Source organism: Miniopterus schreibersii (genome assembly GCF_964146895.1).
Source record: "Miniopterus schreibersii genome assembly, chromosome: 2".
Taxonomy (NCBI): Eukaryota; Metazoa; Chordata; class Mammalia; order Chiroptera; family Miniopteridae; genus Miniopterus; species Miniopterus schreibersii.
This window is the reverse complement of record NC_138102.1, coordinates 186,628,125-186,768,979: the sequence shown is the minus strand read 5'-3', so window position 1 is coordinate 186,768,979 and position 140,855 is coordinate 186,628,125. Positions and strand designations below refer to the sequence as shown.

Sequence of the window (140,855 nt, the reverse complement as noted above, 5' to 3'; positions counted from 1 at the left end):
CCCGGGTGAGGTCAGTCCACCGCCTGCCTCAGTCACAGGCCTGTGAGCGAGGTCCCCTCCACATGCCAGCCCAGCCCCTGTGGGACTGTCATCAGGTGGGCTGGGCAGTCAGCTGTGAGGGGCAATAATCCCATGACCACAGCTGTCTGAAGCCACCAGAGCTTAGGAGCCTTGCTACTCAACTATGGAGGAACAGGTCATGCCACGTCCACAGAGGGATTGTGGATCCTGAGAAGGAAGCATCCTACCCAGAGGTTCCTGCTGGCAAACTGGGCTCAAATTTAAAAAAAGAAAAAGACAGAGCCTCCCAGCCACTTCTGCACAGGGCCGCTCACACGAACTGCGCTGCAGGGAGCAGCAGGCCCTGAACTCCCCGCCTGCGCCCTGAGCCTCCCGCCTGTGCCCTGAGCCTCCCGCCTGCGCCCTGAACTCCCCGCCTGTGCCCTGAGCCTCCTGCCTGCGCCCTGAGCCTCCCGCCTGTGCCCTGAACTCCCCGCCTGTGCCCTGAGCCTCCTGCCTGCGCCCTGAGCCTCCCGCCTGTGCCCTGAACTCCCCGCCTGTGCCCTGAGCCTCCTGCCTGCGCCCTGAACTCCCCGCCTGTGCCCTGAGCCTCCCGCCTGCGCCCTGAGCCTCCCGCCTGTGCCCTGAACTCCCCGCCTGTGCCCTGAGCCTCCCGCCTGTGCCCTGAACTCCCCGCCTGCGCCCTGAGCCTCCCGCCTGTGCCCTGAACTCCCCGCCTGCGCCCTGAGCCTCCCGCCTGTGCCCTGAGCCTCCCGCCTGTGCCCTGAGCCTCCCGCCTGTGCCCTGAACTCCCCGCCTGTGCCCTGAGCCTCCTGCCTGCGCCCTGAGCCTTCCGCCTGCGCCCTGAGCCTCCCGCCTGCGCCCTGAACTCCCCGCCTGTGCCCTGAGCCTTCTGCCTGTGCCCTGAACTCCCCGCCTGCGCCCTGAGCCTCCCGCCTGTGCCCTGAGCCTTCTGCCTGTGCCCTGAACTCCCTGCCTGCGCCCTGAACTCCCCGCCTGCGCCCTGAGCCTCCCGCCTGCGCCCTGAACTCCCCGCCTGCACCCTGAGCCTCCCGCCTGCGCCCTGAACTCCCCGCCTGCGCCCTGAGCCTCCCGCCTGCGCCCTGAACTCCCCGCCTGCGCCCTGAGCCTCCCGCCTGTGCCCTGAACTCCCCGCCTGTGCCCAGCAGCCCTTGGAAAGGGCCCCCAGGAGCCCTGGTTCACCAGCAGGACGGGGCTCCCCCTCCAATCAGAGCTCTGCAGCTGTAGTCCCATCATTACCTTCACCCACTAATCAGAGAAGCTCCGTTCTTACCAATCAGGACAGTGCTTTTTGGACCAATCAAACTGTGAAGATTTGAAGCCCTCATTTGCATGAGGACAGACACTCAGGGACCAGGGGCGGGGACCTCTGTCCATGTAAGTCAGCTCCCCTGCGGCCGGCAGGGAGCACGCCGTCCACTTCCACCCAAGGCCGGGTTGCTGCGGCTGGAGCTGACCGGAGCTGACCCGGGTGGAGCAGCGCACAGCAGAGCTGCCATCCAAGGAGGGGCCCCTCCCTCGGGGGCCGCCTCACCAGAGCCTCCTCAGGGCCCTGCTGCTTCCTAACTGAGTAAAATCTCCTAACTGAGCCGCTTTGCGCTGTATAAAATCTCCGCTGCACCCCAACTTGGGGCTTCCTGTTGGTGTTGAATGGGCACCAATGACCATTGGTTGACAGGATCTATAATCAGACATTATAACTTAAAAATTAAAATTGATTTTTCGTTAAATTATTAAAAGTAAATTACTAGGATGATTTTAAATTTTAATAATTTATGTGACAGCCTGAGTTTGGTTGAGAGGAAACAATTTAAAACCTGCCTGAATTTGCAGAATTACTTGTTGTGCAGTCACTGGAGATTCCCTCGTTTTTTCCTCCAAATCAACAATATTTTGACTTGTCTTTCTGTGTAAGACCACTGTAGAGCAGGGGTCAGGAAGCTTCAGCCTGTGGCCACACTCAGCCCGCAGCCTGGCTGTTCGTTGGCGTTGGTTTGTCCTGTGTGGCTCGTGAGCTAGAAATGAGTTTCTGAAGGGTCGTGTGGGCAGCGGAGAGGCCGAGGCTGCACGTGGCCTTGAGGCCAGAATGTGGACCGCCTGGTCCTTCGGGGGTCTCCGCTGCAGGAAGCCCCTTCCCGGGTCTTCGCGGGGACTTCTCTGTTTCCCTGTGGAAACACTGCTTCTTTCCTTCCCCGTGAGCACTACTTAAAAACTATTGGTCTTTTCTTCAGTCCTTCCGAGGTCTTATGGCTCAGTGTCCCCTCGCTCCTGCTGCCCCGAGGCGTCTGCGAGCAGCGCGGCCTCCCGGCCGCCGAGGGGCCGAGTCTCTCTCGGGCTCCTTTCAAGTTCTCTTCGTGCCTATGGTCCTCCGATTGCTTTCCCCGGGTTTTTCTCAGTGTGGGACTCTTGTTTTTATATGTGGTTTTCATGATAATTCTCAGGGTGAGGGTCCGTGTCCTTCACCAGCATTAGAAAACGTCACCCGCTGGCTCTGCTGCCCTGGTCTCTTTCTGGGGTGACAGTTAAACCGCGTCAGGTCTTTGGCATCCGCCCTTCATGTCCCCCCCCCCCAGCCTCTGTGCAGAAACCTACTTGGCTCTGGTTCCCATTTGTGCAATTTTTTCTCTTTAAAATAATGTGATTTCTTTTCTTTCTTTCTTTTTTTTTACTTCTTAAGGTTTAATTTTTTTTTGTTCTCATGAATTCTTGGTGTTCTTTTTGGCGGTGCTCCAGATCTGTGCTAAGTTTCTGATGCCCATTTTTGTACTTGATTAAACACTAAGCAGACTAGCCTTGTGTTTAGCATCTCCCACCTCGCCTGGGGCTGCTCTGGCCGGGGGCTCCTGCGCCATCTGTGGTTCCCAGGGGCCTCGGGGTGACACACCCTGTGTTCTGTCACCTGGGACTGTGAGCCAGTGTCCAGCCGGGTTACCTGTGAGGACTGTGACCCACCTGGAGTGAAGGGGTGTCCTCGGGGACACTTGCATTTGCTTGGCCAGGTGACTCAAAGCACCGCAACTCAAGAAGCCTTTTAAGCTCATTTCTTCTCATTTCAGTTTTGCAGACTGTGCAGGTGGCGGAGATGCCAAACGCAGTGGGCCAGGGTGCACCTTTGCCTCCGGCTCACTGTTTCTCCATCCACCCTTCCTTTGCTGTTTCCACAGCCTCCGAGAAACCTTCCCACATTTCCAGGCCGGGAGGAGGCTGCCCCCGGCAATGCCAAGCACACAAGCTTGTCCCCTGTGTCCTTGAAGACAAAGCCGAGCCTCCCGGCTGCTGAGACTGGCAAACAGCCCGAAGCCATCGCGGCTCCCATGGAGACTCAGCGTTTCTGATCGCTGGGCCTCCTCAGTGCAGCCCTTGAGGATTTTTTCCCACTTTCTGTAGAGCTCACCGCATTTACAAGAGTATTTAATTGTTATCTGCAGCCTTTCTGTGCGCTTGGAAGGACAGGATATCCGATTCCGCCCACCGCTCTAGGCGGGAGCCCCCGGCCCTCCGAGGCCCCGCCTGGCTGTGCTGCCCTGACCGCGGCCAGTCACCAGGATGGCGGAGAGCCCGTGCGGCCTGGAGGAAAGCAGGGACGCCCAGGGTGCAAGAGAAGCCGTGTGGACGGGGAGGGAACCCTACGACGGAGTCTGTGGCCTGTGGATACAGTTCCTGAGGACCTACTGTGTGCCAGGGGTTCAGTCCAGCAGCAGAGCTGGGCCTCCACTCCCAACCCGAGCATCCAGCCTCACGACGAGGAGAAGCAGGGTGAGGGGGCGAACCCACAGCCTCTGCCGTCAGCGGCCTCGGGCAGACTCATCTCTCCCAGGACACCTCCAGGAAAAACAGGCAGAAATTAAGGAAAACAAATCCCGCTCGGATCCCTCTGTGCTCCTAAAGGCACCCAGAGGGCACGGTTCACTCACTTTAAATCATTCACTCCGACAGCAAAACACAGCAGTCGATGGTCTTCCAGCAGCCAAAAGAACCCCTGAAACCTCTGCGGCCACAGCTTGGGGACCCGAGGCTGCGCTGCAGGACCTCTGCGGTGACCCCTGGCTGTTCTCTGCGTAGGAGCCTCTTAAGGCCAGGGTGAGACCACCGGGTCCCCTGCTCAGAGCCCAGCAGCCACTGTATCTCACAAAGAAAGGAACCAGCATCCTCATTGGCAGCCTCCAGGACCTGCTCGAGCCATCACCGACCCCGACCCTACCCCACCCCCTCCAGCCACACTGGTCTTCTTGTCACCCTCAGGAAACAACAGGTTCCCCAAAACCTCAGCCTCCTGCACCCCCTGAGCCTTCTGCCTGGGTCTCCCTCCTCCCGCTTAGTCACATGACTTGTTCTTTTACCTCCTTTGGGGCTTTTCTCAAAAGTCACCTCCTCAGAGAAGCCCTCCAGGACTGCAGTATCTAAGCCAGCCCGTGGCCCCTCTTGCATTCAGTTTCTCCCCAGCACCTGGCCGCCTTCTGTTCCTTCCTTGTCATTCCCTCGCTGGGCCCCCGCTTTCCTCTCCGCCCCATAAGCTGCAGGAACAGGTGGGTGTCTGGCCTCCTGCCCACTCCCCTGGGGCCTTCACAGGTGCTGCCCAGAGTCCTGAATGGATGAACTGAGCACCCCCCGTGGGCTGGCACCAGGCCACCCCCACAGGGACACCAGTCCACAAACCTGGGCCAGGCTCTGCCTCTGCCTACGGGAAGCCCTCCCTGCCCCCGGCCCGCCGCTGTCTGGGAGCCCTGGGAGCCCTGGGGGGGGGGGACTCAGACACCCACGGCTGCCCCGCGCCCCTGATGACTCATCTGTCTTCATGTCGCTTTGCTGACAGCTGTCCCCGAGTCCCCCGCCGTAAGCGCTGGCTGGGCACACGCAGGACCCTGGGCCGTACCTGCTCCGTGGAGTGTGTCTCCTCCCGACACGCACTTCGCCCACTCGACTGGTCATTAACTAATCATTTGCTGCCTGGAGACAATATTTCTAATCCGTAATGCAATTTACAGAGCAGGGAAAGTGCTTACGGGACAAAGCTGTTACTGGGGGTCGCGACCCGCGCGGAGATGGAAGAGGCCGCGTCCCTCGGAAGCCGGGAGCCTGGCGGGGCCACCTGCGCGGGAGCCGCCGTCAGCCCGGAGGGCGGGCGAGCCTGCGCCTCTCTGGAAGCCCGTTGGATGGACTGCGTGTTGCCCGAGGAGCCTCGCCGTCCATCACTCCGGGTGATGCACGCGGGTCAGGCCCCACCGACGACTTTAATCTTCTAAAAGCACATTCCTATGCTAATTTTTAATTACAGGGAGCCCAGTGTCAGCCCGAGCTCTGGGGACCAGCTCCGTGGTCTCTCCCACCCCGGGAGCGGCCTCCGGGAGCGGCGGCTGGGTTTCAGGGACGCGCTCCAGCCTCGCGCCGGACTCTGTGGATGGACGGGGCCCGCGGTTTGGCTCTCGTTCTGCGGTCACCACCCCTCTGTCCTCCACACCCGCCTCTGCCCCTCCCCGTGCACCAGCCCCGCCTCCGAGCAGCTCTGGCCTGGCCTGGCCTTGTCACCGGGCACCGAGGGGGTCCTTGGATGCTGGCTTTGCGGTGGGCACTGGCTCCCTGTCGGCTGACCAGGCTGAGCCTGCCGCTGTGGGGGGAGCAGTGGGGTCTTGGGTGAAGGCGGACACCTCACCTGTCACTTGAGTTAGTGTAGCCCATGGGTCCTGGCAGGTGGTCTGAGAGGGTGGCCGTGGGCACTGCTCCTCCCTCCTGGCTGCTACCCACCCCTGGCTGCCCCCCCCAGGGCTGCTCCCCCCCCAGGGCTGCTCCCCCCCCAGGGCTGCTCCCCCCCCCAGGGCTGTTCCCCCCCCAGGGCTGCTCCTCCCCCAGGGCTGCTCCCCCCAGGGCTGCTCCCCCCCCAGGGCTGCTCCTCCCCCCCCAGGGCTGCTCCTCCCCCCCCCGGGCTGCTCCTCCCCTAGGGCTGCTCCCCCCCCAGGGCTGCTCCTCCCCCCCCCCGGGCTGCTCCTCCCCTAGGGCTGCTCCCCCCCCAGGGCTGCTCCTCCCCCAGGGCTGCTCCCCCCAGGGCTGCTCCCCCCCCAGGGCTGCCCCCCCCAGGGCTGCTCCCCCCCAGGGCTGCTCCTCCCCCCCCAGGCTGCTCCTCCCCTAGGGCTGCTCCCCCCCCAGGGCTGCTCCTCCCCCAGGGCTGCTCCCCCCAGGGCTGCTCCCCCCCCAGGGCTGCCCCCCCCAGGGCTGCTCCCCCCCCAGGGCTGCTCCCCCCCAGGGCTGCTCCCCCCAGGGCTGCTCCCCCCCCAGGGCTGCTCCCCCCCCAGGGCTGCTCCTCCCCCCCCAGGGCTGCTCCTCCCCCCCCCAGGGCTGCTCCTCCCCCAGGGCTGCTCCCCCCCAGGGCTGCTCCTCCCCTAGGGCTGCCCCTTCCCTCCCGTTCCCTCCCCTCCCCTCCCCTCCCGAGCTGCCCCCTCCCAGACCTCCCCCTGCTCCGACCACTGGCTGCGGCTGGGGTGTGGCCACGTCTAGACTGACTGGTGCGGGAGGCCCAGGTCTGGTGGCAACCCCTTCCTGTCTTGGGGAACCCTGACCAGACCATGGGGACAGGTCAATGCAGGAAAATGCCCCCCCACCCCCACAGTCCTCGGGGCCCCTTCTTGGACTTTCCAGGTGGGGTCGGGCAGATGGAGTGTGGCCACGAGCTCAGGTCCACTGATGAATGGCTTTCGGGAAATGGTGAACTGCTGCTGTTTAAGCCACAAAGTTTGTGGGTGACCTGCCCCCCAACCACAGAAAGAGCATGAGAGAGACGCCCCACACCTGGGGCTTTGCTCCTGCTGCCTGATCCCCAGGGACATGCAGGAAAACCCTCGAGTGGAGGAGACGCTGTCCTCGGGCCTCCACCTCCAGGAGAGTGAGGAGGGGACAAGGGGCTGCACCCCACTCTCATCAGAGCTTTGGGGGTGGGGAGAGGGTGGCGGCAGCCTGAGGCTAGAGGAGAGGGAGGCAGGGAGGGCCCCAGAGCCCTGGGCATCTGCCACCACCCCCCACCCCCCCGGCCAGGGGCTCCCCCACCTTCCCCTCAATGTCTGTGGCTCAGCTTCATAATAAAAGCTGACAGAATGCAAATGAGTTTCTAAAGGAACCAGCAAAAGTGGCAATTTTTCTCATTGAATCTTCAGACGAGCTGTCTGTCTCTGGGAGCACAGGCTCATTAGAATTCGGAGACTAATTTTGTCCATCAACACGAGATTATTGGTGTGAGCAAGGTTGGGGGCGTCCTCGGGGCCAGGCTGGGCTCCCAGCTTGGAGGCTGTCCCGGGGCACCCTCGGCACCTGCACAGGGAGCCGCAAGAGTGGGGACCCCAGCACAGCCAGCACTCAGCCCTCTGAGCCCAGGAGTCGGGGGGCCTGGCTGCCAGTGGGGTGTCCTCCTGAGAGCGGGGTTTAGTCCTGAGTGGCCCTGCCCGGGCTGTACAGCACGGTACCCGCTGTCTTCTAAGGCCAGGCAGAGCCTGGTCGCTGAGCAGCTGGGGAAAGGGGGCCCCATCCACCTGGGGCCACAGAGACCCTCCTACAAGGGCTCGGCCAGGAAGGAGGGAGGCACCCGCCTGGCCAGTAGCACCTGGTGGGCTCTTAGCCCTGGCGAGTAGAGCATGTCACCGGCCTCATTTCACATATGAGCCTGATTGTTCCTAAAAGAAGCTTCCAGAAAGGTGCACCCTGGGCCCCACTCACCAACACCTGACCTGTGTCCACACCTGGGCCTGTTCCTCTGCTCAGGGTTAACGCACCCAGGGGGGCCTCTCTACCTGCCCTTTCCCAGGAGGACCCCGCTGCCTCTCTGCACCCCTGAGATGGCCCATCCGGGTTGGGTGAGGGGCAAACAGGCTGACCGAGGGCCACAGAGTCACGGGAATGGCTGGTTGCACCCAATTTTGGAAAAGGCATAAATCAGTGCAAAACAGATGCAAATGCAAACCGGGGGGGGGGGGGGCAGGCTGGCTTGTTGGCGATTCCGGGGTGCGTGGGCCCTGTTCTCCGTGCCCTGCTCTTGGTGGCCCATTGAACTCTCGAGCCAGGGGCCAGCCTGGTGCATCTGCACATTTTATTTTTTGGCTCTGAGTCAACAGGCACAGTTGTTTGGGCCGGAGGCTGTGCCCGATGGCGCTGATGGATGTTAATGAAACCTCAAGCGGAATGGAAGCTTCTCCTGCTCTCCGAGAGGCCGAGAGGCTGCAGCCGGAACCCTCCCGTGTTAATTCGCGAGGAGCCCAATCCCCGCTCACCCGCCCTTCAGAGAGCGTTTGATCAGAAGGCTCGGGAAGGCTCTGCAGGGAGGCCCGGGAGCTGAGTCCGGCTTCGTGCAGGGCAGGGGCCAGCTTAGCTTAGGCGGCGGGGGCTCCACACTTGGACGCTCTCAGGGACCTGACACGCACACGTGGCCCCAGTAGAGGAGAGGGGGGCACCCGGGTCCCAGGCCCCTGAGTCCAACCAGCAGCTCCTCTGAGAGGAAAGTGACATCGGTCACCCATGAGCCTGGGACGAAGAACACAGGGACCGGGCATTGTGCCCTCTGCGCCCCTCGACCACGGGAGGAGCGCTCGCCTCCCGTGCGGTAGGATCTGGGGGAGGCAGTTAAGCAGACCCCTGACCCTCTGGACATGTCTGAGCTCGCAGGGACAGCCGCTCCTGCAGGAAGTTCGGGGTTAAGTAGCTCTGCTCGGTCTGCTCTTTCTCCTCACTACCCTGGGGTACCCCGAGATTTCCCCCTGCAGGGCCTGGCTCACCCAGCTGGTGTCTCCTCGCTTCTGAGGTCAGAGCCCTGGCCACGGCTGCGAAGGGCTTCTTTCCAGACCCAGGGCTCCCACCAGGGTGACACCCTACGCTAACCAGGTCCCTCCTGTGCCACCCCACCCAGCCTCGCCCTCTGCTCCATGGTCAGCGCCAGGCTCTGGTAAGTGTTCCAGGCAAACCTTCCCGATGCAGACGGGCCTTGCGTTTTCTGCCCTCGTCACCCTGAGCTGTCCCCACATCCTCACACAGACACACGGGGCCATCTGAGCTCGGGCAGCTGTGGGGAAAGGATTACCAGGAACAACGAAGAGCAAGAGGCCCAGCGCCGCCCCTGACAGGGTTAGAGACGCCCAGGAAACACTTCTCACCCCAAGGTCAGTGCAAGCTCCGGAGGTCACACTTCCTACTCCTGCCCGCACAGAGGCCCCTGTGACCTGAGGGGGTCCTGGGGTCCTGGGGTGCTCGGGGATGGTGTTGAGCTAAAAACCTTAGGACAGAGCGGCATCTGTGGGATAAAAGGCAAGGGACTGCACCTAAGCCTGTCCCCTAGTGGACAGGGCTGACCCTCTGATGCTGCTGGACATGCAGGTGACTGGACGGTTCAGTAAGGGGAGGCTGCTGGGGGCCGGCTGCTCCCTGTCCTGGTGGGAGTTGGGTCAGCAGGGCAGCCGGTGATGGACAGGATGTGGAGATGGCCGTGAGGACGCAAACGGAGCCTGGTCCAGACTCGGGTGGTGTGTACAGATGTGTGGATATGCTGGTGGGTACACGTGCATTTCCTCTCTCTGTGAGCTGAGAGGACCCAGGAGCAACAAGACCTCACCCTCTGAGACACAGGCTGCCATGGGACGTGGTGGATTCTAGGACTAGGAAGGACGCGGGCAGGCGGGAGCAGCTCCCAGAGCCAGACAGTCGGGGAATGCTCACGGGACAAGCAGGAGGGAACAGGAAGGGAAAGTGACACAATTACAGGTGGTCCAACGGAGAGTTCCCAACGGCCAAGGCAGGAACAAGGTGCTGCAATGCAATGAGCACAGGGCTGTACAAGGAGCTACAATGCGGTGAGCACAGGACTGTACAAGGAGCTACAATGCGGTGAGCACAGGGCTGTACAAGGAGCTACAATGCAGTGAGCAAAGGGCTGTACAAGGAGCTACAATGCAATGAGCACAGGACTGTACAAGGAGCTACAATGTAATGAGCACAGGGCTGTACAAGGAGCTACAATGCAATGAGCACAGGACTGTACAAGGAGCTACAATGTAATGAGCACAGGGCTGTACAAGGAGCTACAATGCAGTGAGCACAGGGCTTTACAAGGAGCTACAATGCAATGAGCACAGGACTGTACAAGGAGCTACAATGTAATGAGCACAGGGCTGTACAAGGAGCTACAATGCGATGAACACTGGGCTGTACAAGGAGCTACAATGTAATGAGCACAGGACTGTACAAGGAGCTACAATGCAGTGAGCACAGGGCTGTACAAGGAGCTACAATGCAATGAGCACAAGGCTATACAAGGAGCTACAATGTAATGAGCACAGGGCTGTACAAGGAGCTACAATGTAATGAGCACAGGGCTGTACAAGGAGCTACAATGTAATGAGCACAGGGCTGTAAGGAGCTACAATGTAATGAGCACAGGGCTGTACAAGGAGCTACAATGCAATGAGCACAGGGCTGTACAAGGAGCTACAATGTAATGAGCACAGGGCTGTACAAGGAGCTACAATGTAATGAGCACAGGGCTGTAAGGAGCTACAATGTAATGAGCACAGGGCTGTAAGGAGCTACAATGTAATGAGCACAGGGCTGTACAAGGAGCTACAATGCAATGAGCACAGGGCTGTACAAGGAGCTACAATGTAATGAGCACAGGGCTGTACAAGGAGCTACAATGTAATGAGCACAGGGCTGTACAAGGAGCTACAATGTAATGAGCACAGGGCTGTACAAGGAGCTACAGTGCAATGAGCACAGGACTGTAGCCAGGAGCCTGGAGTGAGCACCAATGAGTTCAGGCTGACGTAAGTACATGATGGAGCAACTAAGTAAATGAGACAAAAGGGACATTTTTCCCTGCAAAACAACCACGAGAAATTTACGTGGATGTCCACCCTGGAGGAGGTGACATCATTCCCATCCTCACCCGAGGGTCCTGCAGAGCCACTTCCTGCCAAAGAGGACAGGACGCAGGGACAAAAACCAGGATGTGTTAGAGGAGAAGCCAGGCAGACGCACCTCAGCCAGGTGACCCAGGCCAACCTCACGGTGACAAATCACATTGGCAGCTGAGCCCTGGTGATCTCCCTGCAAAGTAACAGCAATGCCAATAAAAATACCAGACAAATGCAAAACACCCGAGGGGAGATTTGGAGAGGGTGAGATGGCCGGGGATGCCTGAAAGGGGCCAGTGCGGTCCTGCTGGTCAGGAGGTGGCCTGCACCCCAGATTCCACGCCCAGCCCAGGTCTAGGATGGGCAGGAACTGTGACCGTGGGCACTGCAAAGGACAGGGCGCAGTTGACACCATGGCCTAGAACTATTTACTTGTCAGTCTGTTCACTGCCCTGCACTGGAACCGGGATGGGATGGGGTCTCCGTTCTCCCCCACCAAGAACACACTGGCTGGGGAGGCACACGGAAGCCCAGTGACAGCTGCCGGCCACCAGGAATCTGTTGCTGTTGGATTAGATGTTAAAGGCTCCCTGCTGAGCCCAGTACTCAGGTTGGAGTCCCCATTCTCAGGCCTGGAGCTGAGCCTCCTGTTAACACGGAGGACAGACCTCTCCAGCTGAGGCCTCCCTAAAGCTCTGCCATCCCCCCTGGAACTGCTGAGACCGGAGGGAAGCTGGCGGGGAACCGAGGGGGAGGGGGCAGGAGCAGGGCAGCCGGGACACCCCAGAGGGGCTGCTGGCCTCTGTCCAGGCAGGTCCTTTGCACCCCTGATGCGGGAGGCAGCCTGGCGTTTTCAATGGCTTCATAAATGTTAAGGACTTGTTTACATAAACGGCCCATAAACATGAAAAGATGCTCAACTCAACAGTCATCAAAGCCACGCAAATAGGAGCAGCAGCGTGATCAGTACCTGTTTCTGATCAGTAACTTGGCAGATTATGAAGATGCTGCCTGGTTTGGGAAGCAGGGTGGTAAGGGCTCAGGTCCCCCTGGGTGGGCGGGTGGTTGGGTTTCCGGTGTGTGGGGGCGGTGCTCGGCTCCTGCAGAAACAGAGAAATGCAGAAATGCAAGGAGCTCCCATCCGCTTCACCAAGCTCCTCCGCCACGGGCTGATCACAGAGCACAGTGAAGTGGGCCTCGGGGTTGCACAGGAACCTGTTATCCACCCGCATTATCCGTCTCAGCGGAACGTGGGCCATGAAGGGTGGGCACAGAGGGCTCAGTGCTGCTTGGAACCCACATCACCACTGTGGGTAATTGGACATGTGACTGCCCTGGAACTCGTCACACAGAGGTGGCTGCAGAGAGCAGGGTGCGAACAGCTACACGGAGCCCTCACCCGCTCAACCCGCGAGCTCTGACGGTGCCACCGCAGGTGTGGAGGTGACAGCCCAGCACAGACTAAGGAGGTTTCACCAGCAGGTGCAGAAGACGAGGTGTCAGTCCCCAGAGTCACCAGGGCTGCTAACCAGTCCCCACAACTAGGTGGTTTAGAACCACAGGATTTGTTCTTTCGTGGGTCTGGGGCCAGAAGTCTGAAGTCCAGGCCTCCGTGGGGCCAAGATACCTCTGGGGACTCCAGGGTCGACCTTTCTCTGCCTTTTCTGGGTACAGGTGACCCCAGCATTCCTGGGCTTGTGGAAGCCTCAGTCCAACCTCCGTGTCTGTCTGGACCTGGCTTTCCCCGTGTCTGTTTCTCTCTGTGTGAGGACAGCAGTCACAGGGCTTAGCGCTGACGGACTCCAGATTGACCCCAGCTCACCCCGATCACAACCTCCTCCCAACAGGTCACATCACAAGTCCTGGCTCCAAGATCCAGTACGTCACTGTGGGGGACTCGCAGCTGATGATCTCCAACCACAAATCGGTGACATCGTGTCCCCCGCAGCCCGTCACCTCCAGGCCCGTCCTCCACAGCCCACCTTACACCTGGGGCTCAGACAGCAGGTTGCCCGGTCACAGGGCCCATGCGATGGAGGCTCCAGGTTCTCGCTCACCTCCATCCCCTCCCCTGGGGGCTCCCCAGAGGAGCTAGGACAACCCTGGGGACACCCCGGCACACACCTCCCCCCTCTGTCCCCAGGCCGCCTACCGTCCAGCCCCAGTAACCAGTCTCCTTACTTTTACGGATGTAACTTCTCTGTTTTCCTTCGGAGTTTCACAGCTCACAGCCACATCCCTGAACCCCGAGGCCAAGTTCCGCCCCGTCCTGTCCCAGGACTAGAAGCCGGTGGCGCTTGCACCTCGGGCCCTGCGACTTCCCGGCAGCACTGACTTTGGGAGGGAGCCTGCTTCTCCTAGATTTGGGGTTCGTCCCTTCCCATCCTGAATACAGCTCATCGATTCCATCTGCCGCGGACACGGGCCCTTGGCTTGTCCCCACTCGGGGCCCAGGAGCACTGAGACCCAGTGCTGAGCCCCCGGTGGTGTGTGTCCCGTGAGCAGGGCCGCCCGGGTGTGGGGTGGGGGTGCCCAGGCGGGTCGGCCCCCGTTTCCCTCGAAGGGGCCTGAGTGGGGCAGAACCTGGCTGTGCTCACTTCCCCTCCCTGTTCCCGAGACGCTTCCGTTCCTGGAAGCAACCCCACGAGTCACTAAACCGTTTGGGGGAAGCTGAGGGAGGAAGTGGCGCTGTGTCGGAAGCCGGGACTCAGGCCTCCACCCTGGGCCCGGGGATCCTGTGCCCTGCTCCGTCCCAGCCCCTGGCAGACGATGCTGCTCTCGGGCCTCTGCTCCCCCGGCGAGAGCCTGCGGAGGGAGTGAAGCTGCAGGCGCTGCAGGTCAGCCTCAAGGTCAAGTGTCAGAAACTGGCTGTGGATTTGCAGCCTGAACGTAGCTCATTAGAGCCTAATGAGGCAGCTGTGCTCCCAGGTACCCCAGCACCTCCGGGTCACGGTGTCAACACAAGTGCCCATCCTTTACAGTGACCTGCCCTCAGGGCTGAGTCACGTCCCCCCAAATTCACACGGTGATGCCCTGACCCCCGGGACCTCAGAATATATTTGGAGATAGATTTTTGCAGAGGTAATTAAGTTAAAATGAGGTCGCATGTGTGGCCCTAAGCCAGTGTGACCGGTGTCCTTATACGAGGAGGAGACTGGGGCACAGACGCCTGAACAGGGACGAACAAGTGAGGACACGGGGAGGAGATGGCGTTTGTGTGCCCAGGAGAGAGGCCTCAGGGGAACCAGCCCTGGGACACCTGGGTCTCGGACTAGGGGTGTCTGTCACGGGAGCCGCGGGCGACTGACGCCTGCACCCTCTCGCCCTCCGGCAGCCTGTGGTTCCAGAAACGGCGCCTCTTTCCACCGCCTCCTGTTCCTTCCTGTTCCTCTCTGAGCAGGTCCCGCGGCCGCTCTGCCACCGGGAAGGGTAGGTTTTTGTCTTTATTTTTTTTAAAAAATATGGTTTTATTTATTTTATTTTATTATTTTTTAATATGTTTTTATTGATTTCGGAGAGAGGAAGGGAGAGGGAGAGAGAGAGAAACATCAGTGATGAGAATCCTTGACCGGCTGCCTCCTGCGTGTCCCCGACTGGGAATCGAGCCACAACCCGGGCCTGTGTGCTGACCGGGAATCGAACCCTGGCCTCCTAGTTCATGGGTCGACGCTCAACCGCTGAGCCACGCCGGCCGGGCTGTGGTGGTTAGTTTCATGTGTCGACTGGACAGCTAAGGGACGGCCTGCTGGCTGGTAGACCTTGTTCTGGGCTTGTCCACGCGTGTCCGGAGGCCAGGATTTGAGTGGGTGAACTGGGTAAGGACCTCCCCTCCCCCGGGGTGTGGGGGCCTCATGGGCTCCATCCAGGGTCCAAATAGAACAGAGCGGGGAGGAGAGGAGAGCTCTCCCTGCTGGAGCTGCCCTGGGACTTGGGTGCTCCTGGCTCTGGGCTGGGACCCACCGTCTCCGCCTGTCCCGGCCATTCCCAGGCCTCTGGATGTGGGCTGAGACGCTCAGCAGGACCTCCTGAGTGTCCAGCTGGCAGCCGCAGGCAGTGGACGGCCGGGTCTCCACCACACGGAGCCGGTTGCTATACCGAGCCTCCTCTCCCGTGTCCACAGGCGCCCTGTCTGGGGCCCTGCCTCGCAGCCCTGAGGGGTAGGACCGCCGCAGGGCCCGGGCCCAGGTGGAGGCGGGGCGGCACCCTCCACACGACAAGACCTTGTCTGAAATCCTGCGGGCCGGGTGAGGGTGGCCTGCTCCAGGCCGGCTGTGAGGCCCGCGTGAGTCCCTGCGCCCCTGTAAACCCGCTTTCTCCCGTGAGAGGAGGGCGATTGTCCGGATTAAACAAACGGCCCAGGTCCAGCCACGCCGTGCACTTGCCCCGAGCACGTCTCTCTTGCTCGCTGTCTCTGCACCTGGAGAGACGGGGACCCCTGTGCTGACCCAGGAGCAAGAAGGGCGCCTGCAGGTGCGCCCGCCCCAGCCATCTGGGGGTGCGGATGGGGCCACCGACCCGGGGACAGCAGCTCAGCGGGCAGGAGGAGAGAGGACCCCCTGGCCCTCGACATTCTGCTGACGTCCAGGTCAATTTTAAATAAGTTGCTCAGAGAATTTTGCAAAGTCCAAGGTTACAGGAAAATAAAGGCAAATGGGCCATTTTATGATTTCATACCGGCCACCATCGCAGGGTAAATGGCACCTCGGTGCGGAAACTGATCGATTAATCTCCCCGTGTCCACACCCGGGCTGGCTAGGAGCAGCCCCCGTCCGCGCCCTTCATGCGCCCTTTACCCCTGGTGGGGGCCGGGCTCCCCGACCCTGGCCTGTGAGGGTGAAGCCTGTCTGCAGAATGGTCCCCCTGGGCCCCAGCAGGGAGCCTTGGCCCCGCCCCGAGCTGCTGTGCTGGTCCTGCCAGGCCCCCCCACCCCGCCCTCCCAGTGGCAGTGTCTTCCCATGGTCTGGGGCCCCCACAGCAGCCAGTGGGCCTGTGACCCCTCAGTCAGAGCAGCCCCACTCCTGCTCCTGGACACACAGCCGCTGGTGGGTCCCACCGCCCCTGCAGGGGACCCGACCACAGGGCGCCCGTGGGCTCTGACCTCGCTCGTGACCTCCAGCTGCAATTCCTCGGGCTCCACACACCCTCCAAGGCCCTAACGCCGGCTCCCACGTAGAAACCCTCCTTGCCTTGTGGCCCTTGGGTGCCTCCACCCACCCGGTAGTGACGCGGCTCTTTCCTTACAAAGCCAGTTCTGTCCTTAATGCTCACGTTTTACACTAAGTGACAGGATGTTTGCGACGCCTTCCTGTACCGTGAAGCCCTAAAGAGATGTGAGAAGGCGGCTTTCACGAATTCAGGGCGACGACAACCCTGGGGGGGGATTAGAAGAAGAGACTGGGGGTGGGGGCTTTGCAGGGGCTGGGAAACGAGCGTTTCGTTTCCGACGGCTCTTTAAACCGTCCCCATACGCGCTGAGTGCGTGATACATTTCATAAAGACGCCAAGGACGAGACAACCCGATAAACAGATTTGTGGTGACAAATGTGCAGACTTCAGTACACTAGAAACATTTCTACAAAAGTATAACTTAAAAAAAAAAAAGACCCCAGAAGAAATCGCAAGCCCACCCAGACCTAGAAGCGTTAAAGAAAGCGCGTCGCTATTTTAAAGCCCACCCGTACGATATTTTCAATTTAAAAGGAGGCACAGACGGTTTTATGGGTGACTTTTACCAAACAGTCAATGAACAGATCACTCCAATTTCATAAAGAATTTTCCAGACGATAAAAAGCGAAAGAACTCGTTTTATGAGTTGAGTATAATCTCGATCGCAACCAGGCGAGAACAGGGTAAGAAAAGAAAACCGAGGGTCAATATAATTCATGAGCGGAGGCTTCAAAGGATCAATCAAAACATTAACAGTTCAAATGCAGGAGCCCATTAAAGTGGCTCGGGACCGGCTGGGGCCTCAGGAGTGGGGGGGGGGGCTCCGGCTCCACGGCTGGAACTCACGGCACCAAAGCCCCGCGACGGCGGGCAATGGGCGGGAGAGAGCTTCAGAGGATGTGACCCCGTTTTTTACAGAAGCCGTGAGACATGCGTGAAGAGGGATGTACGTCCTTAACTCAACACAGGCCATCTGGAGACCGACAGCAAACGCCAGGCTCCGGGATAAAACTCCTAGACACACGCTCTTTAAAATTTGGGACAAGTTAAGGTGACCCCGAAAAGAAAGATGAACAGAAAAAGTGGCATCCTGATGACTTTTTTGGATCGACAGACATGTTATTCAAGTGCGTAGAAGTTTCCCAAAGTCGCTCCGTGTAAAAATAAGGGAGAGAGAACCTGGAGACGTGGAAGTCCGCTCGGGAGAAAACCGGGAGCTGCTGCTGAAGGACACGGAGCTAAACAGTGGCGAGGTCCGTCGTGTCCGCTTAGTCAAGGCTCGGTGACTTAAAAAGGTCGGTTTTCCCACGTTGACCCGTAAATTCAATACCATTCTCATAAAAACTCTAATAAGACTTTCGGTGGAAACGGACAATCTGAAGTTAAGACGTATGTGTTCAGATCTGTGGCGTTTATTGGAGTCTCGCCTGGGACTCGGGGAGCCGGGAAGGGAGATAGTAAAAGGACAGTCGGCCTGTCGGGAAGACGCTGACCCCAGAGGCCTCGGGGGACTGCAGGGAAAACACAAAATTAACCTGAAGGTAGGAATATTATTTCCAAGGGAGAGGGCTCCGACACAGATCAGAGTTTTGATTTAATGACAAGATACAGCAGTATGTATGGTGCATGCTGTTAATAAGGGAGCTTCCACAGAAATAAAGAAAGAAATTAGTGGACCTGCTGGGGAAAGTAATAGGCCATCATTTTAGTGGGAGATTTAAAAATTTTTTTTTTAATATATCTTTATTGATTTCAGAGAGAGGAAAGGAGAGGGAGAGAGAGAGACAGAAACATCATTGATGAGAGAACCATTGATCGGCTGCAGCCCACAGCCCGGGCATGTGCCCTGACCAGGAATCGAACCCTGGTCGCCTGGATCCTAGGTCGACGCTCAACCGCTGAGCCACGCCCGGCTGGGCTTAGTGAGAGATTTAAATGCACCTTCGGTCTGGATAGGCCAGGCCGAGAAGCCTTCCCTGCCCGGGGTCGTCCGAGTTCGGTGAGGGCTGAGGGCTGGGCCACCAAGGCCGGACAAACGACTGGGGTCCAGCCGCAGCCTTTGACCTTGAACGTGGAATATGGAAGGTGGAGGCCAAGGCACCTGTGAACAGGGGCGGAGGTTTTTGGAGAAAAGCAGTTGGTTTGGAAGTTCCTACGGGAGCACGGAGAAATCCGGAAGGGCCCACTCGTAGCCACGCGGCCTCTGGGAGCCATTCTAGAAGCTTCTGTCTCCTCTCGTTGCTCATGTCACTTTTCAGGGATGGAGTGTGTGTCAGACGGGTAAGCGGGTGCATGTGGGGGGGTGACCGAGCCCCACACTGTCCGCCACCCCGCAGCCTTGGGGTGTCTGCGCCCCCCCAGCTCCCCCGTGAAGGGGCCCCTCGCATGCCCTCAGTTACACGGACGTTTTCCCCAACGGGAAGGCAGGCAGTCCACCTCTGGACTCCCCTCACCCCCTCCGTGATTTAGGGGCCCTCGCGGTCGTAATTAACGGGAAGTTTGCGAATCCGAAGCAGAAAAGGGAGTTTAATTATTTGAAAGTCAGGAGGCTCATTCTCTCCAGGTGATTTGTGACACCCAGCCGCCCGGCCCACCTGACGGCAACACTGGGTCACATTTTAGGGATTAAACTGATAACTTGGCCAAATTGATTTCATTAGCGGTTCTGTCATATCTGCAGTTAATGATGGCGCGTTTGGAACAAGAGCCGGTGACAAGCCCTGAAAAACGGGCAGGTCGCGATTGCCTCCGGCTGGCGGCCTCGCACGTTAACATAACGCTGCTTCTGCTGGGTCTGCCTTCAGAGGGGGAGCCGGGCTGAGGGGGGCATGGTCGTTGTCCAGATCCACGGAGAGGGGGCTCAGGGAGGTGAGAGCAACACGGCACACTTTCTGGATGGACGTCACGTCCCCCCAACAGGCACGGCCGGGCCTCAGCGGCTCCTGGGAGATGACGTAGGTCCGGGAAGACTCGGGTGCCCTTTATAGTTCACAAACCTGAGCCCCAAGCCCGCTCCGCCTCCTCCCTGCAGCCGGCGGGGGAGAGGGGACCCATAAAGTGGTGGCAGAGGCCCCAGCAGTCCACCATCAGCCGGGGCCACCGGCACCCTGGGCTGTGGCCTGACGTGGCCCCGACTCCTCAGCCCGGTTAGCGTGCCTCGCAGTGCCTGGGAGCCCCGTGCTGACGCCCCACATGTGGCGGCCTTTCTGGGATGATGCCTCACAGGTACAGGCACCCAGGACGCCGCACCTGCACCTGAGCCCAGGGCTCGTCCAGACCTGCGGCCAGGGGGCCCGGGCCTTCCCACCTGCCGGGCTCCGTGAGACCTCATGCCTGGCGATGGGTCCCAGGACCATTGGCAGTGTGCCCCCACCCCTGGAGGTGACGGGGTGTCTGGTCCCATCCTGGAATCATGATCACTGACCCTGGACAGAGCCCACTGGGCCCAGCCCGGTCACTCACGGGCTGAGCACACCTGCCCTCCCGGGACTGGAAGGAAAGGGCTTTCCGCACGCTATGCGCTCTGGGCCTCACGGACCTTCCGGAGTCGGCAGTACCAGACAGGCGTCACCCTGCCGGTGGCCTCCGGGGTGACCCTCCTCCATCCCCCTGCACGGGCTCAGCACGAGCCAGGCCGCCTCCCGGGCTCCAGGGCTGCCTCCTCGCCTCGTTGCGCCGAGAGAGAGGCCGGCTCTGCGGAGCCGTGTGCAGAAGGCACCGTTTCGGCGTCGAGGGGAAACTCCTGACGGCTCGCTTCCCGTCCCGCGAGGGCAGGTGCGCTCAGCCCGTGAGCCACAGGCCTGTGGCCCAGGGGTCTGTCCAGGGCCGAGCGCTGTGATTCCGGGATGGGACCAGACACCCCTTCACCTCCGGTGGCGGAGGCCCCAGGACGGGCTCTGGGAGATGGAGCAGGGCCACCTGTGGGCACCGCCAGGCAGAATCGCCCCTGTGCACCGGGACCTCCCGCGCTGCTTCTCCCCGGTCCTCGTAAAACCCGGGAGCTCAGACCATGCCGTTTCCCACCGATGGGAGGTTGAGGCACAAAGCGGACGTGTCACCTGCCTGTGCAGCACGGCCGAGCCAGGCCCACCCCCAGACTCGGCCCCTCCCCAGGCCAGGCAGGGCCCAGAGGGAGCTGTGTGGGGCTGCAGGCGTGGCCAGCGGGCGGCCTTGGGCAGGGGGCTGGCGTGGGGCCCTCCTCCCGGGACAGCACCCACGCACCCCAGCCTCAGCTCACACAGGGCCAGGACAGGGCACCCGCAGGGAGCACACGCCCGGGCGGCCCAGGCTGACCGTCCCCGCGGCAGGAGGGTGGACCCCATGCTTTGCCTCCGCACGGGCACTGAGGCCCACACAGGGCTCCCCCCAGCCTGGAGGTGGGCAGCAGTGGACTGTCCTGTGCGGTGGGCAAGGAAGCTGAGGCCAGAAGCCCACGTCAGCGAGCGACACACCCGTGAGTGGGAGCCAAGGAGGCGGTGCTGTCTCCCCAGATCAGCCATGAGGGGCCTCCTGGGAGGCTGCCGGCGGCCCTGGCTGCGGCTCCAGGGTGAGGGCTGAGGATGGTCAGCCTGAGGGGGCTGCTGGTTACCGCTGCTGACCAGGCCCTCCTGACTGACCAGGGCCTCCGGCGGGCAGTCGTCTGTTGGGCGGGGCTCTAGTGGGTGGGATCTCTGGTGGGCGGGGCTCCGTAGGGTTTGGGCTCTGGTGGGTGGAGCCCTGTGGGAGGGGCTCTGGTGGGCGGGGACTCTGACACGAGGATTTCTAGTGGGCGGGGCTGCGACGGGCGGGGCTCTGGTGGGTGGAGCCAGGCTGGGCGGGGCTCTAGTGGGCGGGGCCCTGGTGGGCGGGACTGCGGTGGGCGGGGCCCTGTTGGGCGGGGCTCCTGTGGCGGGGCCCGGTGGGCGGGGACTGACGTGTGGATTTCTGGTGGGCGGGGCCCGGTGGGCGGGACTGCGGTGGGCGGGGCCCTGGTGGGCGGGGCTGCGGCGGGCGGGTCCCGGTGGGCGGGGACTCTGGCCTGTGGGTTTCTGGTGGGCGGGGCTCTGGTGGGCGGGGCTTTGGTGGGCGGGGCTTTGGTGGGTGGGGCCCTGTTGGGCGGGGCTTCGGTGGGCGGGGCCGGTGGGCGGGGCCCGGTGGGCGGCGGTGTCCTCGCTCACGCCCCTGCTCTAAGGAGCTCGTCCTGGTCTTTCCGCGCCCGGCGATGGTTTTCCCTCCGACACCCCCGCGACACTGGAACAGTCACGGGTGGGGGGGGCCCTGCAGACTGCCGGGGGCTCCGGGGGGCAGAGCCACACAGGCGTCTGGCCTGAACGGCTTCCCCGGCCCAGGACACCTCGGGAAAGGGCCGGTGGGTGGTGGGTGGTGGGTGGGCCTTGCGGGGTGGACCTCGCCCCTGGTCGCGCCGCCCGCCCTGTTTGTGCCCCGGAGCTGCTCGCCCGCTGCGCCCCCGCACCGGCCCTTCGGCACCGCCGGGCCCCTGGGAGGGGGTGCCCGGGTCCCCGCCCTAGGCCGGCCTCCGCCCTCCCCTCCCGCCCGGGACCAGGGGTCTCATCTCCCCCTGGGACAGCTCCAAGGGCCAGAGCCACCGCGAAACCACACTCACTCCTCGCGGCCCACGGCCCCCGGCCCAGCTGAGGGTCAGCATGTTCCAAAGACCAGCCGCACGCTGACCGGGGCAGCCCCCTGCTCTGAGCACGTCCGGAGGTGTGGACAGAACTGTGAAGACCTCTCTTTAAAGACCCAGGTGGCCTGCCCTGGGAGGGGGTCATTCAGCTGTGAGGCCCTGTGGGAGCCCCTGAACTCAGTCCTGCCCCTCTGGGCCCTGGGCCATGTGTGGGACCCACAGGCCCTGGGGAGGGGTGGACGGATGTGGCCCTCACATCCCTCCGGCCTGACCGGGGGGCACTGTGCCGGGGGAAGGAGGTACCTGTTTTATCTCCGGTGGCCAGGCACTGACCAGTGGGAGGACTGGACTTGGCCTGTGGCTGGGGATTCACATAGAGGGGGAGAGAGGCCCCCGACTGTTACTGGCCGGGCACTGACCCCTCACCTGGGCCGTGCTGCAGGGAGCATCCTTGGGGCTGCGGGAAAACCCAGAGGGCTCACAGATGGCGCATCCTGACCGCAGGCCCAGCGCCTGGGAGGAGGGTCCCATCGATCACCATGTGCACTGTGAGCTCCGTCCCCGCTGGCCACGCCTGCCACTGCCCCTCTCCCAGGACACCACGGCCAGCGAACAAACGCCATGCTTATCAAAGGACTTTTTCTTTATTTTCATAATTTAGCTGAATCAACACAAAATTGAGTACTGTGAAACAAGAAAAAAAATGCTGTAACATCTCAATCTCCCAGTCTCTGCCCTCGAAGACGTCTGCACTCGCTGTAGGCGAGGGGGAGGTGGCGGGGGCGCTGCCAGGCCGGGGCAGAGGCGGAGGTGTGCTGGGCTGGGTGGGGGACCCTGCCAGGGTCCCGCCCGGTTCCGGAGCCAGCCCAGGCCGTGGAGCCTGGGGCGGCCGCTGGGGACAGCACCCCGGGCAGGCCCAGGGCCTCTGTGACAAGGAACCCGAATCTCAGCCGGTGCCTTTACGCCAAGACACAGGTGCCTAAGTCCGTGGTGACCGAAAGGTAAATGAAATACTCATGGACGTGGGGACGGGTCTTAAATACGTGGATTTTCTGTCCTACCTTTAGTCTATGGGTGGCGGGAACAGTTGCTATATAGTTTGGTATTTTTTTTTTTTTTTTTTACTTTTTTCAGTAGCATAGAACTAGCATAATACTCCTGTTAACTGGACGCTTAGGTAGTATACTTCACGGAAACTCAGGAAAACAGAGGCACCTGGCACAGGATGGCCAGGGGAACGAAAAACAGAACTGTCCCTTCCCATTGGGCCCAGGGACCCCGCCTCGTAGGGGGACCGTGGGGAGATGGGCCACCCGTCGTTCTGTGTGCCATGGCCCAGCCCCATCGTCCCAACCTCGGCCACGAAGGCTGGGAAAGGGGGCATCAGGGAGGGGCTGCCCGCTGCCCTCAAGGTCTGTGGATGTGACAGGTAAGGAAAAGGGACACAATTCACCAGAACAGGTGAGATCCAGATACTGTATACTCGGGGGTCACCCAGACAGAGGCCCACGGGAGGGGCACCGAACGCCAGCCAGGTGCAGAGACACGGCCTTCCCACCGGCACTGTCCACATCTGTGACATCACGCCCTGGTCCTCAGCTCGCTGCCTGAGTCCCCGAGGTCGGGCGGCCGGCTCCTCACTGTGCCCACACCCCAGAGCCTTCAGGGCCACCTGGACTTGGCCCCGTGCTCAGGACGGCTGGGGCTGCCACATGAATGGTTAAATAGGATTTTCTACAAATATACAACATATAAAAACTGTTAAATATATAACTTTAGGCTTTGCAAAATACATTTAATGATCTCTTTCAAACAAGTGTTACTTCAGTTTCCTTTAATTTGCTTTCTGGAGCTAAATGGTGCATCGGATGAGACAGCGGTCACGGGAGACCCAACATGCTCTTGGCGGAGACTGGATTATCCCACTATCGGAAATGGAGCGCGGCGGCGAGTCTAACTGGTTAAAACAGAGTTTAGTACGGTGGTCGGTCCATCTCAGCACAGAGGAGCAGTGCCCGCGGCCCCTGTCCCGGGGAGGCGCCCAGGGACCTGCGAGGGGTCATCGCCCCCGCGTCCCGCAGGGCTGCCGGCGTCCTCGGGGAGCGGCCCCTCTCAGGGCGCACCGCAGTGTTCGTGGGGCGGGGGCCTTGGCCGGGGCCGCCCTCTCCGCCCCGCCGCGGCCCCCGGCATGTCTCTGCCCCTGTGCCCCGGAGTCGAACCCGGGACTGGGATGTGGGGGCGAGTCCACGTTAAAATAGATTTGCTCTTTGGTCTATGGAGTATACTGAAAGGGTAAGAAAATAAAAGCCATTCGGACAGTCTGGGCACAAGGAGAGGCCACTTCCACGCCCGAGAGTCATTCCTCCGCCAGGCGGGCGCCGTCCGGTCCCTCCGCCTGGCTGGGCCGCAGCCCCTCTGCCTCCTCCTGGTCCTGGTCCTCTTCAGGGGCACAGCCGACGTGGGCCAGGGAGGGCGGGTGAGCAGGCTCCCCGGATGCAGGCGCACCCCCAGCTGGGGCCCAGGCCGGACTCCTGGTGCAGCCGGACAGAGTCAGCTCAGAAGGCCCGGGACACAGGCCGTCCCTGTGGGGCTGCGGAGAAATGGAGGGCGGGCCGATGGCAGAGAATGGGGGTGTCTGTGGCTGGAGGACCCTCGCCCAGGCGTGGACTCGCCAGGGAGCCAAGGCCTCTCCCGGGCCCCTCGGGGGCTGCGTTTGTCAGGAGACCTGAGGAGCAAAGAGAAGAGAACAGTCAGCCCCCCAGACAAGAAGGGTCCCCGTTAGAAACGGTGGGAACTCAGGAAACACCCCAAGGCCCGCCCGGCGGGACAGCACCCTCAGCAGATGGCAGTGACCCCCTCCAGGACCTAAACTACATGGAGACCTGCGTCCCGGAGGAGTGGACACCTGCTGAGAGCAGCGCCCCGTCCACCTGCCCCCTGTGTCCTGTGTGGGACCCCCTTGTGCAGTGACGAGGTGACAAGAGGGCACGCGACTGGCTAGGGTGCTGGATCCGGGTCCCTCTGCAGGTTTCTCTTGCGGTGCCTCCAGCCTCGCCATGCACACAGCAGGCGCTGCCTAGTTGCACAGGGAATAGTGGTGGACGCCTGTGGACCCGTGGAGCCCCTGGGTGGCCACAGAACTGGGGTGGCGTGCATGTCCCTGGTCCATGAGGCCCCCTGCACCCCGGCCACCCAGCACCCCAGAGTCAGGAAATGCAACGGAACAGCCAGCGAGCGAGCAGATGTGAAATGACAGTCCCGTGTCACGGGTGGGGCAGCGGGAAAGCCACCTCTATGAGGGCAGAGAGAAAAGACCCACAGACTCCAAGGCCTCCGCCTGGGGGCCCCGTGTCCAGCACCCTTTGTCCCATGTCCCTGCTGGCTGCCGGCTCCCATGGGTGCCTGAGCTGCCGGCCCTCCTCGAGGCTACGTGAACGCAGGCCACAGATGTGCCACACAGCCCTGACCCAGACCTGGACAAGCCTCGGGGCTCACATCCCAAAGACAGGCGGCTGGTACCAACGGGGGCCCCCATGCCCCGTGGGAACTGGATGAGCCAATGGGGCAGCACAGCCTCCTGCTGGACTCTGCATCCGTGTCCCCTACTGTGGTCCCAGACAGCAGAGTGGACAGTGACAGGGGACCATGGGCAAGGTCACTGACCTCCCTGAGCAGCGGAGTAGCCATGCCCTTGCCCTGGACTCAGGCAGGGTGGGGAGATTTTGGGCCCCATGCAGAGCGGCCAGAATCTCAAAAGTGGTTCCCGCCTGCGGTGCCCACAGGGTCCCTGCTGGTGCAGCCCCCACGCCCCTCCCGGCCACACTCCTTGCAGTTCCGCCCGCCCTGACCTCGGGGAAGACAGGCGGCCGTCCTGTCCTCACAGCCTGTCTGCAGCCAGGCCACATGCGGACACCACAGGGCGCCGTCCCAGCCAGGTCACCTCCAGCTCTGCGGCATGCTGGCGGCCACCTCTCCAAAGCCTCGTTTGTGTTTGGAGCCGCAGGCTCGCCAGGCGGCATTTCAGACGGGAGTGTTGACAAGCGCAGGATGGCTCTGCGGCCTCCGAGCCGTGTCCTCTTTGTCCCTTGGCTGGGCTCCCAGGTGGCACCGGCTCTGAAGCCGCCCCGGCCTGCACTCAGGGCTGCGGCTCCCTGGCGCATCAGAGGACCACAGCCAGTGGACTCTCGTCCCGAGCCCACAGGTGATGCGATTAAAGGGGCCTGGAGGTGACAGCGGGCGGAGGGCAGGCAGCTCCTCAAAGGCAGCACTGAGCCCGCTCTGGCCGACACCTCGCCATCCGCGGCGGCGAGGGCGGGCGACATGCTCCTGAAGCTCAGGATCAAAGCCCCACTGAGTGTCCACTTTCAGGGGCCACGGCCACGTGGCAGCAGGGAGGTCACCTCTGCCCAGCAGGGTCAGGCAGAGCAGAGGAGTCCAGAGAACAGGGGGCCCACGCCGGCCACACCCCCTGGGCTCGGATCTCCGTCTGTTCACAGCGGGTCCCTGAGGTGTCGTTCACACACCCACGGCCCACCAAAGGGTCGATTCAAGCTGTGTAGTCTCCTCACGGCTGCGCAGCCTGCAGTCGGGCCAGAGCACCGTCGCCTCCCGGAAGGAGGCCTCGCGCCCCAGCCCCGCCTTCACCCGAGCACAGCCTCGGCCACCTTTCTCCTGATTTAGTCAAGTCCTCCAGGTCTCTCGCCCGAGGCTCTGCCCTTCCCTCTGCGGAGGTGCCACCTTTCCCTGCCACGGTTATTCGAGCGTTTCACGCTCATCCTGCTGTTACTCACGGAGCTCTCTCCTCTCCCACGCGCTCACTTTCATTTCACGCACTCACTTTAATTAAAACCATGAGACATTCTCGACAGGCAGCCTCGGAAGCGGGAAGGCAGTTCTGTGTTCGCATCTCCGCCGGGAGCAAGGGGGCAAGTTCCCCCCAACAGCGGCCTGCGAGTTCACCCGAGTCCACCTCCTACCCGACGGCGCCTGGCTGCTGCCCCCGCATCCCGGCGGGCGGGGCTGGTGAACCCGCATCCGGCGCGTCCGGGTGGCGAACACATTCGGGGAAGGGCCAGGTGGGGGTATGGTCCGCTTTGCGAGGACTCGGCTCTGCCGCTGCAGCATGAACACATCCGTCGGTGACGTGCGTACGAACAGCACAGCTGCGTCCCAATAAAACTTTATGACAAACACAGGTGGGGGCTGGATGGGGCCGGCGGGCCACGGTTTGCTGACCTCTGGTCTTGTTCGTATCCATGAAACTTACATTGAACACAAGTGGAGAACCTTCTATATTCCTGCTTGGTCCAATTTAATCAACTCTAATTCGTTTCCAAGGCAGGTCCCCAGGGTCCTGGGAGCACCTGTGTACCTCGCTGGTCAGCAATGATGACCGTAGTTCCTCTTACACATGTGCATGTGGCTGTCTTTGCCGGGACTCCCACGAGCAAGCCCTCACGGGGATGGCCACACGGGGGGTTTGGGACCCGGTCGGCAGGGGCCGGGGTAAGCGCCCCGCGGGCTCAGGTCTCAGGTGGGCGCTGGGTCCCCGGTGGCCGCCTTCCCCTCCAGGTTGGCCGCAGGTCTGCTGTTAGCGATGCCGATGTTTCTCGGAGGCACGAGTCTGGTGTCTGCCTGTGACTTTCTGGGCACCTCCTGGGCCAGAGCACATCTTTTATTTATCTCCTGCCAGGGCCTGTCCTCCTGATCCTGAAATATTAAAATGCACTTTCGTTTCCTGCACGGATCGGCGGTGAGGCCGCGTCCTGTTCTTTTACAGGGAAGCAGAGTGCAGCAGGCCGCGACTCTCGGCAGGGGCAGGCGGCCCGTGTCCCCATCACCTCCGCGCCTGGGGAGCGCGCATTCCAGGGGCGGGGTCCCCATATTTGTTGGCAACCCCAAAGCAACGCCGGGTACGAGGGGCCTCGAGAGGACTTTGCTGAGTGAATCGGAGCCTGGCCCAGAGCCCGGCCCACATCACAGGCTCCGAGTCTCCGCCGAGCGAGTCGACTTCGCCGTGAACTTGTCTGCCTTTGGGGGCACTTCTCGCATCCGGCTTCCCTGGTCCCTAAAATAAACTGGGCAACGCCCCAGCGTTTTGGGAAAGTTACCTGCACAGTAAGTGTTTTCAAGCGCGTGACTTAAATTCCAGTCTGGGATTTTTACTGCAGAAGGTTAACATATTTCTCCTTCTCTAGCTATTTTTTGGTAATTTCCCCCCAGAAAATCATATATTTAATAAAATTTTCCCAAGTTAGTGATCAATACACTAGCTATGGAAGCGCACTCTTGAATAATCCAAGACTCTAACACAGGCCAATTGTCCCGTCTTCCTGGCAGATTCATTTTCTAACTTAAAACAATAACCGTACGTGACAGAGGCGAGAACACATTTTTAATCTTGGCAGAGAAGCAATGATCAATCCCAGGCCTTTCTTCTTAAAATTCATAAGTATTTCTTTTTCATCTTTACTAGTGTCTCTCTTTCCTCTTTTTTTTTTTTTTTTTTAGCGTGGCTCTTTCAATAGCTAAAGTTATTTATTTTCAATTCTTGCTGATTTAGAAATAAGGTTATTTAAAGACACGGGTACACTCACGAGTCCATCTTTCAGGGAACTCGCAGATATGCGGTAAGGCGTTGATGTTCTAACCTTCAATCCTCGCAGCAGCCCTAGGAAGCCGAGAATAGCACTTTCCCATTTTATAGATGTGGAAACTGAGGCAGAGGGGTAAGTGACTCGCTCTGGGTCAACCAGATGACACACGCTCTACCCAGGATGGGACCCTGTACCCTGAATTCACACCCTGCACAGGACTCCCGTGGGCCGGCTGCACACTTTTTTTTTGGTCTTCACCTGAGGATATATATTTCTTTTTAAAAAATTGATTGTTAGAGATGAAAGGAGAGAGAGAAATATCGATGTGAGAGAAACATTGATCAGTTGCCTCCCATACATGCCCCAACCAGGGATCAAACCCAAAACCTAGGTATGTGCCCTGACCGGGAATCGACCCGGCAACCTTGTGATGTCCAGGATGACGCTCATCTAACAGTCACTCTGGGCCAATATAATATATTTTACCTACTGATTTTCTTTGCACTTCATTTGTCTGGGGAATCTTTATTCTTTGCTTTTAGCCTTATTGTCTGTAGGAACACTCAGAAGGCAACACACATTTGGCTATTTTAAAACTATTAAAAAAAACCCAACCCAACAGAGAACAAAAAAATGGAAAAAAGACAAAAAAACAAAACAAAACAAAAACAAAACCCTATTTGATGGTCTCTGCCTTTTAGTAGAGGAAACTGACCCATTTACGTTTGTTGTCACCATGGATACCGAGTCTCAGGCATGAACGGCGTGGCTCTGCTCCTCTCGTGGTTCCCTTCTCTACTCCACGCACATGAACAAGGCGTCGCGTGCTTTTCCTCCTGCCGTGGTTTAGGAGAAACTGTGCTCTTTTCCTCCACTCCTGGCGGCTGGCGTGTGATTCATATGCACCCTGGATAACGAAGTCTTTTCTCTCATGACCTATGTCCTTGGGGTTCCTTCCAGTCCATGAAGAGACATTAGGTGGCCCTGGCTCTGCAGTGGCCCCGTCCCAGCCTTTGTCCATTTAACCCGAGATTACACCTCAGCTTGTCATCACACAATATCACCTTCCATGGCAGGCAGAGTATTAAACACCACTGCTGTGGATTCCGTGCGCACGTTCATAACCACGGCCACGGGGATGACTTATACCCCCCCATGTTTAACTGCTATCGACAGTCACCATCCACCCTCCTACCCATGACCTTTCCCATGTTCTGCTCCAGACTTTTACGCCTTCGACTGGCTCGAGTGTATCTTTCATTCACCTCAGGAAACGTACGTGGATGGTACGCTTTCCACATCCTTGCACGTTTAAAACTACTGTATAGTCCCTTCGTCCAAACAACAACTAGACATAGGACTGAATTCATAAGCAAAACATTTTTTCAGCCAAATCTCTGGAGACGATCCTCCCTCTGGCCTCTGGTTCTGGGCCTCCTGGGGTCCGGAGGGTGCGTCTCTGCGCCTTCGTGGTTCTGGGGACTCCCCTCCTTCTGCCGTTATACTCTCCCCCCACAATAACCGCCAGACTTAGTTCTCTTGTACTCTGTCAACTCAAAGATATTGCCATAGGATGCCCAGGTCTGGGCTGCTTTTGTTTTGTTTTAAATCGGGGATTACCCCCAGCTCCCGAGAGTTTCTTTCTAATGCTCCGTTTCTACCCTAACCTAATTATTTGTTCTGTTCTTGTTACTGTGGTTTCCTTCAGAGCCTCACTTCTCAGGTGAGACACAGACCCCCGTCCTCCACACCTGCCACCTCTGCTCTCTGGCTCCATTTCTTTGCTGCCCCCGAGGAATCGCCTCCCGGGTGGAGGCTGGTCCACGTCACTGCGCTGGTTTTCTGCAGTGATGTTCCTTTCATTGGCAGCTTCCAACAGCACTCGTTCCTCGGGCCTCTGTGGGCTCATCCCTCGCTCACCAGCAGCCCTCTGGAGGTCCGCCTGCACTCCACGCCAACGTTCTCCCTCAGCGCCTCGATCCTGCGTCGCGGAAGCCGCAGCCCTGTGTCCCTCTGACCCCAGGAAGCACATGTGCTCCGGGCACCTCACCTGTTTAGTGCAGAGGCTATTTTCAGAGCTAAGCACCTTTACGTCTTCAGAACATTTCCTTTCCACAGAGGTGATGTTTTCACACTCACGTGGGCATTTGGCTTCGATGCAATTTTTTAAAATTCTCTTGTAAACAGGCAGAGGCCCATCCTCACCTGGAATTACAGCAGGCTCGGTGGGAGCCAGTCCTCACCCTCCCTCAAAGGGCCTGAGGGTGCAGGTGGCCCTGCAGGGGCCAGGCTGGTCAGAGGGTTGGGGGAGGGTGCAGAGACCCAAGATCCTAGTGTGGGGCCCCTGGCTTTCCCTGTGGGGGCGGGGGGGCATCTCCCCATGGGGTCCTTTCTCACTTGGAGGCCAGGCTTTCTGCCTGAGCTGCACAGGTCTGTGCTCCCGAGAAGGGAGAAATGAGCCGCTGACTAGGCCCCGGGCGCAGGTCCTCTTGTTTCTCCTGCCCCACGTGAGCGGCTCTTCCCACCAACTCTGCCCAGCCAGTGACGCTCCCTCCAGGGCCACCTCCTCTCTTTGCCAGGCTGCTGCACCGGGTGAAGGGACGAGTGCCGGGGAACGACATGCTGCTCTCTGCCTGCTGGCTTTTGGACACCAAGCAGCCTCCAGGGCCTGACGTCAGGCCGGCACAAGGAGGGGGTCCCAGGATGTGTCTGCATTCTGGGAGGCCACGGCCATGGCCACAGAGGACAGAGCTTTTCCTCCGAGGTGTCTCAGCTCTGCTCCCGGGAGGCGCCTCTGGCGGGTTTAACCTGAGCACACGTTTCTCTTTTCTTCAGGTCGTGGCGCCACTGTGCTTATTTCCAAAAACATGTGGAGGTGGCAGCTGGGCCGAGGCTGTGCAGCAGGGGGCCCATCTGCCGTGGTCATCAGGAAAGCGTGGCCACCGCTCGTGGTCGAGGATTGGCAGGGGCAGGGCCTTCCTCCCTCCTCCCCATGTCGGGGAGCCTGTCTGCGGGTGGTGGGTGGCCATGGTCCCGGGAGGAGGGGCTGCCACCATCTCCTGCTCACCTGCTCCTAGTCCGTCACATGCCCACCTGTCCTGCGAAAACCTGGCACGTGGGCCATGACGACACAAGGCCGGATGCCCCCTCAAACCAAGCAAAGCAGAGACGCAGCCACACGACCAGTGCCCTGGGCTTCCCTGTGTGGCAGCAACGGCCCGAAGCCCCCAGGTTCCCCAGAGGGGCTGAGGCGTGGCGCATTCCGAGGCAACAACGGGGACTCCGGAGTATTCCAGAAGGTGGCACCAGACCAAAACCACTATCTACCTGCGCAGACGCTCCTGGGTTTTGGAAAAGTTTCTGATCCATCATTTGTCTCCGTCCCCGGCCCCCCGTGAGGCCAGCCTGGGGCGCCCTCTACAGATGAGGAAACTGAGGCTCAGGTTAAAGCGACCTCGGCAAGGTCACCTACCACGGGCACGTTAGAACTGTCACCCTCACGGGCAGTGGGACAACTACCGATCCAGAAAGAACAGCGGCCCCAGCGCAGGGCTCGTGGCCGGGGGAGGCCCAGTGAGGTGCCGCCCGCACCCTCCGGGCGCCACGGTCCAGGGGTCCGGCAGGAGCTCGGGGTCCAGCGCACGGCCGTCGGTACCAGCGGGAGCCGGCGCTGCAGCTCGGGCGCGGCGGGGACCTGGCATTAGAGTGGCCGGGCTCAGGCGCAAACCCTTCTGTTCCCTTTATAAAGACTGAACTTGAACAAGCGTCTCTGCCAAACGCCGGGTCTCATCCCCGGGCTGCGGGAGGCTCTGGACCGGCGCCTGCAGGAGGCCCCCGGGCGCCGCTGTCTGGGCCTCGGAGCTGAGCTGAGGACAGAGGGTCACCTCTGGGGACACAGAGAGGGCACAGCACGAGGACAGCGACACAGGGACAGGGCGAGACAGGCCAGAACCTGGGCGTAGGGGGCCTGAGGGCGTGGGTGAGGCTGGCCTGGGAGGGGCGGTGTTGGGGGCGTGATTGTGTTGGGCGTGGCTGGGGCGTGGGTGTGGCCGCGTTGGGGCGTGGCCGGGATAGGGGCGTGGCTGTCTTGGGCGTGGCTGTGTTGGGGGCGTGGCTGGAGTGTGGGTGTGCCTGGGATGGGGGCATAGCTGTGTTGGGGGTGTGGCTAGGGGTGGGTGCGGCGGTTAGGGGTGTGGCTGTGTTGGGGGCGTGACCGAATAGGGGCGTGTTTGTGTTGGGGGCGTGGCCGGAATAGGGGCGTGGCTATGTTGGGGCGTGGCCATGGCGGGGTGTGGCTGTGAGGGGCGTGGCTGTGTTGGGGGCGTGGCTGTGGCGTGGCCGAGGGGCGTGGCTTGCTGAGGGCGGGGCTGTGGCGGGGCGGGGCCTGCCGCTGGGCCCTCGGCTCGGGACGCCGTCCGCGCGGGTCAGGCGGGCGGCCGCTGCCCTGCAGCCTCCGAGGCCCCGCGGCCGCCTTTCCTCCGCGCACGACCCGCCCCCGCAGCACAGCCGGGCGCCGTCGCTCCCACCCGTGTCCTTCCTGCAAAAGTCAATGGCGAGGAGGCCGCGCGGTAAAGCTGCAGAGAAAGCCGGTCCGGCTCTGCCCCACCTTCTGCCCAGGCGTTCGCGACCCGGGGCAGGAACTGGAAGGAATTAAGCGGCTCCGCTGGGAACCTGGGGTCACCTCGAGCTCTGAGTCCTGATCACACCTCGCTGTTGGCAAGACGGCGATGCTGGTGTGGGGGGGTCGGGGGCGGCCAGTCCCGGGGCCCCTGACGTCGGCTTCCAGGGCGGCCTCGGCAAAGGCCCGGGGCAGGGAGGCGGAGGTGGGTGGGCATCCTGGTGGGTGGGCGCCCTGGTGGGTGGGCCTCGTGGTGGCAGCGGCATGTCCAGAACATACGTCTGTCCCATTCAGGTTGTTCTTTGAAGGCCCCTCTGTGGGGCACGTCCCACAGCCAAGGCGGGGCCCTGCTGCCCCTTAGGATGGCTGGTTGGGGACCCTCGGGCAGGGATGTGGGACAGGGCACCTGGCCAGCACCTTCCGGCCTGAGCGTTTGCTTCCATTTCTCCAGCAAACTCTTTGACTCTCATGTTCTAAGCAATGCACCCGGCTCTGGGGCCATCTGTGCAGGCCCAGGCCCATCTGCCACCCAATAAGCACCCCTCCAGGGCGTCCTGGGGGAGCTGCTGGCTCTCTGAGACCCTGGGGGCCAAGTGGAGCCCAACAAGGATGTGGGGGCAGGAGGGGAGGGGAGGGGACGGGGGGCCCCCTCCGGGCACACCTGTCACCTCTGCGGTGTCAGGACCACCACACCACAACGGGCTCACCCACAGTCACGGTCCTCCATGGGCCCCTTTCCTCCGCGTCAGCCCTTCTGGGTTTACATAGTTAAGAACAACGGCTTCAAGGCAAATTGAGAGAATGCAGGGCCTTTACCCGAACAGCCGCTGCCTGTGACGCCTCCTGTTATGAAACTGGCTGGAGGTGCCCGAGAAAGAGGGGGCCTGGGCAGGCCCGTTTGTTTGTTGCTTCTGGGCTCCTTTCTGCCGAGGAAACGAAGGATGTTCATCTCCACAATACCAGCGGCTGCCGCATGGCCAGACCGTTTCTGTTTACACACAAAATGTGCTGAGATGCCGGCCGTTACTGTGTGATGAAAGGCGGTGATTCGGGAGCACAGGACTGATCCGGGCGGAGCCAGGGTGAGGATCCCGTCGCTCACGGTGCAGAGAAGGGCTGGGCAGAGCCTGGACGTCTGGGTGCCCACGAGATCAGAGGCCGCTGCTGCCTGGCACCCTCGGCGTCTCTGCTCCAGGGAGTGTGCTGTTGCTGGCATGACTTTCCCTGAAACCTGGTTCCTGAACAGAACCAGGCCGACACCCCGGAACTGTGCTCGCCCCACAGCGGGTCCTCATGCCGCACAGAATCCCAATGAGGTGCTTCAAAGCCGATCTGGAAATGGATTTCAACCTGGCGGTTTATTCAGAGTTAGGGCGCCTTGCAACACACAAATGTGGGGAAACATGGCCAAATGAGCACGATTAGAATATTCCAGAACACTGGCACCAGGCACCTGCGGCCACGAGGTCCACGGACAGAAGCGGAGAGTGGGCAGGAAGGGGCCTGCTTGCTATACGGCCCCGGGACCCGGCTTCCTCCCCTCTCCCTGCTCAGCGAGCCTCATGGCACAGGGCGAGGCGCGGCCAAGAGAGGGGTGACTGTCCGCTGAAGCCTGTCCTCAAGAGCACGAGCCCATGTGCGGTGCCAGGAGGGGTCACTGCCCTGGACCCCGGGGAGAACATGTCATGTCCACCCGGGTCACCCGGCTGGAGGCAGATGAAGGTCCACAGAGCAGAGACGGAGAGAGAAGGCAGAGCCTGGAAACCCAGCAGGGACGCCTGGTTCCCCACGTCCCCCAGGGCGGTCCCAGGTTCTCACTGCAAACCCACCAGTCCCCACGTCTGCCACCGGGACCACGCACATCTCGGTGAGCGGCGCCACCTGGACACGGATGCCCTCTGACACTTTTATTCTGTTTCCTCCTCCCTCTCGCTGCTGAGAGTGACCCACCGACACCTTCACGACCGGCTAACGGGGGACGGCCTGCGCTTTGGGAAGCGGGGGGCTGGGGACGGCAGCACCAGCACGCGTCGGGGGCCCGGTCAGTCAACCAACGCGCCAACTCATCCTACGTATCCACGGGCCCTGGGCGCAGGGACGGGAAAGCGGGACCGGAAAGGCCCACGCGCAAGGCTCACGCTCTGGGGCCGGGGACACCGGCTCCATCTCGGCCTCAGTGCTCGGCTGCCCGATCCCACAGACACCGGGGACCCTGACAGATGAAAACTCCGCCAGGGGATGGCCGGGGTGCAGCCTTAGCTGGAGTCGCCACCTCACAGCTTCTGTCCTCCGTGTGTCCCCAGAGGCCTGGATGGTGCTCAAACCCCACATGGCCTGGGGCCCGCCGTGGGGCCCAACCAAATTGGTCCCTAGAGCATGTGGATAAAACAGCCTGTCCGAGTCCTGAGAGGCCGCCAGGACAGGACACGGCGGGTGCTCCTCTGCCCCCGAGTGATCCTGGTAGAGACCCTCCCGAAAGGGCCCGGATCCCTGACGCACGCCCAGGGCACCTTGGCGGAAATCACGGCCAGGACCCCAAAACCCTCTGGGGCCTCTTTCTGTCCTAATGGCCACCATGCAGAGCCTGGGCAAGAGGCGATGCTGGGAGGAGGACCCCACCCCACCCGGTCCTTTCTCTTTAAAGTCCCTTCTCCCCGGGGAGGTACCTGAAGCCCCTCTGGGGTGGGGACCCTAACATCCCCCAGAAACAAGGCAACTCCCACCAATGATCTTTCCTGTGGGCACAGAGAGAACTTTCGGTCTGACAAGCCTGGAGGGCAGTTCTGTCCAGCCACTCGGTGCCAGGCCCAAGAGGGCAGCTGGGGACAGTGGGGAGAGCTGGAGAGAGACTGATGGTCCCCAGAGGGAGGCGTGGGGGTTTGGGAGGCTGAGGGGGCTGGTGGGATCTCCCCATAAGGAAGCCGGGGGCCAGTTTCCGCCGTGCCTGTCGTTGCTGGTGTGAGGGCCACCTCCCTTCCCGGGTATGCCGCACGGCGGAGGCCTCTTCCCCTCCCCCAGGGCCCCCCAGGAGGCCAGGGGCCGCTACGCACCGTGGTGGTCTTGATGCGCCCGCCGGGCTGTGTGCACGTCCAGCCGGACCGGTTGATCAGCAGGTCACAGCCCTCCCCCTCCAGGCAGGGACGCATGTCACACCACTGCTTCGTCTTGATGATCCGGGCTGCAGGGGGAAGAGAGAGCCGGTCAGTCCCCCTTGGCCCAGACACGACAGCACCTGTGCACCCGACCTTGGGGACAGAACAGCCTGGTGTCACTCAGGGTGGCCTGGCCAGGCCGTGTCTCCTCCCCCTTGTCACCCAGCCACAGCACCTGCTACACAGTTCACACACACACACACAGAGAAATGCACAAGTCACAAAATGCTCATGTACAGGCACATGCACATGTAAACACACACATGTGCATGGACACTGATCTGCACACACAGCCACGTGTGTGGGGCCACTGGTGAGCGGCCTGGTGTGCCGCGGGCAGGTGGACACATTTGCAGAATGAAAGATGGGAGGACACTCAGAGTCACTGACCGCTGTCCCCCCGGGGCACGGGGCCTGGGTGTGCCCGGGCCAGCCCTGCAGAGGGCGCTGCAGGCTGACGCTCAGCACACACTGCCTGTTGTTTGCCAAGGCGGCTCTGCGCGCCCAGCCCTGCCCACTTCCTGCTGGAGGCCTGGGAGGCAGAGCGCCGGACCACCACGTCCCAGGGACAAAGGGCCTTTCATCCCACACGTCACAACTTCATTCCTTTGCCCAGACTTTGTGGCAGCTCTTGGCCGGGAGAGAGTGTCCCCAAAGGGCTGACGGTGCTGAGGGAGCCTGAGTGATGGTGGCTGATGGCTGGGGACAAGGTCCCAGACTATTCATGTGTCAAAACCCCGAGGGGCTCCCAGGGCGGGTCAGGAGCTTGGGGTCATTTATGGTCATGGCCTTAACGCCTGTCCCTAGGCCCAGTGGAGAGCAGGTTTGTCCAGCCCGGGCTTCTGAGGGGACCATGCAGGCCCAGAACCCAGCCCAGCCTGGCCTTGGGGTGGCATCACTCCCTGCACCCCCAGGCCTTCTTCACCTTGCACCCAAACATATCCACGCACCCACACATGTCCATGCATCCACACACATCCATGTACCCACACATGTCCACACACCCACACATGTCCACGCACCCACACATGTCCATGCATGCACCCCCCCACACCCACACCCACACCCACATGTCCATGTGTGCACACAGCAGGCCTTACTCTCTCCAGTGGAGACCCCAAGGGCTCAGGCTCTGGCCGGAGTGACCTGCTCCTTTCTGGGCTCTGAGTCTCCCTCTCAGAGGACCTTTGGGTGCTTCTGGGCACCGGGGCTCATTCCCCGGCCTCCCAACCCCCAGAATAAAGCCACTGCTACAGCCCAGATACTTGTGAGCAACAGAACAGAGGACACAAGCGCCGTGAGGACAGAGGGCTGGGGACAGAGTGCGGGGCACACGTTTCAGGGAGGGGCGCAGGAGGGTGGAGGGAGAAATGACGGGGAGGCAGAGGCCACCACGGGCTGGGCCCGGCCTCGTGGTCCTGGGACAGGAGCAGGGCTGGCTGCCTGGGTCCCGGCGTCAGGAGAAGGGCTGAGAAGCGGTGGGCTCAACGGGGCGCAGGTCCTGGACATGCAGTGGCTCAGGCGGGTCCTGGTCAGTCAGCTGAAATTTGACAATCTGTCAGGGAGACGGTGGCTGGGTTAAGGACAGACTGCGGCAGCCACGGGTGACACGGACCTGGCAAGAGGGTCGGCAGGGACACGTCCCATAAAGTCAGCAGTGAGCCAGCAGGGGCAGCCCCTCACCAGGGGCACGGCCACACCGACGCCCGGCCACGGGGCAGGTGGGAGGGAGGCGCCTCCAGGGCCACGTGCCCCGACTGGGGTCCTAACAGGCCTCCGGGGACCCACCCGGGGACAGGCTCCTTCTTCCAGGAGACGGAGGGAGAACATGAGCCTTCACCTGGGCTGTTTTTGTTACGTGAGGGTGACGAGGGCTGCGGCGAGCTCTGTGGTCCCTCCCAAGTCCCTTTTGCCCAGACATCAGCCTGGCCACACCCCAGTCGCCCTCAAGGCAGCGCAGCGCTCTGTGGGATGAAGCCTGTCCTCGGGGAACAGGCCGCGGGGGAGACACTGGGATCTCCCATCTCACGTGCTGGTGGGACGGTCCTGGGGGGACGAAATGCCTGCTCTACACAGGCCGGCGCAGTGGCCGCCAAGACCGCACACGCCTCACGCCTGCGCCCTCCCCCTCGCGCCCGCCGTCAGATGCGGGAGGACCCGAGCCCGGCAGGAGCCAGGGGGTCCACTGACGGCGAGCCCGCCGCTAGAGCGCGTCCGCGCCAAGCAGCTGCCCTGCAAATTTAAATGTTATTGGTTTTGCCATTGCGTTTGTTTAATTTTTAAATGGGCTTCAGTTTTTCCAGTTTATAGTCTAACGAGCGCTGCCGGCCTGGTGTTCACTTAGATTCCTGCAACGTGACAACAGAAACTAGTTAGGCCGATACTGGGGGGGGGCAGGGAAGCATCTTCCCCTTAGAAGGGTTTTCATGAGACTTAAGTCTGAGGAACACTGTGGCCGGTCCCCAGCGTCAGGGCCTGACCGGAGGGGCCGCCAGCAGGGGCCGCAGACCCACTGAGCAAGCCCTGGCCGGGCCCGGGGCCTGCGGGACCGAGCAGAACCGGCCTGGGCCGCAGCAGGGGCTCCGGAGGCGCCTGCCCTGCAGCCGGAGAGCTCTCGGGGCGGCCCCAGCTCCCTGCGCCCACACGGGGGGCTTCCGTGTCTTGGGCGCAGGCGTGTGCGGTGAGCACGGGTGTGGTGTAGCCTTCGGGCCGGCTCCCCTCTGTCCCGCTGACCCTCCAGCCCCCCGCCACCCCCCCAAATCTAAGGAACTGGACCACAGGAGTGACCTTGTTGAGCCCTGGAGTGGGTGGATGGCACACTTCCAGGGACAGCTCTGCGGGGACACACATGCTGCTGACTGGCGTGTGGACAGATGGACAGGGACAGGCGGTGCTGATCACGGGGGGCCGGGGCTGTGCTGCTCACTGCTCACCCAGGCCCCCTGCTCACACACTGCGGGGCTCCCCCGAATAAGCTGTTTCTTCATTTCCATTACATGGGAATCTGCTCGCTTTACCCAACAGCTTGGAAAATGAGTCATCAGAACAGAACAGCGGGGCTCCAGCAGGGAGCCCGGCCACAGCCGCGCCGTCCCCAGGGGCCAGTTCCTCCGCCGGGCAGGCGACGCTCTGGCAGCCTGTGGCCCAGGCGGATATGTCCCCCAACTGCCCCAGATCCTGCTGGTGACGGGGGGCCAGGCAACACAGGGAGAAGGGGCAGTCGACATTTAATACGCACATCTACATATTAATTATATAGGTATGCACTCCCCACACACAGTCCCACACACAACCACATAGACACAATCACAGTCACACACACAATCACACACACATGATCACACACACAATCACATAGACACAACCACACAATTACACACATATAATCACACATACAATTACAGCCACACACATACAACCACACACAAGTACACATACACAATTACAGACACAGTCACACACATGAGCACACAGCCACACACAATCATATAGACACAGTCACACACACAATCAGATAGGCAATCACGCAATCACACACACAATTAGTCACATACATACAATCACACACACAATTATGCAGTCACACACACAACCACACACACTCACAGACACAATCAAACACACATACTGACGTAGCAGGTCTGACATCTCGAGGGTCCAGAGGAATCGACCGCGTGAAGATGGAGACAGGGCCCCTGCAGACGTTGTGAGGTCCCAGGAGGCCTTTTTGCCCCAGGTGCTGGCCGTGGTACCAGCTCAGGCAGAAGGCCCGTGGGGCCGGGAGGTCAGAGGGCACCCTCGTGGCCCCCAGAGCTGTCCTTAGGTGGCCTCTCCTGCAAGAGCCCTGTCATAGGCTGGCCCCGGGACAGACAGGAATCGGACGAGCCCTGCCCTGGAGGACAGGACGGGGGTGGTGCAAGGACAGGCGACAGGCACGTTGAGGCGCTGGGGGGTCGGGTGGGGGGATCCCAGTGTCCACCTTCCCATCTGCCAGGGTTGGCGGCGCCGGGTTCAGGAAAACGCAAACAAGCCCAGAACCCCGGCGGGGACACCCTGGAAGAAATTCATTTTGCTCACCTCACCCCCCCGGGACCTGGGCTCCAGGACGTCACGTCTGAAAGGCCCAGGCTTAGACCCACCAGGTCACCGTGCCGGTGGCGCAGCAGGGTCATGGGCACGGGGGCTCTGCCGCCACAGACGCAGTCGGGAGACCCGCCGTCCCAGAGCCGCAGGGGGCTCCAGGGCCGGGGAGGCACGAGGCTGGCCAGCGTCTCCCCCAGGCCCCAAAAGCGGGCAGAAAAGGGCGCCGTGTCCTCTCAGCACTGAGCCCCTTAATCACCGAGGAAAGAAAAATCTGCAAAACCCACATTACGTCTTAAAATTAGACTAAATTTTCTTTCTACAACTTCTCGACAGCATAATGTAGTGAGAACAGTCTCGATAATTATTTTTTCTTTAAATAGTTTCAGGAGAAAGTATCAATTTTCCAGACGGTTCTCTGATGAGTGCGATTCATTAGCCGGGCGCCGTCCCCGCGGCGCGGGACAGAAGAGCCTCGGTCTGTGATCATCAGACGGCACCGAGCAGCGGAAAACCCTCCAAACCCGGTCATCAGATTCGACCGAGAAATAAACACACAGCCGTCGCGACCCACCTGTGTCATTATTTCATTAGAATTAAGGGATGCAAGGAGAGGGGGAAAACACTCCAATCATTCTTCTTGGGCAAATTTCCACAAACTGACAGGAACTACTTACAAGGGAAGAAAGAGCGGCAGCCGGTTCTTAATTCTAATGCGCGGAGGGAAATGTGCCCCCCTCCGGTTCCGGGGGCCCCGGGGGCCCTGCTGGTGGCGCAGCAGCTGCCTGGGCAGCCGCAGGGAAGGTCGGGCCTTCGTGGGTGGGGCGGCCACGCGCTCCTTTGTGGGGTGGGGCGGCCACGCGCTCCTTCGTGGGTGGGACGGCCACGCGCTCCTTCGTGGGGTGGGGCGGCCACGCGCTCCTTCGTGGGTGGGACGGCCACGCGCTCCTTCGTGGGGTGGGGCGGCCACGCGCTCCTTCGTGGGGTGGGGCGGCCACGCGCTCCTTCGTGGGTGGGACGGCCACGCGCTCCTTTGTGGGTGGGACGGCCACGCGCTCCTTCGTGGGGTGGGGAGGCCACGCGCTCCTTTGTGGGGTGGGGCGGCCACACGCTCCTTCGTGGGTGGGACGGCCACGCGCTCCTTCGTGGGGTGGGGAGGCCACGCGCTCCTTCGTGGGTGGGATGGCCACGCGCTCCTTCGTGGGGTGGGGCGGCCACGCGCTCCTTCGTGGGTGGGGCGGCCACGCGCTCCTTCGTGGGTGGGACGGCCACGCGCTCCTTCGTGGGGTGGGGCGGCCACGCGCTCCTTCGTGGGTGGGACGGCCACGCGCTCCTTTGTGGGTGGGACGGCCACGCGCTCCTTCGTGGGGTGGGGCGGCCACGCGCTCCTTCGTGGGGTGGGGCGGCCACGCGCTCCTTCGTGGGTGGGGCGGCCACGCGCTCCTTTGTGGGTGGGACGGCCACGCGCTCCTTCGTGGGGTGGGACGGCCACGCGCTCCTTCGTGGGTGGGGCGGCCACGCGCTCCTTCGTGGGGTGGGGCGGCCACGCGCTCCTTTGTGGGTGGGGCGGCCACGCGCTCCTTCGTGGGGTGGGGCGGCCACGCGCTCCTTTGTGGGTGGGACGGCCATGCGCTCCTTTGTGGGTGGGACGGCCACGCGCTCCTGCACTGAGATGGGACACTCCTGCCTTTGAGAGGCCACCCCGAAATGAAATCACCTCCCGGGTGCCCGTGGAGTCAGGACCTGTGTTGTGGGTCAGTCTCCAGGGAAGGGAGGGGTGACTGTCCAGGGAGGGAGGTCTTGCCGGGCAGGTGCCTGACCCGGTCCCCTCCACCGCCGGCCCCCACCCAGGGGGCGCATCGAGTTATCTATGAGCCAAGGCTTGGGCTCGGTTACGTGGTAGCCCGCAGTTCTGACGGTCCGAGGCCACCCCTGCCCAGGGAGGGCCACGTCCACTCCCAAACCCGATCCAGGCGGTGGCAGCCGGTACTGAGCTTGCGTGACTTCCCTGAGGTTCTGCACGTCGATGACACGGAGGCACGCAAGGGAAGCACGACACGGGTCACACCTCACGTTCCACGCTTCACGCTCAGGCGTGACCAGCGGAAGGCCCACGTCTCCGGGAAAGTGGACCACACAGTGGGCGAGGCTGCCCAGGATCCAAGGCGAGGGCTCCCCGCCGAGCCGGACACCACGAGGCCGCGGCGTGTGCTGAGGCGCGTGGCACAGGCCGCGTCTGGACGATGCTGAGTGATCGGCGAGTCTGCAGGAAGGGCAGATGGCTTCTCCTGAATCAGAATTTTGCATGTGGTTTTACCTTAGACTCTGAGGACGGCGCCTCTACGGGAGCTTCTCACTTGGGTTTTAAACTTTGCAGAGTCTGATTCCGCCACGGGAAGCAACTCTCTCCTGATGGCCTGTCTGCTCAGTGCTTTGGTCCACTCATGACCCCAGAGTCTCCAAATTGGGGGCAGACTAGGTTCTGGGCATTGGGATGTGGTTTCCTTGGTTATGACCAGGATTCACAGCCACCCCATCTCGCCCACCTCTGAGCTTCGGGAAGCTGGGGGCCAGCACCAGGTCTGGCACAGTCAGGCCCCGGGGGCCGGCGGCAGGGAGGCCCCTCTTCCCTTGGACCCTGCCCGCCCCCCATGCTCTGCGTCCTCCTGCAGCTTTGCAGGTGGGTGGTGATTAAGGCCAGGACACAACGTCTAATTGCATTAATATGGATCAGCCCAGTATCGATGCCGAACAACAGTGCAGTTTGCAGACTGTGGTTGGGTCAATAAAGCCACCCCAGCCTTTCTGGGGACAGGGCTTGCGTTCTGAGGAGGGACAAACTGGGAAGGTCACCTCTAAGCTCCCTCCAGAGCAGGTGGAGATGGCCCCGGGTGGGTGAGCCCTGGTGCAGAGCCCGACGCCGGGCCTCCCACTTAGGGGAGAGGACAGGACCCCCAGCTACCCGCCCGCTCACTCACCCAGCTCCCCCAGGTTAGAAAGAGGCAGAGGCGGCCGGGGTGGCCCAGGCGGAGGCCCCCGCCGAGGAGCAAAGGGAAACGGACCGCAGGGGAGCAGAGGCAGACAGGGCCAGATGCCGGTCAGCGTATTTCAAAGACTATCTGTCCCCAGAGCGGGTCACAGGGACGTGGCTGATGCAACATGAGCTGCCAAAGGGCTTCAAGGAGGCAAACGCCGGCGCTGTCGGGAGTTCAAAGCAAGACTCTGGAGCAAGGACACGCAGAGTTAATGAACTCGGCCAAAGTCCCGATCCCAAACCCAGCAGTGACATCGCCCGCGGACAGGTCCCCGTCGGCCTTGGGTGGGTGGCTCTGCCTGCGCACACGCCCAGCCCAGAGTCCCTGGTCGCTCGAATCCACTGCGGTTAGCACCCCGGTCTCTGTGACAGTTAGCACCCCGGTCTCTGTGACAGTTATGAACACCCACAGGGGCCTGGGTGCTGGGCTTCCATCCCCCGTTGAGAACACTGATCCAACAGGCGTTCCCGGGACAGCACAGACAATGGAGATCGCATGGGGTAAGTCCCTGGAGGTGGACTTGAGCCGTCCATTCAAACTGCCCACTGAGCGTCCCCCCGGCTGGGATGTAACCCAACGGTGGCTGAGTCCAAAATTCAAAGGGAAACTTGGAAAGGCCGTGGGCAGGACAGGAGGCAGGGCACAGAGAGGTGGCAGACGGAGGTGCCCGCCCGCACCCCGGCATCAGACACACGTGGGGGCTGTGAGATGACACGTGAGGCGCTGTCCCCACAGCTGAGTGACCTGAGCTGTGATCTTACACCCAGCCGAGACATCTCGCAACACGCGCCATGCTCCGAGGCAACGCGTACCCAACGTTCAGCAATTTCTGTGGCTTTTTAAAATTATCGTTTCTGAATCATTCAGGGGAAACTGATACTTTCAAAAAAGCTACTAGCAGCTTTCTTTGGGTAGGAAAAGTATATTTTTCTATTTTCTGCTTCACACTGTGCTTTTCTCTAGTGTCCAGATCACCTGCCACAGACGCTTAACATTTGCTGCCAGTTTTAAGGTAAGCGTTAAAGTGGGTGTCGTGTCACCTGCTGACGTGGAAAGCAGAACAGTGTCCCACAAGCCACCTCTCCCAGGGTCCTCGGTGAAGGCCTGATGGTCAGGAGCCAAAATAAGCAAAGAATAAGAAATGTGGGCAGTGGGCCAGCAGGGGGACGTCTAAGGGTGAAAGTGTCGTTAGCCGAGATCGGTAAATACCACGTGATGGCACCTACCGCTTACCGATGTTGTCTCTGGCCCCCGAAGCAGGTGCTGCACCTACTTTACAGATGAGAAAACTGAGGCTCAGAGAAGTTAAGCGGCTGCTTCAAAGACACACAGTTACTAAGAGCAAGACTCGTGCCTGGAACCCCAGCCACTGGCCCCGCGGCCCAGGCCCACTCCCCAGGCGCTGGTGTCCTTTGGGTCTCGGAAAGAGGCCGTTTCTGTCTTTTCCTGCAAACCTGGGCTCTGGGCTCTAAGACGGGGTCGCAGGTGGGACACACTCCCAGGGGCGCTCCAGGAGACAGCTGGTTTTGGGGTGCAGTGTGGGTCTCGGGCTTCAGGACAGCGGGCAAGGCTCTGACAACCTGCCGGCTAGTGTGTGGCCTGGTGCAGGTTCACCAACACCCGTGGATGGTTCCACGGAAGTGCTCAGTCCTGGCGGTACCAGGACACGGCATGGAAGCCTCCCTGCTCCTGGCTCAGGCGGGCTGAGTGCTGATGGAGAAGGCAGGATGCCTTCTGACACCCCCGAGGGTGGAGGCCACCCCAGGCGAGCGGTCACCCCACCCAGCTGCGCATTTCTGTGCTTCTCAGTGGAGAACCCAGAGGCCTGACACAGCCCAGGTGGGGGGACAAAGACAACCTCTCTGAAAATGCACCGGCTATCGAGGGTCCCCGAGCAGGAGAGAGTGGGCGCCCTGCAGGGCAGGTGGGAGGCAGGCGGGGCTCATCCCCAGGGGCCGTCTGTGATGTTGGGGGTTTCTCTGCTCTCCCTGCTCCTGGGGGAGCCAGCGGGTGACCACTCGGCCAGACGCCGCCGACACGGAGGGCTGGGTTCTCTGAGCTTTGGTGCCACGTGAGTGTCAAAGGCACGATTTAAGAAGTGAGTCTGAATGTCCCCAGCCCCCCGGGTGGACTGCGTCCCCAGAATACAATGGATCCTCCAGCATTTGCTGATAAATGCCCGTGGTGACGTCTCCCCAGCCCCTAATTTACGGGCAATGAGCAATGACAGTTTGACTAAAAGAGGTTTAGGATTTTCATTCAAACGGTAAGTTAGTGCCGACCGGCCCGGCCCCTGGAAAGCGGTGTCCCCGCCGTATTTACTACTCAGGATAATAGTCAGCGGAGGCCCGTAAAACCCGGCCGTTCATCACGGCTCCGTCCTGTGCACTCGCCCTCCTCCGACGCGGGAGGTGCTCGCCTGCCGTCAGGGCCGTGGTAAAATGCCAGGACCCCGCGTCTCCCGCATCCCAGTGACGCGGCCGACCTGCGCGGTCGTCACCCCTACATACAACATCGGCTCTGTGCTGCCTGGAGCCTCTTGACCTTGGGGTCACCTCTGCCTGGCCACCCCGGCTGCCCCCCAACAGGCCCCCTCCATCTCAGGCCCTGGAGCCTCATCCAAGAGGCCAGGCCGGCGTGTGGGGCTGACCTCGGCCAGTGCCCTCCTGGGTCTGAGCTGACAGCCAGCCACGGGCTTGGCCACTAAACAGTGGACTGGAGTGAACACCGGTCCACTTATCGAGTACCCACCAGACACGGCCTCCCGGCAACTTCCACGTGGCCGGCCCTCGGAGCCTTCCCCCAGCCAGACCCTTCATCAAGAGCTCTCCAAGCCCTCTCCAGACACCCGTCCTTCAGAGGAAAAATGCCCTCGTCATAGACATGTAACAAATACTACGCTTATCTAACACAAAAACCACCACTAAGGGCTGCCAACCCGAAAAGCACTCAGAGCGATCAGTGGCCAATTACAGGATTACGGGCAGGGGCACCTGCCCCCGAGCTCCCGGCTGCCCAGAGCCCACCCTCCCCGAGGATTTAAATGCCTAACCTGGGACAGAGTCCACACATCTGCTCCTCGGGGCCCCGTCCATATTTCTTTGATTCGCACAGCTGGCCGGGACAGGCTGCCAGGGCCGGGGGCACAGGCGAAGGCCAGAGGCCCTGTTTCTCCGCGTCTGACTAACTGCACAGAGAGGCCAGCTCAGGCAGGAGGCAGCCGGCCATGGGGGCTGAGAGATCTGGGTTCAAAACCTGGACTTTGCTTACTTCTGTGCAAAGGCCGGAGTGAAGGGTGGACCGAGGGCAGGATGTTTTGGCTGCCACAGGGTGGACGCTCCAAAACACCGCCTCCACCCCTGGGTGCCCTATTCTGGGCCACTAGAGACAGTCCACCAGGGAGACCAGGCCAGCGACCCCCTCAAGGACACCAGCATCCTGGCCCGTGGAGCCAGGCCTGGGCTGGACTCAGGCCGGGGGACGGCAGGGTTGGGGGGCATCCGATATTTCCTCACCGTGAATTGCAACCCGAGATGTCCGAGAAAGTGGAAGGGAAGCAGGGAAGGGAGATTCCGTGAGCTCTGGGCATTCGGGGAGGGGAACAGTGTGCAGTGGCCTGTCCGACGCTGCAGCCCAGCTCGCAGCCACTGAGACGGCGGGAGGTGGTGAGCTAATTAGATGCCATGCGATCAAGGAGGGGCCCACCTCCTCCGCTGTGCCTCAGAGATGCCTTCTAGGACTTTACACAAAGTCAGGATGAGTAGATAAGGCCAGAAGTTTTCAACAAGTGATGCTGGATCTGCCAGATGCCCACACGGGGAAAAACAAACAGGGATCGCAATCCCAGGCCACGTGAAGCATTGGCCAGCAGCGGATCGTGGACCTGAAACGGCACAGTGTGTGCTGCCCGGGGGACGTCCCCTCGACCTTGGGGTAAAATCCTATCTCTTGGACAGAACACAAAACATGAAATGAAGAAAAGACTGATAAATTCAACCTGGCTGAAAGGAAGAATTTCCGTTCACCCGACCACACCCATAAGCAAATGCAAAGGCCTGGCTGGGAGAAGATACGAGCGGGCGGGTCAGAGGCACAGCATAGGAAGAGCTCCTGCAAACCATTTAGAAACGACAAACAACTCAATAAAAACGGGCAGAAGACTTGAAGACGCCCTCCTGCTGACCAAGAGCCTGTGAGATTGTGCTCAGCGCTATTACCCAACGAGAAATGCAGGTCAACACTGCAGGGAGGCAGCACTGCACACCCAGGAGGATGGCGAAGCTGCCCGGCTGGCGTGGCTCAACGGTTGAGCATCAACCTAGGATCCAGGAGATCGGGGTTCGAGTCCCGGTCAGGACACATGCCCGGGTTGCAGGCTCCTCGATCCCCAGCAGGGGGCGTGCGGGAGGCAGCCGATCCTTGACTCTCTCATCATAGATGTTTCTCTCTCTCTCTCCCCCTCCCTTCCTCCCTCTTTAAAAATCAATAAAAAATATTTTTAAAAAAGTCTGACAATAACAAGTGTTGACAGGAACACACACAGCAAAGGGAACTTTCAAACACTGCCGGTGGCAGGTTCAACATCACGGCCCCTTTGAGAAATGCTTTGGCAGTGGCTGCTTTAGCTGACTCGCACCTCTGCGCCTCCAGGTACATGCCCGTGACAAATGAGTGCGCATGTCTATCTAAACACGCACACAGACGCACTCTCAGCCGCCGTGCTCGTAATGACTAAAAATTCAAAACAGCCCAAATGCCCGTATTCTGTAGGACAAATTGTGGTACAGTCATACAGCGAACAAAATAATAAAACAGCAACAAAAATAACAAAATACCACTCAGCACAACACGGATGATCTCACAGACATAGCAAAAAATGCCAGATGCAAAAAGTCTGTTTACTGTCTGATTCCATCTCTGCAAAGGCCCAGAACAGGCTAATCTGTTGGGACAGAGGTGGGGACACTAGAAACCTGCCTGGGCCGGGCCAGGCCAGAAGCATCAAAGCTGGTCCTTACAGTCTGTGCGTGTGCCTGTAGGTGTGTTATATCTCAATCAATTTTCTTATAAAAGAATAAAACATTTTGCATGTCTAAGTTCTACGCAGGGCCATGCAATCTTTTCTGATCATGTCCACCTAGGCATTCTTGTGAATTTATATAACTGTATAGATGCAGATTCACGGGGTCCCCAGGGGCGGCCTGGTGCTGACAGGAACGTTTCAGGAGACACGACTGCGTTTACTTAGCGTGGTGCTGGGACCCTTGCTCACATTCGTCAGGTTTCAGGATCCACATCAGAGGAGATCCAGCTCTTTTAAAAAATGCGCCTGCAATTTTGGTTTCCTGCCACCAGGAGGCGGTGGAGCAGAGCCGCCCGCGGGACCACGAAGGCCCTGGCAGGTTCCGCGTCTGCGCTCGCTCTGCCCGGTCCCGCCCCGTTGCCTGTCACCCGTCAACACTGGAAGGGCCCTCGGTGCTCAGGACAGCGTGCGGGGAGGCGACCGGACGAGGTCACCTGGGCAGGCACAGGACCTGCAGGGCCCAGGGTTACTTAGCCCCAGGTGGGGCCCTCAGCCCACGGCACGGGCTCAGCGTCAGCCTCCGGGAGCGGCACCTGTTCACGAGTTTATGGACTCGGAACACGCGTCTCTCACCCTCCCAATTGCAAGTAAACTCTGTCCAACCAACTGGCTGGACTGTGAGCCAGAGACACTTAAATCGACAAAAAGTAAAAGCCAAACAAAAGGCAGCGAAGGCTCACCCAGGGGCCCTTCTCGCTAATCCTGAAAAACACCCCACGCAGCCACCCTGACTCCTGAGGGCCCCCCGGTCCCCCCAGCTCCTCCTGACTCCTCAGGCTTGGCGGGGGCAGGGCCACCCCTCTCTCCCAGCTGCCAGGCGTCCCTCCCGCCTGGGCTCCAGCTGCCCAACCCTGCCAGGCCCTCCGAGTAATTAATTAAAATGAATCTTTTATTCACCTCCCGCTCCGGGCCCCGCAGGCCTCCTCCTCACCCGCTCAGCCTCGGAGAGACGCTGACGTCTCAGGGCTGCCACGGCCCCTGCCCGCGGCCCAGCTCTGAGCAGCAGCCGCGACCTGGAGGCACCATGGCTACGGCCGTGTCCTGGGTCCCAGCTGCCTCCTCCTGCCTGCTGACCTCTCTCACACACCCATCCATCCGGGGCTGCCTGCCAGCCCAGCATCACCCGCCCGCCCCTGCGGGGCATTTGCGCGCCGGCCCACCCTCAGGTGAGCACACACCTGCCTGGGCGGGAGGAGCGTTCCAGGCCCTCGCCCCGTATCCTCGTGTCCACACAGAACCCTCTGCACCTGCTGCTCGGCCCGGCTCAGGTGGCTCAGGTCTTCCCTCCACAGGTGCCCATCGCCTGGGAAGAGACCCCCCCAGCCCCGCCAGCCCCGCCACCCGAATCACTCGTCCCCAGGCACGGCTGCTTCGTCACCTGCCTGACCTCCCCAGCAGTCACTCTCGCTGCTGGAACCTGCTGTCCAGAGAGCAGCAGACAGATCTTTCTAGAAGGCTGCCGGGCACAGGCCGGGCTGCCGGGCACAGGCCGGGCTCCCTGGCCCGGGGAGCCTGTCCTCGCACAGTGACCTGCGCCCACCTCCTCCGGGGCCTCGGCCTCCCGGAGCTCGACCCCCGAGGACTGTGCTGGCAAAGGGGCTGCACCCAGCGCTCCCTGCAGTGGGCAGAGCGGCCAGGCAGCCGTCGGGCGGGCTCGCTCCCCATCACCCACGCCCATGATCAAAGCACCTGCTGAGATCAGAATAACACTGTTTCCTCCCCGTTTCCCTGCTTAGATTTGTTTCTCATCACAGTATCTAATTTAGCTTAAAATCTCAAATAACATCAAAGAGAGCAGGAGGTTTTGTCTCCTCAAAGGACGGCCTGCTTTGGGGAGGTGCGGCCGCCGCTGGGTGCTCCACAGGCCCGGGGCCCGGGGCCAAGCCCCCCTCACCACAAAGGGCCGGGGGTGCCCTCCAGCCCCCGCCCTGCGGCTGCCCCACACGCCCAGGGCAGTAGCTGGGGCCTCGGGGCAGGAGGACAGGGCGCTTGCAGGGAACCATGTCCCTGGGCCGCGGGGGAGGAACCGGAAGGAGGCGGCCGCAGGTCTGTCTGGTGATCGGCGCAGACCCCCTGCACCCTCCCCAGGACAATGTCACGCGTGTCCCCGCCGACGGTCGCAATCAGACCCGCGGGTTCCCGCGCCCTGCTGGGGCGCATCGGCTCCCGGCCTCCTGGAGAGACTTTCCTCAGCGATGTTTCAAACATCGCTCTTCTCCTACAAGCTGATTGTTCTCGAAAGCTGATTAAAATGTATAAGAGGAGGGAGGCGCCGCTATTAGCACAGCGCATGCCGGACACTTTACATGATTGTCAAGGACCTGGACGGTGGCACTCAGATCCAAGAGCTGCGGTGCCCCCCCGCCCCCCGCCCACCCCCACCGGGACCACAGGCTCACCGGCTCCTCAGCGTCGAGTTGCCAGGTGTTCTGTAGGTGTTGGGACTGAACAGCGGATGGCCCTGCACACCTGTCACAGCCCTGCCATGGGCCATGCCCTGGGGACCCCAGGAGCCAGGCTGCCTCACCCGGGCCCCTGGCTGGCTGGGGCGGGACGGATGGGGAGGTGCCCGAGCTGGCTGCCCGGGGAGGGCTCTCCGGCTAACTCTGCCCAGCTCCGTGTCCAGCATTCCCTGTCCGCGCCTGATGCTCTTTGTTCAACGTATCCTTGAGCGTCTTAGTCTTTCTGAGGCCACTGTACATGCAATTGCCTCCTTTAGATCATTTGCTACCAGGGTAGAGAAGCGCAATTGATTTTGTGTATTGATCCTGCGTCCAGCAACCTTGCCGGGCTCCTTTATTAGCTGTGCGCGTGTGTATCACTCTAAGACGTCCTCGTAAAAGGTCAGGGCAGCCGTGGAGAGTTTGGGACGATTTTCAGTTATTTTTTCTGCCCAGCGGCCCTGTTCTCACCGCCAGGGCCGCGTTGAACAGCAGCGTCGAGGGCAGAGGTCCTCGCTCGCTCCTGATCTCGGGGCGGAAGCATCCGTCTCCCTCCACCGAGTGCCACGTCACCTGCCGATGTCCGCAGAAGCCCTCTGTCACCCCGAGTTCTCTGTCTACCCCAGTGTGCAGAGAGTTTTTATTGGGAAAGAGTGTTGGACTCCGTGAAGCGCTTATTCTGCGACTACTGAGATGAGATGTGAATTTGGTCTTTATTCCGTTAACATTACATTTATTGATTTTCCTACGTTGATCCAAACCTTGTATCCTTGAGACAAACCCCAGCTGGTCGTAATGAGCGATCCTTTCAATATGCACCTGGACTAGGTTCTCTAGAATTTTTAAAAAATATGTTTTTATTGATTTAGGGAGAGAGGGAGGGAGAGGGAGAGAGAAACATCAGTGATGAGAGAGTCACTGATCGGCCGCCTCCTGCACGCCCCCGACTGGGGATCGAGTCCGCAACCCGGGCCTGTGCCCTGACCGGGAATCGAACCTTGATCTCCTGGTTCCTGGGCCGACACTCCACCACTGAGCCATGCTGGCAGGCGGTTCTCTAGTGTTTTGTTGAGGATTTCTGCATCTGTATTCATAAGACTTGTATTTTCTTGTGAGGTCTTTGACAGAAACTTTTGGTATCAGGATAACACAGGCCTCATAGAATGAGTTAGAAACTGTTTCTTCTATTTTTTTTTCCCCTTCTGTTTTTGGAAGCATTTGAGAAGAATTGGTGTTAACCCTTCTTTGCATTTGGTAGGATCCACCAACAAAGCCATCGGTGCTGGGCTTTTCCCCCGGGAAGTCACCGCATTACTCTCGCACTGTCTTTGCTCGTGTAGGTCTATTCAGACTTTCTATTTCTTCTTGCATCAGCTTGTGTGTCTCCAGGAACGTGTCCAGTTCACCCGAGTTATCCAACATTTGCCACACGGGTGTTTGCAGTTTCCCTTTTAACCTTTTGTGTTTCTGCAGAGCGGGTAGTAAAAATAAAGAGGGAATCCCCTCTCTCATTCCTGCTTTAGTAATTTGATATTTCCCTACCTCCCCCTCTCCCATCAGTCTAGCTAAAATTAGCCCATTTTGTTTATCTCTCAAAGACCTGACGTTTGGTTTTGTTGACTTCATGGGTTTCCTGTGCTCAGAGGCCCTGGGAGGTCACCCCACAGGTGAAAGGGAAAGGACCGGAACCAGACCCACAGTCCCTCCCTCGGAGCCCCACCCCTGATGTGGCCCGAGGGTGCTGGGCGGAGGACCAGGGGAGCTTACACCAGGTTTGCTCGGCTGCCCCCAGCTGGCCCCTCCCTACAGCTCTTCCAGAAGCCAGGATTTTCTGCAACGTGGGGGTTCCGATGTCCCCACATCCCGGCCGACACCTGGAGAGCTCCTCTGCATCCCTCAAGGCCCCACTGAAACGCTCTCTTCTGAATGCAGCTTTGCCAAGGTCTTGGGCAGGAAGAGACGGCTGTGCTCTGGGGCCCCACAGCCCCTGCCCCCCGGCACTGCCTGCTCTAGGTATTTGCTATTTCAGGAGCCAGCCTCCCCTCACCCCCGCCCTGCACCCGGGAGTATGCACCTTATTTGAATTAATAAACAAGCGAGGCAGCGAATGAATGAGCAATGAACTGACTGCTAAATGGATGAACAGAAGCAGCCGCGCGTCCCTCACGCTCACACATGCACAGACCACGGCAGGGTTGGCGTGACCGTCCCGACGCGCACCCCGCCCGCGCTAGATCCGGCGCAGCCCACACGGCCCACGTCCTTTCTTTAGCAGACATGATCCACAGGCGAGGAAACTCATTATGCACACGGAGCAAGAAAACAGAAAGCAAAAATTAAATTAGGTGGCAGCCCTGGAAAATGCCTACTGTGCAAAACCCACAAGCTAACTAATTTGTTTGGCCTCCCTTGAAAACGGGCAGGTTTTAATTTGGGGCTCTGGGACCCGGCTCCTGGGCGCAGGCAGGCTCCGGGGAGAGGGGCGAGGCCGCGGTTTCAGATGAGCAGACCCCGATTCAATTAGGAGCCACCGTGACCCCCACTGTCCCCGCAGGCTCTCGGAGCTAATGAGGACTGGGGAAGGGGAGGCAGTGGGTCCGGGCCTGCGCGCCTCTCTCCAGCCCCTCCCGGGGAGAATCAATCAGCTCAGGACGCCCAGCCCATTGCAATTACAGGAGCTGGGGGCGCGGGCGGGATACGGTGAGAATTAATTCAGTTCTCTGGGAGCGGAGATGGCCGCCCCCTGGGCCCAATGACCAGGGAATTAGGGGGCAGGGCGGGTCTGGAGCCCCGACAGCCGTCGCAGGTTGCAGCACGCGGGCTGTTCAGTCGCACACCTTTTGGGGGAGACTGATTAATCGGTGTGGCAGGAGGATTTGCAATTAGGACGGACGATGTTTCCCAACAAGCAAAGCCAGCTCCACGGCGGCTGCACCGGTTTCGGACGGAAAGGAGCCTGGGGGTGAGCACCCGTGGAGGAGACAGGGACCGAACCACCACCCTGTTCACTTGAAATTCGCATAATGTCAGTCACCAGCGTTACAGCAGCAGGTTTCAGAAAAGGAAGCGAAGCCCGGCCGGCGTGGGTCAGTGGTGGAGCATCGACCGTGAACCAAGAGGTCCCTGGTTCGACCCCCGGTCAGGGCACATGCCTGGGGTGTGGGCTCGATGCCCAGCAGGACGCAGCCCATCAGTGTTTCTCTCCCGTCGATGTTTCTCTCTCTCCCTCTCCCTTCCTCTCTCTAAAATCAATTAAAAAAATAAAATACACAAAGGAAGACAAAACCGGCCGCAGTGGCGTGTCCCAGATCCCGAGAACGCCCCCTACCCCCCACGGCAAGGTCAGCCTCCTGTCCACAATCCCGAGTGACCCCAACATTCCCAGAGCCCTTCAGGGCTGGCAGCACCAGGCGGTGGCACCTGGACGTGAGGACCACGGGGAAGCAAAAGCAGGAGCCTGGGGGGGTCATCAAGAGTCCCGACTACTTTTGGTCACCCGGCTGTGTGAGTACAGCCCCCACCAGGCAGGGCCTGGGCGGCCCACTCAGCCCCGAGAGCACAGGGCGCCGGGACTAGAAGTGGAGGCAGCCACGGCCCTAGACAGTCCTAGGGCACGCTCATGGCTGACACTGGCGAGAGTCCCGGATCCAATAAGCCCCCGGTCCCAAGGCAGCCCCAAGGCTCTGCTGATCCCTTCCTGGGGGCCATTCTCGCCCCACCCAGGGCACGTGCAAGCCTCATGGGGACAGAGCCCTCACTCCCCTCGAGGCCCACACACCCACCTGCTAGTGCTCTTCCGAGCGGGTGTGCACCCGGCCCTGCACTCAGCACCCAGGGAACAGAGGTGGCATGGCCTCCGCCACGGCGGACGGACCCACGTCGATGCCCTGAGAGCTGGGCAGGGCTCTCCTTCCCCCTTTGAAGACCCGGTTTTACGCAGGCCCCCGCGGCGTTAACTCAGAAGGATGCTAATATGCTTGTCTCACCCACCAGATGGCTCGGCCCCCGTGCAGGAGTCGCCTGTAGCCCACTGCGCCAGCTCCGCAGCTCATCCTCAGAGCCCGAGGGCCCGGGCCAGAGGGCGCCCGACGCCTGCCAGACCCGGTGGGAGGAGCCCAGCACCTGGGGGGCAGCTGCAGCCAGAGACTGCCTGCGAGGGACACACAGGTACCACAGGGCATCCTGCAGATGGCAGGACCCCTGGTGCCCTCTGCCCACAGCAGAACCTGGGGCCACAGCCTGCCAGGCAGCAAATCCCCACGAGCTCGCTGGGGACCCTGGCTCCCTGCCACCGGCTGCCCCCTGGACACCCCACCATATGCACAAGCAAATACTGCCCCAGGGACAATAGTGCCGGAGACACTGTCCAGCCTGAGGCCAGAGCCAGAGAGCCTCTGGGGGTGTGGCCGTGTCAGGTGGACGCCCGCTGGGCACGCAGCCTCCTGGCCTTCCCGGGGTCCCTGGGCTCTTACCGTCCACACAGGCGGGCCGGGCCCTGGTAGTGCCCGCGATCTGCCCCTTTCTGCATGCACAGCGAGCGGTCTGCCGGGCAATCGTCCTCCGAGGCTGGCTGCTGTCCCGGTCCAGGGTCACAATCTCACAGGTGCCGGCGGCCAGCTGACCTGCAAGAGAGGCAGAGTGGGCTGAGTGGCCCGGTCCCGGAGACAAGCACCAGCCGTCCCGGCCCTGCAGCTGGACGCCCGCCAGTGCCCGCCCCGCAGAGGGGCCAGGGGGCCGCTCCCCTCCGGCCTCAGAGGATGCCCTCAGAACCACGCCCACAAAAGCCGTGCCAAGGTCTGGCTGCCATCCTGGCCGCCCACAGTGGTGGGGCCCCAGGCCGGGGGCAAGGCCTCGGACACGGGAGCCCTGGCGCTGTCCATGGTGCTGACAGGTGACAGTCTCATCGCTTTAGGGGACACGGCTGAGCCCAGTCTCCCGACAGGCCCCCTTCACACTCCCGCCCTGTGCTCAGCTCATCTATAAAGTGCTGCATACGCCACGAGGGAACATTTTTGCAAACCCTGGGGGAAAACACTTAGAGAGACCCCTAAGAGCGGCAGGACGGGACCGGCATGCGGACGACGGCGAGGCGGCTCCGGCACCACTTAGGCCGGCGACGGGTGGAAGGGGCAAGCTCCCCCCTCCCCGCCTCCCGCAGACCTCGGCGCGTGTGGGGAGTTTCGTCCTAAGTGTGAAACAGCACCAGACGGAAGCTGCGCCCGTGGAGCTTGGCGAGGACACACTGGTCACGCAGGCAAAGGCCCCAGGCTCAGAGCCAGCGATGGGGCTGCTGCTGTTGCTGGTTTCACCGCGGGCACCACTCACCAGACCATGTGGCTGGAGGCCACGAGCCCAGGCGGGGAGGGAGAGCCCAGAGGGCCAGGAGCCCGAGACCACCCGCGCCAGGCTCTCGGGGGCACACACGTGTGGGCACCCCCCCCCCCGCACCTCCGAGGTGCCCTGCTCTCCTTCCACAGGCACCTGAGGGCACCCGGCCTCACCCAGCACCGGCGGTGTGTGAGCGAGGCCTCCGTGTCCCCGGGAGGGGGTCAGGCAGGTCTGAGAGACGACACGTGGTCCGGACCATCCCCTCTGCTCAGAATCCCACTCGGCTCCCACGGGCCCAGCACCCAGCACACTCACCCACGCGCCGCCCGCTGGCCAAGGGCACCAAGGTGACACCTGGCGCTGCCCAGCACAGGGCGAGGAGCCCTCTGCCCCTCTGCCAGATCGAGCTGTGCCATGCTGACACTGGGGCGTCCTGGCCTGGCACAGAACCCCTCTCCTGATGCCCGTGGAAGACGGCGCCCACCCGGGCTCAGCCTCGGCTCCGGCCTGAACCCACAGGGCTGTCCGCAGGCTGCGGGCTCGGGACCCGCCTCTGGCCCAGGCACAGCGAGTTGGGTCCCACCCAGAGCAGGCCCGGGCTCCCTCACCCACGCCCAGCGTCTCCCACATGGGCACGGCCGCCCGCATCGGGGCTGCCTGGCCCTCCCCTCGGCGCCGCGCTCACAAATGAAGTGGCTGCTGTCTGGTTTTATCCCTGGTCACACAGAGTGCGCACCAGGATTAAAGGCTGCAGGAGGGAGCGCTCTTTTTAAAATCCTCACTCGAGGGTTTTTCCCGCTGCTTTCAGAGAGAGTGGAAGGGGGAGAGACATCGATGCAAGAGCCACGCCGGCCGGCCGCCTCCTCACTCGCTCGGCCGGGGCCGGGGACCGAGCCTGAGGTACGTGCCCTTGACCGGGAATCGAACCTCCGACCCTTCGGTCCGCGGCCGGCGCTCCAGCCACTGAGCCGCGCCGGCCAGGGCAGGAGAAAACGCTCCTTAAATGGCACCGGGTGCCACAGGCTCAGCCCCGGAGTTCCACTGGAGTCAGACTCCCCTCTGGGTTTGGCTTCAGCAGAGCCGGCTCTGGACGGCGGCAGATCCCAGTCCCTCCCGGGACGGTGCGGGACGCCCAGGGCTATCTCTGCGCGACCTCCTGTGAGGCGCGGTAAGGAAATGAAGGGAAACCCGAGCTCGCAGGAGGCGCCTCCCCGGCCCACGCAGCTCAGGCCCCAGGGGACCGTGGCCAGGCCCACAGGCCGCGGGGTCAGCCCTGGGCTGTCTTTCCCTCGTAAGGCTGGGTCCGGGAACTGCAGGCCCGGCCCCTCGCTCAGGGGAGGATCTGGAGGGGAAGGTCGTGCCAGGGTCAGGGTCAGGGTCAGGGTCCGATCCCCGCCTGGGCGGCGGGCAGCTGCTGGGCGGGGCCTGCGGGGAGAGGCGGGCATGCCAGCTGCTGCCGCCAAAGGCCCAGGAGCAGGGTGGGGTGGGGGGGGCAGAGGCTGGTGGAAACCACAGGGCAGGGCCACCAGCTCCTGAGACCCGGAGCCACCAGGCCTGGGCCCAGCGCCTGGAGACACCTCTGTGGCCACCACAGCCCAGCACCTTCATCGCCCCCGCAACGGACAGTCCCCTGGGCCTCTGGGCCTCGTCCACGCTGCCTCTCTGGCTGGAAGCCCGAGTCAAGCTCAGCACACCCTCGATCAAGAGGCGCCCCTGAAACTGCCCAGCCCGAGGTCAGGAGCCCACAGCCACCTCAACTTGTTCCTGGGCCCCTTTGGCGCCCCCTCCTCCCAGAGGACCTTCCCCACTCATGCCCGGGATCTGGGAGACCACGGGTGGGACTGGAGAGCTCAGGTGTGGAGGAAGCAGGGGGCCAGGTTCCCCACGCAATTCACGGGGGGCCGGGGCTGCCTGTGACTTCCTCGCTCCGGCACAGAGTCCCTGGGTCCGGACCCACCGGGCAGTTGGTCCCACAGCCATCCTGCCCTGGCCTTGCTTCCCGGGGGGGGGGGGCAGGACAAGGTGGGGGCGCTGGGGGTGACCCTAGGATTAATGAGAAGCCGCATGCGCCCAGACTGCTGGTCCCGGGGCTGCTCACGGGCGCCCCCCTCCCCCCCCGACGACGAGCCTCTGGGTCACCCGGCCCGGATTTCCTGGCTGTCCCACTGGCATGTGTGACGTGTAATTACGGCCGCTCCAGAAAGTGAAAGGTCTTCTCGCGGCACCTCCCAGGCACAGCTGCCCTTTCCCAGCCGCTCGCTCGCCACGCCCGCCACCTTCCTGTGCCCACTGCGTCCTCCCATCGGACCCTCGTTCCCGCCGAAGCCCAGAAGCTGAATGAGCTGGACCTAGCGGGCAGCTGGCCCCGCCCCAGCCGAGTGCGCCCTTCTGGAGCCTTCTGCCGGGTGACCCCACGTACCAGGAGCAGCCTGCCCCTGCCCGGCCCGGCCCCTGCCCACCTGTAAGTCTGAAAACCTGGAAAAGGCCCAGGTATGCAGGCGGCTGTGCCAGGAGGGAGGAGGGGCCCCTCTCGGTCCAGCTCAGAGCGGCTTCTGCTGAACGCCCGGGGGTGGGGGTGGGGCTGTGTCGTGAAGCACAGGCCACGGGCTGGGGGAGCCCCACGGCTCCCCATCCTCTAGGACCCAAGCCCCTGCCCCGCTGAGCCCCGGTTATCAGCAAGGGAGGGCGGTTTCGGGGCTCCCCCAGCTGGTCTTGGGACCCAGCTGCCTGGGTTCAGACGGCATGTGGCCCCCTCACCGGCCCTGGGATACTCGCCGGTCACAGCTGGTCCCCTGGTCCCCTGGCCCCTACACGGGTGTGTCATGGAGGGACAGAGAGTAACGGGGACAGGACATGTCGTCCTCCAGGCAGAGCACACGGGTGCCCACTGTTAAGGCCCCGCCACCATCCAGCTGGCACCCAGTCAATTATCCCCGTTAATGTGCCTGTTAATGAGGTGCTGCCGGCGGCCCCCCCGCCGGGGCTGGACTGGAAGCTGCTGGCTCAACACCGTCAACACTGTAATTACGCCGCAGCTTGTGACTTCGCAGAGGTCAATAACAGGCACGTCCGGCGTCACCCTCGGGACCCACAGCCGGGGCAGGCTGGGGGGCTGGGCGAACCAGGCAGCTTCCTGGTGCTGGCCACGGGGCAGACCGGGGGCCCACCCGTCATCTCTGGGGCACGGAGGCTGGAGGGGCGGAGGGCTCAAGGCAGAGCCGGCTTCTCATCCAGCCCCAGTGGCCCCGGTAAGGTGAAGCCCAGCCTGAGGGGGCCCAGCCTGGACCCCAGAGAACCCACGTGGCTCCTCAGCCCCAGTGCAATTCCCACAGGAGGGGCACCTGCAGGCCACGCCGGCAGCTGGCAGGTGAGGCCCCCCTTTCCCAGTAGCCACATTCCCCTCTTCAGCCCAACTTCCTCTCTGGGGGAGGGTGCCCCACGGTGCCCCTAGGCCCTGGGAGGCTGGGCATCCAGTTGGACACGGGGAGCCCTCTGCTGTCCAATTAACTCCCCCAGCTCTGCCGCACCCACGAGGACGCTGGGCTGAAGCAGGTGTCCCTGGCGTTCCTGGAAGCGGGGGCCACGGCAGAGCTGTTTCTGGCCGTGACTGTCTGTCATAGGAAGAAGCGGCCTCAGAGGAACCCAGAGCTCGGACCTGGCCTGTCTTTCCCTGGCCCTGGCACCAGCGGGACACAAGGCGGTTTGGGGACAGCTGCCTGCCCTGCTGAACACATCACCCAGGGGTGCCCTCTGCCTCCGGTGGGCCCGCCTCCACTGCGGGCGGCCTGGGGCTGCCCACACCCCTCACGGGGCTCCCAGGCAGTACGCAGAGGGGTGCCTCCGGCTGGCACGGGCGTCAGGACAGCCCTCTCTCCCGCGTGGCGGGCGGGAGGCACCTGGAGCGTCCCTGGGGCTGCACAGAACAGGGCGCCGCACACCCCACCCCAGGTGGACCGGGCCTCCTGCTGGGAGAACAGCCGCCCCCGCAGCTGGCAGGCAGGCGGGCGCGACCAGCGACGTGGCTGTGGCTCCGGGGTGGTCTCCTGGGCGTCCCACATGCAAAACGTGGACCTGGACACGCGCCTGCCGCCCGTCACAGAGATCCGCCTAAAGTGGGTCTGAATGCGAAAGGCGGTGATGGGCCGCGTCTAGGAGACCGGGAGCCTCCTGACCTCAGCTCGGTCACCAGCTGCTGCAGGAGCCACCCAAAGCCGACCACGGAACTAAAATCTTTTCTACCGTGAACTTGTCCTCCAAAGTCGCTGAGCGAGATGAAAGGATGAGCCACAGGCCGGGGGAAACACCTGCAGGCCCCACACCTGAGGAAGGACCCGCACTCAGGGCCGCGCTGGGCAGACGCCCCCCAAGGCGCCCGGGGCGCCCCTGGGAAGGTACAAGGCGCCGTCCCCGGGTCACTGCCAGGTAGGGCGCCGCCGAGCCCGACCCGACCCGGGAGCGGGACCCGCCCGCCCACCTGCAGGCCCAGGCGCGGGGCCGCGGGGCGCAGACGCGGGTGGGGCGCCCTTCGGAGGGGATCGGGGGCTCCAGCGGCATCACGCACCCCTCTCCGCAGGGCCAGCGGCCAGGCTCCCGGGGTGTCCGCCCGCGGGTCAGAAAGCCTGTGCCCCGCGGCCCCTTCTGCCAAACCCCCGCCTGTCCCCCTTCCCGCGGCCAAGGCCATCGCAAACAGGGAGCACCTGAGAGCCTGTCCCGGCCGGGAGGAGCCCAGGAGAGGTGACGACCGGAGGTCACGGCTGTCGGAAGGGGGTCCTGGACAGGAAAGGACAGCAGGGGAAAGGTGAGGAATCCTGAGAACCACACAGACTCGAGTTAAGGACGACACAGCCCAGCACTGGTCCTTCAACTGTGAGGAGGGCCCCAGCCTCCAGGAAGACGGTGACACGGAGGAGGGGGGAACAGAGCAGGTGTATGGGAACTTTCTGAGCTGTTTTCACAGTTTTCCTGTAAATTTACAGCTGTTCTGAAAAAACAACAACAACTCGTCTATTAAAATAGGAAAACTGCTGAGGAAAACGGGTCCCCGTAGGCACCTGTCCAGGAGCCCAGCCGATGCCCAGAGGTGGGGTCAGCATCTGATGCAGGGAAACGGCCGCTCACCCCACCCCTGCTCCCACGCCTCACCTGGACCAGGCTGGCCCAGAACTGCTGAGGGGGCCCTGGGAATCGGGGTCCAGCCTGGCCTCAGCAGGGAGTGACCTCATTCCCCCCCCCCCCCGGGAACCTTTTGGTCCAAGCACAGCACCCACCACGTCCGTGAGACGCACCCTCTACTAACTGGTGGTGAGCCTCACGGGAAGAGGCAGGTCCCCGCACAGGCCTCTCGGGAGCAGGAGGACATGTGGGTGTCCTGTCGACCTCCGTCAGAGCTGTGTCTCGGCCTCGGGGTGATTTCGGGAGCTTTCTATCTGCCTCTCCCGCTCAGGATGAAGGAGAAAGAAGACACATTGCAGGGACTGAGCTACGAGGGCTCTTTCTGGACAGAGTGGCTCAGGAAATACCGGCCTGGCTTCAGGTCGACCTGCACAAGCTCCTGAGCCAAACTCCTCCACGAAAGTCACCAAGGGGCCCAGCTCCGGAGCCTGAGCCTCGCCCTGCCTCAGGGACCTGCAGACACACCTCTGCTCTGGGGTGAGCACCCCCTTCTGAACCCCAGCTGCTCACAGGAGACCCGCAGGGCTCTCACGGAGCAAGGTGCTCAGCCACCCCCGGCCTCCGGAATTTGGGACTCTAGGGTGGGCCGAGGTCGGGGGTCAAAGCCATGTTACAATAAAGACCCAAGACTCTGAGGACATGGGGCTGGGCTTGCTTCATGCTGAGGCACAGGGAACTCAGCACCTGTCCCAGCGGGACCCTGAACCCTACAAGGCCAATCTTCCTGCTTCTACCTTGGGACCCAGCCTGCCTTCTGCACATTCCTGCTACCAGGCCCCGGACCCTCTGAGATGCCCCTCACTAGGGTGTGGCCCCCAGGCCTTGCCGTGGCCAGAACAAACAGGCTGTCCAGTGGGCTCCTGGGTCCGCGCTCGGGGCTGGTGGCCTCAGGCCACTCTGTTTACTGCTGCCTGCGGAGACCAGACGCCCACAATGTGGGTGGGTGGATGGATGGATGGATGGATGAGAGGGAGGGACGGAGGGAGGGGAGCAGCTGACCACGAGGTGCTCCAGGGCGGGGGTCATTCTGTGGGCATCTCCATATGCCTGGGGCCTTGGGGATGGAACAGGGCAGGCGTCTTATAAACAGATACACAGCCCCCAGGATCGGGATTTGAACCCCAGGATGGAGACCCCCCCCCCGTGGGAGGGAGGCCCGGCCTTCACGCATCCTGCCAGCATCCCAGCGAGAACGCGCAGGGGAGGCGCTGAGAACGCACCAAAAAGGAAGCCCTGGGCTTTTCATCTTCTATTTGGAGATGAAATTAAATTGTTCCCCTCAAAAAAAACAACAAAAAAAAAACAAACAAAAGGCAGGAGAAGGAGGGAAGACGCTCCTTCCGGGAGGAGGCGGCCGCCGCAGAGCTAGCTGATTAAAACCCACCGCCCGGATTTCATGAAAACCAGAGAAGTCCAACCCAGGCTGAGCCGCGTCGAGATAATGAAGACAAACGCTCAGCTCTGGGAGGAAAGGAGGCCCGGGAGCCGCTGCGAGGTGGGACAGGCAGCCGGACACAGGAGGGGCTGGCCGACTCCCAGAAAGGCCAGCTGCCCCTTCCTCCCCGCCTTCTTCACCCACCCTCCCCAGGCCCCAGCGCCCTGGGAGTAAGAGGGGGTGCTGGGCAGAGGAGCCTCCAGCCTCACCCCCCAGTGTCGCTCCTCAGGGAAGGCCCACAGCGGGCACAGGGCCTCAGTGGTGAGCACAGGGGGCCAGAGGGGCCCCAGCCCTGCACAGGTGGGACCCTGGGTGGCCTGTCAGTCAGGCAGGAGGAAGGCTGGGCCCCACTCAGCCCGGGTCGAGGGGGGTGCTTCCTATGATGAGCAACACAGAGGTCGGAGGGTCTGCCCTCCTCAGAGTCCTGACTCCCTCCCAGCTCCAGCTCCATCACAAGGCAGGGCCGACAGGTGTTTGCTGAATGACTGAAGGAGCATGTTATGGCCCAGACCCTTGGTTAGACTCCTTCAGGGCCCTCAAGTTCCACACCCTGGGGAGACAGAAGAAACACCAGGAGCCACACACAGGGACAGCTCCAGAGCCTCGAAGGGGTGACCGCTGGCTGGTGCCTAGAACCTGGTCCGGCCCTGGGGAAAGCCTGGACCATATGCACCCAAACAAAACCAAGTCCCTGAGGCTCAGTCTAGCTCAGGGCAAGAAGGGAGAAAATCACCCCGAGGCCAGCAGGGCACACATGTGGTGACCGGAGACCACAGGGTCAATGAGCTCCAGCAGGTGACTCTGGACCCTGGGTCCTCTGACTTTGACCTTGGGTTCTCTGACCTTGACCCTGGGTCCTCTAACCTTGACCCTGGGCGGCTCCCCAGCAGGCAGCGTCCTTCCCGCCCACATCTATCCGTCTAGGTACATGGGCCCGGCCCGCAGGGACAGTCAGGGCGCGGAAGGACACTGTGGGGACAGAGGACCAAGACTCGGCCGGACTGTCAGGAGCTCTGGGAAAATCAGGAAGGACCAGGCCCGAGGACCGACGGCGGGAACAGGAGAGCCTCAGCCCGCGCAGCGGGACAGGAGCCCGCAGAGCACGTCTGAGGAGCGGAGGTTTCTGGGAGCTGCTGCGTCTGACAGACGCTCAGGGCTGGAGCAGGCAGCTGATAAACCGAACAAGTGCTACTAACAGATAACAGGACAAGGGAACGGGGCGAAAGAGACGCCGCAGGACGGCGCGCAGACAGAAAGGGAGAGGACCGAAGGGAGAGACCGTGTCTCGGGCTGGCTGACGCGGTTCTTCCAAAGCCACCAAATATCGGCACCAGGAAGAGCCAGGAGGAGGGTGGAGGTGCCGAGAGCACCGCTCACAGCGGCCCCCGAGGGGCCCTGAGCCCTAACTCCAACGCGTATCACAGACTACACGCCACGAACTCGGACGCGCTCAGCAGAGCGCCCGAGGGGGAGACACCCACGGCCACGGCCACGGCCACGAGGGCTCGGTGCAGAGACTCAGCTCTGCCCAACTCCAGCTGCAGGTTCAATGCGGTGCCAACCGAGACCCCAGCAAGCCATCCTGGGAACCTCAGCAAACCGATTCGAAGTTTAGACGGAGGCAAAGACCAGAGCAGCCAACACAACACTGAAGAGCAGGGCTGGGGGACCGAGCACCCGGCCTCCAGACTTGCTACAAAGCCGTAGGACTGGCCCAGGGACGCAGCCGGCGTCCCAGGGCCCTGTCACTGGACATGAGGGCTCCCTCCTTTGCGCCGGGGCACAGTCACCACCAGGCTCAGCGTCTTCCCAAAACGCGCCCCATTTCTTCAGGCTGCGTCCAGGGGACGCGCGGTTCGCACTCACTACAAGTCCCGAGCGGAATCGCCGGCGCCCACCTGTTCGGAAGCCATGACATGGAGGCATCCGCTGGACATTTCTGCCTCATGGTGCTGACCTAGTCCCGTCGCCCACGGTCCCTGAGTCCAGACCAGACGCCGCCTCCACCAGGAAGCCCCCTCCCCAGCCCCACATCCAGTCAGCTCCGAGCTGCTCAGCACCTGGAGTCCCAGCGTTACACAGTCTGTGAAGCCAGGTGAGCAAACCCCCGCCTCCTTGGGAGAGAGGGCCTGGGGGCACCCTTCACTGGAACTGCATTCAACCCAGAGTCTGAGGAAACACCCCTGGGCGTTCCGTGAAGAAGCTGAGCTTTTCCTGGAAAGAGGAGAAGCCCCTGTTGCACGAGTGGCCGCAGGCAGGGCGGCCTCTGAGCGTCCAGGAGGGCAGGAGGCACACGGCTGCCAGAGCAGGGAGCCCGGAGAGTCCAGACATGCGGGACCCCAGTTATCCAAGGGCGGGCCTGCCAGGCACCTGTGCTCACCGGAGGGAAGGTGGAGAGGGAACTGGGCCGGTGCTCCCTGGACAAGGCGAACCCTCCACGTCCAGGGAGTGCCCACAGCCTGGGTCACCCCCACAAGGCGCCCGCCTGCAGCCCACGTCGCATGGGGGGCTCTGGGCACTGGGGTCAAAACGAGAGAGGATGCCAGGAAGCAGGGGTGTGAGGGCAGGGAAACTGCCCCATGTGACAACCGTGGTGGACGCAGGTCACTGCACCTCTGTCAGGGCCCATGGAATGTGTCTGCCTTGTCACTGAGCAGTGTCCTCAAGGCTCATCTACGTTGTGGCAGGTGTCAGGATCTCCTTACTTTTCAGGGCTGAGTAATGTTCCACTGTGTGGATATACACGGTGTAACCTACCCAGAAGGAGCCGGGCGGCTGCTGCCCTCTCTGCCCAGCTGTGTCCCAGTGCCCACAGCTGGGCGTGGCCTGCAGTGACCGGGAAGGGATGCTTGCCTCATCCCTCTGAGGTCACCTCGGCCTCTCCCGCTCGCCTTCTCTGAAACAAGTCATTGCGATTACTTTCAGGAAAACAACATCTTCCTAATTAGACGAAAAAAATCTACTGGCAGAGCCACCTCCTCAGCAGCAGCTCAGGGCCATCTCTTGTAGTCCTGCGCAGGCACTCAACACCAATTACCTGCTCCCGGGATTGTCCTTGGCCCCCGGAGGGCTGTGGGCAACTTCGCTGGCAGGTGGGCTGCTCCCCGCAGGGCTGAGCCCGATGCCCACTCTCTTCCATGTCATTCCCTGTCCCCAGCACCCCAGGATGGTCTCTGAGGCCCCCACGGAGCCCCGCTTGGCTCGGCTGGGCCCTGAGAGCCGTTCCTGGCTTTCCTGCCCAGTGAGGGTATCATTACTGTTGGCAGGGATGGCCCGGGCTGGGACTTGGAGACCCAGCAAGTCAGGGCCCAGCGCCAGCCCATCCTGAGACTGTGTGTGCGGGATCCCAGGTCCCAGACGCCCCGCCTGGAGACAGCACGGGGGTCAGGGGTTCCTGAAACGGGGCTGATCAGATTGGGACCATGAGATGTTTCTCTGCAGTTTAGTAACCAGCCAGACTCAGCCCCGGCTGACTCCAGGCCCCAGGCCCAGCCCCCTTCAGTCCACTCCGCAGGCCCCAGGCCCCCAGGCCCCCAGCCCGAGGGCCCTGACCCAGGGAGCCCTGTCCGCCCTCCGAAGAGACCTGCCAACGTCACCCCAGAGAGAACAAGCTCCTGAATGCCCCCTTCACCTGCATCTCCTGCTAAGTTTTCCAGAAAGTTCTATATACGCTCGAGCTCTCAGCCAACACGGTGTGACACCTCAGTCGAGTCCCCTCGGGCTCCTGGGGCTGAGCATGGCCTTCCCGCACCGAATGGATCGACGTGAAGGTGGGTCGGGGACAACACGGGAGGGAGCCGGGCCCACTTCAGAGGGTGGGCAGGTGGGAGGGGCTCAGCCCAGTGCTGCTCTGAGCTCTTCCTGACCCACGTCCCCTTCACCACGACCTTGGGGCACCTGCTGTCACAATTCAGGGGAGGAAACCGAGGCACGGAGAACACAAGTCCCCGATGTCACACGACAGGAAGAGGGGAGCCCAGGCTCCACCTGGGAGGCCAGGGCTCAGGGGACTGTCACCCAGGAAGGGGGGTCCGTTCGGGGCCAGGTGGGCCGGGGGGAGCCGGGCCCTGCGGAGGACAAGGGCACAGAGCCCCAGGCACGCGGGGCGCTGGTGACCAACTGGCCCAGGCCCTTGCTCAGGACCCTTCAGCGCACAGGAAGACGCTCTACCCACTGAGCAGCACCCCCAGGGCTGCCCTGGTCCCCTCCTGCCGGGACCCAGCGTGGCCGCCTGCATCTGTGTCCCTCCTCATACGAGCAAGCGGCCACTCTCCACAGTGAGCCCCTCAGAACCTCGGGCACTTCTGTGCCCCCCCCGAGGTCAGGGCCTGAGGCATCGAGAGCCACCCTCCGGGGGGCACTGTGACGGCAGAGGGCCCTGGGGGTCAGGTGCGCTCGGTGAGGTGAGTGGGGAGCAGGACCCCAGGGAGCCTGCCATCGGGCCTGGGACCCGACCCGCTGCCCGAGCCTCTGGTCCCAGCAGCGTTTTCCACCCAGGAGGACCCGCCTTCCATCCTAGAAGGTGCCTTACCTCCTGGTCCCTGCCACCACCACGCCCCCTCCGGTGACAACGGAAAATGACTCGTGACAGACTGCACTTCGCTCTCACCGCCCAGCCACGCGCTTGACGGAAACGAGAACCTCGCGAGGTCCCAGCCACGGGAGGTGACGCGTTGGGTGAATCGGGGACGAAGGGAGTGAACGGGAGGAACACGTTTTTAATAACATCCCAGGAAACTAACTGCGACACGGGCAATGGTCTGTTCCAATCGGAATAGAAAGTGCCTCGGGGGAGCCAGACACAAATGTCAAACAGGTTCACTATTTTCTTAAAAAAGAAAAAAAAAGACTATTAACTTTCAGGTGGGCACGAGCCACCCAGCTCCCAGCAGCACCGTCCTGGGCCCACTGGGTCAGCTTGGCCCCCGACGGCAGGTCCCCAGGGTGGGTGGGAGAGACACCCCCAGGATGCAGGATGCAGGGACCTCCCTGGGGTCCCCGAGAGGGAGGAAACCATTGCTCAGTCAGCCCATCATCCAGCAAACTGCACTGGCCCCCAGCCACCAAGAGCCCCAAACGACAGTGGGGACGGTCTGGCAGGGCTTGGAGCTTGTCGCTCTGAGATCTTCGAAACGGGGGTCTGGGCCCTGGGGGTTCTCTTCCACCCCCCTGTGGCGGGCTGACATGGGTCCCCAAAGATGGGTCCACCCAGAACCTTAAAAGTGGCCTTATGTGGACTGAGTGTCCCTGCAGGTTTAATTAGGGACCTCAAGATGAGACCATCCTGGATCTGGGGTCCCTAAATCCAGTGACCAGCGTCCTGATGCGGGAGAAGATAGGGAGGCTGGAGACCGGGAGACAGAGGCCACGTGGCCACAGGCAGGGACTGGCATGATGTTGGTGGCATCCCCGGGGCCTGGACAGGGGCCGGGAAGGACCAGCAGCCTCCAGAGGGAACCAACCAACCCAGCCGACACCGCGGTCGGACTCTGACCTCAGAACCGGGAGACAGTAAATGCCTGTTGCTTCAAGCGCCCCCATCCTGGTCCTTAGTGACGGCCACCCTGGGAAGCTAACACACCCACCTCTCCACTCCTGTGTCCACTCTGGGGCCCGCCTCCCCCCGAGGGCCTCTTCCTGGAGGCCCGAGGTGAACGTGAGACCTCAGGGCAGACCTGCGATGGCCTCGCCCACCTGCGCCTGCAGACCCGCTGCCACCCGCCTCTCCCTGGGGGCCCATCCTGCTCCTGGCACGCAGTAGGTGCTCAGTAAACACATGCTCAGCCAGCACGGCGTCTCCACCGCGATTTCGCCACATCTCACGTCATTTTACTGTTAAAAGTAACGCTGGTCTCCCTGTAAAAGGAGCCAATGCCGTCGCCATAAATAGAAGGTAACCGTAAAAATAAACACACAGCTGTTAGAGTGAAAAATGCCCCCCCATTAAGCATCGCCTGTGCCAGCAGCGCCCCTGCCCTCACCTGGGGAGACGCCGAGTTTACGCACAGAGGCACGTTAGGGATTTCCAGGCTGGCCACCGGAGCCCGGCCTCCTGGGGGGCTAGCTCCTGCCTCAGCCTGAAACACAGGGGTCGTCGCTTCCCCGGGTCCAGACTCCCCAACGTGAGACCCTAGCTGGCCCGCCTGGCCTCCTGGAGACGGGTGGGAGGAGAGGCAGACCACCAGGACCCGTGGCTGGACTTCGTGGCTGGGCCTCTCTGTCATTTCTGTGTCCGATGAGTTTCCTGGGGCTCCCCTAACACACGTCCACAAACTTGTGGCTTAAAACAATAGTCCTGGCACCACAAACCCAGCACTGTGTGGGGGCAGCTCGCGCCCCCTCCGGAGGCTCTGGGGGAGGCCCCTCCTCTCGCCCACCTGTGGTGGCGGCAGCTGTCTCCTGGCTCGTGGCCACATCGCTCTAGGCTCTCCCTCTGTCTTCACGTGGCCTCTCCCTGAGTCTCTTCCCTTCTCTTTGGATTCAGGGATTTGGGGTGGACCCTAAACCAGGATGTTCCCATCCGGAGATCCTCACCCTAACCACCTGTGAAGCTCCTGTTTCCAAATGAGGCCACAGCCACAGGTTCGGGTGGACCTGTCCTTGGGGGCCCCACTTGGTCCCCACAGCTCCAGTGCTGCCTCCGGGGACCCACTGGAGCTCCAGCGCCCCCCCCCCCCGCCCGGCCTGGCACACAGCAGGCAATCAATACGTGGCCGGCATGTCCATCAAGGCTGTCACCAGGCAACCGGCCGGGAGCAGGGTGCTGTGGCTGTCGGGCGCTCCCGGGGGACGGGGCTGGAGCTGGATTTTACGGTTCTGCAAAGCACGGTTATTTGGACGCGAGGCCTGGCTCTTCTCCGTGGAGCTATTTGGAGGGTCTGATCAGCTGCCGCTGTGATGGGGGGAGAAAGGTAATCGGCTAATAAAGTCGCCTTCTCTAGGCAGAGGCTGGTTTTGGAAAGCGTGCATTTAAAGGCTGCGCGGCCTCTGAATATACACGGGGGAGCTTGCAGGGTCCAGGGCGGATGTGAGGGGTCCGGGGTCCTGTCTTCCAGCAGGGTCCAGAGACGGCGCCCTCCCAGAACCTGGAGTCCCCCACAGCTCCCCTCCCTGCCCAAGCTGGGGCCTGGGAGGCAGGGGCCAGGGTGGAGGGAGCTGGCCTTGGCATGTCCAGCCTGAGTCCCCCTGCAGGACGCCACTGTCAACCAGGTGACCAGGGCTCAGAACCGGCTGCTGGCACCCAGAGGCCACAGCTCAGACCCCAAGTCTCACCCCAAGTCCAACGCAGAGCGGGGGGCACAGGGCCCATGGTCAGCGTTGAGGTTGGCATCGCCCTGCCTGAGACCTCCAATGGCCTCCCTTCCTGCCGGACACCCAAGACCTCAGCAGGCTTCTTAGGATGTGCTGCTGGGGCCCTGGTCAGGAGCTCAGCTCCCAGCCCTGACGCCCCATCTCTAGGCTCCCAGCCCTGGGGCCTTGGCCAAGACCCTGACCTCTGTCCTTGAGTTTTCTCAATGGTGAAGTCATGAAACAATTCCAGCCTCCTCCCAGGTGGACGCAGACCGCAGGAGGTGACGGCTGGGAGCTGTGGTCATCCTCCCAGCCTACTCTGCCCCAACACCCCCCACAGGCTCCGTACGGGATGCACTGAGCTCCTGAGACCCAGCGAAACCAGATTTGTCTCCCACAGTGAAAGGGGAAGACAGACAGGGGGCTCCCCAGGATGTGTGGCGTGGCAGGTGGGAGGTGAGCAGGGTGCTCCCAGCACCGCATGGGACCCCACATGGCCTGTGAGCCAGCAGACCACCCTCAGAGTGAGCACCAGGGCCCCTCAAGGCCATCGACCAGGAGTCCAGGAAAACTCAGGCAAAGTGAAGGCCAGCGGCTGCCCCAACTCAGCATCTGGGCTGTGTTCTCCCAAACACCTACCAGGCCCACACCTGAGCAGCCCACACCTGAGACCCACACCTGAGGCCCACACCTGAGCTGCCCACACCTGAGGCCCACACCTGAGGCCCACACCTGAGGCCCACACCTGAGCTGCCCACACCTGAGCTGCTCACACCTGAGACCCACACCTGAGCTCCTCACACCTGAGCTGCTCACACCTGAGACCCACACCTGAGCTCCTCACACCTGAGCTGCCCACACCTGAGGCCCACACCTGAGACCCACACCTGAGCTCCTCACACCTGAGCTGCTCACACCTGAGCTGCCCACACCTGAGCTGCTCACACCTGAGGCCCACACCTGAGGCCCACACCTGAACAGCCCACACCTGAGCTGCTCACACCTGAGGCCCACACCTGAGGCCCACACCTGAACAGCCCACACCTGAGCTGCTCACACCTGAGACCCACACCTGAGCTGCCCACACCTGAGCTGCCCACACCTGAGCTGCCCACACCTGAGACCCACACCTGAGCTGCCCACACCTGAGCTGCCCACACCTGAGACCCACACCTGAGCTCCTCACACCTGAGCTGCTCACACCTGAGACCCACACCTGAGCTGCTCACACCTGAGCTGCCCACACCTGAGACCCACACCTGAGCTGCCCACACCTGAGCTGCCCACACCTGAGACCCACACCTGAGCTCCTCACACCTGAGACCCACACCTGAGCTGCCCACACCTGAGCTCCTCACACCTGAGACCCACACCTGAGCTGCTCACACCTGAGACCCACACCTGAGCTGCCCACACCTGAGCTGCCCACACCTGAGACCCACACCTGAGCTCCTCACACCTGAGACCCACACCTGAGCTGCCCACACCTGAGCTGCCCACACCTGAGACCCACACCTGAGGCCCACACCTGAACAGCCCACACCTGAGCTGCTCACACCTGAGACCCACACCTGAGCTGCCCACACCTGAGACCCACACCTGAGCTGCTCACACCTGAGCTGCCCACACCTGAGCTGCTCACACCTGAGACCCACACCTGAGCTGCCCACACCTGAGCTGCCCACACCTGAGGCCCACATCCCTGGGACACGTGCCCGCGGGCCGGCGTCCTTCCTTCACAAGATGCGCTGCAAGAGGGTTGAGAACCAACCAGTGTGCGCCCTGCCCACTGGGGGAGGCCGAAGGAGGGAGTCCAGGGGCGCTGCACTGTCCTGCTCCTGAGGCCAGGCCTCCTGGGGAGACGCCCACCCTGCCCTCACCTTTGCACACTTGCCGACCCCTCTCCAGAGAGGGGCCCGCTTCCAACAAAGACAAGCTCAGCGCAGAAAGGACGTCTCGCCCGTCACCCCTGAGGAACGCAGGGGGCCCGGAGAGCTGTCCTTTCTAACTGCCGAGCCCCTTCATGCCCGGCTCTGCTGGGCCTCCCTGGCTTCCTCGGTGAACGTGCACCTTCCCCAGGCCGCTGCGTGGCTCTGGGTGTGCAGAGCCTTCTGGAGAAGCCCAGCCTGCAGAGTCAGCACAGGGGACTGACCACAGAGGCCTCTCCCTCAGCCGCCCTCCTCCAGGCTGAGAGGCTACAGGCACACGGGGGTGCACACGTGTGTGTGTGCATGTCCGTGTGCGCACGTACGTATGTGTGAAAGTAGGGGCACAGCTATGCCATGTCCCCCAAAGAGGCAGGTCCAGTGGCAGAAGGCTTCTGGGTTAAGGAGGAATTCCCCAGGGGGAGGGTTGGTCGCCGATGCAGCCAGGGGAGACTGCGGGGTCACGAAGTCTCCATCAGAGGCCCGAGCCCCTCCACTGAGACAGCCGTGTGAAAGCAACCACGTGCTGTAGACACGGGCACTTACACACGTGACACTACACGTCACACATGTTCACGCTATCACACACGTCCTGTAGAGCATACTGCGTGTAAGAACCACACGCAGACATGGAGATAAGGGGGCTCCACACCCCTCCCCCAGCAAACTGTCACCCAGGCCCTCTGCTCCCCAACTCGGCAGCCGCGTATTATTTAAACCAAGTTCACAATGTACTCGTATATCTCATATGCCCAAGCGCCTTACATGTAACTGCAAAACGTGTATTTAATCAATACAACTGTGTTTGTGTACACACACACGCACATGCACATGCACACGCGTGCACTCAGGTCAGCAGTGTGGCACTGCAGAGACACGCCCTGTGCCCGCCTTCTCCAGGCCCAGCTGGCACTCGGCCAGGGGAGGGGCCGTGCAGGCCCCACAGTGCCCTCTGCTCCTGGTGCCCAGAAGGGGCGACCCAACATGGCTGGGCGGGGCCCCTGGGAACACGGACAATGGCCCGGCAAGGCTGCGATGAACCACGTCACGTCTGAACTGTCACCCCCAGTCCCAGTGTGTTTAAATTTTTACAGCTGTCAGACTCTCAGTGATGAAGTTCCCATAAGGTTGGTGTGGATTTTATTTAGATCCTTTGTCACCTAAGAACTGATAGTAAATGACGATAAAGGAGCAGCTTACTTTACCAGCCTCTTCAACTCCACCCCCCCGCAGCCAGTCATATACACGGGGCCATTCAAACAGACCGTGGGTGCCGGGGGCACCCTGGCCAGGCCCCTCCACATGCAGCCCAGAGGCTCAGACTCCGGGGGATCAGCAGCCAGGCTGGGAGCCCTGCAGCCCACGGGGGAGTCTGGGTGGGGGCATGGGTGCAGCAGGGCCGGGAGCCCCTAGAGCACACAGGCCCCAAAACCTGGGCCCTGGGCCCCTCTGAAGTCACAGACTCTGAGGTGCAACAGGCGCAGCATGGAGCCCAAGAACCTCCGAGAAGAGCCTCCCCACAGTATAAGCCTCACATGGGTCTACTGCTCCCTCCCACACAGGGCATCACCCACAGACCCTGCCCATTGCCCCTCCTGCCCCTCGGGGGCACTGGGACACCGGGACGCATGAGCGTGGGTTACAGCTGCCATGATTCTTTGCATCCAGCAAATGCTTCCGAGGGACTCCAGCGCCTGGAGCCGAGCTGTGTCAGTCCTGAGTTCTCAGTCCATTTCTTTAAATAAACTGAGAAGGTAACAGACACAGTGACACTCGGGGTCGGCTGCTAGGACAGTGAGGACCACGGCCACCAGGGACCGGTGCACAGAGGCCACGGAGGGAGGGGTCTTAGAGGCGAAGCTGCCCCTCCCCAGTCACAGCTCGAAGAATCCTGCTCAGCTCCAGGATAACTAGCTCGGTAAGTAAATGAAAGTTGAGGCCTGTTGACTCACAGCCTTCACCCCCCCCCCCCAACAGCAGGGCAACTCAGAGAGCAGGTCTGGAGGGGGACGGGCCCTGCAGGGGGCCAGGCGCACAGGCTCACCCCCAATACTTCCCAGCAGGAACCTGACAGGCAGCTGCCAGCCTGTTTGCGGCGGGTAAGCTCCTCGGCCACCGACAGATTCAGAGACTGAACCCCAAGCCCACACCTGCAGGAAAAGGCCCGAGCACCCTCCCCTCTGGCCGGGCCTCCCTCCCGCCTCCCTCCTCCCACAGCCCCACACCCCACAGGCCGTCAGGTCCACGCCCTGCCTCTGCTGTGCTTCTTGACTCCTCCCGGCACTTAAGACCTAGAGGAACACCTTCATCCGTGATCTGCGGGGGGACAGGGAGCCTGGAGAGAAACAGCGGCAAGTCTTTGGAAGCGGGAGGCAGGGAACAATCCCAGCTGTTTTTCCTTAACTGTGTTCTGAGGCCAAGTACAGTGAAGGCGAAGGAACGGCCCCCCTCTGCCCTCGCCTCACAGGCGCTCTGCTGGCCGCTTGGATCTTAGATCAGGGCCCCAGGCCCCCGCCCCCCACTTTGAGTGCAGTTCACACACACACAGCATCTGCATTCACTGCACAGGACGGGGCTCCAGCTTGCAGGGGACGCCGGCCAGGGCGCCCCAAGGGGCAAGCAAGGAAGGTGCACACCCCACCCATGGCCGCACCCCCACCCGTGGCCACGCCCGGAGCGCCTCCCTGCCAGGCCAGGCCTGTGGCGGCGGGATGGTTCCCGCAGAGACTGCCAGCCAAGGCCGCAATTAGGGCCCACAATGCGCCTCTCTCCGGGTTCGCCGCCCCATTCATCTTCGCAGACACCGGAGGACAGCCTGGCCGGAGGGGGACGGATTGGCCAGTGGCTGACCTGAATCTCCACACAAAAGGCGGAGTGTGGACAAGCGGCGCCCTGTGTCCCCCATTCTTCATCCCCCAACAAACCAGATTCACGGAAATGGCGATTTGAACAGCTCCTTCCCACTCCCCCCGCACACAACAAGTCCCGATTGTCTGCCGCCCGCCCGGCTCCCTCCTCCCTCCCGCCGGCCAGCCTGCTGCTGGAAGAAAGTGGCCTGGAGCCTGCAGCCCATGGCCGCGGGGGGACCAGGGGCCGCCCCCACCCTCCCCAAGGCCTGCCCAGGGCTCTGGAGCCCAAGGGGCCGAAAGGGGCATCTCAGAGAAGACGGAGGGGGCGGCACTGCCCTCAGTAAGGACCTGTCAGAAAGACGGGCAGAGGGGCTCGGTCCCCGTGCAGCAAGCGCAGACGCTCAGGATGGACACCGGACGTCCCAGGACCCCGGAGGGCTGTGGGGGGGAGGCTGGGCCTCCCCTGGGTGGCACCTGACTCAGTGCCTTCCTCCAGGCACACCTGCTCCTGCCTCCCCCTTCTGCTCCTGCCCCGTCTTCCCAGCACAGGGGAGCATGTGTCTGCTTCGCGGGAAACCCCGAGGTTTCTGCGAGGGGCCCTCCAGACCCCATCCACACAAAGGCTCTAGGCGGTGAGCCCCGGCTCCCTCCCAAGCCCTGGCCTGCCTGCACCTGCCACCTTCCACTCCAGGACACAGACACGCCTTCCTCTGACCAAACACACCACCCGTGAGACCAGGGCTGGGCGTCTGCGGTGCCCCCGGAGACACGGGGAGCGGCCAGTGCCCACGGGCGAGCGCCCGGGCAGCCCGCAGCCACAGGCGGCCGCAGCTGTGCTCTCACTAGATCACGGCTTTAAAATCATGGACAACTCCCCTCGTCCCAGAAAATCCCTGCAGGCCAGCACTGCTGGCCTCAGAGAGGAGCTCTGAAACTTTACACCCGTCCCCTTTTCTAAGTGAACCCCAGAAAGAGAGAGGTCAGGAAGGGAGTGAAAAACATGTGGCCTGAACCAGCCCAGCCGCACAGGGTCCCTGAGCCTGGGTGGGTCCAGGATCCCTGGACACTTGCCGGCCCTGGGGACCCCCCACCCACAGAGCCCCGTCCAGGAGCAGGGCAGTAAGTCAGCCCGGGTGGGGGGACCGGCTCCAACTTCGGGAAGGCCGCCTGGGTGCCTCGCAGAGAGGCCAGGCCTGCCGCAAACCCGGGGGACAGCCGCCTCTCCCTCCAGGGCCTGGACCCAAAATCGAGAGAGGGACATGGAGCCGGAGAAGCCGGGGACGGGCCTGGGCTGGCCTCCCACACCCCCGCTTCCCGGGCAGCCAGCAGCTGCTCATTAGGGGGACGCAGCTGAACCTTGAGTCCTCCCTTTGCAGGAGCCGAGCTAACGAGGACCTGCCCGCGGTGCCGCCACACCGGCTCCCTCCGTGCCAAGGGGGGCACAGCACCGGGCAGCGCCCGGCAGGGAGCCTCAGGACAGGCCAGGCCCGCGGCGCGAGCGAGGCCGGCTGCTCCGCCAGGGCCCGGGCTGAGCCTGGGTGCGCCAGGCCCCTGCTCCGCGCGGCCCGGCCCGGGGACCCAGAGTTTCCAGGGGCGCCAGGGGTGCCCGAGTGCGCCCCAACCACACCAGCCCCGGCCCCGCCTCGGGCCTTTGGCGCGGGGCCCCCCAGTCCCAGGCGCACCCCCAGCTGCCGGGGTCTGACCACCCGCACGTGCGCCCCAATCAAGTCCCAAGAACAGGACCCGAACCCTGCGCGCCAGCGGGCACCGAGGGGCGGGGGCGAGCGCGGCGCGGGGCGCGGGGCGCGGGGAAGGCCCGGCTCCCTGACCCCCGGGGCCCGGCGCGGAGGGGGTGCGGGCGCGCAGGCCTCGCCCCGGGCTCCCTCCCGCGCCCCGTGCCCCGCCGCCCGCGTGGAGCGCGGGTGCCACCTACCGAGGCCGCGGGGAACGCCGCCAGCCGCCGCGCGGGGCAGGGCGGGCGGGAGTCGCGGGGCCCGGCTCGGGGCGCTGCGAGGGGCGCCGAGGCCCCGTTCCCGCCGACCCCGCGGGGCGCCCCCCCCCCCGGCCCCGGGGGCGCGCGGGGCGCGGGGCGGCCGTACCTTCCCGCAGGAACTGCGCGTGGATCACCAGCACCAGGAAGCAGCAGAGCGCGGCCCCCGCGAGCGCCCAGAGCGCCTTCAGCGGCTGCATCGCGCACGGTGCTCGCGGCCGACGCCCCCGGAGTCGCGCAGCCGAGGTCCGGGCGCCGCATCCGCGCCCCGCCGGCAGCCGCCGCGGCCGCCCGCTCGCGCCCCCCGCCCGCCGGCGCCGCGCGGCTCCGCGACTGCAGGCGCCACTCCGGGGGCCGTCCGCGTCCTCTCGGCGGGGGCGGGGCGGGGCGGGGCGGGGAGGGGCGGCGGGTTAGCGGAGGGTCGGGGGCCGCGGCGGCCGCCGCTCCGGCCACTCGGCCACCATCGCGGGCTGCGGGGCGCCGGGGGCCCGGGTGCGGGGGGGCGGCCGCCGCGGCCCCATGAACCGGCCCCGCCGCCGCCGCCCTCGGTGCCGCGCCGCCCGCAGGGCCCGGACGGCGAGCCGCGGGCCGCGCAACGGCCCGGGGGCTGGGGGCTCCCGCGCGGCCCGGCCCTGCGCCGCCCGCCGCCTCCCTCGCCGCCGCCGCCCGCGCTCGCTCCGCCCGGGGCTCAGGGGGCCGCCGCGCCGCCGCCACCCCCGCGCGGGGCCGGGCTCGGGGCCGGGGCTGCGCGCAGGGCGCGGGGCCGCCGCACCATCGCCGCCGCCGGGGTCCGCGCGGCCCGGCCGAGCCCGCGGCGATCGAACTTGCGCGGCCGGGACCCCCCCGCGCTCCCCGGAGCCCGCGCCGCCGCCGCTGCGGCCGGACGAGGCCCGAGCCGGCGTCTCCCCGGGGCTCGCGCCGCCGGCCCTGCCGGTGCCGGTGCCGGTGCTGCTGGTGGCGGTGGCGGTGGCGGTGGCGGTGGCGGTGGCGGCGGTGGCGATGGCGGGGCGGGCGCGCCGACAGGTGGGGAGGGCGCCGCCGTGCGCCTGGCCGCCCGGGGACGCCGCCGCTCGGCCCGGGGACGCGCGCCCGCCGCTCGCCTGCTCGGCCGGCCCCGGAGGCGTCGGGAGGGAGCCGGGCCGGGCCCGCGGGGATCGCGCTCCGCCCGCCGTCCGCGCCCGCCCGCCGCCGATGCGCACTGGGCCGCGGGGACCCGGGGGATCCCGCCGCCCGCAGCGCCCCCGCCCGGCGCGCCGGGGGTCAGGCGGGGCCGCGGTCGGGAGCGCGCTCGGGCTCCCCCTAGGCGCGCAGGGGCCTCACTGCAGCGCGGCGGCAAGGGGGGCCTGGGGCGCCCGCACCCCGCACCCCGCGGCCCGGGAGGGACGGGAGCCGGCCGAGCGTCGCCAACCCCCGGACTGACCCGCGGTGGCTCCGGAACGACCGGCTCCCCGACGGGAGGCGCCGCCCGCGGGGCGCAGGGCGCGGGGCGCGGGCTCCGCAGATGCCCCCCAGCTGCGCGAGGGGGGCGCCGGCCTCGGCCTCGGCAGGGAAGGGCCGGTGTCCGAGTCCGTGTCCGAGTCCGGCCGGTCCTCCTCGCTGACCCGGCCCGGGCAGCGTCTGTCCTGCCCACAGGTCCCGGGGCAGCGCAGGGGCCTCAGGGCATTTTTGTCTGAGCCCAACCTCAAATTCAATTCCAATGCCCAGCGAACAGTTTGGGACCGGGGTGGGGGGGGGTCCTCTGCCGGAGCCTCTGTCCCCAGGGGGCTGGGTGGGGACAAGGGCGGCGCCCTGCTGAGAGCCCCGTGACTGTGGGGGGCCCCCACCGAGGCCCCCCCTGCACAGCCGGTCCTGCGCCGGGAGGGGGGCGGCCAGGCCTGGAAGGCCCTTGGGTGTCACACTGGGCAGACCCCAGTGTCCACCTGGGGAAACTGAGGCCCTCATACGCATGGACCCCGTACCAGCTCCAGCCATAAAGGGCAGGTCTCCAGGGCCAGGCCTGCGCGGCCTCCTGTCCGCCTGTCTCCCCGCCCGCCTGCCCTGATCCGGGGTGCGCAGCCCTGGTCAGAGGGGCCACCCAAGCAGCATCCACACCTGGGCTGCATCGCTCCCTGGACCCCCGCATCCTGGGAGGTCTGAGCTGGGGTCGCTGGGTCCAAGCCCTCACCTGGAGGAGCGGTCAGGCCTCAGCAGTCCAGACCACTCAGGACCTGGCTTGAAAGGGGCCGCATGTCCCCCGGGGCAGTCCCCTCTGGGAACCCCACTTCCTGTAAGCGCCCATGCACCCGTTCCTCTGCCTTCACCCCCAGGCGTTTTCCAGGAAAGCCTGGCTGCAGTGACCGTGTGGAGCCAGCGGCCTGTCCTGCAGAGTGTGACCTCCACCAAGGTCACTGGCCTTCCTGTCTCACCTGCAGCAGAGCTCACACCTGGTCTGACGGGCCAGGGGGTGCTGGTGACACACCCAGGACCCCAACGCGGCCTCCATCAGGGAACAGAGCCCGCCCCTGGCATCATGGTGTCCCCAGTCAAGTGCATATTATTTGAAATTTTGAAAATTGGAAAGTAGTCTAAATTCACTACAATATGGGGGATCTTCTTTGAAGACAATTGAAAAGAAAATTCACAAAGAGAAGCACGGCCGGAAGGCACCTTCCCCGGGGGGAGCGGGAGGCCTGCGTGTGCACTGTGGGGGCCAGAGCACCGTCTGGAATCTCTGCTAGTGGGTGGCGTGGCGCGTGGCGTGTGCCCCGTGAAGAGGTGAGGATGGAGTGTGGGCGGCCACGGCCGGTGTTCAGAGGGTGGGCTAGCGGTAGGGCAGGAGCACCCACGGGGGTGGCACCCGTTTCCGGGTCTCTCATGGGCATTACTCCGGGCGCGTAGGCAGCGAGCCTGACGGTCCAGGTGTGACTGTGGCTGCGTCACTAGCAGGTGACAGGACTCTCCACGACCCGTTACAGCTCTCGCGAGTATCTCGGAACCTCCCTCTCGCTCCCGCTTCAGTTACTGCTGTCCCCCCACAGGCCATTTCCTGTGGTGTTTTGATAAAGAAGCAAAGTTATCCCCGTATCAGAAAAGATTTTTCAACAATTGATAAAACTGCCTTTCGATATAATTGGTTTTCTCAGTGATCTTGCATATTTTATTCAGTCTGGGAAGAGTTCCTTGGGCTCCTCAAGATTGTGCAGAAGGAGCCGGGAGCCCCACTCGGGTGAGTGTGAGGGCCGGAGAGAGAGCGTCCCTGCCGAGACCGCTGGCCACGCTCTGCTAGCAGGGTCAGGGAGCTGGAGGCAGAGCAGTCCCCGGGCGAGGTGCCCAGAGTGCCAGCTTGCCTGCCCACGGGGCCATCTTGACTTCCGGGGCGGCCCATCTGTCCCACACCCTGCCTGTTCCCAGGGAACCTGCAGTCAGCTCCCCAGGTCAGGCAAGAAGCCTGCTGGGCTACGCGGGGCCGAGGTGAGCCCCCTGGCCAGTTACTGTCCCTCCTAGACCTGTAGTCCTCTAGAGAGGACCTGGGGTCAGGCCCAGCAGGAAGCTGAGGGAAGGTGGTGGTGGGAAAGATAAGGCACGTCCAGGACGTGTGAACATGACGCGTGTCCCTGAGGGGGAAAATCATAAGTGATTCAGGGAAAAGTACAGTGATGATGATAATAACAATAATAGTAATAATGATAATTCTGAATGGCCTTATTCTCAAAGAAACTCGGGAGAAGGCAAGACCCGTGAAAGAAAATCACGCTGCTAAGATAAAAGAGAAGAAAAACAGAAAGAACTCTTGGAAATTAATGTAACGAGCCAATTTTAAGCTACGGAGGAAGGACTGAAGGGTAACACAGGTGTGACCAAAACCCAGGCTGCGGAAAATCAAGTCAGAGACGTTTCCCTGGGTGGGAGCAGATGGAGAGAGATACGGGAAGGCAGGCGAACGCTGAACTGTGGGTGTCAGACTTTCATTTGTTAGAAATTCCAAAGGAGAAAATGAAAGGCAAGGAGAGGAGGAAATAGTCCAGTAAAGGAACACGCGTCTCACGATGGCAGGGCCCACCGTGTTCGGGAGAGATCCAACGGCTAGGCCTGGGCCCGGGTGTGGAGCACAGGCCTGCGGGACATAGGGAACCAGCCACACATCAGGCGTGTTCTCTGAGCTCGGACACGAGCGGACTCACCAGCAGTGCTGGCTCCTGGGAGACACTGGGGCCGGGTCTTGAAATTCTAATGGAAAAAGTCAGGGATCTAGAATTTTATACCCAGCTGCGCTGGCAGTGACGCCCACCCCACAGGCACTCAGAGTTCAGCCCACCAGGCACACACCCTAGAACGACACTCGGGCAGAGAGAGGAATGATGAATTCGGGTTTGAGAATCTGGGACAAAGGAACACTTAGCACCTTGGATTCTCTAGAAGGGCAGCGAGCTGTAAGAATCGCATCCAAGGAAAACCCCTTCGGCCGGTAAAACCTTCCCAAGCGACTCGCATCTCTCCCTCCAGAGTCCTGCTCACAAACCCGACGTCCCTGGTAAACACCACGTCTGGAGCCGCGTTATAAATGTCATGTATTGCATCTTGAGTTTTAAAATTAATATGTAGACAAAGGTCAGAAAAATATTTATAGTAAAAAAAAGTAAAAATCCTTCAACCTCAATTATTTTTTAAATGTATGAAAGACGGGAGGGGGAGTGTTGCGGCAGAGAGAGGGCTTTCTTCCTGCTCAGGGTGGGGAGGTCCCGGCGCTGACCACAGGCAACGGAGTCGGGAGCGGCACTAGGCGAGCGCCCGAAGCCGCCAGGCCGGGTAAAACAGAGCCGTGAAAATTAAGGCGGGACAGGCCAGAACGGGGGGAGTACGCCACGAGGAGTTTGCCCTGGGGAGAAGTCGAGGTGGGGGGGGCGAGCGGAATCTTGCTTTTCATTCTGAAGCTTCATTTGCCGCTTGAGTTTTTTACCGAGTGAGTCATATCATGTTCTGCGACTTGAGAAAACCTAGTATCATGAAAATAATGTAAAGTGAGGCCGAGCTCGAGATGTAGGCTGGAGAAGGCTGGGGGGCAGGCGGAAAGCCCGTGCGGTGACGGGGCCCCATGCTTGTGACTCAGTACATCGCATTTCTACAGCCTCTGCGAAGACCCAGGTACCTGGCCGGGAAAGGCGGAGCCAGATCCCTGCACAGGGAACATCTCCCGGAGATTCCAGCAGAGCCAGAGCACTGCACTCAGACCCTAGGATCTGGTTCGTCTGATGAAAGTCATGCATGCATGACACGTGTGCACACATGCACACAAGGCACATGTGAACACATACATGACACACGTGCACACCGGCACATGCGAACACATACGCGACACGTGTGCACATGCACATACATGCACGCATATGCACAGTGCACACACTTATGCATGCAAACGCACACACTGTGTATGCGCCTCTGTGCACGTGGGGGTGGGGTGTCTGTGTCTGCGTGCGTGTCATCTCTGGGAATATGCCTCTAAGATCATTTCAAAGGAGAGACACATTTCCCCAGGGGACGTGGAAGCGTCTAATGCCTCAAGTCTCGAAGACAGATTTGTCAGTCCCAGGGGAGTAAACTCTCTCGGGGGACCTGCTAATGAGTACACGCACGCGGACACACAGACACACGCGACAGACGTGCACACAGCCTGCAGCCTCCTCCAGCTGCGAGTGGCAGGGGGTCCTCCTGGAGCCCGTGGACACCCTCAAGTGTGGACACCCCAGGTGTGGAAGGAGGGAGCACAGGAGACTGGGCACCACATCACCCACCCCCAGGCTCTTCATTTCAGCAAAGTATGTGACAAGACCCACAGTCCCCTTGTCCAGCGCCTCCAGCCAGGGTCGTGGCAGTGACCTATCCGTGGTTGGCTGTGGCTCTGGGGCAGGCATCTTAGTGGTCACCAGGGCAGCTCTGCGCGGGCCCCTGGGGTTCAGATCCCCTCCCTGCCTCTGAGTGCGGGCCGAGCTATTGCGCCCCTCAGGATCCAGTGTTCCCACCTCTAGAAGGGGAGGGTGTGGCACTAACTCAAAGGTGGGGAGGGCGCTTGCAAGCGGTGCAGAGGCCGATCGCTGTGGGTGCCAGGCCCATGCCACCAGGCTTGCCACACAGCAGAGGGCTCCCTGGGGGTGGGGGGGGATCCAGCTCTTTTATTTTAACTCTCACCAAGGATATTTTTTCCACTGCTTTTCAGAGAGTAGGGGAGAGAAACATCGATGTAAGAGAGACACATTGATTGGTTGCCTCCCGCAACCCCCAAGGCCGGGGATCAAGCCTGCCACCAAGGTTCGTGCCCTTGGCCAGAACTGAACCTGGGACCCTTCAGTCCATGGGCCGGTGCTCTAACCACCGAGCAACACCAGTTAAAGTCAGCTCTTTTATTTTAAATTTTGTTTCAAGATCTGAAGTCTTCCCAGCTGGGTTGAACCGTAGGAAGCCAGAACTTCACTCTAAATTAACTGTTTCTGAAGAACTGGGGTGAAAACCTGCTTTAAACGGTTAGAATTCCATCTCCATTGAACCCCTCAGACAGGGCGAGGCCACGTCCCAGGGAAGACGATTCTTCACATCAGGGCTGCACGGTGGCCCGTCCCCACCAGGCTGGGAATCACATTGGGGGGGCACCCAGCTCCCATCCTGCTGGACCTCTGCCTCGTGTGGGAGAAATGAGGCCCCACTGCCCAGTTTGGGGGGCCCCTGACCTGTACTCCAGCCATGGTGCTGGGGGACAGGGAACAACCAGCTCCCAGGGAGGCCCCCACTCACAGCTATGACGATGCCTTGGTGTTAATACACCCACAGGCCCTGTGGGGACAGTGACCACAGGGGACACTGAACGAAGGGCTTCCTCAGGTGACTCATCACCTCAACACCTCCCCCCCTGAGGATGGAGCTGGCGGCAAGGGACACAGTCAAACTTATTTTACAAACACAGGCTTGGCCCAGGGGCCACAGTTTGCTGAGATGATTTTTAAATATTGTGTTAAAATCTTACTCATCTTGATGACTGAGTGTGTGAACACTCCCTAGATTTTGAGCCTGAGGCGGGGCCCCACTTGCCTGACCCGTGTCCCCGCCCTGGCCACTGCTGGCCACAGACTCCGAGTAGCTTCTTTGTAGTAAACCCCTGGAAACAGTGTGATTGTGGCAGATCCACAGGATGGGATACTATGTAGCAGAGGACAAGACATGAACTAGACCCACTGTGTCAACAAGCACCAGCCCCAAACGCCCGAGGTGGGCACTGAGGCCAGCTGCTGGACCACCACAGGGACAGATCCTGGGAACATTCCCCAAGGTCATGATCATGAGCTGAGGCCCTGTCATGGGCCACCCATCCCCTTTAGTCCCCACAGTCACCTCCGGAGGCACAGGCTCGACTTGTTGCCGAGGAAACCAAGGCTCAGGAAGGTCAGAAACCTGCCTATGGCTGGACAAGGAGGGGCTGGTCTAGGGCGAGGTCTACCTGGGCAGCCCTTGCTACCTCCCTGAGAGGTTTAATGTCCTTAGAGCCCCCGCCATCTCTCCACCCATGTGTCATCCATCTGTACATCCATCCATCCTTCCATCCATCCACATATCAATCTATCCATTTGTTCATTCATTTATCCATCCACCCATCTTCCTTCCTTCCTTCCTTCCTTCCTTCCTTCCTTCCTTCCTTCCTTCCTTCCTTCCTTCCTTCCTTTCCTTCCTTCCTTCTGCCCATCCATCCATCCATCCATCCATCCATCCATATCCATCCAGTCATCACACATCTGTTCATACATGTATCCATTTGTCCAGATATCCATCCACCCACCCATCTACTCATCCATCCACCCATCAATCACCCATCTGTTCACCCAGCCATCATCCAGCTAGTCTGACCTTCCTCCCTCCCTCCCTCCCTTCCTTCCTTCCTTCCTTCCTTCCTTCCTTCCTTCCTTCCTTCCTTCCTTCCTTCCTTCCTTCCTTCCCTCCTTCCTTCTTTCCATCCATCCATGCATCCATCCTTCCTTCCTTCCTTTCTTCCATCCATCCGTGCATCCATCCTTCCTTCCTTCCATCCATCCATCCATCCATCCATCCATCCATCATATTTCAATTTGTTCATTTGTTCATCCATCCAACCACCCATCCTTCTACCCACCCACTCACCCGGGAAGCCAGAGCTGTGATTGCGGCCAACCTAGGTTTCCTGAGAGCTGAGCATGGGGCTGAGAGGACACGCAACAGAGGCCCAACACGGACAGAAGACTTTCAGAAGGTGGGTCTGAGAATAATGAGGCTTCTATGCAGACACCAAAGGAGTCCATCTGAGGGAGAAAATGCGACGTTCTCCTCAGGGCAGGCACAGGCAGTGAGGCCGAGCATAGCAGGGCGGGGCGGGGGGGCCGGGCCGGGGGGGCATGGTGAGACCCAGGGCCCCGCCTTCTCAGTATTCCTTTCCGAGTGCTGGGACCCAGCATCCCGTGCCTCCAAAGCTAGAGGCTTCCCCCACGCAGCTGTGTGATAAGGGACTTACTTTCATTATAGCCCGAGGGCCGGTCTGGGGACCTCTGTGTTTCTGCTCTGCTCCCTGGGAGAGCCCGTCGGACCCTGCAGCCAGCATCAAGGAGCCCACACTTGCACTGCCTTCCCTGCACCTACCTGGCCATGACATGGGTCCTTTCATGTCCCCTGGGCCACCCTGCCTGAGCCTGCATGCCCTTTCAGGAGCTCAGTCCAGCCTCCTATTTGCCCCTGACCATGGCGGCCAGTGTCCCCCAGGGAAGCTCCAGCCCCAGGGGGGGTCTGGTTCCTGCTCCTCCCCACCTGGCAACCCCGGGCTCCAACCTCCGCCATCCAACCGGCCCGGCCACCAGGAGGCAGTGTGGCAGACTGAAGAGGGCAGACGGCCTCTAGAATTTGGATTTCTGCCTATAACCCTTACATGGTTGTAGATGCAAGCTCATAGCTCTCTCAGCCTCAGTTTCCCCACTTTATCGTCTCCACAAGGCTGCCCCTGAGAGAAATTAGCTGGGCTATGAAGGTGCGGGGGGCCCCCACCCCTGGGCTGCTGTTCTGATGTGATGTTGGTTATTGTGGGTATGAACCAACCCCAGACCTTCCCTCTCCTCGACCATGGCTTCCCTCGTTCCTGGGCCTTCTTCCAACTCGGGACCAACCAGAGAGTCCAATACACCCCAACCAGTCACACGGGTGCCCACTGGCCACGCCAGCTTCCCAGGCCCCAGAGCCCTGCCTCACCCTTCCTACCAGCCTTGAGCTCTAATAACAGTCCTGCTGCCCCCATGGGTGACCGTAGACCACAGCCCTGCTGACACCCTCCCTCTGTCTCATGTCCTCCCGGCTGTTTGCTCGGGTCACAGGGCACATGCATCCTTGTCTAGAGGCTGCTTTGGGGACCCAGAGGAAGGCAGCCTTGCTCTATCAGGCACCCGCTGTAAAGGGACAGCCGGACGGTGCTCTGTGTGACCCCCTTCCTCACTCCGGGGACCTGGATGCAAGGACAAAGGGCCTGGGTGAGGAGAGTAAGGTGGCCCTGGCGGCCTCCACTCCAGGTGGAGCACAGCATCTCTCCCCAAACCCCTGACCCCCAACCTCGACCTCCAGGCACTGCCTTGCCCCCACCCCCACCCCCACTAGCCAGAGGCTGGTCAGTCAGTCCAGGACGGCGCTGAGAAGGGACAGGAAATGGGGACACTGCCACTTTCCAGGCTATGACTGGGCCCCGAGGGGCCCTGTCCAGGCCCAGGACACTCCTCTCCCGATAAGATGCCAGCCCTGTGGGGGGAGGCCATGCTTCTCGCTGCCACACAGCTGACCCCTCTGTGTCCAGGCACCCTCGGGAGCTTCTCTGCATGCCACCCCCACCTTCTAGACAGGGACGAGGGAGTGAGGATTGGGATTCTTAGTAATAATAGTAACTGTGGCAGCTGATATTTATTCAGTGCCAGGGGCCAGGCCTGTCCCCACGAGGGCCCTGAGGTGGTGACTATCACTAATTCCTGAGAAAAGCAGACTGAGCCCCGAGGCTCAGAGTCCAGGCCAGGGCAGGACCCCAGGGCCATCAGCCGAACGCCCACCTGCCGTCCCTCCCAGGCCCCACGGTCATGGGACAGAAATGATTCTGACCACATGCCACCTTTCCGGAGTGTGTGAGGCCTGGGACCTGGCCCCGAGCAGCCACGCGGGGGACCGAGAGCATCCACCTAAATAAGGTCGGAGCCCCGGCCAGAACATCACAGATGGCTTATTGATTTTAAAGACGTGGGGAGCTCTGCTTGTGAAAGTGGTTTATTTCTACCGCTGGCGTCCGGAACTTTCTAACAGGGTTGCTGGGCCTCTGTGGCCACTGTCACCTCAATAATAACAGAGTCAATCATCTCAGCGCCGGGGGACCCGCGAGCTCTCGTGGGCTGATGAGGAAGGCGGATGCTAAATGCCTTTCAGACTGTCCAGTGCCAGACCCTGGGCCCCAAGCGTTTGGGGGCATTTTTCACCCATGAATTGTGGGGAGACACACCCACAGCTTCCCAATGGGGGCGACACCAGCCGCCCCTCACTTGCCCCATTGGCCTCACAGTCCACGGAGCAGTGCAGAACTCAATGTCACGTAGCAGGAGCACAGAGTGTCACCGGGAGGCAGTCCTGCAGCTGCGGGAGGGGACGGCTCTGTCTGGGTTGTCCCGTCGGTCCGTCACGGCTCTGTGAGTCTGTCCTCTGAGCTCTGACAGCGGCTGCCGGCCCCCAGCCCGCACAACCATGCCCCAGAGCCACAGAGCGGAGGGCAGATCTGACCCGTGTGACCTCACCCGGCCAGCAGCCCTCAGAGCCACGTCACCCGGCAGCTTTCCTGATGAAAGGGCTCAGGTGAGGCCTGACACACTGACACAGGTGTGCCACCCGAAGCTCCATCACACCAGAGGGACAGGAGGCAGCCCAGCAGGACGTCGGGAGGGCCATGGTCAGGAGGGGGCGGCTGGGGAAGGGGACAGAGGCCTGGGTTGGCCAGGTCACTGCCTTGTCCCGGGAAGGGCCTCTGCCCGAGGACCCCACTGTTCACCGAGGGTCCTGAATCAGCCCCACTGCGCGGCCCACATCCTGAGCAGCTGCTCACTTGTCGTCAGCTTCCCAGAAGATCCCCTGCTGGGTGTCCCAGGTGCGATGACAGGAGTGTCCACTGCCCTGCTGACCTAGTCGGCTTGGTGGCCATGACAATGTACCTCGGACGGGGGCTTGGAAACACATTTGTTCTCACAGTTCTGGAGGCAGGGAGTCCGAGATCAAGGTGTCGGCAGGCAGCCCTGGCGACGACCCTCCTCCTGGGTGCAGATGGCTCCCACGTGGCAGAGCTCACGTGTTCCGTGTCTCTTCTCTTGAGGTCGCTTGTCCCATCACTGAGCCCAACTTCTAATCCCTCCCAGAGGCCTCACTTTCAAATACCTCGGGGGGTAGAGTTTCCGCATGGGGATTTGGGGGGACAGGATTCAGTCCATGGCACCTACTATTGTAAATTTCCTATTGGGCACCAGCTCACACGGTCTCTCTGGGAGCCTGGTGGCTGAGTGGACACCCAGAGGTGGACTGTGCTTCGTCCATCTGTCTGGCTCATGTGGGCACTCGGGTGCCTATCGCGAATGGTCAGCCTCCCGGGGCACCTGCTCCGGGATCCTCACTGTCCAGGACACATGCCTGCCAGGACCTCGCCAGCCTGCAGCTCCTGGACCACGAGTCCACATCCACATGCCCACGTGCCCATGTCCACGTCCCCCAGTGGTGGCACACGGAAGACGCTCAAGACACATTTCATGGCCGGCGCAATGACCAAACAAACGCAGGAAAACTGAGCGGCTTTTCTGCAAACAACCACGCTCCTAACGGCTGCCCAGGCCAGCGGTGGCGGGGAGCGTGGCGAGGGCCACGTGGACCCGGCCCCATTTAATGGCCCCATTCTTGTCTTTGAGGATGTGTCCCTGTAAGTAATCTGCTGCCTGGAAATGCAGATGGTCCTGCTCCGGGACCCCGAGGGAGCGGCGGCTGAGACATCCTGCCGGCTGCGGGGGGGGACGGGGGGGGGACCTCCAGACCGCGATTTAATTCGTCTGCGTGTGAAACGCGGGCCTCGGAACACTCCCAGGACTAGCAGCAAATGAGTGTGTGCCGCGGCGGCGCGGGCGGCGATTTGCGGGCCGCCGGCAAATTGAACATAAGCTCGCATCACGATGCGGCCGCAGAGAGCGGCGGGCAGTAATGACTGCGCCGGGCTGTGGGCCGCGGCCCTGCATGCGAATGAGGCCTCTCCGGCTGCCCCCGTCCCCGGGGGCGGCGGCACCGCCCCTCCGCCAGGCGCTGGCGCTGGGCCGTGCGCAGAGCCCGGCGGGGGCAGGGGAGAGATGCAGACGCCCCGGCCCTCTGCCCCCACCCACGGGGAGGGAGAGATGGGGGCTGCCGCCGTGGGACCTGCGCCACAGTCCGCCCGGGAGCCGAGGGGGCGCGTGGCCAGGTGTCTCTGGGTGTCTGTGAGGCACCTGTGACTTCAGGAGCCAGGCCTGCAGGTCAGGGGCACACAGACAAAGCATCTCGACGGGACCAGGCTCCCCGAGCCTCCACCGTGGGAGCCGCCTCACTGCCTCCCTTCCCCGGGCACCTTGCACAGGTGAGCCAGGGCTGGGCGCCAGGCTGGGCGAGTGCCCACAGACAGGCTTTCTCTGTCCGTCCTGGAGGCCGGAGGCCCCAGGCCAAGGTGCCCACAGGGCTGGTTCCTCCTGAGGCCTCTCTCCTTGGCGTGTAGATGGCGGTCCTCCCCCCGTGTCCTCACGTGGCTGTCCCTACGTGTGTCTGTGTCCTGGTCTCCTCTTCTCAGAAGGACACTGGTCATGTTGGAACAGGGAACACCCCAGTGACCTCATTTTAACTTAATCACCTCTTTAAAGACCTTATTTTAAATACAGTCACCCTGAGGCGCTGGGGGATAGGACATCAGCATGTGAACTTGGGGACAGTGTCAGCCCATGACACACCTCCAATGCTCCCACTACTGTCGTCACTGGAGGTGACACTCAGGCCTGACTCTCACCCCTGGGGCCCAGGTGGCTGTGGACACACCAGACCACACCGGGCTCTGCCTGCCACTGTCGTTTCGTCGGGCGAGGGACCAGCCCGCCGCGTGGGGCGCCTTCTGCCTCCTCCCAGGACTGAGCAGGGCGCATAAGTGAGCCTCAGTCAATGAGGACTCTCCTCTGTGGACCCCAGGGTCCCCAGACCCGCTTCCCCGGGACACGGAGGGCCCCTCAGGTGAGCGGGCCCTGGAATCCAGGTGCAGAAAGAACCTGAGCCAGCGCCTGGGATGGACGCCCCTCCGAGCCCAGCAAGGCGGGGTGGAGCAGGAGACAGAGATGCCCCCCCAGGCAGGGCACAGGCTCCTGACAGGGTGTCCCCAGTGCCTGCCAAGGAGCAGGAGCCCAGAAACTGCTGGAGGGACGACCAGCTGTGGGGCCAAAGGGGCTCCAGGCCCCCTGCTCCCACCGTCTTCACCCCGACCCCCATCAACGGATGATCATGGACCTGACAGCAAAGACCCCCCAACTTTAAATCTGGGCAGTATCTCAGACTCAGGCAGGTCTCCCCGGTTGCCAGGAGGGGGGACCTGGGCAGCGCACCCTGACACCTGCTCTGTGCTGGCCGCGTGCCCAGTGAGGGTCCAGAGGCTGCACCCCCCTCGTCAGCACCATGTGCCCCGGGGCTGGGACTCAGAAGGAAGACCCTGGGCAGGGAACCCGGACCCCAGAGACTGCCTGGTGTTTGGGCCACAGGAAGCTGGGTGTGTGAGGCTAATTCGGGCCACCACCCAGTGCGGCAGGGGCACCTGTGTCCCTGTGGTGCCACCTCATTGGGGATCTGCCCCGGACGCAGCCGCCGAGGGCCCCGAGTCCCTGCCCGCTGCGCTCTGCGCTCTGTGTGGCTGCCCTTGGTAACAGCTCAGTCTTGTCCCTGGTCACGGCCTGTCACCCCACCTGGGAACCCAGCCCCTGTGGTCCCCGTGGGCCCCTGGGGACTCCCAGCTTTCCTGTCACAGACCAAAGGGGTTCCACACGGGCTCGCCTGGGACGCGTGCAGATGGCAGAGGCAGATTTAAATAAATCTATTAATTATGCGCAGCCTAGCGTGTGTACGTGTGTAAACTGCGGCTTTCAGCATCTATTACATGTAATTACCTCTTCCTGTGGTGTGTGGATCGAGACTCGGTGATCACAGCGTGTCCCCTGCCCCAGGAGCCTGGGAACCCCAAGGGCTGCTCTGCGGAGGGCCAACCGCTCTCCCCGACCTCCATGGAGCCCACAGCTGGGGAGCACGTCCTCCCAGGGACCCCCCCAGGTCCCTCAAAGTCCCCCAGCACCCAGGGCAAACTCATATCCTCTGCCTGAACTCTGCCCAAAAGCCCCTGCGCCGCTCTGAGGCTCACAGACGACATAGGCCGCCTTTTCAGAACCCCCAGTCCACCAGTCCCCACCTCCAGGACCTCAGAGTCTGGGGCCTTAGCCAGCTTCCTGGGTCCCAGCTCACCTGTGGACCCCACCTGGGCATCAGGACACCTGGCTGGAGGCACTGAGGGTGAAGAGGAGAGAGGAGGCCGGGCCCACACGAGGTCCCAGGGCCTTGGTCTTGGTGGGCGCTGCTCCCACAGTCCCATCAGCCACAGCTCCCCTTCCTTGCCTTATGTCCTTGCACCCCAGCAAAGTCACCCCTTCTCTGAGCCCTGTGAGAAGGGATGGGGTCACCCGGCTGCAGGATGCCCCCAACCACTGGCCGTCCACTCACGGAGGACACTCTCACGGTCCCCGGGGTTAACTACTTCCTTCGTCCTGGTTTCCCTCTCTGTCTCCAGTGGAGATGCCACTTCTGAGGACACAGACACACTTGGACACCCTCCGTGTGAGATGAAAGGTGCAAGGCCAAGGGGGGTGGCTCTGAGATCAGCAGGGGTGAGCAGGGCCCGTGAGGACGGGCGGCCAGATGCCTGGGGAGCCAGCCACACGCACAGCTTCCCAAAGGCAGAGCCCACGGCACCCCGGGGCGACTGGCGCCCATCCACTCATCTCTATTCACAGGGCCCACCGGGTGCGCCAGGCATGGGGCTGTGTCCAGGAGCCTCAGTGATCACACAGGGAGGGACAGCTGCCCAAGGGCCGGCGGTTGGGAGAGGGGGTGTCCCCCGCCTCCCTCCTGCATCCTGCTGATGCTGGTGGCTCCTCGGCCCCCTGCCACCACCTCTGCTGACTCAGTCCCGGCCCGGCTCCCGCTCGGTGGCCAGGGCCCCACCCGCGACTGTCCAGCGACCTCCTCGGACACAGAGCAGGCTCTCGGGGACCCCAGTGGACGAGATGCCTGGTCACCACCGTGTTTCTGCAGAGACGATCCCAACAGTTCCCATTTGGGGACCGAAGCGCCCACGCGTTTGTGGGAACATGCACACGGGGTTCTAGGTGTACCGAGAGCCTGGCATTTAATAATTCTTAAATTATATCCCAGACGCCTGGGAAGTTCTGAAATTATAATGATGTGGTGCTCTAATCTGTTAAAACAATAGCTTTTAATATTCATTTGTTACTGGCAATAAATGGCCATAATAATTTGGTGATTAAGCTGCCGTGACCTTCACCGAACCTCAGCAAGTTCATTTACATTCTCATTAAAATGACACTTTCTGTCTCATTCTTTGAAATCCACGGCACCCTCCTTCCCGGAACTTCCAAAGCCTCCCTAAAGAGTAATTAACTCATGTGATTAAAAATGTAATACATTGGGAACATTTTTTACTTTCTGAAGGTACCAGGTTAAAAGTTTTAATATGCGCTGCATTAATCACGAATCGTTTTGATTAAAAAACTCACAGCACGAGAAGCGAAAGGAAAGCTTCCCTGTCAATGTTGGATTAGGATAATTTCTCTCCTACCCTAATTCTTATTAATGGAAAAAAATGATGAACTAAACTAGCCCGTCAAACTCCCGCACCTTCAAAGCCTCAGCCCACGTGCCCCAGGTGCCGTTGCAGGGAGCCACACAGACCGTCTGAGGGCGGCGCCCCCACCCTCCAGCGCCCTCTGCCCAGGCCCCCAGCACCCTGTCCTCCCCCAGGGCCCCCAGCACCCTGTCCTCCCCCAGGCCCCCAGCACCCTGTCCTCCCCCAGGCCCCCAGCACCCTCTCCTCCCCCAGGCCCCCAGCACCCTGTCCTCCCCCAGGCCCCCAGCACCCTCTCGCCCAGGTCCCCCAGCACCCTCTCCCCCAGGGTCCCCAGCACCCTCTCCTCCCCCTGGGCCCCCAGCACCCTCTCCTCTCCCAGGCCCCCAGCACCCTCTCCTCCCCCTGGGCCCCCAGCACCCTCTCCTCTCCCAGGCCCCCAGCACCCTCTTCTCCCCCAGGCCCCCAGCACCCTCTCACCAGGGCCCCCAGCACCCTCTCCTCTCCCAGGCCCCCAGCACCCTCTCCTCCCCCTGGGCCCCCAGCACCCTCTCCTCTCCCAGGCCCCCAGCACCCTCTCCTCCCCCTGGGCCCCCAGCACCCTCTCACCAGGGCCCCCAGCACCCTCTCGCCCAGGCCCTGGGGGAAGGAGCAGCTCAGCAGAGCCGAGGAGGGAGCCAGCCCTGGGGAGGCACCAGCTGGAAGGCCTGGGGCTCGCACCTGCTCCCCTCTCAGGGAACCTCCAGGTCTCCCCGGTGCTCACACTGAGAGCACAGTGGCCGGACGAGCAGGACGTCCCCACTCAGCAAGGGAGACGCAGCCGGGCAGGTGAAGTATGCCCACCGGCGGGCATCAGCACCCGCAAGATGCCAAGTCCTCAGCCAGGTTTCGAGGCCACGAGACGCCCTCCAAGCAAGGGGAGGCCCCAACGGGGGCGGCAGGCGCGTCCGGCCGCGAAATCAGACAGGGAGGGGGAGCGTCGCCGCGGGGGGTGGGCCTGGGCTGGGTGGGCAAGGGCGTGAGCTCAGGACGCTGCGGGGACCTCCCAGAAAGCTGCGCCCTCACTGCCCCTGGGAAAGAAGCGGGACCCCAGGCAGAGGAGACCCGGGAAGGAGGCGGGTGGGCACGGTAAGGATGGCAAGGGTGGCGCCCACGGCTGCCCCGCCCAGACTGAGTACAGATTGTTTGGGAGAAGCGAGTCTCCTTCAAGACACTGCTGGGTCTGTCACCAGCCTGCTGTGCCCGTTGGCCAGTCTGCAGTCGGGGTGCCAGGTGCCTGGTGACCCACCCCTGATCTTGCACCCGGTGTGGACGGGAGGGAGCCTGCGCACTGGCCCCCCACCCTCCAGCCATTCGCCCGCTGAGCCCTGGACACCTCGTGAGTGATGGGTCGGTGGGTGGGTGCATAGATGATGGGCGGACGGACGGACGGACGGATGAACGGACAAGGAGCCGTGTCTACTGAGATCCAGCTGCTGCCCCGTCCCCAGGAGCCTGACCAGGCCCCTCCGCACATGATAAATATTTATTTAAGGTTTTCCCAGTTGTCAGTGTGATAAACGGACCTTTGACAAAATCGATGAATCACATAAGCCCAGTTAATCTACAGGAGCCCCTCCCGAGGGCATGTCCCACTTTGCCTGCCACTCAGAGATCTGCGGGGGTCGAAGGTCAGTCCCCAATTACACCCAGGGCAGGGCTCGGCGGGCTCCAGGCGTCTGGGCCAGAGAAGGCACATTCCCGTCCGCGCAAGACGGGCAGGGGGACAGGGCCGGGGCTGTGCCAGGGTGGACAGGCGTCCCAGGGATGGGGACCCAGGCACAGAGGGAGGCCTGGGGAAGGACAAACAAGGACACGGCCTGCGTAGGTCAGCTCAGCCTCACCCCGCGTCCCGCTGGACCAGCTGCCTCCAGGCCGGTGGGGCAGGACCCAGCCCAGGACCAGACTCCTCAACTGGCTCAAAAGGCGCCCAGTTTGATCTTGCAAATCTGCCACCAACAGCTTCCCCTGGCAGGTGGCAGCGGGGCCGCTCCGGCCAGGCAGTGGGCGAGGGGCGGCCTAACTCTACTGGACAGGCTCCGGAAGGGCAGAGGGGCCTGGTCATCGCCTGTCTCCCTCCCCGTGGGCCCGTCCCTTCCAGAATGCGGCCAACCACGAGAAAGACGCGAGACGCACCCCGCCTGCGACGACGCCACGCACATAACCGCACACAAACCTCAGAGGAAACATCTGTGACAGACCCCAACGGGTCTATATTTAGAGCTGAACTTTCAGTCAAATATCAAGGAGTTCTGGAGCAGAATTCCTGATGGGCTGGTCCCACAGCGTGAGCCCAGAAAGCCAGCGGCCCCGCCATCTGCCCGCCTCGGGGTGGGTTTCCGCGCCGGCTCGCTCTGGAAGCCTCGCACGGTGTCCCCCGTCCAGGCAGGATGGAGAGCGGGAAGTGTCCACACATGGGGCCAGGGCTCCGAGGCCAGAGGGGCTGCCCGGGTCCAAAGTCCCAGGGGGTCCGCCTCCTGCTCCACGACACGCCTGGGGGGCGACCGCACCCCCGAGCCTGGGGCATGGAGGGCTTTGGGTGCTGCTGCTCAGGGGGACCCAGAGCAGCCGTGGGCTGAGGGGGCAGGACACCAACCGGCCTGTGGCTGCCCGAGGAGCACCAGCCAAAACCCAGGGTCCGTTCCCAGCAACAGGGCAGGCTGTGCGCAGGGTCCTGCCGAGTCCAGCTGTGCTCTGGAAGGGCAGCTTCACTCCCGGGCGGGGAGAAAGCCGGTGGGGGGGTGTCCCATCAGAGGACAGAGCCCTGGACCAGGACCCGGTGGTCCAGGCTCTGGGACCTGCTGGCCGAGCGGCCGGGGCAAGGCCTCCATCCCTCCCTCCCGCCCCCTCTCTCTCCCTGCCCCCTTCCCCACCCAGTGTGCATGTGTGGGTCCCTCCACAAGGGCTCACAGCCGATAGAGGCCTCTCCTTGGCAAGGCCTGGTGTCCCCCAGCCCGCACGGGGCCCTGCGGCGCCGGCCGGCTGAACATCCCACAGAAGTGTCTGCTCCGTGTCTCTGGGGACACTCAGCCCGGAGCCCTGCTGTCACCCTGTGTTCCCACAACTTGGACAGAAAAGTCGGAATTCACAGTTCTAGGTTCCCAGCAGGATCTGCCAGAGACAAGCGGGGTTCCCGGCGGTCCCGTCCCAGGTGCCCCACCCTCGGGCTGTCCCCGCGGCTCCCAGATGGTGAACTGACCGTTGGGAGTTCTCGGGCCGAGATCACTCTCCTTCCAAAGGCCGTCTTAGGAGCTTCTTTCCAACAGGTCCTTGGAGGCTCCTGCTCCTCCTGGGGGTCGGGACATGGGGACCACGCGGAGACACATATATTCTAACGTCCCGAAGCACCACGTCCTTCACTTACTAAGTGCGGGTCCTGCGGAAGCCCCGGGGAGGGGGCAGCCAGCACAGGGAGCCCGGCCCGCACGTGGCTGACGGTCTCAGGACCAACCAGGTGCCGTGCGGAGCTTGGGGGGGCCTCCAGCCGTTCAGAGGAGGCCCCAGAGGCGGGCGCATCCTCAGAGCACGTGGGACAGGCAGGGCCGCGAGGGGGGTGGCGACAGGCGGGTGAGCGGCAAGAGAAGCCACTGCCCCCACAGCCGTGTGCCCGATGGGCATCCACACGGGTGGTGCCATGGTGCCCCGCTTCTGACACCCGCTGGTCCACGTGCTCAGGTTATTTATTTATTTACTTTAATCTGCACCTGAGGATATTTTTTCCGTTGCTTTTCAGAAAGAGTGGAAGAGAGAGAGGGAGAGACATCAATTGGTTGCCTCCAGCAAGGGCTGGGGATCGAACCTGCAACCAAGGCACCTGCCCTTGACCAGGAATCGAACCTGGGACCTTTCAGTCGGTGGGCTGACGCTCTAACCACTGAGCCACCGGCCAGGGCTCAGCTTATTTAAATGCTCTTTACTCAGTTCCTTCCTAGGAGAAAGGGGTGCCGGGTGGCACCTCTCAGGGTGTCACAGCCTTGAGTGAGTCACTGGGTGTGAGTCACCTGGACCGGTGCCTGGAGCCTAGTAAGCTGTCAGGGCGCCAACAACGGGAGGAGCGCACGCGCTCGGCCGGTGGGCACGGCCCTGTCCATCCCGACCGTGTTCGGTCCTTGCACCCTCGGCACACACAGGAGCTACGGCTCTGTCACGGTCAAGGCCACACGGGGAGCGAGGGCCAGAGATGGAGCCCAACCCAATGTCTCCCTCCCGGCCACGCTGCCCAAGCCCCTGCCCCCGCTCCAGGCACCCCCGTCTGTGTTGTCATCTCCAGAAGGATGGGCAGACGTGACAAGAGCCAGCCAGACCCCTTGGTGACACCTGAGCCACTGTGGTTCCATTCCTATAACCTGCTGGGCTCCACGTCACCTGTGTCCACATGGGGGGGTCACGAGGTGTGGCCAGTTTCTGAATGAGTCCAGCTTATGGCTCCATCACTAAGGAGCCACCGGGCTAGGAAAGCTAGTGACATGGACTTTCTCAATTCCACGGGGAGGGGGCACACACACACACATCGTGGCCACCTCACAGCAGCGGTTTTCAAACTTGTGTGAACATCAGGCCACTGGGGAGAGGTGGGGGACCTGGGCCACCAGGAGTTTCACATTCAGGGGGTCTGGGTGGGGCTGGCGCCCGCATTTCTGGCACGCTCCCAGCCCACGCCCAGCAGCCGGTCCTAGGATCCAGGCCGAGGGCCATGGCATGAAAAGGCTTCAAGATTAAGCAGGACATTACCCACAAGTGGCCAGCAGGGCTCCCACGTGGCGGGGCTTCTTCAAACCAGGGGTCGGGGTCGGCTACTGTACAGCTACCACCTAAGTAAGTCTCTCGTTGCCCCAATGCTGCCCCGGCGACGCCTGCCAAGTCCAAGGACCCCCACCGCCCTCTCCTCGGGCAGCTCCGGGGCCTAGAACATCCCAGACAAACGTCTTCACTTCCCCAAAGGCACATCTCGAAAGGCAAAGTGACGGAAACTCCAGTGTCAGGGCTGGACCGTGGGGGACCCCATACTGGGAAGCTGCCCTAATGGGTCCAAACCATGGGGACCAACATCCCCCACGAACAGCTCAGGGATCCCCTGGGTCCAGCCCCTGGGCTCAGCAGGGGAGGGTCAGGGCGGGGTCCTGACTCCCCCAGGCGGGGGGCGTTGGCCACGTTCCCCGGCGGGTCTCCCCGTAGGTGGCCAGGCTGCGGGGCTCCCGCCTTTTCATTGGAAAGTGGAGATACCATCAGACATTTTGATCATTTCTATTTCTGTGTCTACACTTCAATTTTGGCAGCACTCTCCTGGGAGCTGGGAAAACACATTTTCTCTACCATTTTTAATGTTCTTTTATTTATCAAACTTAGCTCCTCGTTTGGTGGATTGAAACAGACTTGGACCGAGTCTGCAAAAACAAACTCCTTTAAAACAAGACAAAGACTGAGACTGGCCAATTGGCTACTTTCAGTCCACGGCCAGCTGAGCGAAGGCGGGCGGCTGGCACAGCCCACGAAGATCGAGGCCCTGGGGCTTCTCGGGGCCCCCAGAGCCAGTGCCCCCAGCGTCACCGGGCGCTCTCCCAGCCCCCCAAGCAGGCCGAGCCTCCAGGAACCTCAGGAGCGGTGGTCCCCCTGGGCAGGACCTGCCCTAGGCCCACAGACCCTGGAGCCACCCATGCCCAAGCCAGCAGGGCACCGGCCCTCACTCACTCGTGCACCCCGCAGACTCTGAGCCCCTCCGCCCTGCAGACCCTGGGGTGCAAGCCTGTTAACACAGCGCCTCTAACAGGGACGGACATGGGGACGGCGCTCTGAGCTCCTTGGGGTGCGGGGCTGTCACACTGCAGTGATCGCCTCCTCCGCAGGCTCGGGGGCCCCACAGCCACAGCCCCCCCCAGCCCCCACCCCGCTCTCCTCACTGCACGGCCCGTCCGCGCGGAGGGCCTGCCCGGGCCCCGCCCTGCCTGTTTCGGGAGTGGGCCCTGACGCTCAGAGGCTCAGATGCTGGGGAGCAGGGCCAGCCTCCGAACTTCCTCCCTGTCCCAGCCCCCACCCCCCTCATTCCCTGGCCACAAACAGTCCTTAAGCACCTACTGTGTGCTGGGCTGTCTGTGGGGTGTTAGGGACACAGACACTGGGGTGCTGCCCTCTTGGGGATCACATTTGGTGATGATGCCAAGAAGCCAAGTCACAGTAAGTGAGCCCTGGGGGGGTGCGGTCTGGCTGAGGCAGGGGCTTCAAGGGCATTCAGGCAAGAAGGGCAGGTGGCAATGAGGAAAATTGTCCCTAGAACATTAAAACCGAGAGGCCTTGAGCAAGTGGTGGCCGTGGCCGTGGCCATCGCTGTCGCTGTGGTGAGGACGGGCCTCAGGAGCCAGTGGAGAGGCCGGGGAGGGACAGAGAGAGGATGGCACGTCCTAAACACGTCACCATGTCCCAAGGACAGGAAAACTCACTCAGAACCTAATGTCGGGAGCAAGCCGGGCCGGTCCAGGTCGTCACTTCTGGGATCTGTTCCCTAGCGGTCTGACCTGGCGGCCCTTCCCCTTCATCCCTTAGAGAAGGTCACGCCGGGGCCCAGCTACTGTCCATTGAAGAGAAAGGCCCCTGAGCCCCATTCCTCCCGTCCTGACCCTTTGGGACTGGGGTGGACGGCAGTGGGTTCAGGACGTCAGCTCCTGTGAGCCGACCCCCCCGATTCTCTCAACTGGATCTCAACAATCCCCCCAAGCCTGTTTCTGTCCCCCCCAGCCCCCCTCCGTGGTGCTGACATCCTCATGGTGGTCACAGACGTGGGAGCTCAGGAAGCCTGACAGGCGGCTCCTCCAGGCCCAGATGGGGACAGAGACCCGTGGGTGTCCTCAGTGCCGAAGGAGCAACACAGGATGACCGGACAACGTGTCGGACGGACAGACGCAGCACCTCCTCGACGCTGATGCTAAACGCTCGCAAGTGAGCAAAGCAGGTAGAACTGCAGCCACCTAAACAGCTGGTGCCCGATCCTCTCCCCGGGAGGAAGCTGGCGTGGTGTTAATGTCATTAACACTGTTGTCACCCCTCCTGGTGCCGGCTGCTGCTCATTTGAATAAATCCCAAATTAGCATTCGATGCCGAGGTCTGCATATTTCACTAAAACGCTGTCTTGTCAGATGTCACCTCCGATGACGGGCTGATGGAGTCCCTGCCAGACCGAGGACAGGCCCTGGAGGGAAGGCAGCAGCTGGAACCGTCCCCGAAACACGGGAGGCCACGGCCCCGTGCCAGTTGGCCCCCCCTAAAATGGGCAAATCGCTCACCCTGCCTCTTCCTGGCCAACTGTCCTTGGATGCACCCCCGGCCCGGGTCCCCACTCCCGGCGCGAGCCCCTTCCCAGGGCTCCTGAGAGGGCCAGAGCTGCACGTCCACACGTCAACCCCGGTCCCCGGGCACCACCTGGCAGCTCTTCGTAAACGCTGGTTCTGTTACTGGTGGTGGGCATGGTCCAACCGGCTCCCGCTGAGGGACCGGCCAGCGCGGGCTCACAGCTCCTCCTCTGAGCCACGGGAGCCCAGGCCGAGGTCACGGGTTTCACAGCACATCGGTGGCTAAATCCTGAATGACCTACGACAACCCTCCCCGGCCCTTGCTGAACCTCCGGCCCCTGCTTAGCCCAGTCCTGGGCTTCCTGCTGATTTGGGACCCTGCAGTGTCCCCATGGAAAACCGCTTTTGGTTTCTTGTTACCCAGCACTGGGCTAAAACACCCCTCCTGGGAGTGGCCCTCCTGGAACCCTGCTCCCCTGCGGCAATTGTTTGATGGGACTGTCCAGCTACCAGGTGTACCTGCTGCAAACTTACCTACTTGCTCCGAGGAGCAGGAGCCCCTCCCCGCAGTGAGGCTCCTGTCAAGCTGAGAGGTCCTGGTGCCCTGGCCTCAGGGGAACCCCAGCACCAGCTGGGCTCTCGGGAGCCTCTTCCCGTCTCGGCCCGGGTCCCCATTCCCCGCCATGGCAAGGCCAGCCCGGAGCCCGGCGTGTGGAGCAGGGCGCAGTGGGTGCTCTGGGCCTCTGCATGGCTCCCTACGTGCTCGCAGCTTCCCAAGGCCTCTGTCCGCTCCAAACAAATAAACCAGAGGCTGGGAGGAAAGGCGGATTGACAAGGGGCACCCACCTAAACGAAACTGGTCTCTAGGACAAAGCAACATCATAATTCTCTGTTTCACGCCAGGTGCCAACAGGGAAATCAGGGAGCACGTCCTGCCCGGGAAACAAGAACAGCCCGGTCCCGCGGCGGCTCCGCCCTGCGCACCCCCAGGGCTCGGCCACGCGAGGGCCGCACAGCTGCTCATGTCCTATTACGATGCTTTCTTTGCCTCGGATTACCTGGCAAATAAACCGATTTGGGGTCTCACTGGGGTCTCTCTGGACCCCTCTCCAGGGCCTGGCTGAGCGGCCATGACTTCATTTCCATACAGCCAGCCTCCTTGTGAGATGGAGAAACGTCTCCATTTACCAAGAAGGCGAGGCCTGGGAGCGGCATTGCTCGGCGGGTCCCAGGAGGCCCGGGTGCAGGCCCCTTCTCTCTGCGAAGCCGGCCTGGCCTGACTGGGGCAGGGAGATGCTGCTTCTTGCCCAGAGGTCCCCAGGCCCCGTGTACCGGCGGGCTTCACAGAGGAGGGTGCGTCCCCCGAAGATTTATTCACGCCTGACCGTGTGAATCTTCTGCACACTTTATAAAACATACGCTGAAGAGACCCAAACGGGGGGAGGCAGTAAACGTGGCAGGACTTGCGCTTCCTCCGTGGGCCCCGTGGCTGGGCTCTGGAGGCGTGGAGGCCACCGCGGGCAGACGGGACGTTACCATCCACCCCGATGGCCATGCAGTGAATGGGCTATTTCTCTGCCCCATGGTGTCGGCTGGGCCAGGAGACGCCCTCTGGCAATGGACTGGCAATGGGTGTGAGCCAGGCAGGAGCCCCGGGTGAGCCCGTGTGCTCGAGTGGGGTCTCCTGTGGGCCCGTGATTTACATGAGAAGGACACGCGGGGGAGTGAGGTGCAGACGCAGGAGGAAGGCCCGACCCCCGCCTTGCCTGTGTGCATGTGTGCGGGTGTGTGTTTGTGTGTGTGTGTCTGTGTTTGTATGTGTGTGCACATTCAATGTACATGTATATGTGTGAGTGTAAATGTATGTGCATGTGTGTCAGTGTAGGGCATGTGTGTGCATGTGTGTGTCACTGTGCGTGCATCAGTGCGTGTGCGTGTGTGTGCGTGCATGCATGTACAAGTGTGTGCCCAGGGCGGGCCCATGAAGACACCGTCCTGCACTCGCATATGGACAGTTGCCTCTGCCAAGTTTCCGGAGGAGAAGCCACCGGAAGCTGAAAGTGCTGCTGATTCAGCTCTGCTGCGAGGATCGGGGAGGGGAGGGCGCCCCCGAGTGCCGTGCGGGTGCGTGTGCGCACGTGTGTGCGTGTGCGGTTAATTCGCGCAGGGACAGCGCCTTGGGGCCCCGCCCCGAGGACCGGCGCTGCTGGCCCAGGATGCGGCAGCTTCACGGCGCCCAGGGCCCCTCCGCCCCGTCCCAGACCCACCCGCCGGGCAGGCAGGCGGGAGGCGGGGCCCGCGGGCCCTGGGGCGGGGCTGCCCCGTCACATTTTATGCCTGGCGTCTCCAAACGCACACGCCCGACAGTCACAAAATCAAAAGACAAGTTACGACGGGCCTCTGTGATGAGAGAGAAAATATTTAAAGGCAAAGAAGTCATTTTAAAAAGCTGCAAGGACAGCTCGACGTCTCCCTCCAGCCCGGCTCACGGCTGACGTCATCGCCGGTTCTTCTAATGACACATTCAAGAGACAGAGGGAAACGGGGTACCCGTCAGCTCGGCGTTCAGAGCAACACGTTCTGCCGGCGGCGTTGAGCGCACCCCTCCCGAGCGGCGCCGCCCTGCCTCCCCCCGAGTCGCCCCGCGATCCCCTCGCTGCTCCCCGATGAGAACTCGCGCGTCCACGTGGCAACGGCACCGGGACCCGTCCCTGCTCGCGAGGACGGCGAGGAGGGAGCAGTGGGCCGTGCCCCGGGAGCCCGGCGGCGGGCACCGCCAGTCGGCTGTGCAAAGCGGGCGACAGACGCCGCGGCTCGGGCCCGTCCTGCCCCTCGGGGGGCGGACGAGGGGCTCTGGGGGCTCCTGGGCCCCGGACGACCGCCGGCAGGCGTGGCTGTGGGACACGTGGCCACTGCGCTTGCTCCCGCCCTGTCTGTTGGGAAGGATTTGGGGTCGGCTGTCCACGTGCAACGAGGGCCCCGAAGCGGGGCTCACCTCAGCTCCTGGAAAGGAGGCAGGGACGTCCCCGCCAGCACACACGGCACAGCCGGGGTCCCCGGCCTGGGGGCACCGGGACGGGGCCCTCGGGTCTGTGCAGAGAGGCCGTGGCGCGGAGCCCTCCCGCCCGCAGGTGGCCGAGCCGCGCAGGGAATGCTGGTGCTCAGGTCCCGAAAGCCACACAGGGTGTCCCCCGGGTCCTTAGCAAGGGCCACCTGGAGCCCGTCCAGCCGACTGTGACCTGGGAGGCCCCCAGCTGGGACGAGAGCCCTCCGAGCACCGGCTGGGCCAGAGGCGTGGGGCGAGCCAGGCGTGGGCAGAGCTAGGCGCAGGGTGAGCGAGGCCTGGGGAGAGGGAGGCGCGGGGTTTCTTTGGGAACAATGATCTCATCGGCCCCCACAGCTCAGGACACCAGACAAGTCCTGTACCCCTCCCCAGGCAGGCCCCCACATTCACGTCAGGTAGAAGCCTGGTTTGAAGGACATGGCACCGCGCCCAGGGTGTCCAGGCGACTGAGTCAGCGGCTGTCCCCCCCTCGACCCCCCCCGCGCTGGCCCACGTGCCTCCCCGCGCCGGCCTGGGTCACATTATGGCAGAAACACGATCCCCAGGCAGATGAAGGCTGTGTTCCCCCAAACCCTGTGCGTGAATGTTCGTCCCTGCCCCACGCCGGAGGCAGCCAGGTGTGCTTGGAGGGGCGAATGGGCAAACCCTGGGGCCCCCACACAGCACAACACCGCTCAGCAAAGGGACAGCTGTGGTCCACGCCAACGCAGGGGCTTCGTGTGGAAACAGGAGGCCGGTCTCCATGCACAGCCACGACCTGGGCCAGTCCAGGCCGGGGTCAGCAGGAGCCTGCGCTTGTCACCTCACCCCTCGGGAAGGTCCACAGAGGTGGGTCCACGTGGCAGGCGGGTGACAGAGACCCGCGGTCACGCTGTGTGCGGCCGGGACCGTGGCCTCCAGCTCGCCGCCCCCGGGACGCCGGGTCTCCTGAGCCATAGCCCATCCGGCCCGGGGCCCGCATCAGACGCTCCGAGCCGGGTCCCGGGACCCGAGCATGATCGCCTGCCACGCGATTGCATAAAAAATAGATTAGGGCGTTAGGACCAGAGTTATTAAAAGTGAAAAATCCTCCCAGAGACGGGCAGGGATGCTCGGAGCCTGTGTCTCCTACAAATACGTAATGAAATTTAAATTGAATCTTGGTTTAAAATCATTTACCTTTTGACACTGCGTATCAGTACACTCCACGTCGGCTGGGGAAGCAAACAGCCTCTCAAGCAGAATGAAAAATTACTCTGTCTCTTTTGATTCCATGTTAATTTTCAAATTTAAACGACCCCAGAGCTCTCAGCTCGGGTTCGGCCCTGAAGAGCTGTTTTCTGGGCGAGGCCCCGGCCGTCGCGGGCACCCTCCTGGCCTGCACCATGGACTCAGGGCGGCCTTCCCGGGCCCGGGATGGGTGCTGGGGACCAGCCGCCTCACCATACGGGGGGAAAAGTGGTGCTCCTGTTGTCCTGGGCCCCCGCCCCTCCTGGGGGTGCAGGCACGACCTCCCTCGCCCCTGAAAACGCATCCAGTTAGGAGTGAGAGCGTCCTCCCATCTCGGAGGAACTGTCCCCACCGCACTGTGGGGGATGCTGGCAGAACCCCCTTAGCTTTATGGGGTCCTTGGTACAATCATTTTCTTCGGGGGGGGCCTAGTTTTCTCATCTGTAAACATAAGCACCCAGCCCGCTGGCCTCTAAAGGACACCGTGGCTTTCAGGGTTCCAGGGTGGGACTTGTGGGGACAATAGGATGCCTGTTGGGCTGGAGGGGTGCCTGGCCCATTCTGTCCACACCCAGGAGCCACTGCTGGGTCACCGTGTCCCTGTGAGGTCCCAGATGGCGATGACAGTGATGGGGATGGATGGGGACAGTGGCCAGGCAGCCCTTCAGGTGGGTGCAGCTATGACCACGTCACTCACTTGTATGAACCCACTGAGGCCACCCAAGGAGCCCTGGGGTAAGTGTCCCTCAGCTCCTACCCGCTACACAGATGGGTAAGGCCTGGGAGGCTGAGCGCTCTGACCCGCTGAGCGGTCACTGACTGTCCCAGCCAAGAACCAGACCAGCCTCCGCATGTCTGAGACCGGGACCCAAACGCCCGTGTCCCTCTGGCTGCCACTGGGGCCCAGAGGTGGGAGTTCTCTTGTTTTGGAGCAGATGAGAATGAGCGGCCCTACCCGCCAGCCAAGCTCAGGGGGCCCTCGGCCAGCCCTCCGCGCTGGGCACAGGCCTGCTGCTCCCCACGGTCACGGGCAGGAGGGGCAGACGCCTGGTCACAGCTGCTGATGGACAGCCTTGGATTCCGTGCCAGCCTTGCGTGAGGACCTCGGGCGGGTCCCCCAAGCCTGAGTGCTCACTCAGCTGTGCAGAGGCGACTTGGGGGACACTGTCCCATGTCACAGGTAAGAGAACCGAGCCCCAGGAAGAGAAGCCTCCGCCTGGGCTCCCAGGACAGAAGGACAGTCAGTCTCAAATCCGAGTCCTCGGCTCCCAGGTCCCGTGCTGTTCCCAGGATCAGCCCGGCTCTGGGCTCTGAAGAACAGAAAGGGAACAGAGAGCTGGCCTCAGACCTGAAGCCCCCGGGGAGCGGGGGACTCTGCGGGCCTGGGCGGTCTTCCTCAAACCCTATTCAAAGGCTGGGCCCGCTCGTCCAGCCCCTTCTGACCGTGGCTGACGTCCAGGGGAGATGGGGGCCCGGGCCCCTTTCGAGGCCCTGCTGCTATTTCTTAATTAGCCAAACGGACAAAGGGGCCTTTCATGAGGCCTGTCCCCTGCGCTGTCACATGTGAGCGTCACTGGGCTGGAAGACAGAGCAGGCTTTGCCAGGACTTCACCCCGGTGCTGCCCCTCAGAGAAGACGGGCAGGGAGAGAGGAGGGGGGGAGGGGAGGGAGGTGGCCTGGTCCCGAGGCTGTGCCTGGCCCCGAGGCTGTGGCCTGGTCCCGAGGCTGGGCCTGGCCCCGAGGCTGTGGCCTGGCCCCGAGGCTGTGCCTGGCCCCGAGGCTGTGCCTGGCCCCGAGGCTGTGGCCTGGTCCCGAGGCTGTGCCTGGCCCCGAGGCTGTGCCTGGCCCCGAGGCTGTGCCTGGCCCCGAGGCTGTGCCTGGCCCCGAGGCTGTGGCCTGGCCCCGAGGCTGTGCCTGGCCCCGAGGCTGTGCCTGGCCCCGAGGCTGTGCCTGGCCCCGAGGCTGTGCCTGGCCCCGAGGCTGTGGCCTGGCCCCGAGGCTGTGGCCTGGCCCCGAGGCTGTGCCTGGCCCCGAGGCTGTGCCTGGCCCCGAGGCTGTGCCTGGCCCCGAGGCTGTGCCTGGCCCCGAGGCTGTGCCTGGCCCCGAGGCTGTGCCTGGCCCCGAGGCTGTGGCCTGGCCCCGAGGCTGTGGCCTGGCCCCGAGGCTGTGGCCTGGCCCCGAGGCTGTGGCCTGGCCCCGAGGCTGTGGCCTGGCCCCGAGGCTGTGGCCTGGTCCCGAGGCTGTGGCCTGGCCCCGAGGCTGTGCCTGGCCCCGAGGCTGTGGCCTGGCCCTGAGGCTGTGCCTGGCCCCGAGGCTGTGGCCTGGTCCCGAGGCTGTGGCCTGGCCCCGAGGCTGTGGCCTGGCCCCGAGGCTGTGCCTGGCCCCGAGGCTGTGGCCTGGCCCCGAGGCTGTGCCTGGCCCCGAGGCTGTGGCCGGGCCCCGAGGCTGTGCCCTGGCCCTGAGGCTGTGCCTGGCCCCGAGGCTGTGGCCTGGCCCTGAGGCTGTGCCTGGCCCCGAGGCTGTGGCCTGGTCCCGAGGCTGTGCCTGGTCCCGAGGCTGTGGCCTGGCCCCGAGGCTGTGCCTGGCCCCGAGGCTGTGGCCTGGCCCCGAGGCTGGCCGAGGCAGAGACCCGGCCGGCGAGCCCGCCCTCCGACCCAACTGCTGCCACTGGGCACAGGGACCCAGTGTCCAGGCCGCGGACAGGCTGCCCCCAGCGCGGGGCTGCTTCCCACTGGGACACGACGCAAGGCCTCGAGGGCCCAGCGCCAACCCCGGGCAGCAGCCCCGGATATCTGTGCTGTCACCGCAGCCGTCGGGGTTCTGGGCACAGCCACAGCACTAGCCCCGGGCCTGGCCGGTCAGAGCCGGGGCCTGCACCCCCCACGCTCATCTCAGCCCCAGCCGGAGGCGACCCTCAGCATCCCAGAGGCAGGCGGGAGGCAGGGTGGGGCGAGAGCACCCCGGGAGGTGGTGGGTGGGTGGGTCAAGGAGGGCTACTCCCTGGTGCCCAGGGGTCTCCCCCAAGGTCAGGCACACCTGGGCATCGGGGCAGCGGGGCCCAGAGCACAGCCCCGGTCTGTTTGCCTGTTGGGCCGAGAAGGGAGGGACGCATGTCTGCAGTGCCCAGAATCCCCGCTGGATGCCCAGAGCTCTCTCCACCTTCGCTTCAAAAGGGCTGTGAGGTTGGGGGTTCCTGGGGGCTTCCAGGGGCCAGAAGAGGTGCCGGGCAGTGACCGCTAAATGGGTACGGGGTTTCCTTCAGCGTGATGACCTCTAGAACCCGACAGGGATGGTGGCCATGTGACCCTGTAACAAGCTAAACACGTAGGAGACTCGCACACTTTACAACGGCTGATTCTGTTGATGTGAATTCCACCTCGACACAAATTCTTTAAAAGCCCTGAGGTCAGCCAGGCTCTGAAAGAGCAGGCGAGGCTGCGGGCACTTCCCGGCGGACCCCTGGGCCCCTGCTCACCCCCCACATGGTGCACAGGCCTGGCCTAGGTGCAGCCACCGGCCCCCAGAAAGCACCGGCCCTCGTGGTGGCCGCCTCTCCTCCGTCGAGGGTCGGGCATCCCGAGGGGCCAGCTCTGCCTCTGAGCCCAATGGCCCTGAGACACCGGGACAGTGGAGGATGCCAGGGGCTCCGGGCAGGCTGCACAGCGCCAGGGAGAGGCCGTCCGACCGTGTCCCGGGCCCTGGCGGGGAAAAGGCCTGCCAGCTCCTGCCGAGAGCCGGGGGTTGTCCCCTCCTTCAGCTGCTAACGCCACCCCGGGGCATGATGATCCAACATTACACTCACTTAAGTTCCACCAAAGCCGAGTGGCCCGGAGGCCTCGGTGACGGGAGACTGGGAACAGCGAGACACAGCGGGCGCGAGGGAGCACTGCGCCGAGATCACCGGGAAGGGTATTAGCAAAAGCCGTTAATATGTAGTTAAAAAATTCCTAATCTCCGCGAGCATATGCCATTCCCCCTAATTTTGATCAACTTAAATGTAAAACGTCTCCATGCCTGCACTCGGGTTTTGCCACCATCTGGTTTAATTAGTCCTCGGGTAGCAGCCACGGCGCTAATGGGGACACCGCCGGGCCAATCGCAGGGCGGCTGCTGTGGCGTCTTTCTCCAAGGTTGTCTCTCCTCAGCCTGCTGATGGGGAGGTCAGGTGGAGGTTGGGGGGCGGCAGGCCCGGGCTGTGAGGCTGGGGGCTGGCGGGACGGCTGCCAGGGTGGCCCTGGGCAGGGCGGGGTCTCTGTGCTCAGACCCCAGGAAGAAGGCACCACCCACAAGGACTGGTAGAGCCTCAGGAGGCCTGGGATGGGAGTCCCTGGGGAGCCCGGGCCCCCCCACTTGGTGTCAGTTCTTCCTTCAGACTCTGAGGCAAGGGCTTAGTGAAGAGTGGGTGGGAGGGCTGAGTGGGACCCCTCTTACAGCCTGGGGGGTTTCACCCTAGAAATGGAACTAAGAGGGCCGACCTGCCTGGTTTTGGGGGTGAGAGACTTGTCAAGGTGCCAGCGCAGCCCTGTTCCAGCTGCCTGAAGGCTCTGAGACGAGTCCTGTTCCCTTGTTGCCATGTCTGCTGGGAAGCTCAGAGCTAAGATTTGTGCTCAGTCCCAGGAGCTCCCTACAGCCCAGGCTGACGATTCTCAGCTGGGATGAGTCCCCTGGCCGGCAATGGGGCGGGGCTGGCCCAGCACAGATCCACCTGGGAGGACCCTCAGGACCCTGGCTGTGCTGCCTCAAGATGCTGGGCCAGGTCCTCGGAGCGGCAGCCGACCACACGTCCCCTCGACTCCAGCTCGCTCCTGGGGAACGAGAGATCACTGCCACCCCATCTCACGTTGCACTGCCCACGGGAGACCGCTGACCCCACAGTGACACCCGGAGAGCCCACACCCAAGGGCAGGAGAGGTGCCCCCGACTGCTGAAGTAAAGCAGTAAGAGATGATGGTTTCCAGAGATGGGTTAATCAGTCTGACACTGCCTGGGGACTGTAATACAGAAGCAATCAGCTGGCCTCCTCACCAAGGTGAGACGCCAGGAACGTGTCACTGATCCTCCAGCGCCCCCACCGCCTCTCCTAACTTACTGTTGTTACAATCATCTGATGAAGGTTTTGCAATCCGGAGTTTCAGGGGAGACCCAGGCCTGCGCCAGCCACCTGCGGGAGCTTTGGGGCCACCCGGCCGGCAGAGTGAGGGGCTTACCGAGATCGCCCCTGTGTCCCTGAGAGAAGCACCCAGTTTTGACTGAGTCTCGGCAAGGGCGTTTTATAAAATTAAAGTTGGGAAAGGGTTTTTCGGCAGAGCTGAGAGGACAGGCCCCTGGGCAGACGCAGGGCCCCGGGAAGGATGACCCTTTAAGGCACCAGCCGGGCACCAGCGAGGATGACGCGGCCCACCTGCCGGGAAGTGCAAGGCACCTGACCCCGTGGGAGCGTGGGAGCAGGAGCCTCGGAGGCCTGCGAGAAGCGAACCCTCCGGAGGCCACGCCGGCCTCCCTGCCTGAAGCTGGGGGCAGCCCCTCACTCCTGTCCGTGGGAAACCGAAGCACCTGGAGGCGTGAGGGGCCGAGGGGGAGACGGTCCATCTGGGCACCACTGTGTGTTTAGGGTCCTGGACAACCCTAAAATTGCTGGGTGTCACTCAACAGCACATCTACATGACAGGTGAATGCAGTGCAGCCGTGGCCAGGACACACCTCCTGTGTCCCCCCACTCACACCAGCGGGCTCTCGTGGGCCGGACACCCACCTGCCCAGTGCCTGGAGACGGTGCTCAGCACTCACCATGCCACTGGCCACCCGGAACCTCTGAGGAACCCAAACTATGATGGGGTCACGCGGGCACCTCTCCTGCAGCCCACAGGCCACCTCGGATGAATTGTGTGCAGAGCGCGCCCGGGCTGCGGTGACACTGTGCCCTCCCATGCCAGGCACAGTGACAAGCTCTAGTGTCCTTCAGCCTCTGTTACGGGCAGCCTGGTGCCTGGTCCCTGCGCCCAGAGGCCCGACCTGCCCCAGGTAGGGGCAGTTAGAGCTAAGGGAAGGTTGCCCTTTATCTGCAGTTGGACGGAGGAGCGGACCCCGCCCTGGGCACGCGCTTCCTCCCGCTGGGAGGCAGCCCCGGGCCCTCCGGATGGTATGGGGCCCGGCGGGCAGGGCGCCCTCTGGCCGGGCCAGTGAGCAGCGGGGTGGGGCCCACGGCCAGCCCCTGCCCTGCCTCCGCCTCCGCCTCGTCACGCTCACCTCTCGGGGGTGGCAGAGACCGCCAGGCACCTGAGAAAATGAAGGTCTCGCACCACCTCCGTGAGGACGGCATCGGGCGGGGCTGCCTGCGCCAGCCCCACGGTCCCCGGGCTTCGGAGCTGCAGGGGGCAGGCGGCCAGGGCCGGCTGTGCTGTGCGGGCTTCATGCTCCCCTGGTCTGTGAGGCGCCTCCCTTCCCCTCTGGAACCTCAAGACGGAGACGAAGCGAGACCAGAGCGGACGCCGGCCTCCTTCAGCGAGCGCGCTTCTCTCGCGTGCACTTAGCGTGCGTTCTGGGTAACATGCAGTCTTTTCAGACGGGAACGTGGTTTGTCCTGTGACCGTGGCCTGTCCCCAGACCCGAGTGCGCCGAGACAGATGGCAGCGGCCCCTGGCTGCCCACGCCCAACGTCCCGATGCTTCGGTAACAAGTTTTGCCCTTAGTCTGGGGGCTCATGTCTCCCAGGGCGGGGCTCAGAAGGCTTCTCGGGTTCCCTGGCGTGCGCCTGCCCAGGGCCCAAGTCCTGAGAACACTGTGCGGAATCCGTGTGGTTTGGGAGGAACAGGGGAGCAGGACACAGGCCCCTGCCCCTGGGAAGCAGAACTTGGAGGTCCCCACACACCTGGCATGACACAGCACCTCCACACCGCGGGCGCGGCCAGCCAAAGGGACCGCACGCCGCCCCGTCTCACGATGGCCCTCCTCGGGGAGGCCGAGACTCCGGCAGCCGTGCGGGCTTGTCCCTGCCAGCCTGAGACAGGAAGAGCTCGGGCGAGGCGACGGGCCCTCCTGAGCAGGGAACACCTCTGTCTCCCCGCAGAGTTCACCCCGATAGCCGATGGGCTCCCCAAAGTGAAGAAGAGAGACAAGATGCCAACACAAAGTGCATAGAAAGGCTCCCCATGGCTCCCGTGGCTCGTCCTGTGGCTCCCGTAGCGCCTCCTGTGGCCACAGTGGCGCAGCCCAGGAACATCAATTAGGGCCAATTAATTAGCGCGAGTCCTCTGCAGCCCATTAACGGTCCTTAGCCGAGTTCCCGAGGTGCCATCTGGGATGCACGGCTGCGGGAGGAAAATGAAGTAAAAATAGAGCTGACGTGGTTTTCGAAAGTCCAGCCACTTTTAAAACAGCTTCCGAGGCATCAGCACTTTGGCTTCTAGAAAATCGTGATATGAAGGCTCCGAGGCTTCAGGCCACGGCAACTTTCCTCAATGTTTGATAAAACCAAAACCACACATCCGATCTTGAAAAGACAAAGGCTTCCCGCCCCCCCTTCCCTCTGAGACCCCTCAGTCTGTTCCAGGCTTCTATGTCTCTGGATCTGTTTTGTTCATCAGTTTATTCTGTTCATTAGATTCCACGTATGAGTGAGATCACGTGACACTTGTTTTTCTCTAACTGGCTCATTTCACTCAGCATAATATCTCCAGGCCCCACCATGCTGTCCCAAAGGGTAGGAGAGCCTTCTTTTTCACAGCTGCATAGTATTCCACGGTATAAATGGACCACAAAAAAAGGGGACATCTGTAATACTTTCAACAATAAAGATAAATAAATAAATAAAAAACAGAAAAAAAATTTAAAAATAAACCACAAACTCGCTTCTCCCCCAACATCATCCTGATATCTGTTAAGAGGAGGCCGCGGGCCCGCACGATGCTCCATGGGTTTACCGGGCCGGGAAGACTCCTCCGTCATCACGTTATCCAAAGGATTTTAAACACGAGTGTGTAAGCTCAAAGCCAGTTACCGTGTAATTCTGGTCTAGATTTTCCTAAATCTCAGGTGAGACCTGGAGCAGAGACGAGAAGAAGCTGCCACCACGGCTGTCGGCGAGGACACTGAGCCACCCTGGCAGCCTGACGTCCAAGACACAAAGTCAGGCAGGTGGGGCTGGGTAGGGTGCCCCGGCCGCCTGCCCCATCTCTGCAGGACCCCATTCTGGTGCCACCGGTACACCTGGGTGCACGATGGGGCTGTGTCCCCTGCCCTGGAGGGGCCCACACGGTGGACGGCAGCCCAACATCGACATGACAAGGGACAACAGTGACCCTGGAGCACAGCCGGCTGGCCCAGCCCTCCCCCAGCTCACACTGGGACCTCCTGCGCAGGGAAGGGAGGACCTCTCAGGTGCCCCAGCTCTGTCTGGCTCTTGTTGCCCCAGCCATGGCCATGGCATCACCCCAGCCCAGGACACCCTCGCAGTTAGATTGCCCAGGTCTGGAGGGTGAAGGCCTCCTACCTGCAGCCAGTGCTTATCTGCACCTCTGATGCGCATGCACCTTTCCAGCCATGCCCCTCGTGTCTGGGCACCCCCTGTCCCTGCACCCTGAGAGGATCTGCTCTGCACCCTTCCTGCCACCAGACACCTCCTGCATCCCTAAGATGATCATCCGGGGCTAAAAGAGTGAGGTCAGCAAGCTCAGCCCCCGAGAAGCAGCTGTGTCTCTGGGCCTACAGCCCATGCCTACACCAGGCAGCCCCCTCCCCGGACACATGAGGCTGGACAGAAGGGCATCCAGGCGGGCCGGAGCATCTTTGCTCCAGCGTGGTCTGCTGAGCACACCCAGCCGCAGGACCTGTGTGAAGGGGGGGAGGGGTGTGTGTGCATCTGAGCGCACAGGTGCCGAAAACTGCAGAGGCCTGCACAGCTAGCGGTCCTGGGGCTGATCACAGCTGGTGCTAGAGCCTGGCCTGGGCGCCCAGGAGCCATGAGCGCAGGTGCAGGCCCAGGGCCCAGGGCCCAGGACAGAAGGCCTCTCTAGTCAGTCCGTGCATTTCCACCACCAAGCCTCCCCCATCCAACGCCTGAGTGGGTCCTGCGGGCAGGGAGGGGCTCACCAGGAGGAGGCACAGTGACCCAGGTGGGGGGCTGCAGCTCACAGGAAGCCTGTGTGGGACACAGCAGTGGCCCAAGGAACCGGTCACTCAGAAGGTCTGGAGGGTGGGTGCAAGGTGGGGTGTGACCGAGAGGGGCAGGCCAGAGAGGCAGGACCAGATGCCCCGGAGGTCCTGGCAGCTGGTGTGGAGCCAGCTGAATCCTGGGTGACAGGGTCAGAGTGACAACCCCACCGAAGGAAGAGGCTTTTGGCAGAAGTGGCATGGGATGGTGTGGCTGGGCCTTCTGAGCTGTTCCCTGCCAGGACCCCAAACGTGGGCCCCGATCTTCATCAGCTCCTTCCAGGGTGAACAGGGGACCCACCAGGCCTGCCTCCTAGCCCAGGCCCACCTCCCGGGGCCCCCAGCCTTGACTGTGCAGTGGGAGCCCCGAGGTGGCTATGGCGGGGTGTGTTCTGGGACTCGGAGGGCTGTCAGCCAGGGCAGGGACCGCGGGAGGCGGAGCCCAGCTCCTGAGCGTTAGTACAGCCAGGTCCCCGAAAACTCCCTTCTAATCAGCTCTGTCCTTACAGGAAGGGCGCCACGGCTGCTCGGAGTCAGCGAGAGGGTTAGTTTTCATTTAAGTGTAATTGGTGCACAATATCACGTAATGTTAGTTTCAGACGTACAAGGGTTTCGACAGGGTTTGCTCTGCAACCCAGCCGGGGCAGAAATGGGCACAGCCGCTGACCTCGGGGGCCACCTGCTCTGCGGTCCCTGCTCACACGGAGCTGCCCACCCAGGAGGCCACCACGGTAAGCGTGGGGACCCTGCTCCTCTGTCCTCCGAGCTCACTTGGCACCTGGCCACCTGAGTGACCGGTTCCCTGTCTGAAGCCCATTCAAGTGTTTGTCCAGCGGCTTCACCTTCACTATGTGAATCACGGGGAAACCCCGCTGGCCTTGCGCTCACGGCCTGAGCGGAAAGCAAGCGTCACTGTGCCTGGTGTCACAGGCGGGGGAGGGGCTCCGGCCCAGGTGCTGCGGGGGCCTCAGGTGACTCTGCAAAACCAGGACAGACGGACAAAGAGGCCGAGCGACATGAACGAGGGAGACAGTGAGTGAAAGAGGGGAGGGCGCTCTGTGGGGGCTGGGGCCAGCCGGGGGGAGAGACTCCACCAAGGGCGATGGGGATGTGTCCAGGGGGAGTGGGGCCAGGTGGGAAGAAGGGCCCAGAAACGGGAAGGAGCCTCGGGGCGGCTCCTGGACTGCCACCTGCCATTCAGAGGCTGGGGTGGCTGTGACCCGGCTGGGCAAAGGGCCCCCCAAACAGGGTGCCTGGCCCAGTCCACACGTCCCCTCCTTACTGCCTTTGCTCTGTGCTGACCATCCAGTCCCCCACCGGGACACAAGCCCTGGGGGCTGCCACCTTGCCCGTCTCCCTGTGCCCAGCGCTCCCTGACTGCCGCTCACCTGAATGACCTGGAAGCTGGTCTCCTGCCCACACAGATGCCCCGGCCGCCCCACCTCACTCAGCCTGGCCAGGGAGCCAGGTCCCAGCCGGGGCCCCGCCAAGGCCCCCACGGGAAGGCAGACCCCAGGGCCGGTGCACACCAGGGATGGGGACAGTAGCTCCAGGAGAGGAGCAAGGCCCCTCCGGGGACACGGTCACAGGGGCTCACCCCCAGGCCGCCATTCTCAGGGTCGCCGCTGGCACACAGAGTTGGAACCAGGCCTCCCGCGGGCCACGGGACCAGGGTATTTGAGAGGCGTCCCACTCCCCTAGCTGGAGACAGAAGAGACTCCACCCTTGCCTCCTGCCACCCACGCTAATAAATAAGGAAACGTTACGGAGCCTCAGGGAGCCCCCACGGCACTCGCCGGGTGGCAGCGAGATGAGAAGTGTCCCGGCTCCTGCCGACGGCTGGGCCGGCTCTGGAAAGCGGAGCCCCCGGCAGCTGCGCTGCGGACAGAGGGCGCCAGCCCAGGCCTGGGAACCGCAGAGCGTGGAGGGAGTTGCCGGCAGGGGGTGCGGCCCCCGGACCTCTCGGACCTCTGGGACCTCTGGGACCTCTGGGCCAGCTCCAGGCCCTCCGAGAAGCCACGGGACAGCCACCCCAAACCCCAGCGTGGCGGTCCGCGAACGGTGTCCAAGGCAGCGTTTAGAAATGGCAGGCTCTGCCAGCCTCACGCGCCAGCGCGGGCCCCGGGCACAGCTGAGGCAACCCCGAGAGCCAGTAAAATCCAGCACAGCTGCGGCCTCCCGCTCTCTGTGTCCCTTCGGCGTCCAGGCCCCTGGCATGCAGGGGGTGGGGGTCCACCTAAGGAGTCTCCTCCCTGCCACTCGGGCTGTCACCGCGGTGCCCTGGGTGACAGGTGGCGTCCTGTAGAGGTCATTACCTCCAGGGCTCCCCATTTTAATGCCAACGCCGAGCCCTTGTAAATCAGCACAGCTGCGGAGCTATATAAAGAAACAGGGATTTTAATGTTTTGCTTTTCCCCCCTTTTCTAGAGCCACATTATCATAACATTTCCCCATAATTACGCCATAAAAGTCACCTGGAAATACTTCACGCCACAAAAGTTGATCTGCATATTTTATCCCGGGGACGTGGAGTGGCAGGTCCTGAGCAGGGGAACCCTGAGCGGAATTCAGCCAGGACGCAGGGGCGGGGAGCTGACCCCGGGCACCGGCCGCTCCGTGGACACGCCGCCCGCTGAGGCGCCAGGGAGCCTGCGGGGCCTGAGCCCTCCGGAGGTACCTCCGGGAAAGGGGAGGGGGTGGGACCGGGGAGGGGACGGCGGAGCCCAGGCAGAGCCCATGTCACCCGGAAGGACATGGTCCCAGGCCCTCTCTGAATCCTCCCCCAGGGGTCTCTGCCCCACAGGCCAATCCCAGGGCACAACGGCTTCCACCAGGCAGGCCTCGGGCATCGAGTCCAGCTCACGGGAACCCCACAAACGGAGGCGGCTTGTCTTCCTGCGGTCAAAGGACCCGAACAGCGCAAATGCGTCCTTCAGCACGAACACGGCGGAAGAAAACGCGAGGTGAGGAATGAACTTCTGAACGGCATCACTCCATTAAGCCTCAGTGTTTTCAATTTCACCTCTTGGAGAACCCAGAAATGAAACTCGAACAGCGGGGAAGTGGCATATTCTAATATCTGCTAAATACGCCATAAATTGTGTTTATACAGGAAGCATGGCATCGGAGGGCCCACGCTCGGTTAATATTCTAATGGATTAAGACAATTCTGGGGTTGTTTGTAATCTCTCCTCATAGCTGCCGCCGAGGACATGCGATTTAACTTAAAGATATCATTCCATTTGTTTTCTTTTTTTAAAATATGTCTTTACTGATTTCAGAGAGATGAAGGGAGAGGGAGAGATAGAGACAGAAACATCAGTGATGAATCATTGATCGGCCGCCTCCTGCACACCCCCTACTGGGGATCAAGCCCGAAACCCGGGCACATGCCCGGACCTGGAATCGAACCGTGCCCTCCAGGTTCACAGGTCGAGGCTCAGCCACGCCAGCCAGGCCCCTCACTGTTGCTTTAAAATACCGACTTCCCTCCCACCATTTCTACGCTGGGGACGTCTGTGCAACCAGCCATTCCCAACAGGGGACGTGCAGTCCCCACTGAAGCGCCGTGGCTCCACTTTTGAATTAACTACTGCGTGTCTGTGTCTAAGTCACGGCCCAGTGTGGTAAGACATCCGCCAGTCCATCCTTTCCCGTGTCCCTCATAGCCAGTATGTTGAAAGCCGGCGAGCGAAGACCACAGTGGGGCGCCAGGCGGTCCCACCGCGCGCGAGACCTGCATCCCAGCTGCAGACCACTCTCTCCAGACGCCCGAGGGGGAAGGTGATCGAAACCGGCGCCTTCTGAGCCACGACAGCGGAGGTCTCCCCGCCACAGGGGGAAGGAGCTTCAACTTTCTCACGGGCGCTCAGCATCACCCAAGTCAGCTCCACCCAGCGCCCAGCCCCGCTGCCGACGGGATGTGCCCAGAAACTAGTGATGGAGCGTCTTAAAGAACCAACGCCAGCCGCCCCCCCCTCCTGCTTTTCCTGGCAATTCTTCCCCCAATAGGAGAAAATGACAAGGCTGTGTCACTATAGCAACTAACCTAATTGGTGGACTGCAGGTCTCTCTCCAGCCGGAGGGTGGAGCCCATGGCCCGGAACAGGGACCTGAGCCGGCTGCAAAGAAGGCCGGTCTGTCTTCACTGGGCCAAGAACAGTACAAACACCCGCTCGCTGAAAACCAGGCCAAGAAATAATCCGGTTTCCTCTCAGCCGCGCCAGGAAATGAGCACCTTGCGTGCTGCAGAGGCGCGCACAGATTGAACAGGCAGGATAATTGAATCCTGCGGAAGACGTATCGCTTTCCCTAATTAATATGATACAAATGTATCTGCTCCGTAACACAGAAACTGGTGAGTAATGAAAACCCTGCCTGCTAACAAAAACAACTCGCCAGCAGGATGCTTCCACCTCGCCTGTCCGTCCCGGGGAGGCTGGGAGGGAAGGCAGAGTCACCGGGGCTGTTTCAACGGTTTTATCGGCGTTTTCAATTCCCAAAAAAAAAAAAAAAAAAGAAGTGTTTTCTTCTCCAAGACTGCTGTTCAAGCTGTAAACTATTACTGTGTCTATCTCGTATTTTAGGGAAAGGGTTTAATGTCTCCAAGTGCACGTCTGGCGTAACGGGGGTGCTGGACACGGTACCATCCTGTCCGTTACTCTGTTGCCTGGACAGGGAAACCGCCATGAGTGTGGCGAACCCGAGCGTCTGTCCGACATGATCTCTGCTATCCTGGATCTGACTGTTAGCAAATGTCCTGGTCCTGGTGGAAGACCCACTTCGCGAATGCCAGGCGGGCTCAGCACCTGAGGCGGGGGTGGGGGTCTCAGGTCCCCGCTAACTGAGCAGCCCGCAGGCCCAGCAGGCCCAGCCCCGGCGCTGACACCTGACTCCAAGCAGCGGGCAGGGTCCTGGAAGGTGTGAGTGTCGGGATGGGTTCCGGAGGTGGGGGTGGAGCGGGCTGGTTGCACACACTGGGAAGGTGGGAATGGGGAGGCCGGCTGGTGCGCCCCCAGGGGTGTGGAGCACTGAAGCCACGGGCGGGTGTCTGCACTTAACAACAATTAGCAGCTGCTCTTTTCCCACCTGGAGGGCTGCTTCCAGGCCAGCAGCTGTCGGCTGTCTCGGGTTTTCGGCATGGCCCCAAGGATGCCGCCGAAGCTGCCACCCCGCCGGAGCTGGCCAGGGATGGCGCCAGGAGCTCAGGGCGCTCCCTAAACGCTGCCGAATGAACCCCTCTCGCGGGATGCCATCAGGAATGGCACCTCCTAGGTACCGCGGAGTTTATCTGCCCTTAACTGGTTCCACATGGGCCAGGAAGCCGTGCCAGGGCTCCTCTAAGGACCAGCAAACGCCAAGGGTGGGCCCCGGTGTCCACGGGGAGCTGGGGAGTGGGCACAAACGTCACTCAAACCCCAAACCCAAACCCGCACCTGACACTGGGCAGGGAACGCTTCCCCAGGGTCCTGCTGTGCGCACGGCCCCCCGGGGTGGTGGTGCTGCTTGGCATCCAGGGTTCCAGCCCAGTGGGGACCTCCCAGCGTCCTGACCCTCCCCTGGAAGTGTCCAGCCATCCGGGCAATGGTAGGGAAATTCACCGCCTGCTGGACCGGCTGGAGGACTCCTGCCCTGGGCGCCCGGCTCACCCCGGTTCCGGCCCGGCCGTCCCAGGACCGCGCGGGTGGCCTGGGCCCGGGCTCCGGGGCTGCAGCCTCCCTGGGAGGCGGCTAAGGGCTCGCGCTGGAGGCCGGGCGCCCGGCCGGCGGGCGGCTGGGGGTGAGCTCGGCCCGGCCTCTTTTATTTTTATGTTTTTAAAGAATCCATAGTTCCCCCCGCCCCGGCGCCAGGGCAGTTCTCCAGGGCAGGTCCCCAGCGCCGCGCTCTCCGGACACGGGGAGGCGCCGGGAGCCCCGCAGCCCGGTCCGGGGCGCTGACCACCCGGCCCGCCGCGAGCCTCCGGCCTCAGCGCTGACCGCCCCCCACTCCAGCCCCAGGCTTTGCCCGGGACCCTGAGAAGCCGTCCAGTTCCAGACCCGAGCCTGCGCCCCGGCACGGCCCACACCCGCCCCCCAGCAGGTTCCGGGCGCCCCCGGCCCCCCACACCCCGCGACGCCCCAGTCCCGAGGCCGCGGCCCCCTCGCCAGACCCGCCGGCCACCGGCCCGGGTCCCCGACTCGACCCAAGAAATGCCCCCGCGGCCGCGTCCCCCCCAGGCCCCCGCGCCCCCTTCCCCTCGGGACGGCGCCCCCGAGCCCGCGTCCCCGCCTCGTTCCCCGCGGGAGTGTCGCGGGCGGAACGCGCGGCGCTGGGCGCTGTGCCCACGCCCCCGGCGGGGCTGCCGGACCCGCACCCGCACCCGCACCCGCACCCGCACCCGCCGCCTCCGGAGCGCCGGGCTCGGCCGCGAGCCTCCGACCGGGCTCGGACCGCGGGCCTGGGCCGGGAGCGGCGGCGGCGCGCAGGGGGCCGCGGGCATCGCCACCCGGCCTGGCGCGCGGCCCTGCCCCGGGGTCGGGGGGGGCGGGCACCTGCGCCCCCGAAGTGCCCGAGCGCCCGCAGGCCGGGCGGACCCTCCCCTCCCGGCCCGCGCTGGGCCGGCCGGACCCGGGGGCCGCGCGCCCCGAGATCGCAACTCCGCGCGGACTCGGGCCCGCCGCGCGGTACTCACTGCAGTAGGCGACGAGCAGGCCGGCCAGGATCACGGACGCCCAGAAAGTTGAGGACATGCTGGGCAGGGCGGGCGCATCTTGCCGGCTGCCGGTCCTGGGCGATGGCGCCATTGAAGCCGCGGCGCCCGCGCGGGGGGCAGCAGCGTCTCAGCGGCCGGCCCTGCCCGCGCCCCCGCGCCGGCCTCCACGTGCGGGCCCCGCGCGCGCCATCCGCCGCCGCGCCCGGGCTCCGGCCCACTGCGCCCCGCGCGGCCCGCCCCGCGCCGCGCCCGCGCCCGCGCCGCGCCCGCTCCCGGGGACGCCGGCCGCGCTCTGGGCCGCTGAGCCCGCGGAGGGCGCGCGCCTGCCGGTGCGGGGAGCGCGCCCGACGCGCGTGCCCGGGGCCGCGGGGCGCCGCGGGGACCCCTGCGCGGGCCCGGGGCTGGCCGGGGGCGGGCGCAGGGACGCGGAGCCCCAGCCGCGCCTCTGGATGGCGACAGAGACGGCCCTGCGCCCCCGGCTGGGCGCCCCGCGGGGAGGCCGGCCGGCGGCGGAAGTTTGTGGCCCGCAGGCCCGGGGCGCCCCCACCCCACCCGGCCCGGCCTGCGGGGGCGGCGCCCCAGATCGCTCCTGGGTGGCGGCCCCCGAGTTGTTAAGGACAGGGCGCCCTGGACCCTTGCCCAGATGCGCCCTGTTCTTGGCTGCGCGCTGGAGCCCCCGGGCCCACGGGGGGCACCGCCTGGGACCCGCGCGGAGGCGGCTGCCTCGGGCACCCGCGAGGCCAGGCGCAGCCAGGCGGGGACCCGGTCCCCGGTCCCTCTGTGCCCCCCGCCCCCCCTCACTGCTTGGCCTCCTGAGCTGTCTCCTTACCCATCACCCCACCAGGCCCCAGGCTGGTGTCTCCAAATTCCCCGTCCAGAGGCTGGTCCCTCTGAGCAGGATGACAATGATTATATTTCATTTTGTGTGCAGAGCCGATTATCACCCGCAAGCCCGGCTCATGCGTGGGAAGAGCCAGGATGGGGGACTTGGGTTGCTCAGGTCAGTGTCCCCATGGCCACTGTCCCCTCCCGTGTGGCCCCAGAACACCCCAGAGGGAGCCTGGAGCCCTTCCCAGGAGCCACCAGAGGGCCTGGGCGCTCGACTGACATGGGGAGAAGCAAAGATGCCACAGCCTCGGGCCCTCGCCTGGAGACCTGGCTGCCAGCCTCTGAGGGACCGTGTGGCTGCCAGGGGAGCGGGTGGGGACAGCTCCCCCAGTACTCGCACACACACCCTACACACACACACACCTTATAGATATACACACACACACCCTGCATACACACACACACCTTATATATACACACACACACCCTGCATACACACACACACCTTATATATACACACACACACCTTATATACACACACACCCCTTATATATACACACACACACCCTACACACACACACACACCTTATATACACACACCTTATATATACACACACACACACCTTATATACACACACCCCTTATATATACACACACACACACCCTGCATACACACACACCTTATATATACACACACACACCTTATATACACACACCCCTTATATATATACACACACACACCCTACACACACACACCCTGCATACACACACACCTTATATACACACACACCCTACACACACACACCCTGCATACACACACACCTTATATACACACACACCTTATATATACACACACCCTGCATACACACACACCCTACACACACACCCTACACACACACACCCTGCATACACACACACACCTTATATATACACACACACCCTACACACACACCCTACACACACACACCCTACATACACACACACCTTATATACACACACACACCTTATATATACACACACACCCTACACACACACACCATATATACACACACCACACACACCCTACACACACACACCCCCTATATATACACATACCCTGCATACACACACACACCATATATACACACACCACACACACCCTACACACACACACACCCTGCATACACACACACACCATATATACACACACACACCCTAGATACACACACACCCTACACACATACCCTACACACACACACACACAGCACGCGGCGTGTACGCCCCTGCCCTGCAGGGGGCGCTGCGGCAGAGAGGAGCAGGCTCGGTTGGCCAGGAGAAGCCCTCCCGCTGGAACAGGACTGCGAGCCGGCTGATTTTTCATAAATGTTCTCTTTCTGTCTAATTAAAGCTCCGACTCCCCGCGTCTCCCCTGCTGGCAGGGAAGTGGTGGCAGGCCCTGGGCCCCGAGCCCCGGGCAGTGGGCAGGGAGGCCCTGCAGAGCCTGGAGCCCCAGGGCGCCCGAATCCCTGCCTCTCCTTTGATCCCGCCCTTCACCCTGCTCCAAAGGATGGGACTTTTTAAAACATTACATAACCCTTTTCATCCCGGCCACTCTGAACCCCTTTCCTTCACTGGACCTCTGTTTATTGAGCACCTACTGGATGCCAGGTGCTGGGGGCGGGGAGTAAGCAAGACACATGCTTTCCGGGCCCAGGAAACGTGTGGTTGGTTGGGGGGCAGAGGAGGAGATGGGGAGCCACAGCCCAGTGCGGCCCGGGCCAAGATGATTGGGGACAAAGCCTATTGGGTGGGTGGGGGGAGTATTAGGCCCCAAGTCGGGTTGGGGTTCATCCAGGTGTGCCCAGAAGCTTCCAGGAGAGTGGTTTTCTGGCATTTTTGGGGCCATCCCTGGGACACACGCACACCTGCATTGGAGGTGCCAGCAAACAGCACCTTCACTCTCAGCTCTCTAATCTTTCCTGCTCTGTCCCAATTCATTGCTCAAAATGCTGGCTGCCCACCCGATACTCATGTGTGCTGTGAGCTTCTGTTTGGAGAACACTGTCCCGGAGAGATGGGGCCTATGAGGATGGAGGTGGGAGGGTAGCTGGGCGCGCGCTCCGGGCACAGGGAGGGCGTGGGGAGTTCCCGGTCGACTTCACCCCGGACCCAGACCCGGAGATTTTTAGGCAGCTGCACGTTAAGGGTTTGACGTGTTAAAGAAAAAGTCTTCAGGGACACTAGCAGAGATCTTGCCCCGGGCCATCGGGATGGGGATGGGGACACAGTGAGGAGACTTTGCGGTGGGGGAGAGAGACCGGGCTCAGCTCCGAACACAGTGGTCAAGGGGGATTTACAGCCAGGGGCAGGGGTTCTGGGGTCAGGGGATGGAAACTTATTGAGGAAACATCAGAGGTAACGGGGAACCTGGCTGAACCAACCGAACAGGATTCTTGCTGAAGGCAGCCAGGTGCTCAGATGTCATCTGGGGGGTGTGGGGGGCGGGACCTGGTCAGACATTGAGGGCGGGAGTTCTGGTTACACTGACTCAGCAGGATTCTTGCTAAAACAGGACCTAACAAGATGGGCCCAGGTGGGCCGAGGAGGAGGGTCAGCGCCCGGTGGAGACTGACTGAGGCCGGGCCAGGTGGGCCGAGGGGGAGGGTCAGCGCCCAGTGGAGACTGACTGAGGCCGGGCCAGGTGGGCCGAGGGGGAGGGTCAGCGCCCGGTGGAGACTGACTGAGGCCGGGCCAGGTGGGCCGAGGGGGAGGGTCAGCGCCCGGTGGAGACTGACTGAGGCCGGGCCAGGTGGGCCGAGGGGGAGGGTCAGCGCCCGGTGGAGACTGATTGAGGCTGGGCCCCGTGGGCCGAGGGGGAGGGTCAGCGCCCGGCTGGAGGCCGACCCAGCCAGGGCTGCCTGGGGGAGCAGTTGGAGAGCACTGACTGCTGGTGCTGTGGACTGAAAACTCCTGCACAGAAGAGGAAGGGAGCGAGCCCCGGGCACCCAGGACTCAGAACCCAGGATGGTGGAGAGTCTGGAGCCCAGGAAGGTTGGAGAAGCTGAGGAGCTGGGAAAGGAAGTGCGACGGGGGCCTCCTGACAAGGGGCCGGTGGACGACCCTGGTCTACCTACGAAGACACAGCCAGGACGCAGCGCAGAGGTAAGGGCCGGCTGGCGGTTCTGGGGGCTGGGAAGAGACCGAGATGGAAACTGGGGGTGGGGGGGTAGCAGAGCACTGGATTCTGTTGCTAAGAGACGGAAAGCTGAGATCTGGATCCGGCCGAACCGCGGAGTGACAATGTGTTGTTGTTGACTGGCTGGTTTTGATTACCAGCCAGAACTGACAGACGCTCGATTTTGAAACCGTGTGCGTTTATGAGAGAATCGCCTCCCAGCGAGCAGAGCAAGGGATGGCCACCCGTGGGTGTCACTTCACACCAAGACCACGGTCCTGGGCTGCCCAGACTGGCCCACGGGAGGGGCGTCCTGCACCGTGGACGGCTCAGGTGGCCACGGGCACGCCAGGAATGGAGATGGGGGCAGGGGAGGTCCCGCTCACAGGGGTGGTGTCCACGGTGCCCATGCCGAGCCTGGGCGGGAACCTCGCTGCTCCTCCCAGGACACGCGGGCGTCGTTGCCCTGCTCTGCCTTTAAACCGGGAGCACGGGCGTGGTTCCCCTGGTCTCTCGCCCTCCTCCGCGTTGAGTTACTTGTCATTTACTCGTGGCTCCCAGGCTCACCGAAAGCTCCCAGAGACCCCGAGTCCTGAGCGGAGTGTCCGGCTGGGTGAGGTGTCGGGCTGATCTACTGGGCCAGGAAGGGGAGTGTGTTTCAGGAAAAGGCAGGCACCGTGTGTAAAGACTACATATGGATCTATGAACGTCACGCAGCCAAAGGGGTGGACTGTATCGGGCCTGGTCGGCTCCTCCTTCTGGAAACAGCATAGCAGGCTCTCCTCCGAGGGACAGCCACCTGCCACCTGCCACCTGCCACCTGCTGCCTGCTTCCGCCAGGCCCAGGCGGGAGGGCGAGGGCGGGCCAGCAGGTGCCAGCAGGTGTAGGATCCAGGCGAGAGACGGGCTGGCCGCCTCTCCGAGGGGCCGCTGTGCGGATGAGGGACACCTGGGGGCCAGGAGCCTTTGGGGTGGAGCTGATTGGCCGGGGACCTGGGACACTGTGGACCGTGACGGATGTCAGCACGGTTCAGTGCTTCTGGCTACAAAAACGGGAGGATGGCAGGGATGTCCACAGGGGCAGGGGCAGGCGCCCAAACCAGCGGACCAGCCGCTTCCCGAGGGAGCTGGGGGCCGGTGGACAGGCCGGGGCCGGGGGGAAGCACAGGGGGGTGGGCAGCGGCCGTGAGGCGGGCACGAGGACAGAGCCACCTGGCTGCGCTCTCAGCGCCCGCGTCAGCGCCCGCCTGGCAGGGAGCTGGTAGGCGCAATGTGTCATTTTAAAGAATAATCACCTATTTTATGGATGCTCCGAGTGATGGCAGCTCTCAGAGATTCCTCAGCACGCGCAGGCCCGGCTCCCAGTCCCCGCACGCAGAGGTGCCCCTCGGTCCTCACAGACCCTCTGCACTCCCAGCACCTGCAAGACAGGCAGGAAGCCAGGTGGGGGAGTCGGGCCCGGGCCGGGGTTTTAAGCGGAGGGTGGACCAGGCAGTCTGGCTCCAGGCAGGTGTTTCCTGCCTCTCACCACTAAATTAAGTGCATTTAGAGAGAATTTTGTAAAACAGAGAAGAAAAAACAGAATGTTCCTTCCTCCTGCCAGTCAGCATTAGCCACATTTAGCATGTGTTAGCACCGGGCCCATTTGCCACAGCCGCTCCGCAGGCCCCTGTAAGTAGGCTGGCCGGGCGGAGGGGGCCTGGTTCTGTGGACCTTATGTTCCTCCCGAATGCTGTTTCCAGCAGCCTGGACGTCTGCAGTGCATACGTGCCACTGTTTTATTTAATCAATCATTTTTTATTTTCGGGGCAGTTGGTTTATTTCTACTATTTTATTTTGTTTTCTTTTAAACATTTCAGCAATGAACACACTTGTACTTAAATCTTTTTCTATACTATGGTGATTTGTAATTGTTAAGTCAAAATAAGGACACCGTTTTAGGGCCTTGCTGTAAACTGCCAAATGAATTTCTGAAAAATGTGATCCTCGCTTACGTTTCTCCCGACAGTGGCGGCGAGCACCCACCCCTACGGGCCTGGACGGGCTCCCTCACCCAGCGTCTTAGACACTGGTTTAGGCGACAAACAGTTGTCAGCCTTGTTTTATTTGCAGTTATTTGATCTAATGAGGGCTGGCAGTGTTTACGTAAAAGTCGTTTAGCATCTTCTGTGAATCGACTGTTTATATCCTTTAGCAAGTTTTCTCCTGGTGTGTTTGTTTGTCTTTTATTATTGATTAGTGAGAACTCTTAATTTTGGGAATTAATTCCTTTTAATTTTTTGAAATGTAGCAAATGCAGGAAGGTGTAAATAAGACAACAGGTGTTAGCAATCTTTCACGTACATTGCAAATCATTTTTTCCCCAGCTGCTGAATGTATCATGTGCCAAGTTTTCCTTTTGTAGATTGAAATATGCTGACAATGGGCATATGGGGGAGGGGTCTCATCTGTGTCTGTTGATAGTTCAACAGCTTTACACAGGTGTATTAGTAGAGTTCTCTGGAGAAACAGAACCAATAGGAGGGAGGGGAGGAGGGAGGAAGAGAGAGAAAGAGAGAGACAGAGGCAGTCTGGAGGCAAAATTCTCATTCTCAATTATTAGGGGAGTTCAGTCTGGTTTCTCTTAAAGCCTTCAACTGATAGGATGAGGCCCACCCACATTAAGAAAGTTAATCTGTTTTACTCAAAGTCTACTGGTTTAAATATTAATTACGTCTAAAAAATAACGTTACAGCCCTGGCGGGTGTTCTCAGTGGTTAGAGAGTTGGCCCATGCACTGAAGGGTCTCGGGGCCTCTCCACTTCTTGGGCTTTAAGGCCCAGAGGTTTACAGGCCGAAGCTTTTCCAGGGGAGCTGAGCATCTTTTGAATTATCACGTAATTAGGATGCTAATGGCTGTTTATGAAGCTCTCCGCTCCATCCAGCTGCTCTCTGAATAACAGGACCGTCCCTTTGTTTCAGTGGAAACAGCATTGAGAGCAAAACCCTCCTTTAAGTCACTGTTTGCATCTTTTCTCTCACACTGAAAAGGAATTTAGTGAAGCCCATTAATGCTTGTGTGTGGATAAACTGGGGAATTCTGCTCCCCACAGCCCATTTTCTTGGTGGCTAAACACCCCACTTCCTTGCTGGGGCTTGGAGGCCACCCCAAGAGCACAGCTTCTTAGTCGAAGCCTCAAGGAAGATGCTTTGTAACCCAATTCAGAAAACAATCGGGAGCTCGCCGGGACGGGCGCGTGCTCAGCCTGCGGTCAGAGTCGCAGCCCTGCTGCCCTGGACGGGCACAGGCTGTGCCTGAAGTCACAGGCCCGCAGTGACCAGGGACAGGGCTCATTCTGCAGCCCGGGGCCTGCGGCCAGCCAGGCGGAGTGGCCTGTGCGAGGTGACCCCTCACCCCCGTCCTGCGTCTGGGAGGACTGCCATGGCCAGTTGTGGTCAAAGCTGACTTAGGTGGCGCAAGTACTGAAACTGGGCCAATTCGGAGAAGATTAGCCCGGCCCCTGAGCATGGAGGACACTCGGAGCATCACATTCCTTCTCAGATCCTTCCTCCACCCAGGGGGCAGCTCAGGGCAGCCAACGGGCCTCAGGACCACAGGCCCTGTGACCAGCCTGTGCTGAGCCAGACAAATCGTCCCTGGGCTGCTGCAGGTGCAGTGGCCCCTTCCCCCCACCCCATCCGAAGGGCCTGGCCAGGGCATCAGGCAGGGAGGCCCGACCGCCACCGTGAGAACTGTGTTCTGCCCGGCGTCCTCCCGGGACAGTATCTGAAATGTCCACAGTGGATCCCAGTATGTGCCCAGGGGCCGGAGGGAAGGCCCATTGCCTCTGCGGCTGTGAAAGGCGGACCCGCACCCTCTCATCCTCTCACCTGCGCAGCCCCCAAGGCCTCTCCCTGCGTTTCCCAGCCCTTTACGACTCCGCGTGGGCCTCTCCTCCTCCAGGATGGCCTCCTGCCCCTGCCCTGATTCCACAGGCCCTGTACTCCCTGCTCCCAGGCTTTCGGTCCCCGCAGGACCTGGGTGGCTCTTTCTTTCTCAGGGACCCGGCCACACCTCCCGACAGCCAGCAGGCCCCTCAGGCCTCCTCAGAGCTCCTCGCTCCACCTATGGTTTTGTTCTGATGGTTTTCCTTTCAAATGCTAACGTTTTTATTTACTTTTGTCCCATCATATATGCGAGGAGTCTTCTAATTGGTGTTCCAGCTGCCTGTAGACTTGACCTACTTCTTGCAGTTTAAAAAATCACCTTGTTACTAAATACAATTATTAATTTTTTTCTGCTATCTCTTAAATCTATCCAGCTATTATGCACTCCTGATTATTGTCATTGTAGTTAAAATAAAAATCAAAGAGTAATTTGCCCAGATAAAAAAATATAATCCAGAGAACTATAACCAAGAAAATTGACTCCTGGCATATAGATGGACTCCAGGTGAAAATCATCCATGCCTTTTCATAAAGAGAAACTGAAGCTTCAACATAAGTATGTTCAGGGTGTTTATAGAAATAATTGAAGGTACATTTTCATTTACAATTGAATAAAAAACAATGGGGGGGAACAGACAAAATGCTATCAGAACTCATTTTTGTGAAAGAGAATTAGCTGGAGATTTTAAACATGAATTTAAAAAGGAGTCGTCGAAATAAACTCCGTACAAAAGCAGCACATGTCGGCCTGGCCAGGTGGCTCAGTGGGTTGGGGGTTGCCCTGTGCACTTCAAGGGAGCGGGTTTGGTTCCTGGTCAGGGCACATGCCCGGGTTGTGGGTTTGATCCCCGGCTGGGGCAAATACGGGAGGCGACTGACTGACGTCTCTCTCACATCAATGTTCCTCCCTCCCTCCCTCTCTCTTTCTCCCTTCCTCTGTCTCTAAAAAAAATAAAAATAAAAAAAATAAAAACATTAAAAAAAAAAAAAAAAGGCAAGACATGTTAAGTTGTAGCTGCTGGAATGCAGTCAAAATGAGAAGCGGTGAAATGGAAGACAGGGCACAGGAAATCATCCCAAACACAAGGCAACTGCAGCCCCGCGCCGGAACGGGCCTGCTTCGGTTTTAGCTTAGACCGTGTTAGAGAGACAAATACACCAGCGGGAGGAAACAGCCCAGGATGGACCCGACTATGTGGAATGAATATATGCAGAGGTGATAGAGCCTCAATGAGAAAAATACAAATTTTCATTCAATAAATGGTATATGGATAATTGCTTATCAATAAAAAATATATCATTATTTCATATCCTACTCAAAAATAATATTCAGGTACATTGAAAACTAAATATTAAAAAGCAATTTTTTATTTTATTTTTTTACTGTTTTAGAAGATACCTTTTGATGACAGCATATCCTGTTATGTGTTCCGTGGACATTTGTATTTCTTTCATCTAAAAGCTGGCCGTTTCCTTCCTTTGCCTGGTTTTCTTCTGGGCTGTTTACTTTTTGCTTTTAACCCGTACAGAAGCTCATTGTGAATTCAGGAACAGCAGCTTGTTTGTCATATACATCGCACAGCATTTACCTCTTTGTTACTGTGTTTGGTCATTCTTTCTGACATTTTTAATGTTGAAAAAATCACATTTCTATGTTGCTAAAATAAAAATAAATTCTTCACAGTATCTCCTGTGCACCTTTGTAAAGAAAAAAAAAAATCAGTAGCTCTTACATGCAGGGGTCTGATTCTGGACTCTGTTCTGTTCCGTGATCTTTGAATGTCATTTATCAAGAAAACACGGCCTTCGTGACTATGGCTCTACAGTAAGACCTCAGGTAATAAAATCAGGTAGTACAGTTCCTTTAATTTTATTATCCTTCAAAAATTTTAAGCCAGTCCGTTCCCTTTGTCTTCTTATATAAATTTTAGCATCAGCTACAAAAATATAGGTATAGATAGAAATTGCTGGCAGAGGGATAGAAAGTGTGTGTAAACCTACTGACCCTTTTGGGAAATTAACGCTTGTTACATTGTGTCTTTCAATCCAGGAACAATGTATCTTTACAGTCCTTTAGGTTTCTCTGTCTTCTTTGACCAGGACGCTGTGGTTTTCTGAGAACAGCATATTGTTACGCTTAAGTAGCTTATATTCTGGGTTCTGTTGTAAAAGGTGCTTTAAAATTTCGGATCCGGTTGGTCGCTGGCGCCGCAGGGAGGTAGGTGATGTCGTAAACGCTTCCCGTGTTCTGCAGCCGGGCTGGGCACCTTGTCCCTCAAGGAGAGTTTGATAAATTCATTTCATGGCGATGATGAATTCTCTCGGCTTTCGTGTGTCTGATAAAAATGTGTTTTGTTTTTATTTTTGAACTCCATCTTCACTCGATACAGAAATCAAGGCTGACACGTCTCCTCTCTATCGCGTCACAGGCGCTGAGCTGCGGCCTCCCGCCCGCCGGCTGCGGTGATGAGTCGGCCGCCGTCTTGATCGCTCTGCCTCCCTGCGTGGCCGCTCGAATCTGCTTTTAGGACTTTCTCTTATCAGTAGTTTCGAGCAGTTTTATCAGGACGCCTCTTGCCATTTCACTCCTGTTTCCGTGAGCCCCTTGGATCGGTGAGTTTATCGTTTCCATGAAATTTGCAACAGTTGCCCTTCCGCCTCCCGTGTCCCTCTGGGGACCCTGAGCCCGCGGGCTGCTGAGGGTTGTCCTGCAGCCTGGCGATGCTGTGGTCACCCTGCGTCCCCTCTGGGCCTCGGGGCCTGGACCCACCTCTTCCTTCTCACGCCCCCCGACCCTTTCTCCCGCGAGGTCTAATCGGCCTTAACCCCGTTCAGTGACGCTTTCATCTCGCACAGAGGAGTTCTCGCCTTTATGTGCTCGGTTTGTTTGGTTTTCCGTTACCTCCCGTCTCTGCGGAACACGCCCGGTCTTTATATTCCCGGCCACGATCGGCAGTCGCCGTCACCGTTTTCAAGGCCTTCCTGCGACCCTGGGCGTCGGAGACGGGTCGGTTCTAACTGATTGATTTTCCGGCCTCCTTTGGGGCTGGGATTTCCTGCTTCTTTGTGTGCTTGGTAATTTTTTAATAGATGCCAGGCGTTATTAACTGTATTGTGTTGAGTGTTGAAATCTATGTCCATAACATGCTCCCGGGCCTCGCTCGACAGGCAGGGAGGGTGCCTGGAAACAGCGCCCTTTCAGGATCTTTCCCGCCTTCGCCGGGCAGGACCAGAGCAACGCCGAGCGGGGCTCATTTCCCTCTTCCTGAGACACAACCTTTGCGCGATCCACCCAATGTCCCATAAACGACGGGGATTTTTAGCTGGCTGGCGAGCGTGACGATGCTCCCAGCCCTGTGCGAGTTCGGGGAGCTGCTCCCTCGATTACTTTGGGGTCCTTCTGTCCCGAGCGTGGCTGGTTTCCTCCCTCGCAGGCTCCGTTGGTGCTCTGCCGTCTCGGTGTCGCCCTCTGACGTCCTCTGTCCCGCTCATTCCAGCTGGTGGCCGGCCCGGCCTCGGCTCCGTCTGCGCAGCTCAGTTGCCTGCAGGGCCCCCGGGCTCCCTCCCTGCGCGTGGCCAGAGCTCCCCGGGCCTCCGCCGGGCAGTCCTGGGGTCACCTCATTGTCTCCACCGCAGGATCCTGGGCCTTTAGTGCTGATGTCCGGTGTCTTAAAACCCATCTTTATTTTTTATGTTTCACGTATTCTGTCCGTCTCTGCTAGTGTTTGAGGCAAGAGGCGAGGTCCAGCCCCTTTTAACTCATCTCTGTCAGAAGTGAACACCCATTCAGTCCCTAACACGGAATTTGAGAAAAGATGGGACAGTGTGGAAAATAAATATGCATCAGATCATACAGATACGAACGGAGGGCTGAACAAATAAACACGGGAGAGAGGAGCCGCGTCTTCATGGCCGAGGAATCCAAACATCCTGTGAGCATGATCCCCGGGGGACAGTTGTCCCCGAGGTGGCTGGACTCAGGGACTCGGTTCCCAAGAACAGGCTTCACAAGGAAAAGCCGTCACTTTCCCCAGGAGAAACCTGGCAAACAGCACATCAACCAAGGGTGAAGGCCGACGTCTCCGGTGAGGGGCCGGGAAGACGCACGTGTGCCCTCAGGTGACACGGCGAGCTGGGCGCGGCCCTCGGTGGCGATGTCTCCAGGGACCACACCCCCAGTCCAACGGCGAAGGAAACAGCAGAAAAGCCAAGCTGGGTGACCTTCTGTGTTGGTCAAGGCTTTCAGGGTCATGAAAAGTCGGAAAGGCTGGGGAACGTGGCAGGAGACGGGAGACGTGGGCCTGGATTAGATCCCGGAACAGAACGGGGGCATCGCTGGGAAAACGGGCGGAAACGCCGGAGTCTCATTTGTAGAAAATGACCTGAAACCCAGCCGACCGCTCAGCGCAGGAGGGACAGACTCGCCGGCCGTGGGGGATCAGTGGATATCCGTGGAAAACGCCGTCCTGATCCCCACTTTTTACCTCGCATGGGAACCAATTTCGGACGGATTACGGCCTCGGCGTGAAAACAAGGAAGCCGCTGGCGGCGGGCCCGGGAGCGCGTCCTGCGGCCTTCGTGTGGGCGGGTTTCTTACCCACGGCCCAGCTGAAAATCAGCTGTCGGGAGCTCAGAGCCTCTGCTTGTCAGAAGACACGGTCAGGGGAGGGGCGGGCGCCTCACGGGGGGACCCTCCCCGCAGACAGAATGTGAAAATTCCTCCCCAGACGGGACAACCCAACAGAAAACGGGGAAAACGTTTCCGCGAACTCTTCCCAGGACAGGGGCCCCGTCCGCAGACGCCCGTCTCTCCCCGGGAACCGGGGCGGTTATTTGCCCCGAGTTCGCTCCATCAGAAAGCGGGTGGCTTCCAAAGAAAAAAAAATGTTTAAAAGACCGTGAGCACTGGACAGGCGGATGGAATTCATTTTCTCAGAAGCGGAGGGAGGCATTTCCCAGACGTATCGATCATCCGCGTTTTCAGAAGCCGGGAAGCCTCCAGCCGCCGCGTTTGCCCCCCCCCCCCCAGTTCACCAGGAGCATGTGAACCATCTTCTCTCCCCCAGGGACCGGCGCAGAGGGGAGCTCACGGAAGACGAAGGGGAGGGGGCCCCGATAGGTGGCCGGTCCAGGCACCACCGCCGGGCGCTCTCCCGGCAGCCTCCAGAGTGGGCACAAACCGAGGCAGCACCCTGACCGGCGGCCGCGGAGCCGTCCATCCCCTCGGCAGCGTGGTAACTCCCGCACCCGGCACCGTCTGTGGTGCGGCTGTTTCACGCCCAGTGTCCTTCCCGTAGACGCGGGGACCTGTGCGCGCCGAGAGCCACACGCTGGGGTGTTCAGAGGGGCGCCCCCAAGGGCCCCAGCTGGAGGCGGCCACGCGCTCCCCGGAGGATGGGTGCATAACCCCCCCCAAGTCACCCAGTGGGACCCACACGGCGACCGGCAATGGGGAGACACAACTTCCCGCAGCAACACCAGGAACCTCGCACCCACCTCGCCGAGCGGAAGGAGCCGGACACGGGACACGCGGTGGGTTCCACCTGCGAGACGCGCAGGAGGGGAGCCGGACACGGGACACGCGGTGGGTTCCACCTGCGAGACGCGCAGGAGGGGAGCCGGACACGGGACACGCGGTGGCTTCCACCTGCGAGACGCGCAGGAGGGGAGCCGGACACGGGACACGCGGTGGCTTCCATCTGCGAGATGCGCAGGAGGGGGGCCGGACACGGGACACGCGGTGGCTTCCATCTGCGAGACGCGCAGGAGGGGGGCCGGGGCCGGTCTGTCCCCGACAGGCTGTGGGCTCGCTTCCAGGGGGGCCACATGAAGGGGCCCCAGGGACTCCGGGGGACGGCCACATCTTGGCCTGAGTTTCGGCGACGTGGCCTGTCCTGTCCGCGGAGGGAGTTGTGCACCCGCAGTCGCTAGAGAGACCTGAGAAACGAGACTTACTTTGATCTGCTAGAGCCAGGCCGAGGGTCCCAGGACGGTCCCTCTGTTCTCCTCTATTTTCGTGTTACCTCTGAAATGACTTTAATAAAATAAACGTATAGAAACGATAGGCGGACAGTTCCCGCCCTGCGTGCCCCGGCCCTCTCTCCCACGCCCTCCGGAAGGCGCCGGCCGAGGCTACCTGGCCGAGCAGCAGCACTGAGGCGGCCTCGCGGGGGCCGGACGGAGCAGGACGGCCCGGCCTGGCCCCCGGGCTGCCTCGCAGCTGGGCTGCAGTTTCGCACTGAATAAACCGTACCCCAAATTGGGGAGCCCCCGTTGGCATTGAATCGGTGCCAGCGACCACAGGCTCACAGTGGCCCTGAGGGTTTTGGTCAATCGAGTCAGGCTTTTCCTCAGTGGACCTAGAACTCTGCTTACACAGATCAAGTAAAGACTTGGTGGGTGGCCCGCCCCCCCCGTCCCAGGACACCACGGGCGCAGTCAGTGCCACAGGCCTGAGAGTCAGGCTGCGGTCGCCGCCCCCACCCGCTGCCCACCTCGGTTTTGACTAAGCGCTGCCCCCAAGGCCCTGCTGTGTCAGGGTCCAGCTATCCCCGCAGCTTGTAAGGGTCCCGTCTGGTGGAAGCAGTTCCCTCGGCACCTTCTGACCTGCCGGGGAGAGTGACACTAGTGCTTCCACAGTGCTGGGGCCCTTGGTGCCCACTGCTCACAGTCGTGGTGACAGGGTGCTCTCCGGGCCCCCAGGGCGAGCGGGTGGGTCTGACCCGGTGAATCCACTCTAACCCTCCAGCCCCACGAGCGTTTGAAATTCATCTGCCGCCACATATCACGGAGGCTCCGGCATCTCGGCCTCACTGAGGGTGACCGCCTTCCCATCCAGGCCTCAGCACCCACAATCTCTAGGAGCCCTTTCTGACCCCCACGAGCCACAGCACTGCACCCGGAATCTCTGCTCCGGGGCCCACGTCAATCAGTTCAGGTTTCCTCCCCGGCGATCCACGCCCTTGGCCTCCGTCGCTCCACCTATTCTCCCGTCTCGGTCTAAGATGGGAAAATGTAGTTCTTTTCAAGTGGGTGGAGCCCACCTCCAGTTGGTTTACCCTGTGAACCCCACTTTCTGGGGCCTGCAGGTCTGTGTGTTCAGTTTTGGTTTCCAAGCAGAGCTCGCAGGGTCTTGCAAGGCAACTGTCTCCTTCCCAACCCATGTCCCAGTTTAACAGCAGGTGCCCTGCAATGCTGAGAATTCATTTTCACCGAAATTTAGCCGCTCACAGGGGGGGCCTCTGAGTGCGAGTTTCAGAAATTCCTGCTTTGCAGCAGCAGGAGGTGAAGGTCCCTTTCCAGGCAGATGCGGAGTCTCCGGGTCCTGTGTGTGGGGCCCACTCTGCTGAGCCCCATTGGGAGCTACCGGCCACCTTTGTTATAATCGTTAGTTTGACAGAAATGTTCTGAGGCATCAAATCAGAGGGCCCCTAGGGCCCCCCCCATGTGTTTGGTGAGGAGGACCCAGGGGTGGTTTTGCACACACCTACCGCAGGGTCACACCACGGGCCCTGCCCACTGCACGTAGGCCAGTCCTGCCTTTACCCCTGATCGGGTTAGAGAGCCAGCTCCAGAAAACCTGGAACCAGTTCAGACAACTGTCCTTAAGATTCTGTTCCTCTAGGAGCCACTGTGTCAGTCAGGGTTGTCCTGAGAAGTACAGCAAATAGGAAACACACACAGAGAGTTGGCTCTCTTGATCTGCGCAGGCCGGCAGGCTAGAAACTCAGGCAGAAATCGTGACACAGAAAATCATGAGTCAGAATTTCCTCTTCTCCAGGAAATCTCTGTTTTTGCTCTTTGACCTTCCTCGACTGATCAGACAAGGCCCACCCACACTGCTGAGGCCCATCCTCTACTCAGAGCCTATAGGTGACAACCACGTCTACAAAATACCTATACAGCAATCGCAAATCACGGCTTGATATAATGACCGGGGCTGCCGACTGGCCGGGTGGACACACACAGCTGCCCATCACAGTGACGAATTCCGGGCCTTTTCGTGTATCCCGCTGACCTGCTGGTCCACCCGTTTGACTGAAGGAGCTATTTATACTTTATTTAAAAATAGCAATTATTAGAGACTCTCTGCTATGTGCAATTTAAATCGCGTCCAGTTTCCCAAAATACCCCATTAAGCAAATGGTCGGAATGTCATTAAATGCAAAATTGATACTAGTGTATTAAACGAGACAGGAAGGACTCATCGTTGTTGGCAGTGATGTGATTGTGTTCCTAGAAAACCAAAGAGACGGCATGGAAAATACCATTAAAATTATACACGAATGCGGGAACATAGCCAGAGGAGAAGGTAAATAACATTTCATTGTTTTTCAGAAATACCTAATTTCAAGTAGAAACAGACAGAAAACCCCACTCACAATAACAAAATAACCTCACACGATTCCTAAGGACGCATTTAGTCAGCACTGTATGGAACTCGTGTGGGTCCGTAACCCCGAGTGAAGCGAGGCACGCGGCGTTTCCGGGCGGCCGGACGGTGGCCCCGGGCGGCGGGCGGCCTTTCCAGCCGCGCTCATCCACTCCGTGGGTGGGCGCCCGACGGGAGGGGCGATGCAGGTGAAAGGGGGGCTGTGCTCGTGGTCCCCAAGGACACGCCCGCCCGTTTGTTTGGAGAAAGTTCTTTAAACTCCACAGATCTCTTTTTCCCCCTTGATAAAGGGTAACTATACCACGTGCCTCTCCACCCGTCTGGTTTTCAGGGTGGGGTGGGGTGTCCTATGAAAGTCGTGTGTGAGCTGCAAAGGAAGATCTCACAGTTGCGGCATCGACCTCATGAAGCAGCGTCAGGCAGGGCTCGGCATCACTTTCTCCCTCCTGCGCGTGTGGGTGTGCGTGGGTGAGCACGTGTGTAGCTGTGCTGCGTGTGCATGCGTGCATGTGAGCATGTGTGTGTGCACATGTGCATCCTTCACTTCTCTACAAGCTCCTCAGTTGAAAACCTCTCCTTTCCGTCTCTCTGGAGACACCTGCGCTCTGAAAAGCGCTCATGGAGACGGCTCTCCGGGCTTTCCCGCCAGTGGGCGCCGCGCCCGGGCTGACCGCCTGCAGCCTCCCGGGGCGCGGGCGGGCCAGGTAAACACACTTGGGCAGTTGGCGGTTTGAGATGCCACCGGTTAATTCGTGTCACCAAAGGGTCATAAATTATTCAGGAGCTTGGGCGAGTCCATTAACCTCGCTGGGCCTCACTTTCTCCCTCCGCAAGCGAAGGGGCTACAGAAACAGAGACGGACCGCGATGCTCCGATGACCGCGGGGCCGCCGCCCTGCCTCGTGGCTCCGGAGCTCGGGTTCCTGCGGTTCCTGCGGTTCCTGCAGCTGGCGGTGCAAACGGAACTATAAATAAACCGTCTTGGGCGGGAAGGTGTCACAAGCCTAATACGGATCCTCAGGTGGAGGGTAATTATAATCCGCAGTGAGCAAGGAAAGCACCTAAAATTGTACCAGATGCAAGCAAATCCCCCTGATTACGAAACACAGACTCCAGTTCCTCCTGTTGTTAGGGTCCCAGCCTCAGCACAGGTTCCTCATCCTGCGGGGGGGGACGGGACAGGGTTGGGAGGGCGGGGTGTCTGCCCGCGGCCGGTTCCTCGCCAGCCGCGGAGAAGCTGGACTGGAAGATATTTAATACTGAACTATAATATAATTCAAGGCTCATTATTCAAGAGCAGGCATGGGATCTGGCCCGTGGTAATTATTAAAATCATGTTTACACCGAGTAATGCAATGAGCGTCACCTATTTTTGACCCGGCGGCGCTCGGAGGTGGGGGAGGCATGTTTTACATCTTATCAATTGGATTTGGAGCGCGTGGGCGCTGCGGCGGGGCAGAGGTCTGTCCGTGCTGATTAGAGACTGGCTGGCGGGTGAATGGCTGGCCGGTTGCCTGTGGTCTTCCCCCACCTTCTGCCAGAGAGATGTGGGGACCCAGGGTCTCAGCCGGGGTGTGGTCAGCACCAGGTGAGGTCCTGATTTCCTGGCCGGGCTGAGGTTTCCTCCCCCAGGTCCCATCCTGCATTCGGCCAATAGCTCCAAATATCGAAGGAACACGAATTTTACACCACGGAAGGCACCGGGCCTCAGGTGGGGTGGGAGGCAAAGGTGGGTTCCTCACGCCCCCAGGAAAGGCACAAGGTGCCCCAACTTCAGGTGCACACACCTTGTTCACCTCCAGCCAGTGGCTATGGGGCTGGGTCCCCTTATGAGGAGGGACTGGACCTTGCTCACCTGGGACCCCCATGATTGCACACCTTCCCGGGCTGTTTCTGGGGGTCCCCGCCCACCGGAGGCCCCGCCACTGCCCCGCTGCTCGGCTGTTGGCTCGACTCTGTGCTGATGAGTGTGCCCGGCTCCGCTTCTGTCGGTGCCAGAGCTGCTGACCCTGGAGGTTCAGGCGGGAGCTGAGCCCCTGGGGTCTGCGTCCCCGGACGGGAGGCCTTGTGCCTCACAGATGCAGCAACAGGGCCCCTGTGCTCTCGTCTTCCATGCACTTAGTCCCTGGCTGGACACCACCTTCTCAGTCTTTAGTGAGCCCCTGACCCATCCGCCAACCTCAGGACTCAGGGGACTCTGGGCACTGGACCGGCTGCCCACAGGCCGCTTCGCCCTGCTAGTCACTCACTGGGTGGTGACAGTCGCTCCCGAGGCAGGATCCTGGTGCATGGACGCCCCCAGCAGCCAGACCAGGGCCTGGACCACAGGCCAGGGGAGGAAGCAGAGGACCGAACAGGCCCGCGTGTCTGCGTCTGCGGAGCCTGCCCCTCTGATCCCTGTCCAGCCGCCTCCGGAGCGCCTGGGATTTGGCGCATTGGCGGCATCTTCCCCGGAAAGGAGACCTTCCCCCGCGTCCCTGAGGCCGGCTGCGGGCGGACCAGGCTGTGCTCAGCACTCGCCGCAGGAGCACGTCTTGTGCAGACAGGTTGTGTTCTCAGCCGACAGTCTGCTCCTCCGCGTTTCTCCCCCCCTCTCCCCGGTTTCGGTCGCCTGTCGGTGTCTGGCGCAGGGATCCGGCCGGGTGCTCGCTCCACAGGCGGGCGAGGCCGGCACACGGGCTGGGCTGCGAAAGCGACGTTCCTGCTGCTGACTCATTTGGTAGCAAAAGACGAGATCTGAAGACATAATTACAAGTTAGATTCAAAAACATCCTTAGTTTCCGTTTATCAGGGGAAGATCTAAGTGGTCATAAGTTGGACAGTTTATTCTGCTGATGTGCAGAGTCAGCCTTTTTTGTTTCGGATGATTTGTTACATTGTATGTTACTGTCAGGTATCAGCGTCTAACAGGAAAACTCATGATGAATTCAAACTGTATCTGTTGACATGAAACATTAAGTAGTAAATTTACTAATCCTTTTTCAAAGCTACATTGTATTAAAGCCTGTTAAAAGCTAAAAAAAAAACAACAAAAAAAACCTCACCGAAAACAAAACCCCACACGTGTTCTTGGTTTATAAGCCTCAATACGAGATTGGGCAGAGAGCGTGGTCAGTGGTCAGCGCCCCGAGCGCGGCCCGGCGGGAGCCGGCGGTGGCCTCCCCCGTTCCCTCTCCTCCCCTTCGGAACGTCGTGTCTGCGATGAAGGGAACGAGTGGAAACCCAGCCACCAAGCCTGCTCTGCGCAGAGCTGGGCCCGTGGGCCCGCCTTCCAGGGCCCGTCTTTCTGGGGTGTCCCCGCAGCCCTTGAGAGCACCTCCGCACGTGACTGCGTTGGAGATGGGTCCCTACGGAGGTGATTGAGTTAAAGTGAGGTCATTGGGGGGTCTGAATCCAATCTGACCGGTGTCCTGATAAGAGGAGATCAGGACCCAGACACACACAGAGGGACGGCCATGTGAGGACACAGGGAGGGGGCTCGTCTACCCACCAAGGAGAGAGGCCTGGGGAGGAACCGGCCTGCCGAGCCCCTGGTCTCCGACCTCCAGCCTCCTGACGGTGAGAGTGTCTGTGGCTCCAGCCGCCCCGTCTGGGTGCTCTGTGTGGCAGCTCACAGACTGCACCCCAGACTTGGGCCTGTCACCTGTGTGATGACCCCGCTGGAATGACAGGCATGTGAGGGCCAGAGCTGGTCGAATGCAGGACCAGCACGCAGACTCCCGGTGGTGGCGCGGGTGGTCTGGGCATCTGGGGTCGGGCAGCCTGTGCCCGCTGGGGCCCCCATGGTGGCAGCATCTGGGCCACCCCAGGTCATGCCTCTGGTCTCAGCCCCCTCCAGACCCTCTCAGTCCCCGGACAGCAGACCGTGCCCGAGTCAAGTCCCCTAATCCTACGCCAAAGGCCTGGTTGGCTCTCATGTTGATTCTTAAGTGGCTTTTTCCTTCCCCACGGAAACTTTTCCTGGGAGGAAAAGTTGCAGATAAAAGCGGGAGTCGGGTACCAGAGCTTGTGGCCGGTCAGTGGAAAGATCAAGCAGAGGTGAATATTGTGCCCGCCGTCAGGGATGCCCAGGTAACTTCCGCTATCAGGCCACTGACGTTGTCGGCCCCTGTGGTTACTCCTCCCTGACAGACTTCGCAGCCCCCCCAAGTGCAAGTGCCGTTCCTAATTCCCCATCTAAGAATCCACTTCCCAAAATAGAGGGAGGGGACAGAAATAAGTGTGGCGGGGGGTGGTGGCCGTCACACCCCATTGAGCACAGTGTCCCCGCAGCAGCCACGGGCAGGGACGCGGAGGGTCCGGCGGCCCCAGCCCATCAGGGAAGAGCGGCCGGAGCAGCCCAGCCCCATTCCCGTTCCCAGGGAGCGACCCGCCCCTTCATCTTTACATTCCCAGCCCAGGCGCCGGCCCGCATGGCTGCGGGGGCCCCAGCACTCATGGGGCGGGTCCCCGGCACGGGGCAGGTGGCAGTGGGAGGGCA

General features: G+C 61.8%; 1 protein-coding gene across 2 annotated transcripts; it reads right to left on the bottom strand.

Moving 5' to 3' along the window:
* Window positions 1–22,337: 22,337 nt before the first annotated feature.
* On the bottom strand, window positions 22,338–120,291 carry TAFA5 (TAFA chemokine like family member 5; the record flags this gene model as incomplete). Of its 2 annotated transcripts, none has more annotated exons than XM_081128168.1 (4): window positions 22,338–24,433; window positions 35,973–36,100; window positions 55,186–55,335; window positions 120,055–120,291. In XM_081128168.1, 4 exons carry the CDS (start codon window positions 120,164–120,166, stop codon window positions 24,425–24,427), a joined length of 399 nt encoding a protein of 132 aa, XP_080984294.1. In that variant the 3' UTR covers window positions 22,338–24,424. The 2 variants fall into 2 exon arrangements, with proteins under 2 accessions (XP_080984294.1, XP_080984295.1); XM_081128169.1 differs by lacking the exon at window positions 120,055–120,291 and adding an exon at window positions 76,812–76,902.
* Window positions 120,292–140,855: the final 20,564 nt, after the last annotated feature.